The sequence below is a fragment of the Salminus brasiliensis genome, chromosome 18 (assembly GCF_030463535.1).
Source record: "Salminus brasiliensis chromosome 18, fSalBra1.hap2, whole genome shotgun sequence".
Lineage (NCBI taxonomy): Eukaryota > Metazoa > Chordata > Actinopteri > Characiformes > Bryconidae > Salminus > Salminus brasiliensis.
The window spans coordinates 1-117,500 of record NC_132895.1 but is presented as its reverse complement, the minus strand read 5'-3'; the positions used below and the strand labels follow the sequence as shown (position 1 = coordinate 117,500).

At 42.7% G+C, this 117,500-nt stretch overlaps 4 protein-coding genes across 5 annotated transcripts; 3 read left to right on the top strand and 1 right to left on the bottom strand.

Moving 5' to 3' along the window:
• The first annotated feature begins 1,385 nt into the window (after nt 1-1,385).
• ncapg (non-SMC condensin I complex, subunit G) lies at nt 1,386-10,481 on the top strand. The gene is made up of 22 exons (XM_072661838.1): nt 1,386-1,451; nt 1,700-1,820; nt 2,710-2,919; nt 3,011-3,239; nt 3,335-3,480; nt 3,625-3,709; nt 4,062-4,257; nt 4,572-4,721; nt 5,027-5,167; nt 5,408-5,531; nt 5,636-5,725; nt 5,823-5,996; nt 6,899-7,009; nt 7,135-7,254; nt 7,421-7,615; nt 7,923-8,104; nt 8,572-8,728; nt 8,943-9,113; nt 9,227-9,350; nt 9,462-9,506; nt 9,594-9,660; nt 9,749-10,481. Exons 2-22 carry the CDS (start codon nt 1,713-1,715, stop codon nt 9,873-9,875), a joined length of 2,952 nt encoding a protein of 983 aa, XP_072517939.1. The 5' UTR covers nt 1,386-1,451; nt 1,700-1,712; the 3' UTR covers nt 9,876-10,481.
• Nucleotides 10,482-17,817: 7,336 nt separating this feature from the next.
• Nucleotides 17,818-22,816, top strand: txndc15 (thioredoxin domain containing 15). The gene is made up of 5 exons (XM_072661781.1): nt 17,818-18,041; nt 19,367-19,791; nt 20,512-20,675; nt 21,902-22,032; nt 22,212-22,816. Exons 1-5 carry the CDS (start codon nt 17,975-17,977, stop codon nt 22,406-22,408), a joined length of 984 nt encoding a protein of 327 aa, XP_072517882.1. The 5' UTR covers nt 17,818-17,974; the 3' UTR covers nt 22,409-22,816.
• Nucleotides 22,817-24,349: 1,533 nt separating this feature from the next.
• Nucleotides 24,350-29,364, top strand: LOC140539687 (pterin-4-alpha-carbinolamine dehydratase 2-like). The gene is made up of 4 exons (XM_072662436.1): nt 24,350-24,534; nt 24,999-25,130; nt 28,082-28,162; nt 28,702-29,364. Exons 1-4 carry the CDS (start codon nt 24,436-24,438, stop codon nt 28,795-28,797), a joined length of 408 nt encoding a protein of 135 aa, XP_072518537.1. The 5' UTR covers nt 24,350-24,435; the 3' UTR covers nt 28,798-29,364.
• csf1rb (colony stimulating factor 1 receptor, b) lies at nt 29,171-57,408 on the bottom strand. 2 transcript variants are annotated; one of them, XM_072662435.1, is made up of 21 exons: nt 57,252-57,408; nt 52,605-52,871; nt 52,024-52,308; nt 41,909-42,045; nt 41,477-41,639; nt 40,653-40,842; nt 40,247-40,368; nt 38,441-38,549; nt 34,890-35,092; nt 34,649-34,773; nt 34,439-34,568; nt 33,814-33,918; nt 33,380-33,490; nt 32,192-32,357; nt 31,868-31,911; nt 31,670-31,776; nt 31,361-31,483; nt 30,980-31,091; nt 30,782-30,881; nt 29,716-29,821; nt 29,171-29,611 (listed from the first exon to the last, which is right to left on the bottom strand). In XM_072662435.1, the coding sequence occupies exons 1-21, from the start codon at nt 57,298-57,300 to the stop codon at nt 29,492-29,494; spliced, it is 2,874 nt and encodes a 957-aa protein (XP_072518536.1). In that variant the 5' UTR covers nt 57,301-57,408; the 3' UTR covers nt 29,171-29,491. The 2 variants fall into 2 exon arrangements, with proteins under 2 accessions (XP_072518536.1, XP_072518535.1); XM_072662434.1 differs by having other exon boundaries at nt 29,171-29,614; nt 57,252-57,405.
• Between the last annotated feature and the right edge of the window lie 60,092 nt (nt 57,409-117,500).

Below are 117,500 nucleotides of genomic sequence, written 5' to 3'. Positions count from 1 at the left end.
GTGTGAGTGTGTGAGAGTGTGTGTGTGAGTGTGTGAGAGTGTGTGTGAGTGTGTGTGAGAGTGTGTGTGTGAGTGTGTGTGAGAGTGTGTGTGTGAGTGTGTGTGAGTGTGTGTGTATGAGTGTGTGTGAGTGTGTGTGTGAGTGTGTGTGAGTGTGAGTGTGTGTGTGTGAGTGTGTGTGAGAGTGTGTGTGTGAGTGTGTGTGAGTGTGTGTGTGAGTGTGTGTGAGAGTGTGAGTGTGTGTGAGTGTGTGTGAGAGTGTGTGTGTGAGTGTGTGTGAGTGTGTGTGTGAGAGTGTGTGTGAGTGTGTGTATGAGTGTGTGTGAGTGTGTGTGAGTGTGTGTGTGAGTGTGTGTGAGAGTGTGTGTGTGAGTGTGTGTGTGAGTGTGTGTGAGAGTGTGAGTGTGAGTGTGTGTGTGAGTGTGTGTGAGTGTGAGTGTGTGTGTGAGTGTGTGTGAGTGTGTGTGAGAGTGTGTGTGAGAGTGTGTGTGTGAGTGTGTGTGTGTGTGAGAGTGTGTGTGAGTGTGTGTATGAGTGTGTGTGAGTGTGTGTGAGTGTGTGTGTGAGTGTGTGTGTGTGAGAGTGTGAGTGTGAGTGAGTGTGTGTGTGAGAGTGTGTGTGAGTGTGTGTGTGAGTGTGTGTGAGTGTGTGTGTGAGTGTGTGTGAGAGTGTGAGTGTGTGTGTGAGTGTGTGTGAGTGTGTGTGTGAGTGTGTGTGTGAGTGTGTGTGAGTGTGTGTGTGAGTGTGTGTGAGTGTGTGAGAGTGTGTGTGAGTGTGTGTGTGAGTGTGTGAGAGTGTGTGTGAGTGTGTGTGTGAGTGTGTGAGAGAGTGTGTGTGTGAGTGTGTGTGTGAGTGTGTGTGTGAGAGTGTGTGTGAGTGTGTGTGTGAGTGTGTGTGAGTGAAGAACAGCAGCAAGGCCACAGAGTAGGATAGTTCAGGTGCTGGGTCAGAACCTCGGGGCGGTTCTGTTTATTTTTATTAAATAAATAAATTGTTTTACTGGTACTTTGTCAGTTGTCTTATTAAAGTAATTATGATGATAATAATATCTCTTATTAATAATAATGTGTCTGAGATCTATTTCTGTCTATTTTCCCTCAGCAGAAAAACACACCAATACGACGCTCAAATCGCGGGATATATCGCGAGAGTTGGGCTGGAACGGTAATCTGATGTAGATCTCGCGAGAGTTGGGCTGGAACGGTAATCTGATGTGGATCTCGCGAGAGTTGGGCTGGAACGGTAATCTGATGTGGATCTCGCGAGAGTTGGGCTATAACGGTAATCTGATGTGGATCTCGCGAGAGTTGGGCTGGAACGGTAATCTGATGTGGATCTCGCGAGAGTTGGGCTATAACGGTAATCTGATGTGGATCTCGCGAGAGTCGGATTTGAAAAGACGCGCCGTTTGAAGCTGAAGAGGAGGAGGAAGCGTCCCGCATCGAAACGAAGTAAATATCAACTATTATTGATGAAATGACCCAAACTGATCTGATCACAGCTTACTGACTAACTTACCCAGGCGCGGTGATGTAGCGGGGGCTCACTGACCCCACATCCCCCAGCAGACGAGCTGCAGCGGTTCACAGGGTGGAGGAGGAGGAGGAGGAGGAGGTGGAGGAGGAGGAGGAGGAGGAGGAGGAGGTGGAGGTGGAGGTGGAGGTGGAGGTGGAGCTGAAACCGTGTGTTTGTGTTTCAGGGTTTTCGCCACCATGACTGCAGACAACGAGCTGGAGATACAGGAGGCTTTCCAGCGAGCTCAGAAAGCCCACAACAACAAGGCCAAGCTGGTAGCCCGCCTGAAGAGCAGATATGTGAAGGTGAAGTTATGGAACATAAAGAAAGCCCTTATGGAGAAATGGACTGGATACTTTAGGGTCACTCTGCAGACACATTCACACTGAAGACTGTTCTGCAGAGCGCCAGTGTTTACTCAGTGAATACCCTAAACTAGTTCACAGAGGCTAGGAAACAAAAGCCTGACCTCAGAACAGACTTGGTGGGGTTTGAGGAAGGCGTTCATCAGTGAGGACACTGCCCATGAGGAACGGGCTGAGATTCCTCCAGAACGCTGCCAGAATTTAGGAGACTACAGTCGTCATTAAAAGTGCTGTTTTGTTTTGAATGTGGAGAGAGATCTTTTCTCTTGTCTGATTGGTTTATTGCTTCCAGCTGAAAGGTTGAGTTTTGCTACTTAATCTAATTTGGAGTGCAGATCGGTCCACAGCTGCTAACCCAGTAACGGTTGTTTAAAAGGTTTAACGTGAGGTTCCTGTAGAAAAGAGCAATGTGTGCCATGTGAGCGCCAACGACGAACCCAAACGCTCCTGTTAAACAGTGGTTGGTGTGGCGCAACAGATAACACCACTACCTGCCACTGAGCTACCTCACCATGTGGGAGACTGGGGTTCGATTCCCAGTCTGGGTGACTGTGCTGCTCTACACCAATAAGAGTCCTTGGGCAAGACTCCTAACACTACACTGACCTCCTCTGTAATACGAGTCACCTTGTAAGTCGCTCTGGATAAGAGCCTCAGCTAAATGCCGTAAATGTAAATGTAAACAGTGAAGGCTTGTGTCTGGTGCCAGCTGCCAGATTGCAGGTTGGACGGGGGGGGGGGTACACGTTGGAAGCATGAATTCTCCATGTTCCGCTCAGAAAAGCAGACTTACTCTAAGTGTTTATCATTGTTCTGTGTCTGTGAGTAGCTGGAGGATAAGGAGGAGTTCCATGAGGAGTTCCTCCGCTGTATGAAGTATGCCATGATCATCTACACCAGAGAACCTGCTGTGGAGAACGTGATCGATTTTGTGGTGAAGTTCACTGTGAGCTTCGAAACCCCCATGAGTGAAGAGGATGAGGATGGTGATGAAGACGAGGGCTCATTTCTGAACTTCCTGCTCAACTTCCTGTTGGAGGTAATGCCGAGGAATGTGTTTCTGAACATCCTGATTTAAATGTAGGATTTATTTAATCACTAATTGAGTAACCCCACCCCCAATCCCCAAGTCTCACACAGCGAGCAGTCATGCGGTTCGGTTCCGGGTCTGTCAGCTGGTCAATAAGCTGCTGGGCAGTCTGAGTGAGAACGCTCAGATCGACGATGAAATCTGTGAACGGATCCACGAGGCCATGCTGATCAGAGTGACTGACAAATACCCAAACGTCCGAATCCAGGCAGCACTCGCTATGGCCCGCCTGCAGGACCCCAATGACCCTCAGTGTCCCACCATTAAAGGTAGCTCTCCATTTAATGACCCCACACTAACCCCCATTGAAGGTAGAACTGTGGTGATGGTGAACTTACAGAAGTGTGTGTGTGTGTGTGTGTAGCATACATGCTGCTGTTGGATAATGACTCTAATGCTGAGGTCCGGCGAGCTGTTCTGTCCTGTCTCGCTCCCTCTGCCCTCACACTCCCCAAAATCTACAAACGCACTCGAGACATTAAGGAGAAAGTCCGGAGACTGGCCTATGAGGTACGCGCTGCATCAGAACTGCCCACTCCCCTCTCCCTGCTCAGTATAAATCACAATACCTACATTTAGTGTGTTAATGTTAACACCCTGGTTAGAAGTTAGAACCCACCTCAAATGAATACTTGTGTGTGTGCTGTGTTTCAGGTGCTGGCTGAGAAGGTGCACATTCGGGCTTTAACCATCGCTCAGAGAGTCAGCCTGCTGCAGCAAGGCCTCAATGACTCAGCAGGTGTGTGTGTGTGTGTGTGTGTGTGTGTGTGTGTGTGTGTGTGTGAGAGAGAGAGAGAGAGAGAACCCACTCGGGTTAGATTTGGGTAGTAAGGTAGGTTGTGTTTCAGTTTCCTGCGTTGATTTTAGATCAGAACTGAAGGGCTGCTCTGTGTTTGCTGGTGTTCCACTTTTTTCCTTGTGGCTTTTTCTGTCCCTCAGTTCCAAATATCCAACCGCTTTGTGCTGAATCTCTTCCAGGGATTACAGCCTTCAGTTATAAATTCAGACTCAATCCATCTGGCTCTGAGGTTATTCTCTGTGTGTGTGTGTGTGTGTGTGTGTGTGTGTGTGTGTGTGTGTGTGTGTGTTAGATTCTGTGAAGGAGGTGGTGAAGGTGTGTTTGCTGCCTGCGTGGTTGCGGCTGCTTCAGGATGATGTTCTGCAGTTGCTGCACAGGCTGGATGTTGAGAACTGCGCAGAGACCGCCATTTCAGCCCTTCACGCCCTGTTCTCCATGGCGAAGTCTCCTGACGACCTCCTGCAGAACGGAGCCAAGCTGGATGAGAGGTGAACATTGACGAGAAAATACAAACTCTCCTCGTTGGTTGTTAGTTCTGTACAGGACTGCGGTGCTGGGTCAGGGTTACTCCAGCTTACCAGGGACAGGTTCCTCATTTTTCCCCTGGCCACATTTCTAAGGTGGCTGGAGTGGGTGGAATGGGTGCCTGCTGACATTCCACACATCTAACACCGGACGGATGTGTCCTTCTGTCGGATTGCTGTCCCTGAGAGTTTGTGTTTATCCAGCTAACAGTGCTGTGTGGCAGTTTACTGATACTGTGTGTGTGTGTGTGTGTGTGTGTGTGTGTGTGTGTGTGTAGGAAACTCATTCCTGTGGAAGCTCTGACATGTGAGAATGTGCTGTACTGGAGGGCTGTGTGTGAGTTTGTGAAGGCTAAAGGAGATGAGGGGGAGGAGCTTCTGGAGAAACTGCTGCCTGAACCTGCCATTTTCGCGGAGTACCTGTACAGGTAAATACTCACCTTTACCTGGTTAGTGTTCATACTTGAATACGCTGTGCTGTACTGCACTGCACTCTACAACAGCTGCGTCTTTTATTACATAGTACTGAATTCAAAGGTCGATTCGTACCCTACACTGGATTCCAGTGCCTCACGGAGGCGGAGGCTTCTTGTACTGACTGTGCCGCAGACTCCTGAAGCAGAAATCCTAATAAACATTCTGCATAAGAGCCGTTTTACTGAGAGAAATAGAGAGCGAAGTTTATAAGATGACGAAACGCCTACTTACAATGGTGTTTCTCTCTCTCTCTTAGTTATCTGAAGAGTATCCCATTGTTGACTGAGGAACAGCGGGCTGATATGGGTCAGCTGGAGCTGGTGATGACCAGAGAGTTCATCGGTCAGCAGCTCATTCTACTGGTGGGCTGCTTAGACACTGCGGAAGAAGGGGGCAGGTACAGTAAACAAGCACAAATTAAACACATTACATCAGTTACTGCTGAGCTTGGGGAGGGGAATCTGATTGTAGTTTAGAGGCGAGGAAAGCACGATTTAATCTGTTATTATATTTTATTTTATATTCAAATGATGATTAAACCAGGGGGGTTAGTTTTCTTGGATTATATGATCTAATAAATCTTGATTAATGTAAGCTGTTACACTCTGCTTCCTGACTCTGTGTGTGTGTTTTATAGGAGGCGGGTGTTGACTGTGCTTCAGGAGATGCTGTTGTTGCCCAACACACCACTGTCTCTGATTGGTCAGCTGGTGCAGAAGCTGGTGGGAATTCTCCGTGAAGATCAGCAGCGTGTTGCAGTGGTGCGTCTGTTCACATTAGACCTGCATACACCAGAGACCAGTGCAGGTCTTTTAAACAGGAGTGTGTGTGTGTGTGTGTGTGTGTGTGTGTGTGTTTTGAGCAGATAGCTGAGATTATCTCTGATGTGAGGGAGCCCATTGTACCGATCACGAAGTCTCAGGATGAGAACGAGAAACGGAAGAAACAGGTTAAAGTGAGTCTGATTTCTCTAATTCCGTATATTCCCATTACATCACCAACCTTTAACTCAACTCAACTCGCTCGCTCGCTCGCTCTCTCACTCTCTCTAGCTGGCGGAGGTAAAGGTGTGTATAATGGAGTGTAAGCAGGAGTTGGAGGAGTGTATCAGTCGTGAGGATTTTGCGCGAGCAGCTGAGCTAAAGGAATCGATTGCCCAGCTTGAGGAGCGCCGGAGCTGCCTGGAGCTTGAACCGGATCATACCAAAGAGCAGCGTGTTGAGAAGGTACACAGTACTCCTGAGCAAGTGTGAGCCGCTATGGGGGGTGGTGGGTCGGGGGCCTGCTGGTTGGACCGGTAGGTGGCAGCTGGTTTGGCGAAGGTAGAGGGGACCTTAGCGGGCAATCTTCCAGTAGGTCGGGCCGGGTGGCCATTTATCAAACTCTCAGCTGGAAATTTAGGTCAGATTGAGCCAAAGATGCATGAAATTTTATTTGATAAAACTAGGATTGTAATAATTTGGCCTGGCGTCTTAATTTTAAAGTGATCCCTCTCACACTCTAACACACACACGCACACACTTCCACTCTCTTTCGCTCGCTCGAATAGGTAGGTATAGAGGACTGATGCATTTTCCTCCCCAGTTCGCTTCCTTTAAGTAAGTAAAGGTGCACGTATTTGTCACTGTCTAGTGTACACTGTACAGCGAAATGTGTCCTCCGCATTTAACCCGTCTGTGGTAGTGAACACACACACACACACACACTAGTGCACTAGGGGCAGTGAGTACACACACACCCAGAGCGGTGGGCAGCCAACTCCAGCACCCGGGGAGCAGAGAGGGTAAAGGGCCTTGCTCAAGGGCCCAACAGTGGCAGCCCAGGAATCGAACCCACAACCCTGTTATCGATAGCCCGGCGCTCTAACCGCTGAGCCACCACTGCCCCCAACCACCACTGCCGCCCCCTTCAGTCTGTGTCTCGCTGGGCTGGTGGTCTGACTACTGCTGACCCTGGAATTCACAGCTTCTCTTCCCCCTCTGCGGATCCACAGCCTGATTAATCAGACACGTAGACTTTACAAAGATACAGAACGCTCTTTTAATATTCTGGAATTGACCAAAAAAAAGTCATTACAGGTCAATATAAAACAGATCAGATCTAAAATCAGTACTGAACTGTGTTCCAGGACGATCCAGAGACTCTGCTAAAGTGTCTGACGATGTGCTCTGAGCTTCTGAAACAAATGAACATCAACAGAGGGATCTGCCCCACCATCACTGCTCTGATCGAGTCTCTGGTACAGTGTACCACACACACACGCGTATTGAAGGAATAGTCACTCGCTTTCCCCAGTTGAAGTGTGAGACACTGACGGAGTTGATGTGTAATTTAATGTTGTGCTTTGTGTGTTTGGATCTGAAGATTCTGCCCAGTGTGTCCAGCGCAAACCCTGCTGTAAGGAACATGGCTGTGGTGTGTTTGGGCACGGCGGCCCTCCACAGCAAAGACCTGGCAAACACGCACCTAGTGCTGCTGCTGCAGGTAATGCGTGCACACACACACACACACACACACACACACAGAGGCCAGGTTACCACTCCTGATTGCTCCCGTTACTTGTTCTTGCTTTTAAACTTAATTTTTGCACTTTTTGATTTGCTGCTTAGTTCTTTTTAAAACGTGTGTGTGTGTGTGTGTGTGTGTGTAGATAACCCAGTTGGATGAGCCAAAGATCAGGATCAGCGCTCTTAAAGCCCTGATTGACCAGCTTCTCCTGAATGGAATGAAGATCCTTCAGGATAAACCCTCTGACCTGCTGGACTCCGACGGACGGTCAGAGGAGGAGGAGGAGAGTCCGGTGCAGAATATTCTGAAGATGCTCTCAGAGTTCCTGGATAGCGAGGTGTGATATCAAAGAATGGTGACTGTTTCTTTCAAAAGGATTCCCAAATCTTGTTGATGAGCAAAGCCCCGATTTGCTCTGCCAGTATTTCTCAGAAGCTCCACATTTTCTGATACACGTTAAGTGCTGCAGCAGTTGCAGTAGTAACTCCTCAGGTGCCAGAACTTATGTCGAAAAGCCAAATGGGGCTCCCCTCAGAGCGTGTGGAGGTGATCTCTAATTGTCTTGATTGAGGTTTCTGACACCGTATGACTCGCGGTTATCTAGACCAGTAGTGAGGGTCATATTGATGGTGTTTGTGTGTTAGATCTGCGAGCTGCGCACTGAGACTGCGGAGGGTTTGGCTAAGCTGATGTACTGTGGGAGGATCGTTAGCGCAAAGCTGCTCTCTCGTTTGGTGTTGCTGTGGTACAACCCAGTAACGGAGGAGGACCAGAAGCTGCGCCACTGCCTTGGGGTGTTCCTGCAGCTGTATGCCCGGGAGAGCAGGTACACACTCGCTCTGAAACCTGTGGGGATGAATGGGAGCAGAGAGGAAGGGTAACTTATCTGAGGTGCAGCTATTGAGAAACTCCCACCTGTCTGTTAAATGTAAAGGGAAGGTGGAATCAGTTTAAGGAGACCATTTGGAGACCATGACTTTCCATTTAGAAGTGTTCTTATTATAAGAAGCTTTATTCATGTAGCTCTATGAAAATATTAAGGAACCAACATCCTAGTTTCCTTTAGCTACTATTTCCTTATGTTTATGAACAAAGAACAACTGCAATTCATGTCTATACCAACCTCTCTATTTGTCTTCTACAGTTACACACACTAAAAAGGTGGGGGTAGGCTGAGTGGGTGGGGCTAAACTGTTTAAATGATTGAATGTATCATAAAGTGCAGTGTGTGTGTGTGTGTGTGTGTGTGTGTGTGTGTGTGTGTGTGTGTGTGTGTGTGCGCGCGCCTCTTAGGGCTCATCAGGAGTGTGTGGAGGAGAGTTTCCTGCCCACAATGAGAACTCTGTTCAATGCTCCCGCCACCTCTCCTCTCTCTGAGATCGACTCCTCCAACGTGGCTGAACTTTTCATAGAGCTCACACGACCCAGTGGCCTGCTGCAGCCCCTGCAGGTACACACATACACACACACACACACACACACACGCTGGCTTCTGTGTGCGCAGTGCTGGTGCTGGTCAGTCTCGTTATTTCAGCCTGATGAACCAGTTTAACCCCTCAGACACTTACTGCACTTCCTGTTAGGAAAACCAGCTTTCCCAGTAACTGATTCTGGATCAGCAGCTGAAAGGCTTTCATGATCTGTGTGTGTGTGTTTTCATTCAGGGCATGAGTGTGCATGATTCTCTGGCAGTGCGAGTGTGTAATGAGGTTCTGCGAGACACAGAGGCACCAGAGGTTCGGCTCTACTGTAAAACGCTCAGCTGCTTGGAGATCAGCACTGAGCCCGGACCAGCCAATCAAGAGCTTCAGCAGCTTCTCGCAGAGATGCTGCAGGTAACACACACACAGTATATTGATTATAAAAACTGGGCTGTAGGCCTTCTCTGGACACCTCACATTACCATACCTCTGATGACGTGTGTGTGTGTGTGTGTGTGTGTGTGTAGGAGGTGAAGGATAAGTACTGCGTGAGAATGCTTGAGAAGGTCCTGAATCAGCTTAAGAAGGCTCTCCGCAGTAAAGCTGCTGCTCCAGATTCAGTCCTCACAGCTGTGGATGAGAACATCAGCGGTACCGGCCTCCTTCAGTCCTCCTCACTTACTGTTAATATCCCTGCTCCACTTTTCCTCCCCACCATCTCCTCCTCCGCTGCCTGAGCTAAAATCAATGTTGTTTTTACAGAAGCTGTGAACGAGGATGAGACCAAACCTAAACGGCCCAGGAGAGGTACAGACCTGACTCGCTCTCAATCCTCTCGTTTCTCACTCTGAGCTATTTTCTCACCCCCTGTCCTTCATGTCTCACTTCATCCAGGCCAGAGAAAGACCACCTCGGCCAAGGTCACGAAGAGGAGTGAGGTGAAGGGCAATTCTGATGAAAGGTGGGTTTCAGCTTCCAGATTCCCACACAACCATTTACAGCGTCTTTGACACGGAGTGTGTGTATGTTTGTGTGTCCCCCCTGTATAGTGATGAAGAGAATGTTCCAGAAGCCCCTCCTCCATCAGTGCGGCCTAGCCGGCGGGCAAAAGCCGCTGCTCTGGACAAAACCAAGCAGGACCTGACGGTTCTAATGAACAGAGAAGCCAGCTCGTAGATATGGAGACTAAATGCTCAGCCTGTTCAGGCTCTCTCTGCCTCTTTAACTGTTTTCTGTGTGTGTTCTGATTCCTGTGCCTTTTAAGAGTCATTTTAGTATTTCTGTCTGGATTGTTAGAGGCTGTGCTGAGGGCCGGGTCAGACAGATGTAAACAGATGTTCTCATCTACATCAATAAACATGTTCTACTCTGGTTGTGTGTGAGCTGATGCTCAGCCCTGTGATCAAGCCATGATGAAAAGGAAAGACTTGCTTTCCTTTTATCTACACAGCGATAGTCTGGAATAATTAAAATCCTTTTTCTGAAACAGGTTTCTGCTTTACAGTGTGGTGCTGAGTGGGAGCGTTGTGGCTTAGAAAAGAAAACTTCAGAAAAAGCTTCTGTTCGACTTCAGCAGTTCTGTACAAGCGCAGGCTGACCTCTAGTACTGATCAGTTAAATTAGAAAGGGAGGCTGTAAGTATGTGAGTAAGTGAGTAAGAAGCCAGTCAGAGTTAATGAGTGCCCCTGTGAGGGGTTTCTGATCGAATATGACCAATCAGTGTCTTCCTTTCCCTTTAAAACTAAACAACCTCCTGTGTTGGCTGTTATAATAAATGCTGTTTTTAACTGAGACTGTGTTTCTGGTCTTTGCTTGTCTCGAATCACAGGGTGGAGGTTTGCTCTATGACCCCTATATCTGATCTATGCAAATGAGGCTTGTTCTGATTGGTTGGGCTACATTCAGAAAGTGCTCCTGAGATCTGTTGTAGGCTGAACGACACTTTAGTATTTCAAAGCCAACCAAATCCACTTCTACTCTATTAGAGTTGATGAGGGATGAGAGGCCTCCATCGAGTAGGGCATGATCTGTTGGTGATCTGCTGACTGTGGAGGTATCTCTATCTGCTGCCACTGGAAGGAATAATGCCCTTCTGGGTGTATGTTCAGAACAGAGAAACCAAAATTAGTGATTAGATTCTCCTTAACCCTACAACCTGTCGAGTACGCCTTATTTACAGGAATACAAGAATCAACGCTGGGGAAGAGCCTTTTCTTATGCCTTTTCTTTCTCCCTGAGCTCTGGAAGAACCAACCTGGTGCTGTTCAGGACACTGTTCAGATTCCTGCTCAGTACTGCTGTTTCTAATCTACTCCTCTTACAGCCGCTACATCAGTCTACACCATTCTACACCAGTCTACACCATTCTACACAAGGCTACACCATTCTACATCAGTCTACACCATTCTAGATCAGGCTACACCATTCTAGACTGATCTAGACTTAAATCAAACATGGCCGTCACCTGATGTAGTTTAAATCAAACATGGCCATCACCTGATGTAGTTGCTTTAGAACATAACTTAGTTGTAGAACAAAGGCTGGAAGCCTTCTACCCACTTCCACAGCCTGAACTAGAAAAAATTATATCCTCAGCTAATTGTACAACATGTACACTCGACCCGATTCCCTCTAAATTGCTAAAAGAAATTCTCCCAATTATAATCGGACCTCTTTTAACAATTGTAAATTCATCCCTTAGCCTTGGGCATGTACCCCAAACCCTTAAAATAGCAGTTATAAAACCTTTAATCAAGAAACCAAATCTTGATCCTAGCGTATTATCTAATTATAGACCCATCTCCAACTTAACATTCGTATCTAAGATATTAGAAAAAGCTGTGGCCCAACAACTCTGCTTATACCTGAGTAAAAATGACATGTATGAGAAATTCCAGTCTGGATTTAGACCCAATCACAGCACAGAGACAGCCCTAGTGAAGATTACGAATGATCTCCTTCTTGCCTCTGATCAAGGCTACGTATCTTTATTAGTCCTACTAGACCTCAGTGCAGCCTTTGATACAATAGATCATTCTATATTACTAGAAAGATTAGAGAAAATGGTTGGAATCACAGGGACAGCCCTATCATGGTTCCAATCATATCTAACGGGACGCTTCCAATTCGTAAAGATAAAAGATTTATCTTCAAACTACGCAGAAGTAAGATATGGAGTTCCGCAAGGCTCAATTTTAGGACCGCTATTATTTACATTATACATGTTACCACTGGGCTCAGTTATAAGCAGACATGGCGTTAATTTCCACTGTTCTGCAGATGACACACAGCTCTATATATCAGCCAAACCTGACGATAAATTTAGACTACAGAAAATGGAGGACTGTGTAAAGGATATAAAACTCTGGATGTCACATAACTTCCTTCTCCTCAACAGTGACAAAACCCAGCTTCTCCTTTTAGGTCCAAAAGACTCTAGAAATAAACTATCAGACTTAATGTTAGACTTGGCTGATTCTTCCATCATTCCTGGTTTAGCAGCTAAAAATCTTGGCGTCACATTCGACTCAGATTTATCATTTGAGCAACATCTAGCTAATATTAGTAGAACAGCCTTTATGCAGCTTAGGAACATCTCCAAACTAAGAAACTCCTTATCTCTACAGGACACAGAAAAGCTAGTACATGCTTTTATTACCTCAAGGCTAGATTATTGTAATGCACTACTGTCAGGTTGTTCCAGCAGGAACCTCAATAAACTTCAGCTGGTGCAAAATGCTGCAGCCAGGGTCCTTACTAAACCTAGAACATTTGACCATATCAGTCCAGTTCTATCAGCACTTCATTGGCTCCCAGTTAAATTCCGTATCGAATACAAAATTCTTCTATTAACATATAAAGCCCTACATGGCCTCGCTCCTGAGTACCTGCAGGATCTTATTGTATATTACGAACCATCAAGACTACTTAGATCTCAGGGTTCTGCCTCTTACTCGTTCCCAAAATTCAGAAAACCTCAGCAGGGGGAAGAGCCTTTTCTTATAAAGCCCCCCAGCTCTGGAATTACCTTCCAGATAATGTTGGGGACTCAGACACAGTCTCAGTCTTTAAATCTAAGCTGAAAACTTATATGTTTAGTTTAGCTTTTGGTAATTAATGTTTCTTAGATAAGGGCTGCAGGTCCAGGGGTTCGAGGACCCAGGGAATTGTAGTACACTGAGATGCTGGAGCTGTCGTCTCGCTGCTTACACGTGATCACTCAGGTTTGTTGACGGTGGAGCAGATAGATGCTGGTGTTCTCAGGGTACGCCCGTGTCCGTGTTACCTTCTGGCTCTCTCCTTTTAATTATGCTGTGATAATCAGACCTGCCGGAGTCATCAGACATACCCAGATGCTGATTCTCAACATTCTCTGCCCTCCATAAAATTCCTCTTAGAACTAACTTTTCTCTCTTTACCTTCTTCGAGTAAATGGCCACCCAGCCCGACCTGCTGGAAGATTGCCCGCTGAGGTCCCCTCTACCTGCATCTAACCAGCTGCCACCTACCAGTCCAGCCAGCGGGTCCCCCCCCTCCAACCCGCCACCACCCATGGCTCACCCGCCTGCCGCTGCTGCCTGTTTGGTGGCCGTGTTGAAACCTAGATGGACTCGTGCCTGTCTGACACTATTAATATCACCACTATTAACTTTCTGTTGTATCTGCTTTGGTAATTTTTATCATTAATGTTTAAAACAGTCTGGCCAGAGGAGGACGGGTCGGGTCCCCCTTGTGAGTCTTGGTTCCTCCCAAGGTTTCTTCCTCCAGCTCTGAGGGAGGTTCTCCTTGCCACTGTCGCCGTTGGCTTGCTCACGGGGGTCTTTGACGCTTCATGTTATTTCTTCTTTCTTCTCTGTCTCTGTTCTTTATTAAGTACTAATTATGTAAAGCTGCTTTGTGACAACAGTTGTAAAAAGCTATACAAATAAATCTGACTTGACTTGACACCATTCTACATCAGTCTACACCAGTCTACATCAGTCTACATCAGTCTACACCAGTCTACACCATACTACATCAGGCTACACCATTCTACATCAGTCTACACCAGGCTACACCATTCTACATCAGGCTACACCATTCTACACCATTCTACATCAGGCTACACCATTCTACATCAGGCTACACCAGTCTACACCATTCTACATCAGGCTACACCATTCTACACCATTCTACATCAGGCTACACCATTCTACATCAGGCTACACCAGTCTACACCAGGCTACACCATTCTACATCAGGCTACACCATTCTACATCAGTCTACACCAGGCTACACCATTCTACATCAGGCTACACCAGTCTACACCATTCTACATCAGGCTACACCATTCTACATCAGGCTACACCAGTCTACATCAGGCTACACCAGTCTACACCATTCTACATCAGTCTACACCAGGCTACACCATTCTACATCAGGCTACACCATTCTACATCAGGCTACATCAGGCTACATCAGTCTACACCAGGCTACACCATTCTACATCAGTCTACACCAGGCTACACCATTCTACATCAGGCTACACCAGTCTACACCATTCTACATCAGGCTACACCAGTCTACACCATTCTACATCAGGCTACACCATTCTACATCAGGCTACACCAGTCTACATCAGGCTACACCAGTCTACACCATTCTACATCAGTCTACACCAGGCTACACCATTCTACATCAGGCTACACCATTCTACATCAGGCTACATCAGGCTACATCAGTCTACACCAGGCTACACCATTCTACATCAGTCTACACCAGGCTACACCATTCTACATCAGGCTACACCAGGCTACACCATTCTACATCAGTCTACACCAGGCTACACCATTCTACACCAGGCTACACCATTCTACATCAGTCTACACCAGGCTACACCATTCTACATCAGGCTACACCATTCTACATCAGGCTACACCAGTCTACACCAGGCTACACCATTATACATCAGGCTACACCATTCTACATCAGGCTACACCAGTCTACACCAGGCTACACCATTCTACACCAGTCTACACCAGGCTACACCAAGCTACACCATTCTACACCAGTCTACACCAGGCTACACCATTCTACACCATTCTACATCAGGCTACACCATTCTACATCAGTCTACACCAGGCTACACCATTCTACATCAGGCTACACCATTCTACATCAGGCTACACCAGGCTACACCATTCTACATCAGGCTACACCAGTCTACACCAGGCTACACCATTCTACATCAGTCTACACCAGTCTACACCAGGCTACACCATTCTACATCAGTCTACACCAGGCTACACCATTCTACATCAGGCTACACCATTGTACATCAGGCTACACCAGTCTACACCAGGCTACACCATTCTACACCAGGCTACACCATTCTACACCAGTCTACATCAAGCTACACCATTCTACACCAGTCTACACCAGGCTACACAATTCTACATCAGTCTACACCATTCTACATCAGTCTACACCAGGCTACACCATTCTACATCAGGCTACACCAGTCTACAACAGTCTACACAATTCTACATCAGTCTACATCAGTCTACACCAGTCTACACCATTCTACATCAGGCTACACCATTCTACATCAGTCTACACCAGGCTACACCATTCTACATCAGGCTACACCATTCTACACCATTCTACATCAGGCTACACCATTCTACATCAGGCTACACCAGTCTACACCATTCTACATCAGGCTACACCATTCTACATCAGGCTACACCATTCTACATCAGGCTACACCAGTCTACACCAGGCTACACCATTCTACATCAGGCTACACCATTCTACATCAGTCTACACCAGGCTACACCATTCTACATCAGGCTACACCAGTCTACACCATTCTACATCAGGCTACACCATTCTACATCAGGCTACACCAGTCTACATCAGGCTACACCATTCTACATCAGTCTACACCAGGCTACACCATTCTACATCAGGCTACACCATTCTACATCAGGCTACATCAGGCTACATCAGTCTACACCAGGCTACACCATTCTACATCAGTCTACACCAGGCTACACCATTCTACATCAGGCTACACCATTCTACATCAGTCTACACCAGGCTACACCATTCTACATCAGGCTACACCATTCTACATCAGGCTACACCAGTCTACACCAGGCTACACCATTATACATCAGGCTACACCATTCTACATCAGGCTACACCAGTCTACACCAGGCTACACCATTCTACACCAGTCTACACCATTCTACACCAGTCTACACCAGGCTACACCAAGCTACACCATTCTACACCAGTCTACACCAGGCTACACCATTCTACACCATTCTACATCAGGCTACACCATTCTACATCAGGCTACACCATTCTACATCAGTCTACACCAGGCTACACCATTCTACATCAGGCTACACCATTCTACATCAGGCTACACCAGGCTACACCATTCTACATCAGGCTACACCAGTCTACACCAGGCTACACCATTCTACATCAGTCTACACCAGTCTACACCAGGCTACACCATTCTACATTAGTCTACACCAGGCTACACCATTCTACATCAGGCTACACCATTCTACATCAGTCTACACCAGGCTACACCATTCTACATCAGGCTACACCATTCTACATCAGGCTACACCAGGCTACACCATTCTACATCAGGCTACACCAGTCTACACCAGGCTACACCATTCTACATCAGTCTACACCAGTCTACATCAGGCTACACCATTCTACATCAGTCTACACCAGGCTACACCATTCTACATCAGGCTACACCATTGTACATCAGGCTACACCAGTCTACACCAGGCTACACCATTCTACACCAGTCTACATCAAGCTACACCATTCTACACCAGTCTACACCAGGCTACACAATTCTACATCAGTCTACACCATTCTACATCAGTCTACACCAGGCTACACCATTCTACATCAGGCTACACCAGGCTACACCATTCTACACCAGGCTACACCATTCTACATCAGGCTACACCAGGCTACACCATTCTACACCAGGCTACACCATTCTACACCAGGCTACATCAGTCTACACCAGGCTACACCATTCTACATCAGGCTACACCAGGCTACACCATTCTACATCAGGCTACACCAGTCTACACCAGGCTACACCATTCTACATCAGTCTACACCAGTCTACATCAGGCTACACCATTCTACATCAGTCTACACCAGGCTACACCATTCTACATCAGGCTACACCATTGTACATCAGGCTACACCAGTCTACACCAGGCTACACCATTCTACACCAGTCTACATCAAGCTACACCATTCTACACCAGTCTACACCAGGCTACACAATTCTACATCAGTCTACACCATTCTACATCAGTCTACACCAGGCTACACCATTCTACACCAGGCTACACCATTCTACACCAGGCTACATCAGTCTACACCAGGCTACACCATTCTACACTATTATGATTATTATTATATTATTAGATCAAGTCCCTCCAGGCAGAGCGGAACAGCTCGAGCCGGGTCGGAACTCGCGGGTCTGCAGCGCCCCCTTCTGACACCTGTAAACACACCCGAACCCTTCAGTAGCAGAACACACAGACGGTGCGCTGGAAACACAGTCCGGGTGGGTGATCGGAGCGGCACCGGTGACGTTCTGGGGCGGAAGGTTCTCTTATCTAATTACAATACCACTCTACACTGTATTATTATTATTATTATTATTATTATTATTATTATTATTGTTATTATTATTATTATTATTATTGTTATTATTATTATTATTGTTGTTGTTGTTGTTGTTTGTTCGTTTAAGCTGGTATTTTTGTTTTTGTTTTTACTGGTATTTACTTTTAGCCCGGGAGGGTTTTATTGGCCCAGTAAGCCTTTATGTTTTATGTGCTAGTTTATTTTCTTGCGTGTCAAAAAGGTTTGATTTTGTATTGTTATTATTTAATTTCTACTTGCTCGACTAGTGTTATTTTATTGATTTTTTACTAAGGACCTCGTGGTGTTTATTATATATATATATATATATATATATCTACATTATATAAGAAACATTTCTGGAATGTTTTTGTTTACTTTTATTTAATTTATCTTCATCATCAACTCTCGCGAGATGTAGGGATGCGAGGGAGTGAATAACCCGGATGTAGTACTGCTCGTGCTTCATTATCAGCTGTTTCAGATTCAGAAACACGATTCGGTTCATTTATAAACTTTAATAATAATAATAATAATAATCTACAGCGCGGAGATGCGGGCTGGGCTGTGAGTGTGCGGAGGATGCGAGCATGTCTCTGACTCTTGTGTTTACAGTGCTGATCTGCTGCGGAAGCTGGGCTCTAGACTCGGTTCCAGGTAAGAGCTGCAGGTGCAGGAATAATATCCATCAGTTTTAGAAGAACGTCCCTGAAACCCACGGAGAGGAAGCTGCCTGGACCGCCTTCCTCCTGAAATAGCGCAGCGGTTAAACTGCAGACCTGTTTGAGGTTCCCCCGAGAACCTTCAGCCGCTAAAGCCGTTAGAATGTAACGACCCCCCCCCCCCTCTCTACCCCTCTCTCTACCCCTCTCTCTACCCCTCTCTCTCTCTCTCTCTCTACCCCTCTCTACCCCTCTCTCTACCCCTCTCTCTACCCCTCTCTCTACCCCTCTCTCTCTCTCTCTACCCCTCTCTACCCCTCTCTCTACCCCTCTCTACCCCTCTCTCTCTCTCTCTACCCCTCTCTACCCCTCTCTCTACCCCTCTCTACCCCTCTCTACCCCTCTCTCTCTCTCTCCCTCTCTCTCTACCCCTCTCTACCCCTCTCTCTCTCTCTCCCTCTCTCTCTACCCCTCTCTACCCCTCTCTACCCCTCTCTCTACCCCTCTCTACCCCTCTCTCTACCCCTCTCTCTCTCTCTCTACCCCTCTCTCTACCCCTCTCTCTCTCCCTACCCCTCTCTGTCTCTCTCCCTCTCTCTCTCTCTCTACCCCTCTCTACCCCTCTCTCTACCCCTCTCTACCCCTCTCTCTACCCCTCTCTCTCTCTCTACCCCCTCCCCTCTCTCTACCCCTCTCTCTCTCCCTACCCCTCTCTGTCTCTCTCCCTCTCTCTCTCTCTCTCTCCCTACCCCTCTCTGTCTCTCTCCCTCTCTCTCCCTCTCTACCCCTCTCTACCCCTCTCTCTACCTCTCTCTACCCCTCTCTCTACCCCTCTCTCTCTCTCTCTACCCCTCTCTCTACCCCTCTCTCTCTCCCTACCCCTCTCTGTCTCTCTCCCTCTCTCTCTCTCTCTACCCCTCTCTACCCCTCTCTCTACCCCTCTCTCTACCCCTCTCTACCCCTCTCTCTACCCCTCTCTCTCTCCCTACCCCTCTCTGTCTCTCTCCCTCTCTCTCTCTCTCTCTCCCTACCCCTCTCTGTCTCTCTCCCTCTCTCTCTCTCTCTCCCTCTCTCTATCCCTCTCTCTCTCTCTCCCTCTCTCTACCCCCCCCTCTCTCTCTCTCTCTCCCTCTCTCTATCCCTCTCTCTCTCTCTCCCTCTCTCTACCCCCCCCTCTCTCTCTCTCTCTACCCCTCTCTGTCTCTCTCTCTCTCTCTCTCCCTCTCTCTACCCCTCTCTCTCTCTCTCCCTCTCTCTACCCCTCTCTGTCTCTCTCCCTCTCTCTCTCTCTCTCTCCCTCTCTCTCTATTCTGCCTGCAGATGGAGGTGAACCCCCTGAATTCTGCTCTCCTCAAACACTGGAGGTGGGCAGTGATGGTCAGGCCCCTCAGTTCGTATCAGAGACCCCAGAGCTTCAGACCAGGAGGCAGTTTAAGACCGCAGAGATGGCGGACGCTGTTCTAGGGGCTGAGCTTTCTGCAGATGCTGCTGGGATCGAAGCTCTGATCCCTAAAAGCCTGAAAGACTCTCTTTTTGGTGTCTCTGAGGCGTGTGAGGGGGGGGGCTGTAAGGCAGAGGGGTCTGCTGATGAGCAGCCAGTGGAGACCACCGCTGGGGCAGGGGTCAGCGCTTTGGTGGATGAGCAGAACTCCACAGAAATGGCCAAGACCTACAAGGTTAGCTGTGATAAGCGGAGCATCACTGGACTGGAGAGCTTCACCGTGCATGTCCTGAACGCCTCTCAGGTGCGATACTGACCAGCTTCCATACCTGCCCTGCTTGCTGTGGACCAATCACGTTCTTTCTTTAAGTCCAGTTGTTTACTCAGAACCACCGATCTGGGTTTAAAAGTACTGAGTTACTCTGGTTATTAGTAGAGTATTGTTTTATTGTTTTTCAAAACAAATCAAAACAGATCAACTTTACAGAGTTCATATTCAACATTAAACAGTGCCTTGAAGATCACTTTATGTAAATGAGCTCTGTTCTGATAGGCTGATCTGTCTTGTGCCTCATTTAAAAATCAGTCTGGAATGAAACTCTTTATAACTTCAGTGTGAACGCTCAGAACTCACCGCAGCAGGTCCGTGTTGTAGTTTTGATGGACAGGTGGAGTGATGCTGCGCTCAGATTTTAGTGTAAACATGTATCAGCAAACTTTATTAATTCAGTTTATTATGATTTTGGCAGATCTGTGCTGCTGTTGGGGATTACTTTCATTGTGGCGCCTTATTTAGTTACCTTTTATTTAAGCAGCAGGTGTTTTTGCTCCTGGGCTCCCCCTACAGTTGGGGGGTTCTATTTACTGCAGTAAATACTGAACAGCTGTACACATGCATTTGTTGACAAGCTGAGAGATACAGAAACAGCATCTAAGGTTGTGTGAAAGTGTTCCTAGAACCATATGATCTAGAACTCTTTAGGACGATGGTGTGTTTGACTGATTTGTTTTGTGTTTCCTGTAGGATCTGATGGAGTTCCTGAATGCTAACAGTACCGAGTGCACGCTGGTTCTATTCTACACTACGTGGTGTCAGTTCTCCGCTAACCTTGCCCCACACTTTAACGCCCTGCCCCGGGTATTTCCCAGCATGCACTTCCTTGCTCTGGATGCTTCACAGCACAGCAGGTAATTACAGGATGGGAAATCTGGGAAATCGACTTCACAGCCGTCCAGACAATCAGCGCTCAGATTTGACCTCAGTTCAGATTGATCAGGTTAATCAGATTGATTTGTTTTGAGCTTTTTTTTCAGAAATCCAGAGATTAATAATGATTAAAATACACAGTCTGTCATTACTGTCATTTAAACAGTAGTGAGATATCCAAAAAAACACCTTTTCAAGGATTTTCTTCTTCTGAAAACAGAGAATTATATTTAATGTTAGTATTATTATATATTATAATAATTAAATTCCTAGAGATTAGAAATTTTAGTTCTATTCTTTTACTATTCTGTCTAACCCTATTCTGACTGCTTGGGCAATCAGAACTCCAGGGGTGGATTTTTACTTTCTGGGTCTGAGTTTTGTGTCTGTATTAATGAATAATATATTAGTAATCAGGTAAAATGATTCTAACTGTGCAGGTTAAAATCACAGTATCATGATTGATTTCTGATCCCAGATTCAGTCGATCAACTGAGACCTGTTCTGTATCTGATGTGAGCTTCTTTAGTTTACTACAAGAGATGCTAGGCTAACCCTGCTAACAAACACTAGACTTACACTGTCACCAGTTTACTGTAGTTCTTAAAATGTGAGAAAATGGACAGTGGAACAGTGATAAGAGTAGTGAGTGACCAGTAAGCATCACTGATAGATGGACAGTTAGGGTATGTTTATACTTGTAGTTCAGTTCCGTTGGTCTGGACCAAACAACCACACGATACACTGTTAGATTTTAGTCCTGGTTTGTTTTGTGTCAAACTCCCGTATTTGCAATCAAACCAGAATTAGGAGGAAAAGATGATCAGAATGTTCACCTCACTGTGGCTGCGGCCCAACTCGCACACCTTCACTCACTGGCTGGTAGTGAAACACTGTGGGGTTTGGGACACAGCCCCACTAAACTGTATTTGTTGGAATTGAATTAAACTCAGCCGTTGTGGAGTTGCAGGAGTGACCGTGGCAGTGTGTGGTAGACTTCTACTGTGTTTATAGATTTATAGTCACACCATAAATAATTGATCTACGTTCTGTAACTGAGAGTCTTGCTCTCCCTTTGCTGCTGTAAAGCCACTGTGGGACTAATGAAGGATGACCTCCTCATGTTTCTGTTCTTAAATGTTGTTTGTTGTTGTTTATGTTTTTGGTTGTTGTTGTTGTTTATGCTGTTTTGTTTTGTCCTGTGTAGTTTATCCACTCGGTTCGGGACGGTTGCCGTTCCCAACATTCTGCTTTTTCAAGGAGCCAAACCGATGGCCCGCTTTAACCACACTGACCGGACCCTGGAAACCTTGACCTCCTTCATCACCAATCAGACAGGTGAGCTCTCAGGTGTGTGTGTGTGTGTGTGTGTGTGTGTAGCTATGAGTGTTGTGGGGTTGAATGGAAGAAGACTTTTATGTATTAGATGATGGTTGTTGAATGACTGATGCTGTGTGTGTGTGTGTGTGTGTGTGTGTGTGTGTGTGTGTGTGTATTTGTATTTGTTTGTGTGACAGGTTTTGAGGCGGTTCTGGGCCAGGCTGTGGGAGAGGAGGACCGGGCCGGGCCGTTACCCAGTGTTCCAGTGAGGAGTGTAGATTGGCTGTTTGTGTTTTCGGTTCTGTTTATTTTGGGGTTCTCGCTTTACGCCATCCTGCGCACCGACAGCATCCGCCTACTGATCCCCGGACAAGAGCATGAACACCAGGACTAACGCACCACACACACACTCCATACAGCAGTGTGTGTGTGTGTGTGTGTGTGTGTGTGTGTGTGTGTGTGTGTGTGTGAGAGAGATATGCAGGCTCTGTCTTCATACTGTCAGAGAATGAGAGACTTGAACACTGTACAGAAGGAGGAAATCCACAGAAGTGCAACCACTCTTATCTGTGTGTGTGTGTGTGTGTGTGTGTGTGTGTGTGTTAACATATTTTATGTTGAAATCTGAAGCTGTGAGATCATCATGTTTCAACCTTCAGTTTGTCTAAATTCATGAACGTCTGTTTTTGCTTTGGTAAAATGTATTTAATAGACTCGATTGATTATTGATTATTGTCTGTTGTTGCTGTTCATGTTTATTATTACTAGTGTTGAGAAATAAACAAGAAAACAAACAATTAAACACTGTCCTGACTTCCTGCTGTAATGGAACATTTCAAACATAAGAACATTTATGTAAATTTGTTTGTTTGTTTGTTTTTTCCTGCCTGGGTGGACGATCAAAGTCAGTTTCATTTATATTTTGTCATTTCAAATAAACGCCGTCTGTCCAGAGAAACCGAGGCCATGAGCTGCATTTTACTTTCAGTGTTTTGAATAAAGAACCACACTTCTGTTTATTGATAGATTTATTAGTAAATATTATTAATAAACTGAGTGAATTAGTTTCTATAAGCAGATCAAATCACAGTGAGGAGAATCTGAGCAGCGGAGTGAAGACTGGGTTTAACTGATCAAACCTTCAGCAGCTGAGACTGAAGACCAGAGAACTACCTCCCTTTACCCCCATATAAAACACCCCCCTCCCTCACACACACTCCTCCTCCCTCACACACACTCCTCCTCCCTCACACACACATTCCTCCTCCCTCACACACACACTCCTCCCTCACACACACACACTCCTCCTCCCTCACACACACCCCTCCTCCCTCACACACACTCCTCCTCCCTCACACACGCTCCTCCTCCCTCACACACACCCTCCCTCACACACACTCCTCCTCCCTCACACACACACTCCTCCCTCACACACACACACTCCTCCTCCCTCACACACACCCCTCCTCCCTCACACACACTCCTCCTCCCTCACACACACACTCCTCCCTCACACACACACACTCCTCCTCCCTCACACACACCCCTCCTCCCTCACACACACTCCTCCTCCCTCACACACACTCCTCCTCCCTCACACACACATTCCTCCTCCCTCACACACACACTCCTCCCTCACACACACACACTCCTCCTCCCTCACACACACCCCTCCTCCCTCACACACACTCCTCCTCCCTCACACACGCTCCTCCTCCCTCACACACACCCTCCCTCACACACACTCCTCCTCCCTCACACACACACTCCTCCCTCACACACACACACTCCTCCTCCCTCACACACACACTCCTCCTCCCTCACTCACACACTCCTCCCTCACACACACTCCTCCTCCCTCACACACACACTCCTCCCTCACACACACCCTCCCTCACACACACTCCTCCTCCCTCACACACACACTCCTCCCTCACACACACCCTCCCTCACACACACTCCTCCTCCCTCACTCACACACTCCTCCTCCTCCCTCACTCACACACTCCTCCCTCACACACACTCCTCCTCCCTCACTCACACACTCCTCCTCCTCCCTCACACACACCCTCCCTCACACACACTCCTCCTCCCTCACACACACACTCCCTCACACACACTCCTCCTCCCTCACTCACACACTCCTCCCTCACACACACACCCTCCCTCCCTCACACACACTCCTCCTCCCTCACACACACTCCTCCTCCCTCACACACACACTCCTCCCTCACACACACTCCTCCTCCCTCACTCACACACTCCTCCCTCACACACACCCTCCCTCACACACACACTCCTCCTCCCTCACACACACACTCCTCCCTCACACACACACTCCTCCTCCCTCACACACACTCCTGCAGGTGTTTTTGGTCAGGCAGTGGAGGGGCAGCTCGAGGTCCTGGAGGTGGAGCAGTGATGAAGGGCTGGTTAATGATCTCCGCTTGTTCTGGGTGGAGGAGAGTTCTTCTTCTTCACACACTCAGAGACCCCTCACTCCCAGCTGCAGCTCAGATGGTAAGACCTCCTGTCTGGCTCTGCGCGCGCGCACACACACACACACACACACACACACACACAGAGGAAATGTTTACCGAGCTCAGCAGGTTCCGGCGGGTTTAGCGAACCAGCAGTGATGATTGTTGATTACTCAAGGTTTAAAGATGATGATGATGATGATGATGAAGAAGAAGAAGAGCTGCAGGGTGTGTTACAGTGCTCAGCGCGAGGCTGAAGAGCTGCAGGAAGGGCAGCTAAACTGTTAGCCTCTTCCTCTAACTCCCCCGTTCCACCTTAAATACTGCAGCAGCTCTGCCTTAAACAGCAGGGGGCGCCAAAATACTGTTCTGTACAGAGCCCCTAAATAGATACTGCTCTACCTACGTAGTCTTAATTACGAGCACTGGCACGATAGCAGTAATGTGTGTGTGTGTGTGTGTGTGTGTGTGTGTGTGTGTGTGTGTGTGTGTGTGTGTGTGTAGGCCACAGACTCGCCCTGGTTGTCTCCAGCAGAGAGAGAGCAGCTGCTGATGGAGCTGAAGGCAACAGGTTGGGTGGAGCTCGAGGAAAGAGACGCCCTGTATAAAGAACTGCACTTCAAAACGTTTAACCAGGTTTAACACACACACACACACACACACACACACACACTGAAGTTTAGCAATATGCCCCTAAAACATCACACCACAGTATGATTTCTGATTATATGGCCTGTGTTATATGAATTATTAAGTGATCATTAGAACAACATATAGCTAATAAACAGCCTTCATGCAGCTGAGGAACATCTCCAAACTAAGAGACTCCTCCTCTCTACAGGACACAGAAAAGCTAGTACATGCTTTTATTAACTCAAGACTAGATTACTGTAATGCACTACTGTCAGGTTGTTCCAGCAGGAACCTCAATAAACTTCAGCTGCTTCAGAACACTGCAGCCAGGGTTCTTACTAAAGCTAGAACATCTGACCATATCAGTCCAGTTCTATCAGCACTGCACTGATCCCAGTTCAGTTCAGCACTGATTATAAAATTCTTCTATTAGCATATAAAGCCCTACATGGCCTCGCTCCTGAGTACCTGCAGGATCTTATTACTGATTATGAACCATCAAGACTACTTAGATCTCAGGGAGCTGCTTCTTACTCTTTACCAAAATTCATAAACCCTCAGCAGGGGGAGGAGCCTTTTCTTATTAAGCCCCCCAACTCTGGAGTAATCTTCCAGATAATGTTCAGGACTCAGACACAGTCTCAGTCTTTAAATCTAGGCTGAAACTCATCTGTTTAGTTCAGCTTTTGGTAATTAATGTTTCTTAGATAAAGGTTGAAGGTCCAGGGGTTCGAGGAATTGTAGTACACTGAGATGCTGGAGCTGTCGTCTCTCTGCTTACACGCCATCACTCAGGTTTGTTGACGGTGGAGCAGATGGACGCTAATGTTTCAGGGAGCTCCCGTGTCTGTGTTACCTTCTGGCTCTCTCCTTTTAATTAGGCTGTTATAGTCAGACCTGCCGGAGTCGTCAGACACACTCTGATACTGCCCAACATTCTCTGCTCTCTATAAAATCCTCTGTCTCTTTACCTTCTCTGAGTAAATGACCGTCCACTTATCCAGCCCAACCTGCTGGGTCTCCTCTACCTGCGTCCGTCTAACTGCCACCCACCAGTCCAACCAGCAGGGGTCTGAGGAGGCTCTGAAGGACTGCTTCGAAACAACTGTGTGGGAACACTGCATTACAGACTACGTCAACTTCTGTGTGGAGAACACCGTCCCCACCAAGACTGTTCAGTGTTTTTCCAACAACAAGCCATGGATTAATCCAGATATAAAGGCTCTCCTAAATGAGAAAAAGAGGGCCTTCAGATCTGGTGACAAGGATGAGCTGAAAGCTGTGCAGAAGGAACTGAGAAGGAAGATCAGGGAGGGGAAAGCCAGCTACAAGAGGAAGCTGGAGGAACAGTTGCAGCAGAACAACATCATGGGAGTGTGGAAAGGCCTTCAAACCATCTCTGGCCACACAAAGTCCAACTCCCAGGTGGTGGGGACCAGAAGTGGGTGAATGATCTCAATCTATTTTTCAACAGATTTTATCAATCACCTAGCCCCCCTCTCTCACAGCCAACCCCCACTGGCAGCATCAACCACCCATTCACCCATTCCAGCACCCAGCCCCCTGCTCCAACCTGTCCTTCACAACAACCCAGGTGAGAAATGAGCTGAGGAAGATCAAGCCTAAGAAAGCTACAGGTCCTGATGGAATCAGTGCCAGGCTCCTCAAGTCCTGCGCAGATCAGCTGTGCAGGGTAGTTGAGCATATGTTCAACATGAGCCTGAAACTGGGAAGAGTACCACAGCTGTGGAAAACATCTTGTGTGGTACCTGTGCCCAAACACAGCACCCAAAGGACCTAAACAGCTACAGGCTGGAGAGGCTGGTCCTTAACCACCTCCACCCTCTGGTGAGCCCAGCCATGGACCTTCTCCAGTTTGCCTACCAGTCTGGCATCGGGGTGGATGATGCTGTCATCTATCTTCTACACAGAGCTCTTCCTTACCTGGAGAAGCCGGGAGCACTGAGAATCTTCTAAGACTTCTAAAGGACAAGCTGGGACACTGTGGAGTGGACAGTCACCTGTCGAACTAGATACTGGACTACCTCACCAACCGACCACAGTATGTGAGGGCACGGGACTGGGTCTCTGATAAGGTGGCCAGCAGCACAGGAGCCCCTCAGCCAAGTTTGATGAACTAGCATTGCTGTTGCAGTGAGGACACTGCAAGTGAGGACAGAGCTCTGTTAGTTTATCTCCAGATGGAAGAAGAAGAACCACCAGAAGAACCACCTCCATCTTCACCTCCTGCAAATACTTGTATGTGTCGGAATGTCCTGAGATCTTTCAGCTGTAGTTGAGTTTACAGAGAGTGAAGCTCAGGGGTTTGGGCTGCTCTTCTCACTGGTTTTACAGATGAAACTCTTGTATGTGGCGGGTCGAGTCAGGTCTGCTCAGCTCTCTCTCTCTTTTGGGCGGGTTTGTTTAGAGAGTGAACTTAAGACTCGTGTTCATGAACTACAGTCCTGTCCTTCTACTACAGCCAGAGGAACTGAGACAGGCCTTCAGTCTGAGCATCTCAACTAATAGAAACACTGATACTCAAACTTTTGACTGCTTTCTGTAAGAACTACAGAACACAGTACTGTACTTTTACTTTCAGTACTTCAGTACAAGTACAAAAACTATTAAATACTTCCACTTAAGTCTGGAGCCCCCCCCCCACACACACACACTTACGAAATTAAGTGTCCATGTGCAATTATCTGTAAATAATATTGGTTTTCTCAGAGTTTTGACTTTTGTTATTTAGATAGTTTATATAATGTTAATTTGAGTGTCTTCCTATCCCACTTCTGTGACACTGTGAATCCCCCCACTGTGGGACTGATAAAGGATTATCTAATCTTATCTTAGATGAGGGGGTGTTAGGTGAGGTGCTGGGGGCTGGGTGGGTGGTGTTGGTGCTGGGTGGTGTTTTGAGATGAACTGAGCTCTGCTGTTTGTTTCTGCAGGCTTTCGGCTTCATGTCTCGAGTGGCTCTTCAAGCAGAAAAGATGAACCATCACCCGGAATGGTTTAACGTTTACAACAAGGTAATAATGTCAGCCCACTCCTAACACTGCTCACTATGTTTACTGTGTGTGTGTGTATATGTGTATTTAGTACTGAGTAAATAAACCCAACAGGTAGTAGATCAGTCCTGGAGGGTTGTTGCTAAATGTAATCAAATCCTCACAGCAATGTTCCTCCAAAATCTAGTAGAAAGTCTTCTTCTCTGGACAGCAGGATCAGCTCTTTTAATACCCTTGATTTCAGAAGAAACAATAAATGAGCAGGTGTCCCAATACTTTTGTCCATAAAGTGTACTTATTTCTTGTTTAGTTTTAATATGATTTCTATTTAACTTTCCTTATTAAATTTGATCACTGCGCTCTGTATTTCCTCCCCCAGCCTCACTGACCCTCAGTGTACCTCCCAGTAAAGCCTGGATGATTGATTTATTGATTTGGCAGTTAGGCTGAGTAGCAGTGTGCCAGCTCCTGCTTTTGCACTGAGAGTTTGGTTCAGCTGCAGTTCCACTTCTTGGTGTGACGGGTGGTTTCTCAGGAATGATCTCCTGGTTGTGTTTCAGGTGCAGATCACGCTGACCACCCACGACTGCGGAGGACTTTCCAAAAAAGATGTCCGCCTTGCCAAGTTCATAGACAAAGTCGCTCTGACGATGTAGTTCCTCCCTGAATCTCATTAATGCTGCTTCTGGTCTGAGAATTGAGAGTGAATGATCACTGGGCTGCTGAGGCTTCGGGCTGTGAGAGGTGTGGAAATTATTACAGAAATAATATCGGAATGATGTGACTGTCTCGAGAACCATCAAATCTTCCCTCACCCCAAACATTTAGTCTATCTGCTGAGACATGCTGGGGGTTCGAGCTACGAGACTAATGTAGATAACGTAATAGAAGCTTATGAGTGTCGCTCTGTGCACTAACTAGTGAACTGTTACACTGGTTAGTGTGGGAGTGTGCAATTTGGGACACAGCCCGTGTGTTTTCATTAATTTGTGTAACTGTGGTATTTTTCTGATGCAGGTTTTTGCAACGTTTTTGTTCTGACAAAGCGTTTATTTGTTTTAATAGAAAAAAATAATAGCATTTTTTGAAAATCTTTTTTTTTGAAAAAAGTTATGGTTTACAGATGATGATTGTGTTCAGATATCCTCTTCAATAATCAGCACTAAATGAAATGTGTAAAAATATAAACCTGACAATAAAGGCAAACGGATCCTAAAATCAGACACTCAGGAATCTTAGCTTATTTACACTCTCCTCACACTTCTGCCCGATACACACACACACACACACACACAGCCCTGTTTTACATACAGGTCTAAGTTTGGTTTAGGGTCAGTACAGGTGAGCTGTTCAGCACAGCTGGTAGTTATTCGGCTGCATTAGTAGCTCCTCCTCCTGGTTGTGTTGAGCATCGCAGGCTTTGGGTGAAACACAGGACACTGAGAGAAGCTCCTGCTGCAGGTTCTTATACTGCTGTAAATAAACACAACAGCCCTGTATTAAAGACCACCATCATTCACCATCACCATGTTGAATCTAGAACCATTCCACTGATGTTCTGCAATGGTTCTCACCTGGTCAAATATCTCTGGCAGCAGCCCTGCAATAAGCTGCACGATTTTTCCAAACGTTGGCCGTGATGTTGGTTCCAGACTCCAGCACATCTTCATAACTGTGTAGCTGTGAATTAATGATCAATTAAGGATTCAAATAATGATCAAGATCAAAATATTCAATCAGTCACTGAGCTTCAGTTCTCCTGTACTGATGTTTACACTGAGTCCTAACCTTAACCCTAAAAGGTTTCAGTTAAAGTTAGGGTTAGGGGTTAGGGTGCAGGGTTAGGGTTAGAGTGCAGGGTTAGGGTGCAGGGTTAAGGGTTAGAGTGCAGGGTTAAGGGTTAGAGTGCAGGGTTAGGGGTTAGGGTGCAGGGTTAGGGGTTAGGGTGCAGGGTTAAGGGTTAGAGTGCAGGGTTAGGGTGCAGGATTAGGGGTTAGGGGTTAGGGTGCAGGGTTAGAGGTTAGGGTGCAGGGTTAAGGGTTAGAGTGCAGAGTTAGAGGTTAGGGTGCAGGGTTAGGGGTTAGAGTGCAGGGTTACGGGTTAGGGTGCAGGGTTACAGGTTAGGGTGCAGAGTTAGAGGTTAGGGTGCAGGGTTAGAGGTTAGGGTGCAGGATTAGGGGTTAGGGGTTAGGGTGCAGGGTTAGAGGTTAGGGTGCAGGGTTAAGGGTTAGAGTGCAGAGTTAGAGGTTAGGGTGCAGGGTTAGGGGTTAGAGTGCAGGGTTACGGGTTAGGGTGCAGGGTTACAGGTTAGGGTGCAGGGTTAGGGGTTAGAGTGCAGGGTTACGGGTTAGGGTGCAGGGTTACAGGTTAGGGTGCAGAGTTAGAGGTTAGGGTGCAGGGTTAGGTGTTAGGGTGCAGGGTTAGAGGTTAAGGTGCAGGGTTAGGGGTTAGAGTGCAGGGGTTCAGTAGACAGTCTGAATTAACATTCAGTTTAAAGTTCAGTTGTATTTGATACAGATTCAGGTGAAGGTGAGCTTAAAGATTCTATAACGGACCACCCTGGTAAAGTGTAAATTACCCCCCACCCCCTCGTGTGTGTGTGTGTTATATAACATTAACTTTAGAGATATGTAAACTCACATCTCTGGAGGGGCAAAGTCTGGCTGAGTCATGTGATATCCAGCTTTGATCATCTTATAGAACCGAGCATCGACCACTACATCTGGATATGGGCTTCTACCTGCACACCAACACAACAGCAGAGGAGTCTTCCAGCTGTGACAGACGTCTAAAACACAGAGACATTCTTGCTGAGGAGGGTAAGATGGACTGACTCACCCAGAGAAAAGATCTCCCACAGCAGGATCCCGTATGACCACACGTCACTCTGCACCGTGTAGATACACTCAAATATGCTTTCTGGAGACATCCACTTAACGGGCAACCGGGCCTGCACCATCAGATTACATCAGACAGTTTCCATTACATCAGCAAAAATCAGGTTAGATCAGATTTAGCAGATCAGACAGATTAAATTAGATTAAATCTAACAGGCCAGATAGAAAGTGGGGGGGGGGGGGGGTGTAGGGAGGGAGTGAGTAGAAAGGGAGGGAGTGAGGGGGAGGTAGGGAGGGAGGGAGAGTGAAGTAGGGAGGGAGGGAGAGTGAGGTAGGGAGTGAGGTAGGGAGGGAGGGAGAGTGAGGTTATGTTTGAACTCACGTTTCCTCTCACCACGTAGTTCGAATCGTTCATGATGTCTCTCGCTAAACCGAAATCACAGATCTTCACCACAAAGCAGTCGGTCACCAGAACATTCCTCGCAGCTACATCTCTGTGAATACACTACACACACACACACACACACACACTCAGAGAAGAGCACTGATGTATAAACATGCTGTAAGCCTTCCTCTGGGTCCACAGCCCTGTTGTGGTGAGAATGCGTGAGTGTGGGCATGTGTGGAGTTCGAGACCCTGGGTGGGTTCTGAGGGTCAGGACTGAGAGGCCGAGTTTTACAGTGCCGTTACATTTTTGGAGGCGAGGAAGTTGAGTCCCTGAGCCACTTGGCTGGAAAATCGGAGCAAGTCCTCCAAATCCAGCATCCACAGGTTCTCTTGTCCCACTCTGCAGCACCCTGTAATAAAGGTTTCACAGCTGTAAAGCGGTTCTGCAGGGCGCTCTGTTTCAGATTATTCATTTTAAAGAGTGAAGTTTGAGTGTCCTACCCTGTGAGCCGTCCTGATCCCTGCGTCCAGACATGTCCTGATAACTGAGACAGAGTCGGACACGGTCAGACTGCCACACACTCACACACACACAGTGGTGGCAAATCCAAAAAGCAGAGCCACCCAAGCAGGACCAGAATTATGAAATCTTTTAACTGGGTCAGCGCAGTAATCTGAGCACTTTCTCTTGTGCCCTGAGACTGTGTACATTTCACTGGACTGCACTGGACCAGTGTGACCAGTGACAGACTGATGACCAAGCTTGGATTATTCATCCTGACTCTGAACTTCTAAGCAGATAAGCAGGTGTTTTAGAGGCCTTGCCTGTTGGAGCGGAACCGTTTCAGACTCTGATGGGCAGACAGGTTCCTGTAGACATTGGTGAGGTCGTGTTCCTGCAGGACTGAGTTTAGGAACACATCAGCTCTTCTGCGCAGGAAGTTCAGCAGATCTCCATGACTGCAGTATTCGGTAATCAGCAGAACAGGACCTGAAAGCACAGCTCACTCTTTACCCTGGAGGTTTGTACAGCTGACAGCTGTTCATGCTGGATTAGTGATGATCTGCAGGTGTGTGTGAACAGCTGGTTGGTGATCGATAATTCAGTAAGGATAAGGTGCTGTAATGTTTGATTGCTAGCTCAATGCAGGGATACATATGAACAGCCAGCTGAGATTAGCAGGCTAAATGTTGTTTTTTGCCAATTAAAAAAATCATATATTTAATATAAACATATATTTGCTCCTGTTGGTTCCACTAAGATGAAACCATAGCATTTAATTTGTATCTGGTTTGTATTTATTTACACTAAATAAATCTCTACACTAGAGTTTTAGTGGAAAACTAAAAGAATAAAACCTTAAGTGGAGAAGAAAGAGGTATTTTCAGTTACACCATACGGTCCACGCCACACTTAAGGACCCAGAAAACCATAATAATATTCACTGCTTCCTTTTCCAGCCCAGGTTCAGTTTCGGTTCTAGGTTATAAACGGATACGTGCTGTAGAAGTCTGTCATGTTTCTGTAACATTTATTTTTACTACACACAACCTCCCAGAACTCGCTCACTGCCCTAAACTTGAAGTACATTGAGATTTACTATATACTTTATATATACTTTACACAGTGTATATACTGTATTACTTCATACTGTATACCATATATACAATGTTTGTGTATATATATATATATATATATATATATATATATATATATATACATACACCCCTCTAGCCCACGCCTGGCATTAGTTTTGGCAAGAGGCTTTATTGGGCCAATAGGTTTATGATGTTGATCTGCTCCAGAGAGTCCTATTCTATTGGCAGTACTTCTTCTCTACCAGGACTAAACAAGCTGTGTGTGTGCATTTGCACATCTGTGTCAGCAATACATGCGACCTAACATAGCAGCTAAAAGAGAAATTGTATTTAAAGGATTTAGGGCTCCTCGTGTAACCCAACTGTACTAAATCTAGAACAATGACGAGCACTAACACGTGTTCAGTTCCTTACCCCCCTGAGTGCACGCCCCCAGCAGGTTGACTATGTTAGCATGTGGTCCCAGATGACTCAGAATCTTCAGCTCAGACATGAGGGCCTCCTTTTCCTCAGAGTGGGCGCTCGCTGTGGGTTAAAATGCCGGAATAAGCACTGATGAATATCTAGAACCATAGTGGAACAACCTGTAAAACTGGTTGAAGATCATTCTTTGTCAAATGTTTTAAAGAGGGTTCCACTTTTGTTTGGAGATAAAGAACCCTTCTACAGTACTGTGTAGAACCCTTCTGGCTTTATGCTGGAAATAGAAGGCTACGGTTGGCTTTTTTCTGCATTTTCCCTTCCACCTTAAATGTTGCAGAAGTTGGCCCCTGAGGCGTAAATTTAAGGTGGTACAGAAAATTCAGAAAATATACCAGTTAAAATTTTCACAATCGCAATCAACTCACATTTCAGCATTTTCACAGCCACCCGAGTGACATGGTCATCCTTATCCAGTCCATAGGCTGTCGCCTCCACCACTTTCCCAAACGCACCTGCGCCCAGCACCTGCCCTGGGATCAAACCAGCAGAAACACACTTTAAACCCCCATATATGAGTCCCATATAAACCCCATACATCTCCACCTGTTCCTTACAATAGAACAGCTATAATGAAAAGGAGAGTGGCTTTATTAGGTTGGATGTGGGTAGCGGTGGTGTGATTGGGTGAAGCCTGGGTGGAGCTTGGCCAACAGCCAGAGCTTAGGCACATGGTCTTTGTTTATGTGCAGTACCATCTACACCCAGGAGGGGCAGCAGCTATAATTTGTGCAAACAGTTCTTTTGGTGTTTAAATTTGAGGAACTCCAGAATTGCTACACTGTATTTATACATATATAAGTGCATATATGTATAAATTAATTGATTCATTGATTCATTGATTGACTCATTAATTATCTCATTAATCTCATTATTTGTGTAGTTATTTGAAACAAATCATACTTGTGTTATTTGCTGAATTTTCACTCTAAAGGAAGAACAGTGTAATTTCAGTAACATGTTATTAAAGGTTATTAATAAAGTCTGCTGTACCGAACGTCAGTCTGTCTCGAGGAAACTCCCACTTTGTGGTGTTGTATGTCAGTTGGTTGGGGTCGATGTAGGTGTAGTTGTTTCCATCATTAGCCTCGATGATCTTCCATCTGATTTCATATCTGGGCTTCTGTAAACACACACACACTTCTTCAGCTCATGGACTAGAAGCTCAGTGTTCACATTTACTTAGCTGAAAATGAGAGATACCTGTTTACACCTGTAGACACAAACTCCCAACAGCAGCAGCAGCAGAGTGCTCACAGCCACAGCTCCACTGAGGAGAGTCAGGAACACCTTTGAGCTCAGATCTTCAGAAGTGGAATGAAGTTCATCTAAATAAGGACAGAGGTGTGTTTGTGAACGTGCAGAAATCCTTTATTTAAGTATACTGAATGTAGGGGATGAAAGTCTGGTAGTAGAGATTAGGATAAACACTACAATGTTTTACACAGTCCTGCAGTGGAGAAAGAATCTCGGCCTTCTCCCACGACGTTACCAGCCACACACTCCACTGTGCCGTTGTGTGTTATCTCTCTCTTCAGCAGCACACTCTCCACCACCTGTGGCCTGAATTCGTCTGCTGGCTCCAGCGTGTGCTGTCTGCCCTGCAGCTTCATTCTGGATGAGTCGTTACGGTTACACCCCTCATCCCTGAATTAGAGAATCTGAGAAGTCACTGGCCACTTTATTAGAAACACCCACCATATGCTTTTACTGTAAAAATTAGTTCACTGAATCAGGTGTTTATTCTATACTGTTTGAAGCAGACTAGCTTTCCTACCTAAACACATCAGAATATCTAAATACGTATGTAAATAGTAATGTAAGCTTCAGAATATATAAATATATAAACAGAGAGTATGTATAGTGTGTATAGCATTTGCATAGTGTGTGTAGTGTGAGGCAGTGGCACAGGCCTGTTGATGACAGGGTTATGGGTTTGATACCCGGGCTTGGCAAGCTGCCACTGTTGGGCCCTTCTCCCTCTCTGCTCCCTGGCTGCCCACCGCTCCGGGCATGTGTGCTCACAGTCACTGTATGTATGTATGTGTGTGTGTGTGTGTGTGTGTGTGTGCGCGTGCACAGATGGATTAAAGACGAAGGCCAAATTCTCTCTGTGTCCAACACTAAGGACAAATCTGGTTGTCTTGTGTAGTGTGTGTGTGTATGGTATATGTATAGAGTGTGTATGGTGAATGTAGTGTGTATTATGTATATTGTGTGTATGGTATAAGTATAGTATAAGTTGATGTATATACTTTGAATTTCTATTTTGTAAGTCTCTGGATTCACTCACCTGTGTGATGCGGTGTGACAATAAACCTGATGTGATTTGATTTTCTTATTTTCTTTTAATAATTTATGACCAGTGAGGAGGCTGCTTGTCTCAAACACTGTCCATCACATCTACAGTACACTCCTAACCCACCATCACATCTACAGCACACTCCTAACCCACCATCACATCTACAGTCCACTCCTGACTGATCCACCATCACATCTACAGTACACTCCTGACTGACCCACCATCACATCTACAGTACACTCCTGACTGACCCACCATCACATATACAGTACGCTCCTGACCACCATCACATCTACAGTACACTCCTAACCCACCATCACATCTACAGCACACTCCTAACCCACCATCACATCTACAGTCCACTCCTGACTGACCCACCATCACATCTACAGTACACTCCTGACTGACCCACCATCACATCTACAGTACACTCCTGACTGACCCACCATCACATATACAGTACGCTCCTGACCACCATCACATCTACAGTCCACTCCTGACTGACCCACCATCACATCTACAGTACACTCCTGACCCACCATCACATCTACAGTACACTCCTGACTGACCCACCATCACATCTACAGTACACTCCTGATCCACCATCACATCTACAGTACACTCCTGACTGACCCACCATCACATCTACAGTACACTCCTGACTGACCCACCATCACATCTACAGTACACTCCTGACCCACCATCACATCTACAGTACACTCCTGATCCACCATCACATCTACAGTACACTCCTGACCCATCATCACATCTACAGTACACTCCTGACCACCGTCACATCTACAGTACACTCCTGATCCACCGTCACATCTACAGTACACTCCTGACCACCATCACATCTACAGTACACTCCTGACTGACCCACCATCACATCTACAGTACACTCCTGACCCACCATCACATCTACAGCACACTCCTGACCCACCATCACATCTACAGTACACTCCAGACCCATCATTACATCTACTGTACACTCCTGATCCACCATCACATCTACAGTACACTCCTGATCCACCATCACATCTACAGTACACTCCTGACCCACCATCACATCTACAGTTCACTCCTGACCCATCATCACATCTACAGTACACTCCTGATCCACCATCACATCTACAGTACACTCCTGACTGACCCACCATCACATCTACAGTACACTCCTGACCACCGTCACATCTACAGTACACTCCTGATCCACCATCACATCTACAGTACACTCCTGACCACCGTCACATCTACAGTACACTCCTGATCCACCATCACATCTACAGTTCACTCCTGACCCACCATCAAATCTACAGTACACTCCTGACTGACCCACCATCACTTCTACAGTACACTCCTGACCACCGTCACATCTACAGTACACTCCTGACCACCATCACATCTACAGTACACTCCTGATCCACCATCACATCTACAGTACACTCCTGACTGACCCACCATCACTTCTACAGTACACTCCTGACCACCATCACATCTACAGTACACTCCGGACCCACCATCACATCTACAGTACACTCCTGATCCACCATCACATCTACAGTTCACTCCTGACCCACCGTCACATCTACAGTACACTCCTGACTGACCCACCGTCACTTCTACAGTACACTCCTGATCCACCGTCACATCTACAGTACACTCCTGACCACCATCACATCTACAGTACACTCCTGATCCACCATCACATCTACAGTACACTCCTGATCCACCATCACATCTACAGTTCACTCCTGACCCACCATCACATCTACAGTACACTCCTGACTGACCCACCATCACATCTACAGTACACTCCGGACCCACCATCACATCTACAGTACACTCCTGACCCACCATCACTTCTACAGTACACTCCAGACCCATCATTACATCTACAGTACACTCCTGATCACCGTCACATCTACAGTACACTCCTGATCCACCATCACATCTACAGTACACTCCTGATCCACCATTACATCTACAGTACACTCCTGATCCACCATCACATCTACAGTACACTCCTGACTGACCCACCATCACTTCTACAGTACACTCCTGACTGACCCACCATCACTTCTACAGTACACTCCTGACCACCGTCACATCTACAGTACACTCCTGACCCACCATCACATCTACAGTACACTCCGGACCCACCATCACATCTACAGTACACTCCTGACCCACCATCACTTTTACAGTACACTCCAGACCCATCATTACATCTACAGTACACTCCTGATCCACCATCACATCTACAGTACACTCCTGACTGACCCACCATCACGTCTACAGTACACTCCTGACTGATCCACCATCACATCTACAGTACACTCCTGATCCACCATCACATCTACAGTACACTCCTGACTGACCCACCATCACATCTACAGTACACTCCTGACTGACCCACCATCACATCTACAGTACACTCCTGACTGATCCACCATCACATCTACAGTACACTCCTGATCCACCATCACATCTACAGTACACTCCTGACTGACCCACCATCACATCTACAGTACACTCCTGACTGACCCTTCATCACATTTCTCACTGTTTTCTTTGGGAGTCTTAGTTACAGCAGGAGTGTGTAAAACTTTCTCACTTTGAGCTGAAGCAGATCTGCTTCTAATGCTCTGTTGTGCCAATAAGGGGAAACATCTGCTATAAAGAATACGTACATGGCTTGGAGCTGCTCACACTGTTGCCAGTGGACAGTTGGTCGAGGAAAGCCTGAGGCGATACAGGTTAGAGTGCCGTTCCTCCATCTCACCACAACACTGGGCTTCTCTGGGGGAGAAACAGAGACCAGTTCATTTTTGAGTGTTAATTGTCTACAGTTTTACTGTGAAGTGAAGTGAGATGAGTGTAAATGTCCTCAGATACTTCTAATAACCTCTTGCAGAAATAGTGAAAACAGTAACTCTATAATAATAGTAAGGTATGATGGCGCCTCTTTTGACTGTGCTGAGAAGAGGTGAGGGGTGTGGTCTGAATGGTCAGTGTGGGAGTCTGTATTTCTGTTCTGTTCTGAAAGTGAGCTTTAACCCACCCTCAGAGAAGAGCATCTGAAGGAAACACAGTTCTGCTCCTCATACTGAAACAGCTTCTAAAGCAACAGTTCCTCAGCTGTTCAGTCTGACGGGCCGGCACTTGTCTGATCTGATCAGGAATGGTGGGCTTGATCACAGCTTGCCGATTGGACCCTAGCAACCATTTACATTTACATTTACGGCATTTAGCAGATGCTCTTATCCAGAGAGACTTACAAAGTGCTTTGCTAGTTAGAATAGACTAATAATTCAAAAGATACCTCTATGATTTAGACTCTACTAAACACAAGACAATAAGGTGACCATAGAACTCTATTCGTCCAAGTACTCTCTGAAGAGGTGGGTCTTCAGTTTGCGTTTGAAGACAGCGAGCGACTCGGCCGTTCGGACACCCAGGGGAAGCTTGTTCCACCACTTTGGTGCAGGACAGAAAAAAGCCTGGACGCTTGTCTTCCGCGGATTTTGAGGGATGGCGGGTCGAGCCGAGCCGTACTTGAAGCTCGAAGGGCTCTTGGTGCAGACCGGCTTTTGACCATTGCCATCAGGTACGGAGGGGCTGGCTGGTCCAGTCTTGGCTTTGTAGGCCAGCGTCAGGGTTCTGAATCTGATGCGGGCAGCAGCTACAGGAAGCCAGTGAAGAGAACGCAGCAGTGGAGTGACATGGCTAAATTTAGGGACATTGAAGACGACCCGTGCCGCTGCATTCTGGATGAGTTGCAGGGGCCTGATGGTGTGCAGAGGGAGACCAGCCAGAAGAGAGTTGCAGTAGTCAAGTCTGGAAGTGACGAGAGACTGAACGAGCACCTGGGTGGCCTCTCTAGAGAGGAAGGGTCGAATTCTCCGGACCACCTAGAACACTATAGCAACCAGAACACAACACCCTAGCAACTGGTTAAGAACAACTTATAACCACTTAGCAAGACCTAAGCAATGGGATACCATAGCAACTACATCCTAGCACCAACAAGAGGCTGCATAGTAAATAGTTAGCAGCACCCTACCAACCACTTACCAAGCACCTGGGATAACATAGCAACTGCATAGCAACACCCTAACAACTTACTAGAAAGCAACAACCAATTAAGATCTTATCTTTAGCTTTTCATCTTGCAACACCCTAGCAACCACCTAGGATAAACAGTGGAGCTGTGGGGTTCTCTGGCAGGATAGAGCTTAAGGCGGTTCCTTTGGGATAAGTTGGAGTGGCAGAACTAATCATCCAACATCAGAACCTAACAGAACCTCACGGATGCTCTCACTCTCGGGGCTGAATGCAATTAAAGCTTCCTTACAGCAATGTTCCAACATCTAGTGCAAAGCCTTTTCAGACAAGCCGATCAATAACCTTATTTTCAGGGTTTGTTGAAATACTGAATACTGAACTCGGTTCCTCCACTCCGGTCAGTCCACATGTGCACCTCTGTGTGTACTTACGGTTCACATAGACCTTAAAGTGAGTAGAGGCATTAAGACTGGCACTCCTGGCATTGAAGATGTACCGTCCACTTTCATCTGCTCTGATCCTGATGAGTGAGAGGTTGGCCACGGCTCTGTATCTGTTGAACATTAACAGCAGGTCAGCAGTGAGATTAGAGTGGAAAAGTGGTGTTGCAGTGTGGTACTCAGGAACAGAGAAGACCCGAAGAAGACTGTAAACAGTTCTGAGGGATTTCCTCAGTGTTTTCTAATTCCTTCACTGGGTTTAAGTTGATTCTGTTGTGTTAGTTTAGCTGATTCACAGAACAGAAACTGCATTTAAGATGGAATGGACAATTCAACTTGGTTTCAGAAAGTCACACGATAGGTATTTCTAAGACCTGGAGATCAGATAACATCTAACCTCTTCTGGATTTCCTTGTAGGTGGATGTGTTCTGGGGCTTAGGGGTGTCCCACCACACCTCCAGGATTGGGGGATAAGCACTGATATTTACTCTTAGCTCCAGCAGCTCTCCCTCTCTCAGCTCAACATCAGCCCCGGACTGCCGTCCGCTGAGCTTCAGCTCTGGGGTCAGCTGAACATACGGCTTCTCTGAAAAAGAGAGAACACAAGAGCATCCAATCAGAGCAGAGGAGAAACATGTGCCTGCCTAGATTACAAAAGCACCACTGCCAGGTAAAGTGAACAACACTAATGGTCTGGTTCCAGTGTCTCCTCTCAAGTAGGTGAACAGTCAGTTCTTGAAGGTGATGAAGGTGTTAAAGCAAAATGGACAAGCATAAAAATGTGAGACCCTTTGAATCACTTTGGGCAGGTGTGTTTCCCCACAGTGCTCAGTACCTACCAAACCAACCATATGCATCAAAAAGCCACCTAAGGCTATCACTGATGCCAATCGATGTATATACATAAATCAGAGATGTTCTGATATGAGCACTTTTATGTTAAATATCAACTGAAACAAATCTGAGTAAATCTAATCAAATAAATAGAGTATAATAATAAATTAAATCAGGTGTGTTGGGACATCACATTAAAACTACAGATATAAGTTGAATACTTGGCAGGTCCTTATCTGATTGAGTGTAAAATGAGATTACACTAAAATTTGCGTCAAAGATGTAGTTAAATGGCGTCATTTTCACTGAACTCATTACTATTTCTTTTAGGTGTCCAAAACCAGTAGAACTAAAACCTATCTGATTTCTCTGCCTGTGAAACAAACCTACGACTGTGAGTAAGACTGTGGAACTGTTCTCTCCGACTGCATTCACGGCTGTGCAGGTCAGATTTCCACTGTCGGACACACTGACCGCAGGAAGGGTCAGTACACTCCTGATACGAACCACATCACTGCTGTTCATCATAATGGTCTCTGCAGATGGAACCTAACACACACAATTAGAACAAATTTTATAGCACAGTTAGTTCTGACCTTGCAGTGTGATTGGCTGAGATACCGTTATCTCCTAATAACCCCTTATGTAACCCCCTCTTATTCACCTGTAACCTACCATTGACCAGAATAAATTTTAATTAGTTATAATAAATAATGAAAATTTTAATTGAACCCAGCACACCCCCATTTTGGCACATTTATAATCTAAAAAAAAAAAAACAATAATTACATTAGTTTCTCAGCTATTAAGTTATTTACCTGCTTTGATGAGTGATGCCAGGTGATGTGATAGGAATGGTCAATGTTTGAGGTGAAGCAGCTGATCTTCAGTGTTTCTCCAACAATTCGAACAAATTCATCCATTTCAGTAAATACTGAGGGAGGCCTCTGCACTCCTACAATCAGCATTCACCAATCATCAGTCAACACATCAAACACTTACACATCAAACACACAGCACATATAACACCTTTAATGCATCAAACACTCAACACATCAATCATTCAGCACATCAAACACTCAGCACATAAAATACACAACACATCTAAAATCATGGATGTGAGTGTATATTAGAGTGTGTGTTAAAAGTTAGAACTTTCCAGCCTTTCCAAAAAATCCAGCCTGCCCCTACTCAAGCCTGTGCACGTTCTGTCCGAGACTGACCCGGCCTGCCCCATAAACTGTCACTATGAGCCCGACTTTAAACCTGACAGTTTTTAGTAAGTGGAGTGTTAAAACTGAGCTGAGTTTGAATGAGCAAAATCTGCTCAGGATGATGTTAATGAACAGTTCAGTATGGAGACCTGTTATTAAGACTGTTTATTAAGAACAGGAACTCTTAACAATTAAAACACCAACAGTGCCAACAATGATCCACAGACCTAAACATCTGCAAAATAGGCTACAAGAATGATGTCTGAATGACTTTCCTTTAATATCATTTAACAAGGTTTAAGAATACTAAATACTTCCGGAACAAAACATTTTTAGATTAAAAGTATAGTCTAATGTACACTCTAACACTAATATACACACTAACTCACTCTAATATGCACTCTAACACTAATATACACACTAACTCACTCTAATATACACTCTAACACTAATATACACACTAACTCACTCTAATGTACACTCACACTAATATACACACTAACTTACTCTAATGTACACTCTAACACTAATATACACTAACTCATTCTAATATACACTCTAACACTAATATACACACTAACTCACTCTAATATACACTCTAACACTAATATACACACTAACTCACTCTAATGTACACTCACACTAATATACACACTAACTTACTCTAATGTACACTCTAACACTAATATACACACTAACTCACTCTAATGTACACTCTAACAATAATATACACACTAACACTCTAATATACACTCTAACACTAATATACACTAACACTCTAATATACACTCTAACTCTAATATACACTCTAACTTACTCTAATATGCACTCTAACACTAATATACACACTAACTTACTCTAATATACACTCTAACAGTAATATACACACTAAATCATTCTAATATACACTCTAACTTACCCTAATATACACTCTAACACTAATACACACACTAACTCACTCTAATATACACTCTAACGCTAATATACACACCAACTCACTCTAATATACACTCTAACTTACTCTAATATACACTCTAACTTACTCTAATATACACTCTAACTCACTCTTATATACACTCTAACACTAATATACACTAACACTCTAATATACACTAACTCATTCTAATATACACTCTAACACTAATAAACACTAACACCCTAATATACACTCTAACACTAATATACACACTAACTCATTCTAATATACACTCTAACACTAATATACACTAACACCCTAATATACACTCTAACACTAATATACACTCTAACTTACTCTAATATGCACTCTAACACTAATATACACACTAACTCACTCTAATATACACTCCAACACTAATATACACTCTAACTTACTCTAATATGCACTCTAACACTAATATACACACTAACTCACTCTAATATACACTAACTCATTCTAATATACACTCTAACACTAATATACACACTAACTCACTCTAATATACACTCTAACACTACTATACACACTAACTCATTCTAATATACACTCTAACACTAATATACACTAACTCACTCTAATATGCACTCTAACACTACTATACACTAACTCATTCTAATATACACTCTAACACTAATATACACTAACTCACTCTAATATGCACTATAACACTAATATACACTAACACTCTAATATACACTCTAACACTAATATACACACTAAATCATTCTAATATACACTCTAACACTAATATACACACTAACTCATTCTAATATACACTAACACTAATATACACTCTAACACACACTAACTCACTCTAATATGCACTCTAACACTAATATACACTAACACTCTAATATACACTCTAACACTAATATACACAGTAACTTACTCTAATATACACTCTAACACTAATATACACACTAACTCACTCTAATGTACACTCACACTAATATACACACTAACTTACTCTAATGAACACTCTAACACTAATATACACACTAACTCACTCTAATGTACACTCACACTAATATACACACTAACTTACTCTAATGTACACTCTAACACTAATATACACTAACACTCTATTATACACTCTAATTCTAATATACACTCTAACTTACTCTAATATACACTAACACTAATATACACTAACACTCTAATATACACTCTAATTCTAATATACACACTAACTCACTCTAATATACACTAACTCATTCTAATATACACTCTAACACTAATATACACACTAACTCACTCTAATATACACTAACTCATTCTAATATACACTCTAACACTACTATACACACTAACTCATTCTAATATACACTCTAACACTAATATACACTAACTCACTCTAATATGCACTCTAACACTAATATACACTAACACTCTAATATACACTCTAACACTAATATACACACTAAATCATTCTAATATACACTCTAACACTAATATACACACTAAATCATTCTAATATACACTCTAACACTAATATACACACTAACTCATTCTAATATACACTAACACTAATATACACTCTAACACACACTAACTCATTCTAATATGCACTCTAACACTAATATACACTAACACTCTAATATACACTCTAACACTAATATACACACTAACTCATTCTATTATACACTCTAACACTAATATACACAGTAACTTACTCTAATTTACACTCTAACACTAATACACACACTAACTCACTCTAATATACACTCTAACGCTAATATACACACCAACTCACTCTAATATACACACTAACTCATTCTAATATACACTCTAACACTAATATACACTAACTCATTCTAATATACACTTCAACACTAATATACACTAACTCACTCTAATATACACTCTAACACTAATATACACAGTAACTCACTCTAATATACACTCTAACACTAATATACACACTAACTCACTCTAATGTACACTCACACTAATATACACACTAACTTACTCTAATGAACACTCTAACACTAATATACACACTAACTCACTCTAATGTACACTCACACTAATATACACACTAACTTACTCTAATGTACACTCTAACAATATACACTAACACTCTATTATACACTCTAATTCTAATATACACTCTAACTTACTCTAATATACACTAACACTAATATACACTAACACTCTAATATACACTCTAATTCTAATATACACACTAACTCACTCTAATATACACTAACTCATTCTAATATACACTCTAACACTAATATACACACTAACTCACTCTAATATACACTAACTCATTCTAATATACACTCTAACACTACTATACACACTAACTCATTCTAATATACACTCTAACACTAATATACACTAACTCACTCTAATATGCACTCTAACACTAATATACACACTAAATCATTCTAATATACACTCTAACACTAATATACACACTAACTCATTCTAATATACACTAACACTAATATACACTCTAACACACACTAACTCATTCTAATATGCACTCTAACACTAATATACACTAACACTCTAATATACACTCTAACACTAATATACACACTAAATCATTCTAATATACACTCTAACACTAATATACACACTAACTCATTCTAATATACACTAACACTAATATACACTCTAACACACACTAACTCATTCTAATATGCACTCTAACACTAATATACACTAACACTCTAATATACACTCTAACACTAATATACACACTAAATCATTCTAATATACACTCTAACACTAATATACACACTAACTCATTCTAATATACACTAACACTCTAATATACACTCTAACACACACTAACTCACTCTAATGTACACTCTAACACTAATACACATTAACACTAATATACACACTAACTCACTCTAATATACACTAACTCATTGTAATATACACTCTAACACTAATATACACACTAACTCACTCTAATATACACTCTAACACTAATATACACTAACACTCTAATATACACTCTAACACTAATATACACTAACTCACTCTAATATGCACTCTAACACTAATATGCACTAACTCACTCTAATATACACTCTAACACTAATATACACACTAACGCATTCTAATATGCACTCTAACACTAATATACACTAACTCATTCTAATATACACTCTAACACTAATATACACACTAACTCACTCTAATATACACTCTAACTTACTCTAATATACACTCTAACTCACTCTTATATACACACCAACTCACTCTAATATACACTCTAACACTAATACACACACTAACTCACTCTAATATACTCTTATATACACACCAACTCACTCTAATATACACTCTAACACTAATATACACTAACACTCTAATATACACTAACTCATTCTAATATACACTCTAACACTAATATACACACTAACTCATTCTAATATACACTCTAACACTAATATACACTCTAACTTACTCTAATATGGACTTTAACACTAATATACACACTAACTCACTCTAATGTACACTCTAACACTAATATACACTAACTCACTCTAATATACACTCTAACACTAATATACACACTAAATCATTCTAATATACACTCTAACACTAATATACACACTAACTCATTCTAATATACACTAACACTAATATACACTCTAACACACACTAACTCATTCTAATATGCACTCTAACACTAATATACACTAACACTCTAATATACACTCTAACACTAATATACACACTAAATCATTCTAATATACACTCTAACACTAATATACACACTAACTCATTCTAATATACACTAACACTCTAATATACACTCTAACACACACTAACTCACTCTAATGTACACTCTAACACTAATACACATTAACACTAATATACACACTAACTCACTCTAATATACACTAACTCATTGTAATATACACTCTAACACTAATATACACACTAACTCACTCTAATATACACTCTAACACTAATATACACTAACACTCTAATATACACTCTAACACTAATATACACTAACTCACTCTAATATGCACTCTAACACTAATATGCACTAACTCACTCTAATATACACTCTAACACTAATATACACACTAACGCATTCTAATATGCACTCTAACACTAATATACACTAACTCATTCTAATATACACTCTAACACTAATATACACACTAACTCACTCTAATATACACTCTAACTTACTCTAATATACACTCTAACTCACTCTTATATACACACCAACTCACTCTAATATACACTCTAACACTAATACACACACTAACTCACTCTAATATACTCTTATATACACACCAACTCACTCTAATATACACTCTAACACTAATATACACTAACACTCTAATATACACTAACTCATTCTAATATACACTCTAACACTAATATACACACTAACTCATTCTAATATACACTCTAACACTAATATACACTCTAACTTACTCTAATATGGACTTTAACACTAATATACACACTAACTCACTCTAATGTACACTCACACTAATATACACACTAACTTACTCTAATGTACACTCTAACAATATACACTAACACTCTATTATACACTCTAATTCTAATATACACTCTAACTTACTCTAATATACACTAACACTAATATACACTAACACTCTAATATACACTCTAATTCTAATATACACACTAACTCACTCTAATATACACTAACTCATTCTAATATACACTCTAACACTAATATACACACTAACTCACTCTAATATACACTAACTCATTCTAATATACACTCTAACACTACTATACACACTAACTCATTCTAATATACACTCTAACACTAATATACACTAACTCACTCTAATATGCACTCTAACACTAATATACACTAACACTCTAATATACACTCTAACACTAATATACACACTAAATCATTCTAATATACACTCTAACACTAATATACACACTAAATCATTCTAATATACACTCTAACACTAATATACACACAAACTCATTCTAATATACACTAACACTAATATACACTCTAACACACACTAACTCATTCTAATATGCACTCTAACACTAATATACACTAACACTCTAATATACACTCTAACACTAATATACACTAACTCATTCTAATATACACTCTAACACTAATATACACACTAACTCACTCTAATATACACTCTAACTTACTCTAATATACACTCTAACTCACTCTTATATACACACCAACTCACTCTAATATACACTCTAACACTAATACACACACTAACTCACTCTAATATACTCTTATATACACACCAACTCACTCTAATATACACTCTAACACTAATATACACTAACACTCTAATATACACTAACTCATTCTAATATACACTCTAACACTAATATACACACTAACTCATTCTAATATACACTCCAACACTAATATACACTCTAACTTACTCTAATATGGACTTTAACACTAATATACACACTAACTCATTCTAATATACACTCTAACACTAATATACACTAACTCATTCTAATATACACTTCAACACTAATATACACTAACACTCTAATATACACTCTAACACTACTATATACACTAACTCACTCTAATATACACTCTAACACTAATATACACACTAACTCATTCTATTATACACTCTAACACTAATATACACAGTAACTTACTCTAATTTACACTCTAACACTAATACACACACTAACTCACTCTAATATACACTCTAACGCTAATATACACACCAACTCCCTCTAATATACACTCTAACTTACTCTAATATACACTCTAACTTACTCTAATATACACTCTAACTCACTCTTATATACACACCAACTCACTCTAATATACACTCCAACACTAATATACACTCTAACTTACTCTAATATGCACTTTAACACTAATATACACACTAACTCATTCTAATATACACTTCAACACTAATATACACTAACTCACTCTAATATACACTCTAACACTAATATACACAGTAACTTACTCTAATATACACTCTAACACTAATATACACACTAACTCACTCTAATGTACACTCACACTAATATACACACTAACTCACTCTAATATACACTAACTCATTCTAATATACACTCTAACACTAATATACACACTAACTCACTCTAATATACACTCTAACACTAATATACACTAACTCATTCTAATATACACTCTAACACTAATATACACTCTAACTTACTCTAATATGCACTCTAACACTAATATACACACTAACTCACTCTAATATACACTCCAACACTAATATACACTCTAACTTACTGTAATATGCACTTTAACACTAATATACACACTAACTCATTCTAATATACACTCTAACACTAATATACACTAACTCATTCTAATATACACTTCAACACTAAAGGATAAAAGGATAAAGGTGCACGTATTCGTCACTGTACAGTGTGGACTGTACAGCGAAATGTGTCCTCCGCATTTAACCCATCTGGTAGTGAACACACTCACACACACACACGTGTTAGGGGCAGTGAGTACACACACACACCCAGAGCGGTGGGCAGCCAACTCCAGCGCCCGGGGAGCAGAGAGGGTAAAGGGCCTTGCTCAAGGGCCCAACAGTGGCAGCTTGCCGAGCCCGGGAATCGAACCCACAACCCTGTTATCGATATCCCGGCGCTCTAACCGCTGAGCCACCACTGCCCACTGCACTAATATACACTAACTCACTCTAATATACACTCTAACACTAATATACACAGTAACTTACTCTAATATACACTCTAACACTAATATACACACTAACTCACTCTAATGTACACTCTAACACTAATATACACACTAACTCACTCTAATGTACACTCACACTAATATACACACTAACTTACTCTAATGTACACTCTAACACTAATATACACTAACACTCTAATATACACTCTAATTCTAATATACACTCTAACTTACTCTAATATACACTAACACTAATATACACTAACACTCTAATATACACTCTAATTCTAATATACACACTAACTCACTCTAATATACACTAACTCATTCTAATATACACTCTAACACTAATATACACACTAACTCACTCTAATATACACTAACTCATTCTAATATACACTTTAACACTACTATACACACTAACTCATTCTAATATACACTCTAACACTAATATACACTAACTCACTCTAATATGCACTCTAACACTACTATACACTAACTCATTCTAATATACACTCTAACACTAATATACACTAACTCACTCTAATATGCACTCTAACACTAATATACACTAACACTCTAATATACACTCTAACACTAATATACACACTAAATCATTCTAATATACACTCTAACACTAATATACACACTAACTCATTCTAATATACACTAACACTAATATACACTCTAACACACACTAACTCATTCTAATATGCACTCTAACACTAATATACACTAACACTCTAATATACACTCTAACACTAATATACACACTAAATCATTCTAATATACACTCTAACACTAATATACACACTAACTCATTCTAATATACACTAACACTCTAATATACACTCTAACACACACTAACTCACTCTAATGTACACTCTAACACTAATACACATTAACACTAATATACACACTAACTCACTCTAATATACACTAACTCATTGTAATATACACTCTAACACTAATATACACACTAACTCACTCTAATATACACTCTAACACTAATATACACTAACACTCTAATATACACTCTAACACTAATATACACTAACTCACTCTAATATGCACTCTAACACTAATATACACACTAAATCATTCTAATATACACTCTAACACTAATATACACACTAACTCACTCTAATATACACTAACACCCTAATATACACTCTAACACTAATATACACTAACTCACTCTAATATACACTCTAACACTAATATACACTAACTCACTCTAATATACACTCTAACACTTATATACACACTAACTCACTCTAATGTACACTCTAACACTAATATACACTAATATACACTCTAACACTAATATACACTAACTCATTCTAATATACACTCTAACACTAATATACACTAACACTCTAATATACACACTAACTCATTCTAATATACACTTTAACACTAATATACACTAACACTCTAATATACACACTAACTCTAATATACACTCTAACACTAATATACACACTAACTCATTCTAATATACACTCTAACACTAATATACACTAACACGCTAATATACACTCTAACACTAATATACACTCTAACACTAATATACACTAACTCATTCTAATATACACTTCAACACTAATATACACACTAACTCATTCTAATATACACTCAAACACTAATATACACTAACTCACTCTAATAGGCACTCTAACACTAATATACACACTAACTCATTCTAATATACACTCTAACACTAATATAGACTAACACTCTAATATACACACTAACTCACTCTAATATACACTAACACTAATATACACACTAACTCACTCTAATATACACTAACACTAATATACACACTAACTCACTCTAATGTACACTCTAACACTAATATACACTAACACTCTAATATACACTCTAACACTAATATACACTAACACTAATATACACTCACACTCTAATATACACTCTAACACTAATATACACTAACACTAATATACACTCACACTCTAATATACACTCTAACACTAATATACACTAACACACAGTGTGTGTGTTAGAGTGTGTGTCACTCTCTCTGAAGTGAGGCAGTGTGAGAGGATGTGTACTCACTCTGGATGACGGTCAAGTGGAAGACAGTGGACAGTCTCTGGGTGTTGTTGACGGTGGCGCTGCAGACGTATTCTCCACTGTAGTTTAGCTGCAGGTTCCAGATCCGTATTCCATGTTTAGGATCTGCTGTGTAGTTAATTTTAGGGTCGACTGGAGATCCATCTGGCAGGCGAAGGGAGAATGCTGTGGTTGAAGGGTCAGTCGGCAGACAGTCCAGCAGGCAGGCTGACCCCTCTCTTTGCCCAATCACTGGATTCAGAGACTTGGTGAAAAACTGAGCTGAATCTGAGGGGGCAGAACACACTGGCTGTGGAATCTGAAAAATTCATAGTGTATACTGAATAAATCATTGCAGGTACTAGATAAAGTATGAGGTCAGGGCAGCATGTTCTGTGTTCTCGGATACCAGATGTATGACAAGAGAACTAGCGGTCAGAACTGTGTTCGTGCTTCAGTGTCACACTTCCGCTCTGGAGGAAATATCTGACAGTGTTTCTCAATCCTGAGTCTCGACTTCCCTGAATTGCACACTTCAGTGTTTTTCCTACTGGAGGACAATGGTGAGGAAAGACTGAACTCACCCCTCATGTAGATGTGGACCTCAGAGAACAGGTCTGTGCGGTTCCTGTAGCTGCACCGGTATGTTCCGGTGTGGTCTGCGGTGGACTGTCTCACAGTCAGAACGTTTTTTGAAACGTGTTTCTTGTGCTGGGTGAGTCGGGTTCTCCAGACGACGGAGAACGCCTGGCCTTCACAGCTCAGGGAGAACCGTGTTCCTGACTGAAGAACCACTTCAGATTGGTTCAGTATGGTGGAGTTCAGTCTGATCACAGGAACGGCCAAGCCTGCTGAGAAACACAACAGGAGACAAACCATAGCAAGTGTTTCTATAAATTCAGAAGATCTGAGGACAGCGTTTTTGAGGCTGATCTAAATACTGCTTCTGTTCCTCTAAACTAACAAGTAGCTTCACTTAACTTTTCGATTCTTTTAGTATTAAATCAGTTCAGTTGTTTGCCACCGGATCTATTTTTCAGCTGAACTGATGAGCCATTATATACATAAACACACCATCACTGTCATGCAAAAACCAAACTTCCCACTTTTTCCATAGTGTGATTCTGCAGTTGTTCTTTACACTGTATCAGAATTTCATGATGAACGAACCAATAGAAATGCTCCAAAATAACCTGGAATAAAATATTTTACATTGACATCCATTGAAAGATTAGCAGGTTTTTCCTCCTCCTGTAAAGTGGCGGATTTAGAAGTTTTATGACCGTGACCCTTATATACAGTATATTTGACATGTCTAGAGTTGCCTAAAATTGTGAGAGAAATAAATTAATTATTTTGTGTTTTACTTTAGTCAATTTTGACCAAATTTGAAAAATATGTAACAAATCTCATGTGTGTGCTTTTCAGAAATGTCTGCTCTGTAAAGGTAAAATATTAATGTGTCAATAAGCAACTGATCTGGGTTTAGTCTGTACTTTATTACTTCAGGAGTTTTATTTGATGTGTTGGTTTGATTTCTTCTTAATATTTATTATTATTATTATTATTATTATTATTTCTCTATTAGAAGTGTTTGTCCCGCGTTTCAGTGTAAAAAAAAAATGAGAAGAAGACAAAGCTGAGCTCTCTTTTTATTTTTATTTTATCTTCAGGTCTTCAGTTACAGAAAGAAATACAATCAGAGAATAAGCAGAATCTGGGCTGTAAATGTGATCAGGGTTGTAAGCAAAACATGATTTATTACATTTAAGCAGTTTCTTAAAAAATGCATTTGTTTATTTTTCTGAACTCTCAGAAAAAAGGTAATAACTGAACCCTTGGGCGAGATCCCATTGCAGCTCAATCACTCCATCCAACTCCATTTAGTCTTTTTTTGTTCTGAAATGCCTTAGGTCTCTTGCTCCTCCTGAGGGAGTGAAGGTGGTGGAGCTTTATTATTATTGGACCTTATGGACCACGTCATACCTTTCAGGGACAGAAATCTGCATATACCTCTTTTCTGACAGTGCAGTTCATTTGAACAGTCAATAATGACTTGTTAAACTGGGACAGAACATTCTATCTAGAACACAATACAAATGTTAGTTGAGCTTAGATTTAGGGTTGTCAGCTTTAGCTCCTGCCAGCTACTGCTTCTTGTTGAGCTCTTGGATCTGGGAGCCGATCCGAGACACTTGGAAGAGCAAGGCCTGATGGTTCTCCACCAGGAGGCTCTGGTGGCGCGCCATGTTCATCATGTGGTTGAGCTGCTGCTCCTGTTGGTCCCTCATCACACGAAGAACCTTCAGGATTTCAGCCTGGCCATTAGCCACCTCTTTGTTCTCCTGGGCCAGCTGAGTCAGCACCTTGACCATTTCAGCGTACCACCCGCGGTTCTCCTGCTGTTCCTGGACCAGCTGGGCCAGCTTCTGGGTCAGGTCGTCAGTTCCGCAGCACTGAGGCGCTGGAGCTTCCTGAGAGGCCCTTGACGGTTGGTTCAGTGTCATATCAAACGGGACGACTACTTCTTCATTTGCTAAAGGGAGTACACACACAGCACGCCTTCAGAACCTTCACTCAGACAAGACAGAAGATCAGACATGACAAGCCGAGACTCGGTCCCAGACACGTTCAGGGGGGGTTTATTGGCATGGCGGGGGTAAGGGTTGGGTTTACTTTGAAGTCTTTAGTGTTTTTAGTGTTTGCATGTTAAAGAAATACGTTGAATTTTTAAACACTCTCTGATTAGAGGTGGAAAATTAAGGCACCTGCCCAGGCAGTTCTTACGAAACCCTGTATATATATTATATACTGAACTGATACAGTTCAGTATATATACAGACCCTACTTTCTGGACCTAATTTTTTTTTTTATCTCTACCATCGTGTGATATATTTTCATGTCTTTATATGTTTTCACCTGTGTTTTTACGTGTGAGATTTAAAGATGATTACATCAGGCCTTTACTCCCATGTGAAGTGAGGGTTTTAGACAATAATAAGATGACTTATGTTAAATTACAGCTTATAGAAAAGAATAAATTTCCTAATAATGTCAAAATTACATTCCTGGAGCATTTGTTCAATTTGCCAAACCTTTCAAAATTCAAAATCAGGTGTGAAATACATTGTATTACATTATAGAAATGTCTAGCTGAACTAAAGAGCCATTTATTCTGTTCTTTATTCTGTATCAGAATTTCATGATGAATTAACCAATAGAAATGACTCGGAATAAAATGTTTTACATTGACATCCATCAAAAGTCCTTTCCTGCAAAGCTGCTGTTTTGGAGATTGTTTATGTTGTGTAGTTATGTTGGTTATGTTATGACAGTTATGTTATGTAGTTCATAATATATTTTATGTTATTTAGAGTCGGCTAAAATGGCCAGCAGCAGATGACTGTGTGTAAAATGAATCCATTCATTCTCGATTTGTATTATTAATGTACATAATACATATGATGTTATATGTTACTGATGAGTGAAAGCAAATGTGTAAATGTGTTTAAGATGTGGTGCAGTTTATTGTATGTGTTGAGCTGATGGTGTTGAGACATTATGTTTTGAGGAGGTAGGGGTGGGGGTGTGATTATTTTGAGGAAAGGGGAAACTGGAGGGGTGTTGCGAGTGCTGTTTTGGGTGGGGGTGGGGGGTTAGGGGGGCGTCTGTGAGAGAACACTCGGAGCATGCCAGGAAACACATTGCAGCGGGAGGCCCAGAGAGGAGCCGGCTCTCAGGGGGCTGTTTCCCATTCCCACTTTCACTTCTCCTTCAGCCTGCAGGACGCACACCACCCAGACATTGCAGTTACAGCCGCCTCCAAAACCACAAACCCCAACACACCTGCCTGCCCGTCCGGGCCAAACACAATCACACCTTTACGCCTTCCCTGCCCTCGCCTCTCTTCAATTCCGCTGCAGCACAGTTCAGAGTTTAGGAGCTCTCAGGTGTTGTAGCGGAGGGCACTGGCTGATGTTGATGCAAAAAATAAACGCAGTGAAATTAGACAATTCTCTCTGTGTTGAACTGAAGGGTGGGTTTTAATGAGTGGTTTAAGACTAGACTTCTTTTCAGAAGGAATTTAGAATTCAGCCAACAGAACTGACATTCATAATAAAGCTGACCTTTATAACTGCCGACATAGTGACATACGGAACACTTCATCACAGGCATTATAAAATTTACACTGTATGCTCTTACAAAAAAGGATTCTTTGGTAAAGACATGGCAACTCAAAGAACCATTTAGATGCTGCTGAGATTAGTCTTGTTAAAGGGGATTTCCTATTGTTGAGAAACTTGTTGGATATATAAGGCACCTAAAGGGGTTCTGCTATCATAACAAGTTGAAGAACAAATTTTATGGTATTATATAGAATCCTCATAGTACCTAATAGAGCACTGCAGCAGGTCATTACAGGTGAGGAGAGATTTCATATGCTGATAAAAGCAAAAGGTTTGAAAATGAAAGAAACCCAGTAACACTTGTTGGCTGGAGAGAATTTTATTATAATACCAGCACGTTTCATCAGGACTTCGAGGTTAAACTGCAAAAATATACCACAATCACAGTTTATAAACTGAAACACTGAATACAGCTTAAATACATGAAAACACTGTTTTGTGTTCTGAAGTATATTCAATATTTTACTATTTAAGCTTTATTCAGTGTTTCACTATTTAGAATGTGTTGGTGGTATTTTCTCTTTTTATCATGATAAAGGTCTTTTTAACACATCATTAAATGTCATTTAACAAAGTAATAATTAATAATATGCTCTAGTTTATAAAGGCTTGGGCGTGAAACTCAGATACACCTGAGCAGGTTTATCACCATACAGTTTCATACAGTTACTGTTTATAATGGATTCTATGTGATATGAAGGCCAGTATGAAGATTGTACTTAAAGCATGAAGGTATGAAGGTTTCTGACAAGTGTGATGATGTTTGGTGTCTCTGGTCTGTTTGGTTTTAACCTGCTGCAGGTTCTAAACAGCAGCTGGAGTGAAGTTTGAAGTCTGAGCAGCAGAACTCAGTCTAGATATTCAGTAAGTCTGCAGTAAGTGTGTGTGTGTGGTTGGCAGAGATGGAAAATCCAGGTCCGGAAAGTAAAAAATCTATCTGCTGTAGCTGAGCTGCTCAGGCAGAAACACAATCCTAGGCACATTTTTACTTTTAGGACCTTAATTTTCCACCCTTAGTTGTTGGTGCTGAGGATGTCCACTCACCATGGGCGGTAAAGGGCAGCAGGACGAAGAGCAGAGTGAACGTCAGCATCTCCAGTTCTTCTTCTTCCAGTCGGTGGATGTCGGTGATCTGCTTAGTTCTGAGGCTTTAGGTCAACTGAGCGTTCACTAAAACCCTGCAGCTCTAAAAACCTCCAACTTCCCCTTCACACCAGCACAGCCCTCACAAACATCTCACCTCCTCATCCTACCACCCAACCTCCAGCGGCCTCACTGCTGAGATTACACAACACCAGTGCTTTCAGTGTCTTCTTTAATAAACTGATAAACTGAATAAACTGAAGTTCTTTAGAGGAAGGTCTTAACACTGAATTCACACATATGTGAGTACAAACTCATCTCCAGAGTTCCTGGAGTGTTTTTACAGTCAGTGAGAACTTTCCCCTCAGCTGGGGTTCAGGTATTACCTGATTCTCTTCTCTGGGTTTGAGTTGATGGTGTCATGTTGGTTCAGCTGATTTACTGTAGATCACTCCTCTCACTCTGGAGCTGCTGCTTTACTGTAGATCACTCCTCTCACTCTTGATCTGCTGTACTACAGATCACCCCTCTCACTCTAAGCTGATTTACTGTAGATCACTTGTCTCACTCTGGAGCTGCTTCTCTGTAGATCACTCCTCTCTGGATCTGCTTTACTGTAGAACACTCCTCTCACATTGGAGTTGCTTTACTGTAGATCACTCCCTTTCACTCTGGAGCAGCTTTACTGTAGGTCACTCCTCTCACTCTGGGCTGATTTATTGTAGGTCACTCCTCTCACTCTGGGCTGGTTTACTATAGATCACTCGAATCAATTCAAATCACTTTTATTGTCACGTCACATTACACAGGTGTAAAGATGAGTGAAAAACTTTGTGCATCATCCCTCACAGTAGCACAATAAAGAACACAAATACTTACAAAATAGAAATATAGATGAAATGTTTACACATTAACTTAAACTATACATACATACACATTATACACACTATATACACACACACTATACACACTCTCTATTTACAGTACTGCTCTGGTGAAAGCAGGTAAATGTACAGGTTTGATATGATCTGAATGTTGACATTATTTACTAAAGACATTGGATGGGTGTGAGTTCAGGTGTAGTGTGGGTGGGGAAAATGTCTTTGTGGATGCAGTGTGACTGTGTATAGGGTTTCCAGTAGTAAGTGCAGGGTGCAGGGTGTGTATGGGGAGGAGGTGTGATGGTACAGATGAGGTCCACAGTCCACAGCTATTGTTCATTCAGCAGACTAACTGCTTGAGGATAGAAGCTGTCTCTGAACCGACTCCTCTCACTCTAAGCTAATTTACTATAGATCACTCATCTCACTCTAAGCTGCTTTACTATAGATCACTCCTCTCACTCTGAAGCTGCTTCACTGTAGATCACTCCTCTCACTCTGGAGCTGCTTTACTATAGATCACTCCTCTCACTCTGAAGCTGCTTCACTGTAGATCACTCCTCTCACTCTGGAGCTGCTTTACTATAGATCACTCCTCTCACTCTGAAGCTGCTTCACTGTAGATCACTCCTCTCACTCTGGAGCTGCTTCACTGTAGATCACTCCTCTCACTCTGGAGCTGCTTTACTGTAGATCACTCCTCTCACTCTGAAGCTGCTTCACTGTAGATCACTCCTCTCACTCTGGAGCTGCTTCATTGTAGATCACTCCTCTCACTCTGGAGCTGCTTTACTATAGATCACTCCTCTCACTCTCACTGGTGTTGTTTTCTTCAGGCTGGTTTTGTGGTGTTGTTTGGGTGTTGGTGTTTTTGGTGCTGGTGTTTTAAACTTAGTGTTTTGGGGTGGGTGTTTTGTTGCTGGTGTTTTTGTGCAGGTGATCTGGTGCTGGTGTAGTCACTACCCTCTGCTTCAGACTGCAAAGGAGAAATTAATCCTGATAATCCAGGCTGAGTTACTGTTGTTCCTCCTAAACTCTTGGTCCTGCAGCGGTGTCTCCTATTACATACAGAACCACACTGGAGTTCAGTGAGCTCTTCAGAACCTCCCGTTCTTTCACTGATGTGTGGAGGAAAGGCAGACTGCAGGACTAGAGGCTTGATTCTATTCATCTTTGGCAGGAGGACTGAATGAAACACATTAATTGAGTTAATAAGGGGTGTGTCCCAATATTTTTATAGTGTATATCATCACAATTAATACCTTTTTTCTTTTATTAATGTTTGTAAATATTCTGAGTAATTCTGAGTTCTCATGAAAGACTGTTTCTATTCAGTCATTCTGTAATTTTACTTTTTCACTTTTTTATTTCCCAAACAAAAAACACACAAATTCAAAGCAAGGATCTCAAAGAAAATACAGATGTGAGTTTTTCTGTGTTTAGGGAAGTTAGTAACTCATATTTAAGATATTCAGTTACAGGTTTTAAAGTGTTCTATCACTAATATAGAAGATACCAACATGAAGCTTGTAAAATGGGATGTACTGAGCTGTTTACAGGGATAAAGGCCAACATGCTCATCACTGGATATTTCACAACCTGCAGAGGAAACAGGCAGCTGACTAAGCAAGATGGCTTCTTCTCTTTATACCATTATATATATATATATATATATATGTTTCATTGTGTCTACTACTGTTATATACCACTTAGAGTGGGGAAAATAAGTATTTGATACACATGCATTTACATTACATTTACATTTATGGCATTTAGCAGATGCTCTTATCCAGAGTGACTTACAAGGTTACTCGTATTACAGAGGTGGACCAATGTAGTGTTAGGAGTCTTGCCCAGGGACTCTTATTGGTGTAGCGCAGCTCAGTCACCCAGACTGGGAATCGAACCCTGGTCTCCCACATGGTGGTGTTGTAACGCAATGGTAGGTGCTGGTGTTATCTGTTGCGCCACACCAACCACTATGCAATGCAAGTTTTTCACCTACAAAGAAGGTAGAGATCTGTCATTTATTTTTGTCATAGGTACACTTCAACTGAGAGAGACGGAATCTAATCCAGAGTACTTCACATTGTATAATCTCTAAATAATTAATTTCCTTTTATATTGCATATAATTAGTATTAGATCACCTACCAACCAGCAAGAATTATAGCTCTCACAGCTTCTTTAAGAAGCCCTCCTACACAGGAGAAAAACAGGAGGAGCTGGTTAATTACCTCAAGAGAGCTGGGACCACAGTCTGAAAGAATAATTAGTAACACACTATGTCGTCATGGAAGTCCTGCAGGGCACGCAAGGTCCCCTGCTCACAGCAGCACATGTCCAGGCTCGTTTGAAGTTAACCAATGACCAAATCTTGCCAAAGAAGATTTTGAATTTTGGCCAAGAACCACAAGAAACATCTGACCTCTGTAACTGCAAACAAAGTTTTCTGTACCAAATATTAAATTCTATTTTTCTATTGTATCAAATACTTGCAATTTTCTCGATTTTTTAGATTTTGTCTCTCACAGTTGAAGTGTGTGTCCTTTTAATTAGGCTGTTATAGTCAGACCTGCCGGAGTCGTCAGACACACTCTGATACTGCTCAACATTCTCTGATCTCTATAAAATCCTCTCAGAACTAACTGTCTCTTTACCTTCTCTGAGCAAATGGCCTGTTAGAAGACTGACCGCTGGGGTCCCCCCTACATGGACTCTTAACTATCTGCCATTACTAATATTACCACTATTAACTATTATCACTACTCCACGATCATTACTCTGACCATCACTGCTATGATTATATAAAGTTATACTACACTGTGATTATAATAGATATATTACTGTCAGGTCCACGTCGCCGTGCCCGCCCCGGGGGTGGTCCTGATCCGTGGCCCGCAGGCTCTCCTGAGGACTTTTGCTTTGACGTTCAAGTTCATGTCATACTTCACAGATCTTTAGTTTGACGTTCATGTTCATGTCACATGTCTTACTTCACGGTTTGGTTATTGTCATGTGTGTTTGATTCATGTTCATTGTTCATTCTGGTGTTGTTAATACGTTTCACCTGAGGCTGTGATATTTAAGGGGCTAGCGCTAGCTACCCTTTTCTGAGAATTAAACATACTCATGTGGATTTATTCACGGTAGCCAACTCACGAAGCAATCCTACTGCGTTGGCGTTCTAGTTCAAGGTTCGAAAAACCCTAAAGTTCGTCTGAGAGGTTTCCTCGATCTTCAAGGTCACGTTTGCATTCCCGTTCATGCGAGAGCCGGTATCAGGTCTGTTCTGCGTTTTGCCATTTGGGTTCTGCAGCTGATCTCTCAGCTCCCTATTTTACGTCTTATAGTTTCCCCAGCGCGACAAGCGCCGTCTTAGTTTCTCATTTTTCCCCAGGCTCTGCCTGTTGGTTTCAGTTATCCTTCCTCATCACGTGTTCCATCTACTGTAGCCGAGCTCCCAGAGTCCCACCAGCCTCAGGTGTGTGTTTTGTTTTGCCCACATTGAGTTGTCAAGGTTGTCTTTGGTTTTTCCTTTTTTTCCACCTCTGACTGTGGCTTTATATGCTCTTGCCTCACTCAGTGCTCAATGCTGTGTAACTCAGCCTCTGTGTCAGTTCCATGGTCTGCTCAAAGGGGAGCTTTCTGGATTGTGTGTTCCATGTCCTGCCTTGTCCTCTGTAACCCTGCTTCTTGTATTCTCCTTGTATTCTCTGTTGGCTTTGTACATAGTACCTCAGTTACGCTTTCCAGTTCTCCCCTTAACTCTAGTGTACATTCCTTGTACCCTGTCTGGTTTAAATAGATAGATCCCAGAGGGAAAGTCAGGTAACTACAGAAGCACAGAAGTACAAGTACAGTGAAAAGCAAACAAGAGTAAAGCAAAGTAATTTCCCATATATGCACAGATACATAAACAGAAGGAAGATTAATAAGAATGACAAGGCAGTTACAGTGAAACGTGCAGTAATGCACATAAATATTATGCAGATGGCCGTGCAGTGCAGTGTGCATTGTCATACCAAAAAGGCATCTGAACATCCAGTATAATATCTAAACTAACTGAGTGACTGTGCTCTGTAAACAGTAATTCAGTAATACAGTAGACAGTAGTAATGTAATATGCATTGTGAAGACAGCTAAGTGACAGGGCAGTGTTGTGAGCAGGTAGCATGTACCGTCAGCCACCAGCAGGGGGCCCGGCCAGCAAAGTATGAAAGCTGGTGGGGTTGGAGCAAAGAACTCTAAGCCCCAGAATCCCCAGCGGTAATCAACACTGACCAGACCCACCTGTGTGGCACGGTATAAATACACCCAGCCAAACACAATTCCCTGTCGCACCTTTGTAGAGGGGTGAACGGTAACAGTGGGTTTAAGTTGTGAACAGTGAAAAGCTGAAGTGAAAAGCATTTGGGTTGTTGTCTTTAGTTTGAGTAAACATCACTCCTGGTTTTTCCTTATGATCAGTGTTTATACTGCCACCTCTCACAGCTGTGGTGGCGCAGTGGAAATACACTGGGCTCCCATTACCAGGGTTGGGAGTTCAAGCATGCACCATAAGAGGAGTAGTTTTATTTAATCATAATAAAACAAACTTTAACTGCACTTGAGTCCAAACCCCACACCACACCGTAACAGAAAGGTGCGACCAACAATGTACTCAGCAGAGTTGGCGCCGATTAAGGAAGCTTTACAGAATCAAGACACGGCCATCGGCCGCCATGAGCAACTGCTATTGGCGATCTCAGAGCGGTTGAACCAGCTGGTTACAGTTCAGGCTGAGGCCACACAGGCCCGCCCTGAGACTGCCGCACAGCCGGTCCCACTCCCTCCTCCTGAGGTAGCCACGGTTGGACATGAGGCCCACTTTGTTTCACCTGAGCGTTACACTGGGGAATCAGAAAAATGCAGAGGATTCATGCTGCAATGCAGTCTCGCATTCGAGCAGCAACCTTCCCGGTTCCCCACAGAGCGATCCAAAGTGGCCTACATGGTGTCTCTGCTCACAGACCAAGCTCTAGGGGTCTGTAGCAGGATATGCTATAGACTTTCGCACTCTGGCAGCGGAGAGTGCTTGGGGTGAAGAGGTCTTGAGGCCGATCTTTCTGCGAGGTCTCAATGGCAAGATGAAGGACGAGCTCGCCACTCGTGACCTACACTCTACACTCTCCGACCTCTATGACGTGTGCATCCGCCTGGACAACTGCATACGTTAGAGGGCCAGAGAAAGAGTAACCCTCGTGCTACAGGTTTTTGGCACCAGCAGCCAGTCAATCCCACTTGGAAACCCCCACCACGGCAGTCTCCTGAGCCCATGCAACTGGGGGGTGCCCGGTTACCTGACCATCTACCACCCCGGGGGACAGGTCTAAGACAGTCCTTCGTAAGTTGGGAAACGAGAGGGTCTAACCCGAGCGAGGGACTCGGCCTTAGACCATGTGGTATCCCCCATCTTGGGACTTCACCTCCCGGTTATTCTAGCCTGGATTCTGAGGCTGTGGGCAATTTTGTGGACAGCTCACTGGCTGCTAGTCTCAGCCTTCCCGTGGACCCCCTGGAACGCCCACTACCCATCCATGCCATAGATGGGAGGATTGTGGGATCTGGTTCCGTGACCCATTGCACCCAACCGATAACACTGCGGATTGGGGCGCACACTGAGCAGGTGGAATTGTACCTCACTCAGGCACCTCATCTGCAGTTGGTGCTGGACTACCCCTGGTTGGAACTCCACAATCCACGAATAGATTGGACAACCTGCTCAGTCTATGCTTGGGGGCCACATTGTCAGGGGGCCTGTCTGGGTCACAAGGAAGAACCCCCCCCAGAGAGACCCCAAGCCAGAGTCAGTCATTCCTCATCTGGACAGGGTTCCTGAGGTGTACTGGGATCTCTGTGCTGTGTTCTGTAACAGCTGAGGAATCTCAGATCCTGCCCCCTCACAGGCCTTACGACTGTGCCATAGATCTCCTACCGGGGACTACTCCCCAGAGGGAGTAGGTAAGGTCTATTATATAAGGTCTATAAGGTCTACTGTTAGGTAAGGTCTATTGTTAAATGTACTGTTGCATTGTTGGTGTTAATCACCAATAGAAGACTGGGCACCCATTTAAGGTCCGTTTGCCCCAGACCACCTTCCCTGCGTGCTGTCCAAGTGGACTCAGAGAGGCTGGATACTTACCCCCTGCCCAAATGACTCTTTGTTAACACCGCAAGGTTTCCCAGGTCATCCAGACAGGGCCTGTGAGTGAGTCTCATCTTGGGGCCTACCCTGGCACCTTCTCCGAGAGAGAAAGTGAGGGCTGAGTCTCCAGAAGCCCCAGGGGCCAGAGCCAGCCGCGAACGGATCACTGCCTCCCCGACCCCCAGTTCATCCAGATCCTGTGCCCAAGCCGCCTGTTCGTTAACACTGCAGGGGTTAGGGGTTAGGGTTAGGGTTAGGTTTTTGTTATGTACAATGACTTCCCCCATTACAATCCATCAGACTGCATGGTTGAGTAGGAAGATCAAGGGTAGTGCACGGGCCAGCGCTTGTTAAGCATTGCTATCGGGCTTTTGATCCTGTAGTAGGCCTAAAGAGAGCAGAGTGAGGCGAGCAGAGTGAGGAGTGTGCCACTAGACTGAGCAGGACACCCTCTAGACCTACTTGGCCTTGTTTGCTCACCTGTTCTCTCTCCCCAATGCTACAGTAAAGCAGGGAGTGAACAGGTGTGAAGTTAAGGGTTAGGGTTAGAGTTAGGTTTAGGGTTGGGGGCTGGGGCTAGGGTTAAGGTTAAGGTTAAGGTTAGGGTTAGGGTTAGGGTTAGGTTTAGGGTTAGGGCTTAGGTTATGATTAGGGTTGGGGGCTGGGGCTAGGGTTAAGGTTAAGGTTAGGGTTAAGGTTGGGTTAGGGTTGGGTTAGGGTTAGGTTTAGGGTTAGGGCTTAGGTTATGATTAGGGTTGGGGGCTGGGGCTAGGGTTAAGGTAAAGGTTAGGGTTAGGTTAAGATTAGGGTTAGGAGCAGGCAGCAGAGTGAGGAGTGTGCCACTAGACTGAGCAGGACACCCTCTAGACCTACTTGGCCTTGTTTGCTCACCTGTTCCCTCTCCCCAATGCTACAGTAAAGCAGGGAGTGAACAGGTGTGAGGTTGAGGTGTATTGAAAATCCTATGATTAGAGTGATGTGAGCAGAATGAGGAATAGGTGTGAGGTTGAGGTGTAGTAGATTTGATATGATTTGTAAATCTGTGATTATTGAGTCAGCTGTTGAGAGGAGGGTAGAGTGAAGAACACTCTGCTAGACTAAACAGGGTTAGGTTTAGGGTTAGGGTTTTAGGGTTAGGGTTAGGGCTTAGGTTATGATTAGGGTTGGGGGCTGGGGCTAGGGTTAAGGTTAAGGTTAGGGTTAGGTTAAGATTAGGGTTAGGGGCTGGGTTTTTAGGGTTAGGGTTAGAGGCTTGGGTTAGGGTTAGGACTAGATTAAGATTAGGATTAAGGTTAGGGTTAGGTTTAGGGCTTAGGTTATGATTAGGGTTGGGGGCTGGGGCTAGGGTTAAGGTAAAGGTTAGGGTTAGGTTAAGATTAGGGTTAGGAGCAGGCAGCAGAGTGAGGAGTGTGCCACTACACTGAGCAGGACACCCTCTAGACCTACTTGGCCTTGTTTGCTCACCTGTTCCCTCTCCCCAATGCTACAGTAAAGCAGGGAGTGAACAGGTGTGAGGTTGAGGTGTATTGAAAATCCTATGATTAGAGTGATGTGAGCAGAATGAGGAATAGGTGTGAGGTTGAGGTGTAGTAGATTTGATATGATTTGTAAATCTGTGATTATTGAGTCAGCTGTTGAGAGGAGGGCAGAGTGAAGAACACACTGCTAGACTAAACAGGGTTAGGTTTAGGGTTAGGGTTAGGGTTTTAGGGTTAGGGTTAGGTTAAGATTAGGGTTAGGGGCTGGGTTTAGGGTTAGGGTTAGAGGCTTGGGTTAGGGTTGGGACTAGATTAAGATTAGGATTAAGGTTAGGGTTAGGGTTAGGTTTAGGGTTAGGGCTTAGGTTATGATTAGGGTTGGGGGCTGGGGTTAGGGTTAAGGTAAAGGTTAGGGTTAGGTTAAGATTAGGGTTAAAAGCAGGCAGCAGAGTGGGGGGTTAGGGTTAGGGTTAGGGCTTAGGTTATGATTAGGGTTGGGGGCTGGGGCTAGGGTTAAGGTTAAGGTTAGGGTTAGGTTAAGATTAGGGTTAGGGGCTGGGGTTAGGGTTAGGGTTAGGGTTAGGGTTGGGTTAGGTTTAGGGTTAGGGCTTAGGTTATGATTAGGGTTGGGGGCTGGGGCTAGGGTTAGGGTTAGGGTTAGGGTTAGGGTTAGGGGTTAGGGTTAGGGTTAGGGGTTAAGGTTAGGGTTAGGGTTGGGTTAGGGTTAGGGTTAGGGTTAGGTTTTTGTTATGTACAATGACTTCCCCCATTACAATCCATCAGACTGCATGGTTGAGTAGGAAGATCAAGGGTAGTGCACGGGCCAGCGCTTGTTAAGCATTGCTATCGGGCTTTTGGTCCTGTAGTAGGCCCAAAGAGAGCAGAGTGAGGCGAGCAGAGTGAGGAGTGTGCCACTAGACTGAGCAGGACACCCTCTAGATCTACTTGGCCTTGTTTGTTCACCTGTTCTCTCTCCCCAATGCTACAGTAAAGCAGGGAGTGAACAGGTGTGAGGTTAGGGTTAGGGTTAGGGTTGGGTTAGGTTTAGGGTTAGGGCTTAGGTTATGATTAGGGTTGGGGGCTGGGGCTAGGGTTAGGGTTAGGGTTAGGGTTAGGTTAGGGTTAGGGTTAGGGTTAGGGTTAGGGTTAAGGTTAGGGTTAGGGTTAAGGTTGGGTTAGGGTTAGGGTTTTAGGGTTTTAGGGTTAGGGTTAGGGTTAGGGTTAGGGGTTAGGGTTAGGGTTAGGGTTAGGGTTAGGGGTTAGGGTTAGGGTTAGGGTTAGGGTTAGGGTTTAGGGTTTAGGGTTAGGGTTAGGGTTAGGGTTAGGTTGGGTTAGGGTTAGGGTTAGGGTTAGGTTTTTGTTATGTACAATGACTTCCCCCATTACAATCCATCAGACTGCATGGTTGAGTAGGAAGATCAAGGGTAGTGCACGGGCCAGCGCTTGTTAAGCATTGCTATCGGGCTTTTGGTCCTGTAGTAGGCCTAAAGAGAGCAGAGTGAGGCGAGCAGAGTGAGGAGTGTGCCACTAGACTGAGCAGGACACCCTCTAGATCTACTTGGCCTTGTTTGCTCACCTGTTCTCTCTCCCCAATGCTACAGTAAAGCAGGGAGTGAACAGGTGTGAAGTTAAGGGTTAGGGTTAGGTTTAGGGTTGGGGGCTGGGGCTAGGGTTAAGGTTAAGGTTAGGGTTAGGGTTAGGTTTAGGGTTAGGGCTTAGGTTATGATTAGGGTTGGGGGCTGGGGTTAGGGTTAAGGTTAAGGTTAGGGTTAGGTTAAGATTAGGGTTAGGGTTGGGGGCTGGGGCTAGGGTAAAGGTTAGGGTTAGGTTAAGATTAGGGTTAGGAGCAGGCAGCAGAGTGAGGAGTGTGCCACTAGACTGAGCAGGACACCCTCTAGATCTACTTGGCCTTGTTTGCTCACCTGTTCCCTCTCCCCAATGCTACAGTAAAGCAGGGAGTGAACAGGTGTGAGGTTGAGGTGTATTGAAAATCCTATGATTAGAGTGATGTGAGCAGAATGAGGAATAGGTGTGAGGTTGAGGTGTAGTAGATTTGATATGATTTGTAAATCTGTGATTATTGAGTCAGCTGTTGAGAGGAGGGTAGAGTGAAGAACACACTGCTAGACTAAATAGGGTTAGGTTTAGGGTTAGGGTTAGGGTTTTAGGGTTAGGGTTAGGGCTTAGGTTATGATTAGGGTTGGGGGCTGGGGCTAGGGTTAAGGTTAAGGTTAGGGTTAGGGTTTTTTAGGGTTAGAGTTAGGTTAAGATTAGGGTTAGGGGCTGGGTTTAGGGTTAGAGGCTTGGGTTAGGGTTAGGACTAGATTAGGATTAGGATTAAGGTTAGGGTTAGGGTTAGGTTTAGGGTTAGGGCTTAGGTTATGATTAGGGTTAGAGGCTTGGGTTAGGGTTAGGACTAGATTAGGATTAGGATTAAGGTTAGGGTTAGGGTTAGGTTTAGGGTTAGGGCTTAGGTTATGATTAGGGTTGGGGGCTGGGGTTAGGGTTAAGGTAAAGGTTAGGGTTAGGTTAAGATTAGGGTTAAAAGCAGGCAGCAGAGTGAGGAGTGTGCCACTAGACTGAGCAGGACACCCTCTAGACCTACTTGGCCTTGTTTGCTCACCTATTCCCTCTCCCCACTGCTACAGTTAAGCAGGGAGTGAACAGGTGTGGACTTATTTTAAATTAGACGGTGTATAATCCCCAAATTTCTCTTGAATAGAGTGAGGAGATTTAATTGTTGATTTAGTGATGTTTGTAAGTTTTTAATAATTTTAGGACACATCATCAGTAGTGTACCTCAGAGTCATCAGGTGTTTCGGCCTTAAACACTATACACCCTCATCTGAGGCGGCCAGCCTGAGGTTGATCATTCCTAGGCTTGTGTCCCATGTCCAATTAGGTTTTAATATTATGGCATCTGATAGATGCTCAGGGCGCGTAGCCTATTTTAGGCTTTAGATCTAAAGGATATTTTAGATGAAGCTGAGGTGAGGTCACGTATAACTAACTTGTTAGGTAAGGTCTATTGTTAAATGTACTGTTGCATTGTTGGTGCTAATCACCGATAGAAGACTGGGCACCCATTTAAGGTCTGTTTGCCCCAGACCACCTTCCCTGCGTGCTGTCCAAGTGGACTCAGAGAGGCTGGATACTTACCCCCTGCCCAAATGACCCTTTGTTAACACCGCAAGGTTTCCCAGGTCATCCAGACAGGGCCTGTGAGTGAGTCTCATCTTGGGGCCTACCCTGGCACCTTCTCCAAGAGAGAAAGTGAGGGCTGAGTCTCCAGAAGCCCCAGGGGCCAGGGCCAGCCGCGAACGGATCACTGCCTCCCTGACCCCCAGTTCATCCAGATCCTGTGCCCAAGCCGCCTGTTCGTTAACACCGCAAGGTATCCCAGGCAGCTTAGTGCTGGTGGGGGCCTACTCCGACAGAAGCCAGAGATCGGAAACCAGAGGCCAGGGGACCAAGGCCAGCCGCGAACAAATCACTGCCTCCCAGGACCCTGGGTCCAGAATCCGTGCCCCAACCACCCGTTGCCAGGTGGTTGATACCAAGACTCGGGAAGGTAGGTACCGTGCAATACGTCACCCCCCAGACAGTCTTGGGTGGAGGTCCAAGCCGGCGGATAGCCTTCCTACCATTCTAGCCGGGTATTCCCCAAGACGCTAGAATACTTTCGGAAAGATACCAAGCTTCTACCGCTTTGGACCCCCTGGGGTTGTACACTAACGGCGGACAACATCCTCACCTCTTTGAGTGATGCCGCCAAGCTTCTACCGTCAGTGCTCCCCCCGTCTGGATTTCCCTGTGCCGGAGTGGCCAGGGCTATTTTGGAAACCTAAATCTGGATCAGGGTGGGTATTTATGTTTGTGGCTTGGATTATAGAGGGGTTTCAGCTCTTTCCAACGCAGAAAACCCCGTGTTTCTACCTGCTGTAGTTTTTGAGTTATTAACTTTTAAAGTTGGTTGGAGTGAGTTTCCTCTCCATCTCCTGCTGGGAATTCTGGCTGAAATTAGCATATTCGATATTAGGGTGTCCTCTCTCCTCCCTTTGGGTCCTCCCTGTCTGTTCATACCCTAGGGGTGGACTTTACGCCCAAATTTGGGGCCTGCCTGTCAAGGCTGGGGATCTGATCCTATTGGATGAGTTTTCCCGGGTCACAGAAGGGGGGTTGTGTCTGTGCATGTCCGTGTTTGTGTGAACAGGAGGAGGTGTGTGTGTGTGTGTGTGTGTGTGTGTGTGTGTGTGTGTGTGTGTGTGTGTGGGAGAGGGAGAGAGAAGGGGGGTGTTTGTGCCTGTCTGTGTGTGTGTCTATAGCTCAATTAAGGCTAGGATTAGGGTCTGGATTCAGTTTAGGGCTAAATTAAAGACTGGGGTTAGGGTTAGGGGTTAGGGTTTAGGTTTAGGTTAGGGTTAGGACTAGATTAAGATTAGGGTTAGGAGCAGGCAGCAGAGTGAGGAGTGTGCCACTAGACTGAGCAGGACACCCTCTAGACCTACTTGGCCTTGTTTGCTCACCTGTTCTCTCTCCCCAATGCTACAGTAAAGCAGGGAGTGAACAGGTGTGAGGTTGAGGGTTAGATTAGGGTTAGGTCTTAGATTATGATTAGGGTTGGGCGCTGGGGTTAGGGTTAGGGTTAGGGTTGTGTTAGGGTAGGGTTAAGGTTAGGGGTAGGGTTAAGGTTAGGGTTAGGGTTTAGGTTTAGGTTTAGGGATAGGATTAGATTAAGATTATGATTAAGGTTGGGATTAGGACTAGGTTAAGATTAGGGTTAGGAGCAGGCAGCAGAGTGAGGAGTGTGCCACTAGACTGAGCAGGACACCCTCTAGACCTACTTGGCCTTGTTTGCTCACCTATTTTTTTAGGGTAAGGGCTAAAGTATGATTAAGGTTAGGATTAGGACTAGGTTAAGATTAGGGTTAGGAGCAGGCAGCAGAGTGAGGAGTGTGCCACTAGACTGAGCAGGACACCCTCTAGACCTACTTGGCCTTGTTTGCTCACCTATTTTTTTAGGGTTAGGGCTAAAGTATGATTAAGGTTAGGATTAGGACTAGCTTAAGATTAGCGTTAGGAACAGGCAGCAGAGTGAGGAGTGTGCCACTAGACTGAGCAGGACACCCTCTAGACCTACTTGGCCTTGTTTGCTCACCTATTTTTTTAGGGTAAGGGCTAAAGTATGATTAAGGTTAGGATTAGGACTAGGTTAAGATTAGGGTTAGGAACAGGCAGCAGAGTGAGGAGTGTGCCACTAGACTGAGCAGGACACCCTCTAGACCTACTTGGCCTTGTTAGCTCACCTATTTTTTTAGGGTTAGGGCTAAAGTATGATTAAGGTTAGGATTAGGACTAGGTTAAGATTAGCGTTAGGAACAGGCAGCAGAGTGAGGAGTGTGCCACTAGACTGAGCAGGACACCCTCTAGACCTACTTGGCCTTGTTTGCTCACCTATTTTTTTAGGGTTAGGGCTAAAGTATGATTAAGGTTAGGATTAGGACTAGGTTAAGATTAGGGTTAGGGTTAGGTTAGGGTTAGGTTAGGGTTAGGGTTAAGGTTGGGTTAGGGTTAGGTTTAGGGTTAGGGCTTAGGTTAAGATTAGGGTTAGGGGCTGGGGTTAGGGTTAAGGTAAAGGTTAGGGTTAGGTTAAGATTAGGGTTAGGAACAGGCAGGAGAGTGAGGAGTGTGCCACTAGACTGAGCAGGACACCCTCTAGACCTACTTGGCCTTGTTTGCTCACCTATTTTTTTAGGGTTAGGGCTAAAGTATGATTAAGGTTAGGATTAGGACTAGGTTAAGATTAGGGTTAGGGTTTGGGTTAGGGTTAGGGTTAGGGTTAGGGTTAGGTTAGGTTAGGGTTTGGGTTAGGGTTAGGGTTAAGATTGGGTTAGGGTTAGGGCTTAGGTTATGATTAGGGTTGGGGGCTGGGGCTAGGGTTAAGGTTAGGGTTAGGGTTAAGATTGGGTTAGGGTTAGGTTTAGGGTTAGGGCTTAGGTTATGATTAGGGTTGGGGGCTGGGGCTAGGGTTAAGGTAAAGGTTAGGGTTAGGTTAAGATTAGGGTTAGGAGCAGGCAGCAGAGTGAGGAGTGTGCCACTAGACTGAGCAGGACACCCTCTAGACCTACTTGGCCTTGTTTGCTCACCTGTTCCCTCTCCCCAATGCTACAGTAAAGCAGGGAGTGAACAGGTGTGAGGTTGAGGTGTATTGAAAATCCTATGGTTAGAGTGATGTGAGCAGAATGAGGAATAGGTGTGAGGTTGAGGTGTAGTAGATTTGATATGATTTGTAAATCTGTGATTATTGAGTCAGCTGTTGAGAGGAGGGCAGAGTGAAGAACACTCTGCTAGACTAAACAGGGTTAGGTTTAGGGTTAGGGTTTTAGGGTTAGGGTTAGGGCTTAGGTTATGATTAGGGTTAGGGTTAGGGCTTAGGTTAAGATTAGGGTTAGGGGCTGGGGTTAGGGTTAAGGTAAAGGTTAGGGTTAGGTTAAGATTAGGGTTAGGAACAGGCAGGAGAGTGAGGAGTGTGCCACTAGACTAAGCAGGACACCCTCTAGACCTACTTGGCCTTGTTTGCTCACCTATTTTTTTAGGGTTAGGGCTAAAGTATGATTAAGGTTAGGATTAGGACTAGGTTAGGGTTAGGGTTAGGGTTTGGGTTAGGGTTAGGGTTAGGTTAGGTTAGGGTTAGGGTTAGGGTTAGGTTAGGGTTAGGGTTAGGGTTAGGGTTAGGGTAGGGTTAGGGTTAGGGTTAGGGTTAGGGTTAGGGTTGGGTTAGGGTTAGGGTTAGGGTTAGGGTTAGGGGTTAGGGTTAGGGTTAGGGTTAGGGTTAGGGTTAGGTTAGGGTTAGGGTTAGGGTTAGGGTTAGGGTTAGGGGTTAGGGGTTAGGGTTAGGGTTAGGGTTAGGGTTAGGATTAGGGTTAGGGTTAGGGTTAGGGTTAGGGTTAGGTTAGGGTTAGGGTTAGGGTTAGGGTTAGAGTTAGAGTTAGAGTTAGGGTTAGGGTTAGGGTTAGGGTTAGGATTAGGGTTAGGGTTAGGGTTAGGGTTAGGGTTAGGGTTAGAGTTAGAGTTAGAGTTAGGGTTAGAGTTAGAGTTAGAGTTAGAGTTAGAGTTAGGGTTAGGGATTAGGGTTAGGGTTAGGGTTAGGGTTAGGGTTGGGTTAGGGTTAGGGTTAGGGTTAGGGTTAGGGGTTAGGGTTAGGGTTAGGGTTAGGTTAGGGTTAGGGTTAGGGTTAGGGTTAGGGGTTAGGGTTAGGGTACTTAGTTTGTCTCATGATTTTGGAATTTTTGAATGGAGCTGAATAGGCAAGTTGGAATAAATTCCAAGAAAGTGTTTACGACGAATGTAGCCCATTCTGTAGATTCTTACCCTTGGAACCAAGAAGTTGATAGGATACATATCTTGTCTCCCCCACCAGGGGGAGCTCTTCAGATCATTTTTTTGGTATTTTCAGGGGATTTTATTCAATATTTGGACAAGTGTCTGAAAATTTTATTTTTGGAAAGTAATTTGCATATTCCTTAAACATGAATCTTTCTCCTATGTTGAAACATTAAATGTATAGCAGATTCTTGTAAACTAATTTGCATAATCCAAATTAAAGATTCTGTTTCCTATTTGGAAACAGATCTTGGAAAAAGATCTTGAAATTTCACAGGACGTTTTTGGAAACTCTTTTACACAATCCAAATTAAAGATTCTGTTTCCTATTCGGAAACAGATCTTGGAAAAAGATCTTGAAATTTCACAGGACGTTTTTGGAAACTCATTTACACAATCCAAATTAAAGATTCTTTTTCCTATTTGGAAACAGATTGTGGAATTTAACAGGAGTCTTTGGAGGTCTTTTGAAACTCTTTTACACAATCCAAATTAAAGACCTTTGGAATAAAGATCTTGGAAACTCATTTACACAATCCAAATTAAAGATCTTGGAAAAAGATCTTGGAATTTCACAGGAGGTTTTTGGAAACTCATTTACACAATCCAAATTAAAGATTCCTTTTCCTATTTGGAAACAGATCTTGGAAAAAGATCTTGGAATTTAACAGGAGGTCTTTGGAAACTCTTTACACAATCCAAATTAAAGACCTTTGGAATAAAGATCTTGGAAACTCATTTACACAATCCAAATTAAAGATTATTTTTCCTATTTGGAAACAGATCTTGGAAAAAGATCTTGGAATTTAACAGGAGGTCTTTGGAAACTCTTTACACAATCCAAATTAAAGACCTTGGAATAAAGATCTTGGAAACTCATTTACACAATCCAAATTAAAGATTATTTTTCCTATTTGGAAACAGATCTTGGAAAAAGATCTTGGAATTTAACAGGAGGTCTCTGGAAACTCTTTACACAATCCAAATTAAAGACCTTTGGAATAAAGATCTTGGAATTTAACAGGTCTATGGAAACTCTTTTACACAATCCAAATTAAAGATTCTGTTTCCTATTCTGAAATAGATCTTGGAAAAAGATCTTGGAATTTCACAAGAGGTTTTTGGAAACTCATTTACACAATCCAAATTAAAGATCTTGGAAAAAGATCTTGGAATTTCACAGTAGGTTTTTGGAAACTCATGTACACAATCCAAATGAAAGATTCTGTTTCCTATTCGGAAATACATCTTGGAAAAAGATCTTGGAATTTCACAGGAGGTTTTTGGAAACTCTTTTACACAATCCAAATTAAAGACTCTGTTTCCTTTTTGGAAACATATCTTGGAAAAAGATCTTGGAATTTCACAGGGGGTCTTTGGAAACTCTTTTACACAATCCAAATTAAAGATCTTGGATAAAGATCTTGGAATTTCACAGTAGGTTTTTGGAAACTCATTTACAAAATCCAAATTAAAGATTCTTTTTCCTATTTGGAAACAGATCTTGGAAAAAGACATTGGAATTTAACAGGAGGTCTTTGGAAACTCTTTTACACAATCCAAATTAAAAATCTTGGAAAAAGATCTTGGAATTTCACAGGAGGTTTTTGGAAACTCTTTTACACAATCCAAATTAAAGACCTTTGGAATAAAGATCTTGGAATTTCACAGGAGATTTTTGGAAACTCATTTAAACAATCCAAATTAAAGATTATTTTTCCTATTTGGAAACAGATCTTGGAAAAAGATCTTGGAATTTCACAGAAGGTTTTTGGAAACTCATTTACACAATCCAAATTAAAGATCTTGGAAAAAGATCTTGAAATTTCACAGTAGGTTTTTGAAAACTCATTTACACAATCCAAATTAAAGATTCTGTTTCCTATTCGGAAATAGATCTTGGGAAAAGATTTTGGAATTTCACAGGAGGTCTTTGGAAACTCTTTTACACAATCCAAATTAAAGATCTCGGAATAAGATCTTGGAATTTCACAGGAGGTTTCTGGAAACTCTATTACACAATCCAAATTAAAGATCTCGGAATAAGATCTTGGAATTTCACAGTAGGTTTTTGAAAACTCATTTACACAATCCAAACTAAAGATTCTGTTTCCTATTCTGAAATAGATCTTGGAAAAAGATCTTGGAATTTCACAGAAGGTTTTTGGAAACTCATTTACACAATCCAAATTAAAGATCTTGGAAAAAGATCTTGGAATTTCACAGTAGGTTTTTGGAAACTCATTTACACAATCCAAATTAAAGATTCTGTTTCCTATTCGGAAATACATCTTGGAAAAAGATCTTGGAATTTCACAGGAGGTCTTTGGAAACTCTTTTACACAATCCAAAATAAAGATCTTGAAAAAAGATCTTGGAATTTCACAATGATCTCGCCATCTCCTCACTGGTCACTCCTTCTACAGAAGCTGGAAGCCTTGGTGCAGTCGTGGATGATCAGTTATCGTTCTCAGGCCATGTTGCAGTTCTGACTTGGTCCTGCGAGTCGCCCAGGTACTCGTTCAGTCTCTTGTCATTTCAACGTTTCTAAGATCAGCAATGTTCAGCTGCTGCCCTCATCAGATTCAAAATCCTGATGCTGGTCTTCAAACCCACACTGAAGAACCCTCCTCTTCTGAGAGGACTTGGGTGAAGAGTAGAGTATTATGGTCTCCATATTGACTTGTGTTTAGTAGAGTCTAAGATTAGAGGAGCTTTGAATTTTAGTCTATTTAAACCAGCTGAGGTTTTTCTTGGGTAAATAGCAAAGCACTTGTGTATGTCGCTCTGGAGAAGAGCATAGGGGCAGTGGTGGCTCAGCGGTTAGAGCTTTGGGCTATTGATGACAGGGTTGTGGGTTCGATACCCAGCAAGCTGCGACTGCAAGGCCCTTTACACTCTCTGCTCCCCAAGCACCACAGAGCACAGTAGCTAATCACCTAAAAGCAGCAGCAAAGGTGGCGCTCTGTAATTGGCCAGAGTAATGACTGACTTCCTGACAGAACTTGTGCTAAAGTATTCATTTCCTGGGACCTGAAGTGGGAGACCAACATCAACTCAATCCTGAGAAAGGCCCAACAGAGGATGTACCTCTTGCAGCAACTATGTGAGCTGCCAAGCCACTTCTACTTTTACAGAGTCTGTCTGGTGCACATCCATCACTATCTATACCAAGATTCCAGACATAGTAACAGTTTTTTTCCTCATGCCATCACCCTCATAAACACAGAAGCATTAACATCCATCTCTCACTAGAACAGAACTACTGCCTGTTCTCCAGACAGAGATTCCTACTATCACACAGACACTTTTCATTGTGTGTTTTACCTCACATGCCATGCTTTACATTCTGTTTTCACACAGTACATTATGCACAACAACATACTTGTCCAATACATCTGGTGGATCCGAAGATTGCACTCCATGCTGTGATTGGTCAGTCAGTCTTGCTGATGTGGGATTAGAGATTAGAATCATAAATCTGGTGGATTCCAAGATTTCACTCCATGCTGTGATTGGTCAGTCACTCTTCCTGATGTGGGATTAGAGATTAGAATCATAAATCTGGTGGATTCCAAGATTTCACTCCATGCTGTGATTGGTCAGTCAGTCTTCCTGATGTGGGATTAGAGATTAGAATCATAAATCTGGTGGATTCCAAGATTTCACTCCATGCTGTGATTGGTCAGTCAGTCTTGCTGATGTGGGATTAGAGATTAGAATCATAAATCTGGTGGATTCCAAGATTTCACTCCATGCTGTGATTGGTCAGTCAGTCTTCTTGATGTGGGATTAGAGATTTGAATTATAATTCTGGTGGATTCCAAGATGTCACACCCTATGTTACCGGATCATCTTTTTGGAGTTGGCAATGGTCCAAGATCACAATTTTGGAACCAGAACCCAACAACGCTGGATCATGTTCTTGGACTTGGCAATCTGCCAAGATCATTATTTTTGGAAACAGGGCCCTAAAACAAATTGGATCATCTTTTTGGACTTGGCAATGTTACAAAATCACTATTTTGGAAGTAGGACCCAACAATACTGGATCATGTTCTTGGACTTGGCACTCTGCCAATATCACGATTTTGGAATTAGGGCCCTAACATCTTAAATCATGTTTTTGAGCTTTGGCACACTGTAAATATCACAATTATGGAACTAGAACCCTAAACCATGTGATCTATTTGGACACCAACCTCCAAATTTCAGACAAACTGTTGCAGTGTTGGCAAGTGTTAAAAGATTTCACTCTATGCTGTGATTGGTCAGTCACTCTTTCTGATGTGGGATTAGAGAATAGAATCATAAATCTGGTGGATTCCAAGATTTCACTCCATGCTGTGATTGGTCAGTCAGTCTTCCTGATGTGGGATTAGAGATTAGAATCATAAATCTGGTGGATTCCAAGATTTCACTCCATGCTGTGATTGGTCAGTCAGTCTTCCTGATGTGGGATTAGAGATTAGAATCATAAATCTGGTGGATTCCAAGATTTCACTCCATGCTGTGATTGGTCAGTCACTCTTCCTGATGTGGGATTAGAGATTAGAATCATAAATCTGGTGGATTCCAAGATTTCACTCCATGCTGTGATTGGTCAGTCAGTCTTCTTGATGTGGGATTAGAGATTTGAATTATAATTCTGGTGGATTCCAAGATGTCACACCCTATGTTACCGGATCATCTTTTTGGAGTTGGCAATGGTCCAAGATCACAATTTTGGAACCAGAACCCAACAACGCTGCATCATGTTCTTGGACTTGGCAATCTGCCAAGATCATTATTTTTGGAAACAGGGCCCTAAAACAAATTGGATCATCTTTTTGGACTTGGCAATGTTACAAAATCACTATTTTGGAAGTAGGACCCAACAATGCTGGATCATGTTCTTGGACTTGGCACTCTGCCAATATCACGATTTTGGAATTAGGGCCCTAACATCTTAAATCATGTTTTTGAGCTTTGGCACACTGTAAATATCACAATTATGGAACTAGAACCCTAAACCATGTGATCTATTTGGACACCAACCTCCAAATTTCAGACAAACTGTTGCAGTGTTGGCAAGTGTTAAAAGATTTCACTCTATGCTGTGATTGGTCAGTCACTCTTCCTGATGTGGGATTAGACATTAGAATCATAAATCTGGTGGATTCCAAGATTTCACTCTATGCTGTGATTGGTCAGTCACTCTTCCTGATGTGGGATTAGAGATTAGAATCATAAATCTGGTGGATTCCAAGATTTCACTCTATGCTGTGATTGGTCAGTCACTCTTCCTGATGTGGGATTAGAGATTAGAATCATAAATCTGGTGGATTCCAAGATTTCACTTCATGCTGTGATTGGTCAGTCAGTCTTCCTGATGTGGGATTAGAGATTTGAATTATAATTCTGATGGATTCCAAGATGTCACACCCTATGTTACTGGATCATCTTTTTGGAGTTGGCAATGGTCCAAGATCACAATTTTGGAACCAGAACCCAACAATGCTGGATCATGTTCTTGGACTTGGCAATCTGCCAAGATCATTATTTTTGGAAACAGGGCCCTAAAACAAATTGGATCATCTTTTTGGACTTGGCAATGTTACAAAATCACTATTTTGGAAGTAGGACCCAACAATACTGGATCATGTTCTTGGACTTGGCACTCTGCCAATATCACGATTTTGGAATTAGGGCCCTAACATCTTAAATCATGTTTTTGAGCTTTGGCACACTGTAAATATCACAATTATGGAACTAGAACCCTAAACCATGTGATCTATTTGGACACCAACCTCCAAATTTCAGACAAACTGTTGCAGTGTTGGCAAGTGTTAAAAGATTTCACTCTATGCTGTGATTGGTCAGTCACTCTTTCTGATGTGGGATTAGAGATTAGAATCATAAATCTGGTGGATTCCAAGATTTCACTCCATGCTGTGATTGGTCAGTCAGTCTTCCTGATGTGGGATTAGAGATTAGAATCATAAATCTGGTGGATTCCAAGATTTCACTCCATGCTGTGATTGGTCAGTCAGTCTTCTTGATGTGGGATTAGAGATTTGAATTATAATTCTGGTGGATTCCAAGATGTCACACCCTATGTTACCGGATCATCTTTTTGGAGTTGGCAATGGTCCAAGATCACAATTTTGGAACCAGAACCCAACAACGCTGCATCATGTTCTTGGACTTGGCAATCTGCCAAGATCATTATTTTTGGAAACAGGGCCCTAAAACAAATTGGATCATCTTTTTGGACTTGGCAATGTTACAAAATCACTATTTTGGAAGTAGGACCCAACAATGCTGGATCATGTTCTTGGACTTGGCACTCTGCCAATATCACGATTTTGGAATTAGGGCCCTAACATCTTAAATCATGTTTTTGAGCTTTGGCACACTGTAAATATCACAATTATGAAACTAGAACCCTAAACCATGTGATCTATTTGGACACCAACCTCCAAATTTCAGACAAACTGTTGCAGTGTTGGCAAGTGTTAAAAGATTTCACTCTATGCTGTGATTGGTCAGTCACTCTTCCTGATGTGGGATTAGACATTAGAATCATAAATCTGGTGGATTCCAAGATTTCACTCTATGCTGTGATTGGTCAGTCACTCTTCCTGATGTGGGATTAGAGATTAGAATCATAAATCTGGTGGATTCCAAGATTTCACTCTATGCTGTGATTGGTCAGTCACTCTTCCTGATGTGGGATTAGAGATTAGAATCATAAATCTGGTGGATTCCAAGATTTCACTCCATGCTGTGATTGGTCAGTCAGTCTTCCTGATGTGGGATTAGAGATTTGAATTATAATTCTGGTGGATTCCAAGATGTCACACCCTATGTTACCGGATCATCTTTTTGGAGTTGGCAATGGTCCAAGATCACAATTTTGGAACCAGAACCCAACAATGCTGGATCATGTTCTTGGACTTGGCAATCTGCCAAGATCATTATTTTGGAAACAGGGCCCTAAAACAAATTGGATCATCTTTTTGGACTTGGCAATGTTACAAAATCACTATTTTGGAAGTAGGACCCAACAATACTGGATCATGTTCTTGGACTTGGCACTCTGCCAATATCACGATTTTGGAATTAGGGCCCTAACATCTTAAATCATGTTTTTGAGCTTTGGCACACTGTAAATATCACAATTATGGAATTATGAAATTTCAGACAAACTGTTACAGTGTTGGCAAGTGTTAAAAGATTTCACTCCATGCTGTGATTGGTCAGTCAGTCTTCCTGATGTTGGATTAGAGATTTGAATTATACATCTGGTGGATTCCAAGATGTCACACCCTATGTTACCGGATCATCTTTTTGGAATTGGCAATGTTCCAAGATCACTATTTTGGAACCAGAACCCAACAAAGCTGGACCATGTTCTTGGATTTGGCAATCTGCCAAGATCATTATTTTGGAAATAGGGCCCTAACACTTCAGATTATGTTTTTGAGCTTTGGCACACTGTAAATATCACAAATATGGAGCTAGCTATGAAGCTTTGGACACCAACCTCCAAATTTCAGACAAACTGTTACAGTGTTTGCAAGTGTTCCAAGATTTCACTCCATACTGTGATTGGTCAGTCACTCTTCCTGATGTGGGATTAGAGATTAGAACCATAAATCTGGTGGATTCCAAGACTTCACTCCATTGGTCAGTCACTCTTCCTGATGTGGGATTAGAGAATAGAATCATAAATCTGGTGGATTCCAAGATTTCACTCCATGCTGTGATTGGTCAGTCACTCTTCCTGATGTGGGATTAGAGATTAGAACCATAAATCTTGTAACTTCCACTATTTGAATCCATGTTGTCCGTTGTTAATTAGGATACTGGTTTAAGCCCCGCCCTGCTCTCTCACAGCCCTCAGTTCTGCTCGCTGAAGGCTGGAATAAGGTAAGGTCCTACTTATCACGTACTGGATGCCAAGAATCTAATATTTATCACTAAACCAAGCAAACATATTCTTCATTTGTCTGATAGAGTGTTTGTTTAATGGAGTCACGGCCACAATCGCCAGACACCACCACCACCTGTTCATTTACTGTAAGTACAAAATAATAAACCACAGTCACTTTTTCTCACCCCTCCACACACACACACACACAGATAATGTCCACACACACATACTGTCCACACACACACATACTTTCCACACACACACATACTTTCCACACACACATATACTGTCCACACACATATACTGTCCACACACACACATACTGTCCACACACACAGATACTGTCCACACACAGATACTGTCCACACACACATACTGTCCACACACACATATACTGTCCACACACACATACTGTCCACACACACACATATACTGTCCACACACACATACTGTCCACACACACACATGCTGTCCACACACACATACTGTCCACACACAGGGATTTAGGAATTTGTATTCACTTTTTGCTCTTGTTTTGGTTCCACTGCTTTTCTTTTTACACTGGGTCATTTCCAAGATTTCACTCCATGCTGTGATTGGTCAGTCACTCTTCCTGATGTGGGATTAGAGGTTTGAATCATAATTCTGGTGGATTCCATCATTTACAATGTTTAGATTGGGCAGCTTATGGCGTGTGGGGTGGTAAGTAGGTACATAGGTATCAGTATCAAATGTGTTGTTTTAAACTCATCTCTGTGTTCAGACAGTTCTATGTTCCACTCTCTGTAGTCAGACCTAAGGTAGTGTCCAGTCAATCACTTTTGGATGCCAGGAATTATATATTTATCACTGTGTATTCCAAAAAATATATATAAAACACTAATCTTCTATCTCTCTCTCTCTCAGAATTATAGAAATATAGACTGATGCGAGATGTTTTTTCTGATGATTGGTTTTTATTTTACTTTAATGTATACATACAGATGTTTCCTTATGGCCGCAACCCAACACGACCGGATAGACGTATGTTTGTTTTGGAGGTTCGGGGGAGGTATATGTACAACATTCTCAGCAGCATCAATGATGCTTTGGAAGTCCTCGATGTTGCTCAGGAGACCCTTATGTATGCTCAAGAGACCATTCACCACAACATCACTTCCATACAAGGGACAAACACTGAAGCCACTGACCGCACTAAACAGGGTGAAGAGGGGACGGACTCTGCTCAGTCAAACCCACAGCCTGATGCCCTGGCTGAGACCCCGGCTGAGTCCCTGGCTGAGACCCTGGCGAAGTTCCCGGCTGAGGCTCAGGCTGAGGCCCTGGCTGAGGCCCTGACTCAGGCCCTGGATGAGGCCCTGGCTCAGTTCCCGGCTGAGGTTCAGGCTGAGGCCCCGGCTGGAGAACGTCAGTAATGGAACACTCAGAGAAGGTAAAGATGTGGAGTCAGTGATCAGCATTTAGAATACTGGACATGAATTCAGGCAACCCTAACCCTACAAAGATATATTATATTCTCTGTGGTTTTAAATGATTTACATGCTGTTTTGTTTTGCAGGAGGAAGATAGAGAGCAGAGCATGTGCACACACACACACACACACACACACACACACTTATGAGCATTCACACAAAGTTGATCATGACAAACAAATAAACACACACAAACACACACACACACACACACATAAACACACATTGATTTGAAATAAAGTTTCATTAAATAAATCTTGGTCTCAGTGAAAGTTTTAAAAGATTTTAATATTGAAAGAGTTTCCAAGAATATCCATCATATCAATAACAGAGATGCTGTGGGATTAGAGATTTGAATCATAATTCTGGTGGATTCCAAGATTTCACTTCATGCAGTGATTGGTCAGTAAGTCTTGCTGATGTGGGATTAGAGATTAGAATCATAAATCTGGTGGATTACATCATTTAAAATGTTTTGATTGGGCAGCCTATGGCGTGTGGGGTGGTAAGTAGGTACATAGGTATCAGTATCAAATGTGTTGTTTTAAACTCATCTCTGTGTTCAGACAGTTCTGTGTTCCACTCTCTGCAGGCAGACCTAAGGTAGTGTCCAATCTATCACTATTGGATGCCAGGAATTATATATTTATCACTATGTATTCCATAATTTATATATTTATCTCTAAGCACTACATGATCATCCCTTTCCTATGGTAATGTGCTGTTAACATGTTTGTTGAATTATTTCTTATATGTAAAAAAAAATCTACAGCTACAAAGATTTGAAAGATGTCTTGTGTTTTGATGGTTTGCTGTTCACAGATGGCGACCAATATCCAAGAAGGTGAACGAGACCAAGTAAGTCAGAAATATATCAAGAAGCAAAACTGCAACGTTATGTAAAACTTCAGCAACAAAAGTGTTAGGTTAACTGCCTCTCATCTTGTCATGTTGTTTTTTTTGGATACTAATGTATTTTTGCTCTTTACAGGACGATATTTATGTGGAGATGGCGGACATAGAAGTTTATGAGGAACCTAAAAAAGTTGGCATAAATTTTACTAGTTGGCACTGTAGCTTCTCAGTAATCATGGCTGTTTTTAATGAATTATTTATTGTGTTGTCTCCATTGTTCACAGTGGAATGCCAGTAAAACAATCACTGATCAGTCGGAACTGCCCACATGCTGTCCATCCCAGGAAGAGGTACCAGACATATTTTAACAATGGAAAGGCTGTTCACAGTTTTCATGGCTGTCTGTACTGTTATTCATTTTGTTTTTTACACTCTACAGATCTATGTTCGACCTAAATCAAGGAGACAAAGGACTGAACACAAACTGATCAAAGTGTCCCCAGAGGTGAGTTTCCATTTATAATAGAACCATCACTTCTGTACAGAGTTTACAGAGTTCAGTGTATTTCTTAAATTGTGTTTTATTTTGCAGAGGGAATCCTGGTACAGACAGCCCACAGAAACACACACTCATGACCATTCACACAAATCTAATAATGTACACACACACCATCATACACATACATATGCATGCAATTGCAGCATAATGTAATTCTGCACACCAAACTCTACACACAGACAGAGATAAACAAACACACACACACACACACATACTCACAAACACATACACTACCACACACACATAAACACACATTGATTTGAAATAAAATTTCATTAAATAAATCTTGGTCTCAGTGAAAGTTTTTATAAGGTTTTAACATTAAAAGAGTTTCCAAGAATTTCCATCATATCAATAACAGAGATTTCACAGCCGACGATATATCCAGACCTTCATCCACAGGAGATCAGGAGGTTAGCATACATGATGTGGGCCTTAAAGTAAGACATTTTAGAGAACAGTATATTGTTTTTGCAATGACTATCAATATTTTCCAATGATTTATTTAGTTTTGCTGCTGTCATGGCTGCCCCTGTTGTCATGTCTGCCTTTGTTTGGTTTTGCCATGTGCTCCCAAGCACATGGCTCTGTTTGTGTCTCGTGAGTCTCTTGTTAGTGTCTGTATAAGTACCCCTTTGTTTCAGTCGTCCTTTTTCTGGTCTTGTGCCTGTTTGTGAGAAGATGTTCCTGTTGTGTTCATGTTCATGTCAGTTCACAGTTGGTAGATTCGGCCTGTTTATGGGATTTTGTGTTTCTTTAGTAAGCTTTGCTTGTTTGGTTTCTGTTTGTTCTGTTTTCTTGTCTGGCATTAAATTATCCTGTGAGTACGTCTGCCTCTGTCTGGTGACAAACTGTGTCTTCTGCCAAATACACAAATATTAATTAATAACATCAAATTTTAGTTAAAAGTTCCTATTCCTTTTTAAACAGGAGATTAAGACAGTATTTCTGGTGGATTCCAAGATTGCACTCCATGCTATTATTGGTTAGTCACTCCTCCTGATGTGGGATTAGTCAAGTCAAAGTTATTTGGATAGCTTTTTACAACTGTTGTCACAAAGCAGCTTTACATAATTAGTAATTAATAAAAGACAGAGACAAAAAATTAATAATAATGTAAGACATGAGGGATCAAAAATCCCCAGTGAGCAGCTAACGGCGGCAGTGCAGGAGAACCTCCCTCAGAGCTGGAGGAAGAAACCTTGTGAGGAACCAAGACTCACAGAGGCGACTCGACCCGTCCTCCTCTGATCAGAACTATTTATTAATTATTGATGATAATTACCAAACCATCTAAACTGTTGAACTGCTCTGATCATAATCATAATATAATTATCATGGTGTAGAAGAACTTAATATAGTCATGGCAGTGATGGTCAGACTGATGAGAGGAATGATGGGTAATAGTGGTTATATTAATAGTGCAGATAGTTAAGAGTCCATTTAGGTTTAACATGGTCATTAGACAGGTAGCAGTGGTAGGAGGGTGTGCAGCTAGTCTGTTATGGGTGGTGCTGGGTTGGGGGACTGATGGTCGGACTGGTAGGTGGCAGCTGGTCTGACGCAGGTAGAGGGGACCTCAGCAGTCAGTCTTCCAGCAGGTCGGGCTGGGTGGCCATTTACTGGGAGAAGGTAAAGAGACAGAGTTAGTTCTGAAAGGATTTATAGAGAGCATCTAGAGAGCATCTGCTCCACCGTCAACAAACCTGAGTGATGGCATGTAAGCAGCGAGATGACGGCTCCAGCATCTCAGTGTACTACAATTCTCTGTGTCCTCGAAACCCCTGGACCTGCAACCTTTATCTAAGAAACATTAATTACTAAAAGTTAAACTAAACAGATGAGTTTTAGCTTAGATTTAAAGACTGAGACTGTGTCTGAGTCCCGAACATTATCTGGGAGGTTATTCCAGAGTTGGGGGCTTTATAAGAAAAGGCTCTTCCCCCTACTGAGGTTGAACGAGTAAGAAGCAGCACCCTGAGATCTAAGTAGTCTTGATGGTTCGTAATATGTCATAAGATCCCTCAAGTACTCAGGAGCGAGGCCAGAGATTAGAGATTAGAATCTGGTGGATTCCAAGATTTCACTCCATGCTGTGATTGGTCAGTCACTCTTCCTGATGTGGGATTAGAGATTAGAACCATAAATCTGGTGGATTCCAAGATTTCACTCCATGCTGTGATTGGTCAGTCACTCTTCCTGATGTGGGATTAGAGAATAGAATCATAAATCTGGTGGATTCCAAGATTTCACTCCATGCTGTGATTGGTCAGTCACTCTTCCTGATGTGGGATTAGAGAATAGAATCATAAATCTGGTGGATTCCAAGATTTCACTCCATGCTGTGATTGGTCAGTCACTCTTCCTGATGTGGGATTAGAGATTAGAACCATAAATCTGGTAACTTCCACTATTTGAATCCATGTTGTCCGTTGTTAATTAGGATACTGGTTTAAGCCCCGCCCTGCTCTCTCACAGCCCTCAGTTCTGCTCGCTGAAGGCTGGAATAAGGTAAGGTCCTACTTATTACGTACTGGATGCCAAGAATCTAATATTTATCACTAAACCAAGCAAACATATTCTTCATTTGTCTGATAGAGTGTTTGTTTAATGGAGTCACGGCCACAATCGCCAGACACCACCACCACCTGTTCATTTACTGTAAGTACAAAATAATAAACCACAGTCACTTTTTCTCACCCCTCCACACATACACACACACACACACACACACACACACACACACACACACAGATACTGTACACACACACACATACTGTCCACACACAGATACTGTCCACACACACATACTGTCCACACACACAGATACTGTACACACACACATACTGTCCACACACACACATACTGTCCACACACACACATACTGTCCACACACACATACTGTCCACACACACAGATACTGTACACACACACATACTGTCCACACACACACATACTGTCCACACACACATACTGTCCACACAGGAATTTAGGGATTTGTATTCACTTTTTGCTCTTGTGTTGGTTCCACTGCTTTTCTGGTTACAGTGAGTCATTTCCAGTTTTGGAATGTTATGGTAAATGGTTTGCAAAAGTATTTTGATCCGTAAACATTACATAGCCTTCCATTAACAATGTATATTTCTACAGGCATGAATTTTCTATTTTTTCTATTTTCTATTTTCTTCTAGATTACGTTTGAAAGGCTTCCAATTTACAGCTCTTAGAGACCAAGAACTGTATTTTATTCACTAGTCATTCCAAGTAATTAATATCGAACCCTAATTCCCTATAAACCTGTATTTATTTAGCAGTTATGAAGACCAGTTGTACAAGCAAGCATCAAACTATTAAACTATTACAGAAATACTTGTGTTGTCTAGTTTAGGTTTCTTCAGAGAGTCAAACGAAGACATTTATATATAAAGAAGAACCAGAGGAGACATCGCTTGTGAGTAACATTATATGTTATTACCTCTTATCCACACACATGATCTTATTCTCTTGTCGTGTCTCATCATTGTTGTTCTGAAAATGTTGGACAGTTTTAAAAAATAAACTATCACTCTGTCTAAGAAGTGAATAATTACTAATTACTGATTGTGTAAAGCTGCTTTGTGAAAACACCAGTTGTAAAAAGCTATACAAATAAGTTTAATTGGATTTGATTGATGTATTTAAGGCAATTGAATGTTTCTCACACATTAACAAAGTTTTCTGAACGGTCAAGGTTGATACAGACTCTCTGGAGTTTGAGGGGCTGCCACGTTACGCACCTCACCCGGTACGTGAACCCATAGTGGAATTGATAGTGAACGAGTCTCATAAATGCTATAATGTTGTACAATACTGTGCACAGGGCAAACGCAGGAGACTCTTCTATTCACCAGAGTTTGATTCCCTGTTGAGACACCACTTTCAAAAAGACCTGAAAGAAAAATTCATAACCCACAGACGGGTCAGTGCAGTTCAGCTCCTTATGACAGTGCATCTCTGTAGTCATGTTATTGTATGCTTGAAGAAAATGTTCTTTCTACTTTTTTTTCAGATAACACAGGTGCTAAGAAACACCCCAGAGCTGGTGGAGGAGGCCACGCGTCTACATCTGACCACAGAGAATATAAGAACTCGGCTGAGGAAGCTGGCTTTTCACTACTCAGACTTCTTTGTTAAAGATGCCTGGGTCTGAGGTGTGGAACCCTCTTATGTTGGGAGCAGTGCCACCGAAACACCCAAAGTCGAGGAGAGCACTTCCAGACTTCAACTCCCCGAAAACGTTTCCAGAAACTTTCCAGCGATGAGGGGTCCCCTGAGCAATAAAGGCCATTGTTGTCCCCTCCCAAACTCAGGAAGAGGACCAGAGGATCTTTTATTTAATTTCAAAATTCATTTGTTTTTACTAAAAGAATCTGAATGTTATTGACGGTCATAAAGAGAACTGGAAAACCATTGTTTTATTTTGTATTAATAATGGTCTGAATCAGACATAATTTTTGGTTTCACTGTTCAAAATATATAATGTGTTTTTTGTTTCAGGAAAGAGTTTTTTAGTAATAGTAGTTGGACAAATTATTATATTTTAATATTGTTTTTGTTCAATATACTAGATACTGAAGTTAAAAGAGGAAGAATAATGTTGAACAATAATGGGCTGTCATTTTTGTTATATTAAGCATAACCATTTAGAAAGTATGCTGTTGTTTGTATGTTTGCAGTGTTTTGTTTTGTGCAATAGTAAATAATGCAAACTCAAAAAGAATCAGGAAACCTTTAGATTCAGGCTTTATATGATCAGCAAAAGTCTGTTTTTTTTTTTTTGTTAGAAAAAACATCAGCCCAAAAGAAGATTAAGGACATAATGTTACATGGTATAAAAAAGTCAAACACACAGTGTATCTTTATTTCATATTAATAAATGTCTAATAAATATTAATGGTCTGTTTGATTATTGTACTGGTAAATGCTGAAAAGCTCTTAGTTGGAAGCCCTGTCGCGGGTACTATCACAGAATCTAAGGTAAGGATTATCTCATACCTCACTGTACATTTCACTGATATTTACAGAAACGGTAAATGATAAATGATTAGAACAGTTAGTCCCAAGTCTTTGAGAATGGATGTTTTGAGAAATGTTCAAGTATGACAAGTGAAGATAAAATGAGTTATCATTTTAGGCAAGGCCATTAGCCTTCCTTTAGTGTTAGCTTTCTTAAATCAGCCCTAAGACACCCTAAAATCAATTATTTATTAATTTGCTAATTAGTTTCTTACCTCTTGGTTACCCTGTTAGGCTTAATCATTCATGAAAGGATTGTTTTTAATAAGGTTGTTGTGGCCCCCTGGGCCTTTCTTTAGAGATCATACCCCTAGGGTTGTTATATTACCTGACTATTACTGAAGTGTATCAGAACACATTTCTTAAAATGTAAAAATACATATTTTAACATTATGAAATCTAGTAATAGTAGAACATTAATACAAATACAAAATGAAAAGCACACAAAATAAATAATAAATAACTAGTATTAAATTTATCATACAAAAAAAATGCAGATTTTCAAGGTCAAACAAACAACAACCAATCAAGCAACTCAAACCAACAGGAACCAAGTACTAGTTATTTTCATAAATAATCTGTGAGCAAGAACATGCACGTGTGTTTGTGTATTTGTGCATCATTAGATGCATGTGTGGCAAAAAAGGACACTTCCTGTGTGTTCTTTGCAGAGATATTTTCTGCAGGTGAAGAATGTGTTTTCTTCCTGTCCAGACCTGACACCTCTTTCTTTTAGAGTCAGGTGGTCTCACTGGGGTTGTGGCTGTTGTGGTTGATGTTGAGGCAGGGCTGGTTGAGGAGGATTGTCTTTTTAGTTTAATGTCACCTATGTCTGCACACTGCACTTTCTGCAGTCTGTCCTGTAAGAACCCACTTGACTTGACTTGAGGAGGATGCTGGTGCCGATGCTCTTCGTGTTGCTGTGGGTGTGGACGGAGTGCTTGGTGAGCTCTGCAGCTGTCTGACCAAGGCTGCAGCGGCTGGGTCTCAGGGCACCAGTTCCCTTTGCTCAATGTGCGCCCTGACAGGGATCTTCCTAGTTCCTCAAGAAACATCCTCCACTTCAATCGAGGATGTTGTAAAATACAATGATTACAAACTTCTTTGTATATATATTATTATGTTTAAATGGACATTCCTGACAAAGTCAAAAAGTCTTGATGCAATAAACAAATTCCTTTAGTATTTTTATGCATTTAAAAACTACAAATGTTGTATGTATGTAGATGATGAGTGAATGTAGCTCACTCAGCTCTGTAGCTCTGCACACCTGAACTAAACAAATTAGAGATGATTCTGTGCACAAATTATGAATTATGAACTTTCCCTTCCAAGAATGTAATGAGGATCCCAATATTATCCTCTAAATGATGACATGAGTTAGACGGTAAAAGCAAATCACTCTTCAGTGTGACATGACTCAAATTATACACTCACACAGGACACTTACAGCCCTTACATTTGTTTCTAGGGTCATTTAGAGAAACGTGGGACATAGGGACCCCAAACATGGACTGCTCAATCGGGGGCCAAGGGAGACTGAGTATACCAAGTTTGTGCAATCTAGGCCGCATCGTTGGAGTTTTATTAAATTATTTATAATTGGCAAACATTTCAAGAAAAAAAACATTAATCACAAACAGTAAGGAAAGTCTCACTTGACATTAAATGTAAAGAAAGAGCTCTGAAAATTGAAATGATTCCAAAAGGATGATATATGTAGGGAAAGAGCTCTGGAAATTGAAATGATTCCAAAAGGACGATATATGTAGGGAAAGAGCTCTGGAAATTGAAACGATTCCAAAAGGACGATATATGTAGGGAAAGAGCTCTGGAAATTGAAACGATTCCAAAAGGACGATATATGTAGGGAAAGAGCTCTGGAAATTGAAATGATTCCAAAAGGACGATATGCAAATGAGCAAAATAGGACAACAGTTCCTAAATGTGGAACATTCCCCAAATCAGTAGCTTAATAGCTCAACAGTGCCATGGTCAAAAGTGGTATTACAAGAAAATGCTTGTTTTTATCAATTAATAACTCATTAATTATAGAAGTTATCAAAGTGTCAAATGTGCATTATTGTTGAGATGAAGCCAAAGAACATATTCAGCATATTTGTTGATTTTTTGATATAAAGGGAAAGGAGTAAAAAAATTATAAAGTTTGAGATTTTATTGCAAAAATATATTCCAAGATTTGTATCCAAATTCCAAACGCAATAGTTTTCTTTACTAAATACCAAGTATTAGGGTTAGGGTTAGGGTTAGGGTTAGGGTTAGGGTTAGGATTAGGGTTAGGGTTAGGGTTAGGGTTAGGGTTAGGGTTAGGTTAGGGTTAGGGTTAGGGTTAGGGTTAGGGTTAGGGTTAGAGTTAGAGTTAGGGTTAGGGTTAGGGTTAGGGTTAGGGTTAGGGTTAGGATTAGGATTAGGATTAGGGTTAGGGTTAGGGTTAGGGTTAGGGTTAGAGTTAGAGTTAGGGTTAGGGTTAGAGTTAGAGTTAGAGTTAGAGTTAGAGTTAGGGTTAGGGTTAGGGTTAGGGTTAGGGATTAGGGTTAGGGTTAGGGTTAGGGTTAGGGTTAGGGTTAGGTTAGGGTTAGGGTTAGGGTTAGGGTTAGGGTTAGGTTAGGGTTAGGGTTAGGGTTAGGGTTAGGGTTAGGGTTAGGTTAGGGTTAGGGTTAGGGTTAGGGGTTAGGGTTAGGGTTAGGGTTAGGGTTAGGGTTAGGGTTAGGTTAGGGTTAGGGTTAGGGTTAGGGTTAGGTTGGGTTAGGGTTAGGGTTAGGGTTAGGGTTAGGGTTAGGTTAGGGTTAGGGTTAGGGTTAGGGTTAGGGTTAGGTTAGGGTTAGGGTTAGGGTTAGGGTTAGGGTTAGGTTAGGGTTAGGTTAGGGTTAGGGTTAGGGTTAGGGTTAGGGTTAGGGTACTTAGTTTGTCTCATGATTTTGGAATTTTTGAATGGAGCTGAATAGGCAAGTTGGAATAAATTCCAAGAAAGTGTTTACGACGAATGTAGCCCATTCTGTAGATTCTTACCCTTGGAACCAAGAAGTTGATAGGATACATATCTTGTCTCCCCCACCAGGGGGAGCTCTTCAGATCATTTTTTTGGTATTTTCAGGGGATTTTATTCAATATTTGGACAAGTGTCTGAAAATTTTATTTTTGGAAAGTAATTTGCATATTCCTTAAACATGAATCTTTCTCCTATGTTGAAACATTAAATGTATAGCAGATTCTTGTAAACTAATTTGCATAATCCAAATTAAAGATTATTTTTCCTATTTGGAAACAGATTGTGGAATTTAACAGGAGTCTTTGGAGGTCTTTGGAAACTCTTTTACACAATCCAAATTAAAGATTCTGTTTCCTATTTGGAAACAGATCTTGGAAAAAGATCTTGAAATTTCACAGGACGTTTTTGGAAACTCTTTTACACAATCCAAATTAAAGATTCTGTTTCCTATTTGGAAACAGATCTTGGAAAAAGATCTTGAAATTTCACAGGACGTTTTTGGAAACTCATTTACACAATCCAAATTAAAGATTCTTTTTCCTATTTGGAAACAGATTGTGGAATTTAACAGGAGTCTTTGGAGGTCTTTTGAAACTCTTTTACACAATCCAAATTAAAGACCTTTGGAATAAAGATCTTGGAAACTCATTTACACAATCCAAATTAAAGATCTTGGAAAAAGATCTTGGAATTTCACAGGATGTTTTTGGAAACTCATTTACACAATCCAAATTAAAGATTCCTTTTCCTATTTGGAAACAGATCTTGGAAAAAGATCTTGGAATTTAACAGGAGGTCTTTGGAAACTCTTTACACAATCCAAATTAAAGACCTTTGGAATAAAGATCTTGGAAACTCATTTACACAATCCAAATTAAAGATTATTTTTCCTATTTGGAAACAGATCTTGGAAAAAGATCTTGGAATTTAACAGGAGGTCTTTGGAAACTCTTTACACAATCCAAATTAAAGACCTTGGAATAAAGATCTTGGAAACTCATTTACACAATCCAAATTAAAGATTATTTTTCCTATTTGGAAACAGATCTTGGAAAAAGATCTTGGAATTTAACAGGAGGTCTCTGGAAACTCTTTACACAATCCAAATTAAAGACCTTTGGAATAAAGATCTTGGAATTTAACAGGTCTATGGAAACTCTTTTACACAATCCAAATTAAAGATTCTGTTTCCTATTCTGAAATAGATCTTGGAAAAAGATCTTGGAATTTCACAAGAGGTTTTTGGAAACTCATTTACACAATCCAAATTAAAGATCTTGGAAAAAGATCTTGGAATTTCACAGTAGGTTTTTGGAAACTCATGTACACAATCCAAATGAAAGATTCTGTTTCCTATTCGGAAACAGATCTTGGAAAAAGATCTTGAAATTTCACAGGACGTTTTTGGAAACTCATTTACACAATCCAAATTAAAGATTCTTTTTCCTATTTGGAAACAGATTGTGGAATTTAACAGGAGTCTTTGGAGGTCTTTTGAAACTCTTTTACACAATCCAAATTAAAGACCTTTGGAATAAAGATCTTGGAAACTCATTTACACAATCCAATTAAAGATCTTGGAAAAAGATCTTGGAATTTCACAGGAGGTTTTTGGAAACTCATTTACACAATCCAAATTAAAGATTCCTTTTCCTATTTGGAAACAGATCTTGGAAAAAGATCTTGGAATTTAACAGGAGGTCTTTGGAAACTCTTTACACAATCCAAATTAAAGACCTTTGGAATAAAGATCTTGGAAACTCATTTACACAATCCAAATTAAAGATCTTGGATAAAGATCTTGGAATTTCACAGTAGGTTTTTGGAAACTCATTTACAAAATCCAAATTAAAGATTCTTTTTCCTATTTGGAAACAGATCTTGGAAAAAGACATTGGAATTTAACAGGAGGTCTTTGGAAACTCTTTTACACAATCCAAATTAAAAATCTTGGAAAAAGATCTTGGAATTTCACAGGAGGTTTTTGGAAACGCTTTTACACAATCCAAATTAAAGACCTTTGGAATAAAGATCTTGGAATTTCACAGGAGATTTTTGGAAACTCATTTACACAATCCAAATTAAAGATTATTTTTCCTATTTGGAAACAGATCTTGGAAAAAGATCTTGGAATTTCACAGGTTTTTGGAAACTCATTTACACAATCCAAATTAAAGATCTTGGAAAAAGATCTTGGAATTTCACAGTAGGTTTTTGAAAACTCATTTACACAATCCAAATTAAAGATTCTGTTTCCTATTCAGAAATAGATCTTGGGAAAAGATTTTGGAATTTCACAGGAGGTCTTTGGAAACTCTTTTACACAATCCAAATTAAAGATCTCGGAATAAGATCTTGGAATTTCACAGGAGGTTTTTGGAAACTCTATTACACAATCCAAATTAAAGATCTCGGAATAAGATCTTGGAATTTCACAGTAGGTTTTTGAAAACTCATTTACACAATCCAAATTAAAGATTCTGTTTCCTATTCTGAAATAGATCTTGGAAAAAGATCTTGGAATTTCACAGAAGGTTTTTGGAAACTCATTTACACAATCCAAATTAAAGATCTTGGAAAAAGATCTTGGAATTTCACAGTAGGTTTTTGGAAACTCATTTACACAATCCAAATTAAAGATTCTGTTTCCTATTCGGAAATACATCTTGGAAAAAGATCTTGGAATTTCACAGGAGGTCTTTGGAAACTCTTTTACACAATCCAAAATAAAGATCTTGAAAAAAGATCTTGGAATTTCACAATGATCTCGCCATCTCCTTACTGGTCACTCCTTCTACAGAAGCTGGAAGCCTTGGTGCAGTCGTGGATGATCAGTTATCGTTCTCAGGCCATGTTGCAGTTCTGACTCGGTCCTGTGAGTCGCCCAGGTACTCGTTCAGTCTCTTGTCATTTCAACGTTTCTAAGATCAGCAATGTTCAGCTGCTGCCCTCATCAGATTCAAAATCCTGATGCTGGTCTTCAAACCCACACTGAAGAACCCTCCTCTTCTGAGAGGACTTGGGTGAAGAGTAGAGTATTATGGTCTCCATATTGACTTGTGTTTAGTAGAGTCTAAGATTAGAGGAGCTTTGAATTTTAGTCTATTTAAACCAGCTGAGGTTTTTCTTGGGTAAATAGCAAAGCACTTGTGTATGTCGCTCTGGAGAAGAACATAGGGGCAGTGGTGGCTCAGCGGTTAGAGCTTTGGGCTATTGATGACAGGGTTGTGGGTTCGATACCCAGCAAGCTGCGACTGCAAGGCCCTTTACACTCTCTGCTCCCCAAGCACCACAGAGCACAGTAGCTAATCACCTAAAAGCAGCAGCAAAGGTGGCGCTCTGTAATTGGCCAGAGTAATGACTGACTTCCTGGCAGAACTTGTGCTAAAGTATTCATTTCCTGGGACCTGAAGTGGGAGACCAACATCAACTCAATCCTGAGAAAGGCCCAACAGAGGATGTACCTCTTGCAGCAACTATGTGAGCTGCCAAGCCACTTCTACTTTTACAGAGTCTGTCTGGTGCACATCCATCACTATCTATACCAAGATTCCAGACATAGTAACAGTTTTTTTCCTCATGCCATCACCCTCATAAACACAGAAGCATTAACATCCATCTCTCACTAGAACAGAACTACTGCCTGTTCTCCAGACAGAGATTCCTACTATCACACAGACACTTTTCATTGTGTGTTTTACCTCACATGCCATGCTTTACATTCTGTTTTCACACAGTACATTATGCACAACAACATACTTGTCCAATACATCTGGTGGATCCGAAGATTGCACTCCATGCTGTGATTGGTCAGTCAGTCTTGCTGATGTGGGATTAGAGATTAGAATCATAAATCTGGTGGATTCCAAGATTTCACTCCATGCTGTGATTGGTCAGTCAGTCTTGCTGATGTGGGATTAGAGATTTGAATTATAATTCTGGTGGATTCCAAGATGTCACACCCTATGTTACCGGATCATCTTTTTGGAGTTGGCAATGGTCCAAGATCACAATTTTGGAACCAGAACCCAACAACGCTGGATCATGTTCTTGGACTTGGCAATCTGCCAAGATCATTATTTTTGGAAACAGGGCCCTAAAACAAATTGGATCATCTTTTTGGACTTGGCAATGTTACAAAATCACTATTTTGGAAGTAGGACCCAACAATACTGGATCATGTTCTTGGACTTGGCACTCTGCCAATATCACGATTTTGGAATTAGGGCCCTAACATCTTAAATCATGTTTTTGAGCTTTGGCACACTGTAAATATCACAATTATGGAACTAGAACCCTAAACCATGTGATCTATTTGGACACCAACCTCCAAATTTCAGACAAACTGTTGCAGTGTTGGCAAGTGTTAAAAGATTTCACTCCATGCTGTGATTGGTCAGTCACTCTTCCTGATGTGGGATTAGAGATTAGAATCATAAATCTGGTGGATTCCAAGATTTAACTCCATGCTGTGATTGGTCAGTCAGTCTTCCTGATGTGGGATTAGAGATTAGAATCATAAATCTGGTGGATTCCAAGATTTCACTCCATGCTGTGATTGGTCAGTCACTCTTCCTGATGTGGGATTAGAGATTAGAATCATAAATCTGGTGGATTCCAAGATTTCACTCCATGCTGTGATTGGTCAGTCACTCTTCCTGATGTGGGATTAGAGATTCGAATTATAATTCTGGTGGATTCCAAGATGTCACACCCTATGTTACCGGATCATCTTTTTGGAGTTGGCAATGGTCCAAGATCACAATTTTGGAACCAGAACCCAACAACGCTGGATCATGTTCTTGGCAATCTGCCAAGATCATTATTTTTGGAAACAGGGCCCTAAAACAAATTGGATCATCTTTTTGGACTTGGCAATGTTACAAAATCACTATTTTGGAAGTAGGACCCAACAATACTGGATCATGTTCTTGGACTTGGCACTCTGCCAATATCACGATTTTGGAATTAGGGCCCTAACATCTTAAATCATGTTTTTGAGCTTTGGCACACTGTAAATATCACAATTATAGAACTAGAACCCTAAACCATGTGATCTATTTGGACACCAACCTCCAAATTTCAGACAAACTGTTACAGTGTTGGCAAGTGTTAAAAGATTTCACTCCATGCTGTGATTGGTCAGTCACTCTTCCTGATGTGGGATTAGAGAATAGAATCATAAATCTGGTGGATTCCAAGATTTCACTTCATGTTTTGATTGGTCAGTCACTCTTCCTGATGTGGGATTAGAGATTAGAATCATAAATCTGGTGGATTCCAAGATTTCACTCCATGCTGTGATTGGTCAGTCACTCTTCCTGATGTGGGATTAGAGATTTGAATTATAATTCTGGTGGATTCCAAGATGTCACACCCTATGTTACCGGATCATCTTTTTGGAGTTGGCAATGGTCCAAGATCACAATTTTGGAACCAGAACCCAACAACGCTGGATCATGTTCTTGGACTTGGCAATCTGCCAAGATCATTATTTTTGGAAACAGGGCCCTAAAACAAATTGGATCATCTTTTTGGACTTGGCAATGTTACAAAATCACTATTTTGGAAGTAGGACCCAACAATGCTGGATCATGTTCTTGGACTTGGCACTCTGCCAATATCACGATTTTGGAATTAGGGCCCTAACATCTTAAATCATGTTTTTGAGCTTTGGCACACTGTAAATATCACAATTATGGAACTAGAACCCTAAACCATGTGATCTATTTGGACACCAACCTCCAAATTTCAGACAAACTGTTGCAGTGTTGGCAAGTGTTAAAAGATTTCACTCTATGCTGTGATTGGTCAGTCACTCTTCCTGATGTGGGATTAGAGATTAGAATCATAAATCTGGTGGATTCCAAGATTTCACTCTATGCTTTGATTGGTCAGTCACTCTTCCTGATGTGGGATTAGAGATTAGAATCATAAATCTGGTGGATTCCAAGATTTCACTCCATACTGTGATTGGTCAGTCAGTCTTGCTGATGTGGGATTAGAGATTAGAATCATAAATCTGGTGGATTCCAAGATTTCACTCCATGCTGTGATTGGTCAGTCAGTCTTCCTGATGTGGGATTAGAGATTTGAATTATAATTCTGGTGGATTCCAAGATGTCACACCCTATGTTACCGGATCATCTTTTTGGAGTTGGCAATGGTCCAAGATCACAATTTTGGAACCAGAACCCAACAATGCTGGATCATGTTCTTGGACTTGGCAATCTGCCAAGATCATTATTTTGGAAACAGGGCCCTAAAACAAATTGGATCATCTTTTTGGACTTGGCAATGTTACAAAATCACTATTTTGGAAGTAGGGCCCAACAATGCTGGATCATGTTCTTGGACTTGGCACTCTGCCAATATCACGATTTTGGAATTAGGGCCCTAAGATCTTAAATCATGTTTTTGAGCTTTGGCACACTGTAAATATCACAATTATGGAATTATGAAATTTCAGACAAACTGTTACAGTGTTGGCAAGTGTTAAAAGATTTCACTCCATGCTGTGATTGGTCAGTCAGTCTTGCTGATGTGGGATTAGAGATTAGAATCATAAATCTGGTGGATTCCAAGATTTCACTCCATGCTGTGATTGGTCAGTCAGTCTTCCTGATGTTGGATTAGAGATTTGAATTATACATCTGGTGGATTCCAAGATGTGACACCCTATGTTACCGGATCATCTTTTTGGAGTTGGCAATGGTCCAAGATCACAATTTTGGAACCAGAACCCAACAACACTGGATCATGTTCTTGGACTTGGCAATCTGCCAAGATCATTATTTTTGGAAACAGGGCCCTAAAACAAATTGGATCATCTTTTTGGACTTGGCAATGTTCCAAAATCACTATTTTGGAAGTAGGGCCCAACAATGCTGGATCATGTTCTTGGACTTGGCACTCTGCCAATATCACGATTTTGGAATTAGGGCCCTAACATCTTAAATCATGTTTTTGAGCTTTGGCACACTGTAAATATCACAATTATGGAACTAGAACCCTAAACCATGTGATCTATTTGGACACCAACCTCCAAATTTCAGACAAACTGTTGCAGTGTTGGCAAGTGTTAAAAGATTTCACTCTATGCTGTGATTGGTCAGTCACTCTTCCTGATGTGGGATTAGAGAATAGAATCATAAATCTGGTGGATTCCAAGATTTCACTCCATGCTGTGATTGGTCAGTCACTCTTCCTGATGTGGGATTAGAGAATAGAATCATAAATCTGGTGGATTCCAAGATTTCACTCCATGCTGTGATTGGTCAGTCACTCTTCCTGATGTGGGATTAGAGATTAGAACCATAAGTCTTGTAACTTCCACTATTTGAATCCATGTTGTCCGTTGTTAATTAGGATACTGGTTTAAGCCCCGCCCTGCTCTCTCACAGCCCTCAGTTCTGCTCGCTGAAGGCTGGAATAAGGTAAGGTCCTACTTATCACGTACTGGATGCCAAGAATCTAATATTTTTCACTAAACCAAGCAAACATATTCTTCATTTGTCTGATAGAGTGTTTGTTTAATGAAGTCACGGCCACAGTCGCCAGACACCACCACCACCTGTTCATTTACTGTAAGTACAAAATAATAAACCACAGTCACTCTTTCTCACCCCTCCACACACACACACACACACACACACAGATAATGTCCACACACACATACTGTCCACACACACACATACTTTCCACACACACATATACTGTCCACACACATATACTGTCCACACACAGATACTGTCCACACACAGATACTGTCCACACACACATATACTGTCCACACACACATACTGTCCACACACACACACATATACTGTCCACACACACACACATATACTGTCCACACACACATACTGTCCACACACACACACATATACTGTCCACACACACATACTGTCCACACACACATACTGTCCACCCCCAACATGCTGTCCACACACACATACTGTCCACACACACACATACTGTCCACACACACACATGCTGTCCACACACACATACTGTCCACACACAGGGATTTAGGAATTTGTATTCACTTTTTGCTCTTGTGTTGGTTCCACTGCTTTTCTTTTTACACTGGGTCATTTCCAAGATTTCACTCCATGCTGTGATTGGTCAGTCACTCTTCCTGATGTGGGATTAGAGGTTTGAATCATAATTCTGGTGGATTCCATCATTTACAATGTTTAGATTGGGCAGCTTATGGCGTGTGGGGTGGTAAGTAGGTACATAGGTATCAGTATCAAATGTGTTGTTTTAAACTCATCTCTGTGTTCAGACAGTTCTATGTTCCACTCTCTGTAGTCAGACCTAAGGTAGTGTCCAGTCAATCACTTTTGGATGCCAGGAATTATATATTTGTCACTATGTATTCCAAAAAATATATATAAAACACTAATCTTCTATCTCTCTCTCTCTCTCAGAATTATAGGAATATAGACTGATGCGAGATGTTTTTTCTGATGATTGGCTTTTATTTTACTTTAATGTATACATACAGATGTTTCCTTACGGCCGCAACCCAACACGACCGGATAGACGTATGTTTGTTTTGGAGGTTCGGGGGAGGTATATGTACAACATTCTCAGCAGCATCAATGATGCTTTGGAAGTCCTCGATGTTGCTCAGGAGACCCTTATGTATGCTCAAGAGACCATTCACCACAACATCACTTCCATACAAGGTACAAACACTGAAGCCACTGACCGCACTGAACAGGGTGAAGAGGGGACAGACTCTGCTCGGTCAAACCCACAGCCTGATGCCCTGGCTGAGACCCCGGCTGAGTCCCTGGCTGAGACCCTGGCTCAGTTCCCGGCTGAGGCTCAGCCTGGGGCCCTGGCTGAGGCCCTGACTCAGGCCCTGGATGAGGCCCTGGCTCAGTTCCCGGCTGAGGCTCAGGCTGAGGCCCCGGCTGGAGAACGTCAGTAATGGAACACTCAGAGAAGGTAAAGATGTGGAGTCAGTGATCAGCATTTAGAATACTGGACATGAATTCAGGCAACCCTAACCCTACAAAGATATATTATATTCTCTGTGGTTTTAAATGATTTACATGCTGTTTTGTTTTGCAGGAGGAAGATAGAGAGCAGAGCATGTGCACACACACACACACACACACACGCACACACTCATGAGCATTCATACAAAGTTGATCATGACAAACAAATAAACACACACACACATAAACACACATTGATTTGAAATAAAGTTTCATTAAATAAATCTTGGTCTCAGTGAAAGTTTTTAAAAGGTTTTAATATTGAAAGAGTTTCCAAGAATTTCCATCATATCAGTAACAGAGATTTCACCCCATGCTGTGATTGGTCAGTCACTTTTCCTGATGTGGGATTAGAGATTAGAATCATACATCTGGTGGATTCCAAGATTTCACTTCATGCTGTGATTGGTAGGTCAATCTTCTTGATGTGGGATTAGAGATTAGAATCATAAATCTGGTGGATTCCAAGATTTCACTCCTTGCTGTGATTGGTTAGTCACTCTTCCTGATGTGGGATTAGAGATTAGAACCATAAATCTGGTGGATTCCAAGATTTCACTCCATGCTGTGATTGGTAGGTCAATCTTCTTGATGTGGGATTAGAGATTAGAATCATAAATCTGGTGGATTCCAAGATTTCACTCCTTGCTGTGATTGGTCAGTCACTCTTCCTGATGTGGGATTAGAGATTAGAATCATAAATCTGGTGGATTCCAAGATTTCACTCCATGCTGTGATTGGTCAGTCAGTCTTCCTGATGTGGGATTAGAGATTAGAATCATAAATCTGGTGGATTCCAAGATTTCACTCCATGCTGTGATTGGTCAGTCACTCTTCCTGATGTGGGATTAGAGATTAGAACCATAAATCTTGTAACTTCCACTATTTGAATCCATGTTGTCCGTTGTTAATTAGGATACTGGTTTAAGCCCCGCCCTGCTCTCTCACAGCCCTCAGTTCTGCTCGCTGAAGGCTGGAATAAGGTAAGGTCCTACTTATCACGTACTGGATGCCAAGAATCTAATATTTTTCACTAAACCAAGCAAACATATTCTTCATTTGTCTGATAGAGTGTTTGTTTAATGAAGTCACGGCCACAGTCGCCAGACACCACCACCACCTGTTCATTTACTGTAAGTACAAAATAATAAACCACAGTCACTCTTTCTCACCCCTCCACACACACACACACACACATACTGTCCACCCACACACATACTGTCCACACACACACATACTGTCCAGACACAGATACTGTCCACCCACACACATACTGTCCACACACACACATACTGTCCACACACAGATACTGTCCACCCACACACATACTGTCCACACACACACATACTGTCCACACACAGATACTGTCCACACACACACATACTGTCCAGACACAAATACTGTCCACCCACACACATACTGTCCACGCACACAGATACTGTCCACACACACATACTGTCCACACACACAGATACTGTCCACACACACATACTGTCCACCCACACACATACTGTCCACACACACAGATACTGTCCACACACACAAATACTGTCCACACACACACATACTGTCCAGACACAAATACTGTCCACACACACAGATACTGTCCACACACACAGATACTGTCCACACACACATACTGTCCACACACACAGATACTGTCCACACACACATACTGTCCAGACACACACATACTGTCCACACACACATATACTGTCCACACAGGAATTTAGGGATTTGTATTCACTTTTTGCTCTTGTGTTGGTTCCACTGCTTTTCTGGTTACAGTGAGTCATTTCCAGTTTTGGAATGTTATGGTAAATGGTTTGCAAAAGTATTTTGATCTGTAAACATTACATAGCCTTCCATTAACAATGTATATTTCTACAGGTATGATTTTTTTTTATTTTGTTCTAGAAGAAATTTCAAAGGCCTTCAATTTACAGCTCTTAGAGACCAAGAACTGTATTTTATTCACTAGTCATTCCAAGTAATTAATATCGAACCCTAATTCTCTATAAACCTGTATTTATTTAGCAGTTATGAAGACCAGTTGTACAAGCAAGCATCAAACTATTAAACTATTACAGAAATACTTGTGTTGACTAGTTTAGGTTTCTTCAGAGAGTCAAACTGAGACATTTATATGTAGAGAAGAACCAGAGGAGACATCGCTTGTGAGTAACATTATATGTTATTACCTCTTATCCACACACATGATCTTATTCTCTTGTCATGTCTCATTGTTGTTCTGAAAATGCAAAGTCTCTCTCTCTCTCTGTCTGATTGATTGATTGATTTTCACACTGGTCTGCACTGTGTGTTGTACTTTACTGTCTGTACTGTTCTGTGTCGCACTGTGTTTCTGTCTGCACTGGGTTGTGTGATGTTGGTCCTGGAGGAACGTTGTTTGGTTTCACTGTGTACTCTGTCTGGAGCTAAAATGACAGTAAAGCCTTTTGAACTTGTTAATGATTTCATCTGTTTTTCACATGTTTTGTTTACTGTTTTTATAGAATATGTCTCAGGCCTCCACCTCCAGTTCCAAGCATTGGAAAAGTGTGCCTTGTCCTCTCTGCAACGTCTGTTTAAAAAACATCCGTCAGCATCTTATTAAGCAACATAAAGTTGCCAACAAAGCAGAGCTACAGATCCTACTGAAATTCACAGCTGGCATGTAAGCTGCCTTTTAATGAATGTGAATCTTCAATATTTTCAAAACTAAAGATTTACAGAACTGAAAAGAACATGTTTTTATTTCTCTTATTTTTAGTTCCAATGGACAAAATGATTGCCCCGTGTGCAAACAGACCAACTTAAGACGCTTAGATAAACACATAAAAGCGCGGCATCCTGGTCTAACAGTAAGTACCTTATGAAATAAACGTGCTCAGGTCACACTTAATTGAGGATCTCCTGATATTATTTGCACTTTGTTTCAGAAAGAGGAGCAAGAGAAACTTTTAAGGACAGCTAAACGGCGGACTAATTTAAAAGAGCTGATAAAACTGCGGGCCACAGATCCATTTCCTCCCATGGTCAGTGTTCTTGATTTTGAGCTGTCTGAGTTAGACAACGATGAGTCGCACCCCTGTCCACAACCAACCAAGGAACGGCAGGCCGACAGAGAGGAGAACCCCAGCATCGCCACACCGTCCACTCCAACCACACAGCCTAACTGTCAGGGCTGCAAGAGACTCAAACAAGTGATCACACACCTCAGAGACAAACTGAACAAACTGGAAAAGGAATCTCCGAAACCTGAGCGGAAAAAATATCAACGAATTAAAGTTACACCAGAAAAACTTCCAGGATTTGGTTAGTCTATCACAGACTCTCTCTGTGTCTCTCTGTCCCTGTTCCTCCCTCTCTCTCTTTCTCTCTCTCTCATACTTTGTGATGCCAGTCTGCTTCTAATGTGGGTGAATGTGCAGTAAGAGTGTCCTCTGCTGCAGAGCGAGTGCTGGAGATTTGGTGTAAACACATTAATGGATCCACGCCTCGGCAGCAGGAGAACGCCCGCCAGAGAGTCGCACATGTTCGATCCTGGATGTTTTGGATGACTGGGGGGGGGGTGCCAAATATGGAGTTCCCTTTCTTATCGGACCTGAACAGACTTGTACAGTAAGCACACAGTTATAAATCACACAGATAAACATTTTAGGACATTTAGAAATACATATTAATGTGTCTTTCTTAAACACATTTCAGGTGGAAGGACAGCTTGAATCACTTTGCTGTAACAACACAAAAAATCTACCTAAGCGACGTGACATCTTTCCTGAAATTCCTCCTCGAAGCAGAGATTGTGAGAGCCCCCAAGAAGAAGCTGAGGGGGGCAATTTTTAGTCTCAGTCGGCTTCAGAAAGACATAACCAAACGTCTTGCTGCACACAAGCAAACAGTCAAGGCCAAAAAATCAAGTAATTGGCCCTGGACCTTTATTCAGTTAATGCCATCAGTTCATGTTATGACCCCTATAATGCAGAATGCTCTTTATGATATTGTTTTGCTTTTCAGAAAGAATCGTGGCTGCAGCAGAGGTACAGACCTTTGTAGAAAGGGCCAGACAGGAAATACTGCCTGCTTTAGGTGTGGACACTGGTCCTGACCAACTTTCTTTCTTTGCATTTCTTCTTTACATTTCATACTGACATTTCTACCATGTGTGTTTTTTTGTTTTCCAGTCACTCTGGAGCAAAGTCCTAAGCTTGAGAACCTTCACCGCCTGTATGGCCTGATGGCAGGGTTCATCATCTGCCTGACTGGACACCGCAGGGGAGTCTTGGTGGGACTGGAAGTGGATGAAATCTATGCAGCACCTGAAGACAAACAGGGACGTCGTGTCATTATGGTAAGACTGTACATTTTACTGGCTTGTTGTCTAGTTACACTGAATTCTAATTGGCCCAACATGTAACTAGTGTAAAATAATCTTTGGGATGGCATTAAATTTAGGGAATAACATTTTTTTTATTTGGAACATTATTTCCACACTAAAAATATTAACCCCTAAATCGAGGTGGAGAAGATGTATATGGGAATTGTCCAGTTTTTTTGCTAATAGGATATAAATGTAGGAATGCTTTATCACGTGTCTCTTGCTTTGTGTTTACAGGTTGCAAAACACAAAACGTCCTCAGTATATGGACATGCCCTGATCCCTCTGGAAAGGGACGAGTATCTCTGGTTCTCCAGGTTTTTATATCACAGGCACAAATATCCCTTGGGCAAGTCCAAACTGTTTTTTGCGAACACCAATGGGGGTCCCTTCTCCCGCCTCGCGTCCTCTTTTCAGGCCTGCTGGAAGGAGTTCAGACTGTCTGGCAAACCAACATTTGGCCTCATAAGGAGCAGCATCAGCACCTATGTAAGACCTTTTTTACATGATATTTCCTTTTTTTATTCTACACTGAAGTTCACTGTCTACTGAAGTTATTAGGCAAAGCAACTTATTTTCATAGCATGTTTGGTTCATTGCCGTCATTCAAACTCAGAGAGATTAAATCCAGAGATGATCAACTTAAATGTAAGACTATGTAAAACAATTACAATAAAAATACAAAAAAAAACAATAAAATTAAAACAAGAGATTGTTGAGATGATTGTTTATTAATGTTTTGTCTCTCTGTGCTTTGCTGATTATGTTTTTCAGGTTGGCCGTGAACTGATCCCCCAGCAGAAGGAGCAGGTGCGCCGACTCATGTGCCACAGCACCTCTGTTGCAGAGATCTTTTATGAAGCCAATCAGGACTTGACAGATGCCTTCAAGTCCCGGAAGGCCACATCAGCTGCTGTACAAATGCAAGCCAGGAATTCAGCAGTCCAAAACCGCAAGGAAGCGGAAAAAGAGGAGGATGAGGAGGAAAATAAAAGATACATTGAAGACAGTTGTACCGAAGACGATGATGATGACAAAAGCGACGATGACAGCAGTAAAGATGAGGATGAGGATGAGGAAGATGTGGAGATGCACAGACGTCACAGTAAGAAAAGAATTAGCAACAAAACATGCGAGACAACTGACAAAGATGACAAGAAAAAACGTAAACGTTACGTTGAAGACACCAGTAGCAACGACAGTGACGATGACAAAAGCGACAATGACAGCATTGAAGATGAGGATGAGGATGAGGAAGATGTGGAGATGCACAGACGTCACAGTAAGAAAAGAATTAGCAACAAAACATGCGAGACAACTGACAAAGATGACAAGAAAAAACGTAAACGTTACGTTGAAGACACCAGTAGCAACGACAGTGACGATGACAAAAGCGACAATGACAGCATTGAAGATGAGGATGAGGATGAGGAAGGTGTGGAGATGCACAGACGTCACAGCAAGAAAAGAGTTAGCAACAAAACATGCGAGACAACTGACAAAGATGACAAGAAAAAAATTCAACGTTACGTTGAAGACACCAGTAGCAATGACAGTGACGATGACCACAGTGATGAGGACAACAGTGAAAAACAAGAGGAGGGTGAAGACATGCTCAGAAAAAAGGGGACAGCTGCTGGCAAGACATGCAGGACAGATGAAAATAATAACAAAGAAACCCGTGACATCATAGAAATAATGGACAGTTTTGATGAAGATGACATTCAAGACCAAGACAAGCAGGACAAACAAAGTCACACAAATACCTTAAAAAGACAAAAGGATGACACTGACCCACACATCACAGGAGAGGGACAGGAGGAAGCAGAGAAAAGGATGGACATTGCTGATGGCCAGCACACTGACACACACATCACAGGAGAGGGACAGGAGGAAGCAGAGAAAAGGATGGACATTGCTGATGGCCAGCACACTGACACACACATCACAGGAGAGGGACAGGAGGAAGCAGAGAAAAGGATGGACATGACTGATGACCAGCACACTGACACACACATCACAGGAGAGGGACAGGGGGAAGCAGAGAAAAGGATGGACATGACTGATGACCAGCACACTGACACACACATCACAGGAGAGGGACAGGGGGAAGCAGAGAAAAGGAAGGACATGACTGATGACCAGCACACTGACACACACATCACAGGAGAGGGACAGGGGGAAGCAGAGAAAAGGGCGGCTGATGAAGCGGTAGAGGAGCAGGACACTGCGGCAGGTTTGGGACACAGCACAGAGAAGACTGATGGAGAAAGCGATGCTAACACAAACTCACCGAAAGATAAAAATAAGGATCCGACTGAAAGCAAACCAGCCACCCAATCTCCCAAACGCCCGAAGTCGAGGAGAGCACTTTTCCAGACTTCAACTCCCTGCAAACGTTTCCAGAAACTTTCCAGTGATGAGGGGTCCCCCGAGCAAAAAAGGCCAATGTTGTCCCCTCCCAAACTCAGGAAGAGGACCAGAGTGGGTTATGGATTAAGTCCAGTTGCTGTAGCCAAGAGGAAGAGAGCACTGAAACTTCTTACAAGAAAAAGAACCAAAAAATAGGATGTAAAACAAGCAAATCAAGAAAGTATCAACATAAGAACAAAATTTATTTCATTTCAAATTCATCAGTTTTTACTAAAAGAATCTGAATGTTATTGACGGTCATAAAGTGAACTGGAAAACCATTGTTTTATTTTGTATTAATAATGGTCTGAATCAGACAATTTTTGGTTTCACTGTTTCAAAATATATAATGTGTTTTTTGTTTCAGGAAAGAGTTTTTTAGTAGTAGTTGGACAAATTATTAAATTTTAATTTAATTTTAATTTAATTTTAATTTAGTTTTTGTTCAATATACTAGATACTGAAGTTAAAAGAGGAAGAATAATGTTGAACAATAATGGGCTGTCATTTTTGTTATATTAAGCAGAACCATTTAGAAAGTATGCTGTTGTTTGTATGTTTGCAGTGTTTTGTTTTGTGCAATAGTAAATAATGCAAACTCAAAAAGAATCAGAAAACCTTTAGATTCAGGCTTTATATAAAGAGCAAAAGTCTTTTTTTTGTTTGAAAAAAAAAATCAGCCCAAAAGAAGATTAAGGACATAATAATGTTACATGGTATAAAAAAGTCAAACACACAGTGTATCTTTATTTTATATTAATAAATGTCTAATAAATATTAATGGTCTGTTTGATTATTGTACTGGTAAATGCTGAAAAGCTCTTAGTTGGAAGCCCTGTCGCGGGTACTATCACAGAATCTAAGGTAAGGATTATCTCATACCTCACTGTACATTTCACTGGTATTTACAGAAACGGTAAATGATAAATGTTTTGCTAATTAGTTTCTTACCTCTTGGTTACCCTGTTAGGCTTAATCATTCATGAAAGGATTGTTTTTAATAAGGTTGTTGTGGCCCCCTGGGCCTTTCTTTAGAGATCATACCCCTAGGGTTGTTATATTACCTGACTATTACTGAAGTGTATCAGAACACATTTCTTAAAATGTAAAAATACATATTTTAACATTATGAAATCTAGTAATATCTATGGGGTTATGGAGCAATTGTGACCCAAATATAAATACTTCAAGAAAAAGGCAAAAAAACAAGGGTTTTGTTTCAAATAGAACTTTAATACAAATACAAAATGAAAAGCACACAAAATAGATAATAAATAACTAGTATTAAATTTATCATACAAAAAAAATGCAGATTTTTTAAGGTCAAACAAACAACAACCAATCAAGCAATTCAAACCAACAGGAACCAAGTACTAGTTATTTTCATAAATAATCTGTGAGCAAGAACGTGCACATGTGTTTGTGTATTTGTGCATCATTAGATGCATGTGTGGCAAAAAAGGACACTTCCTGTGTGTTCTTTGCAGAGATATTTTCTGCAGGTGAAGAATGTGTTTTCTTCCTGTCCAGACCTGACACATCTTTCTTTTAGAGTCAGGTGGTCTCACTGGGGTTGTGGCTGTTGTGGTTGATGTTGAGGCAGGGCTGGTTGAGGAGGATTGTCTTTTTAGTTTAATGTCACCTATGTCTGCACACTGCACTTTCTGCAGTCTGTCCTGTAAGAACCCACTTGACTTGACTTGAGGAGGATGCTGGTGCCGATGCTCTTCGTGTTGCTGTGGGTGTGGACGGAGTGCTTGGTGAGCTCTGCAGCTGTCTGACCAAGGCTGCAGCGGCTGGGTCTCAGGGCACCAGTTCCCTTTGCTCAATGTGCGCCTTGACAGGGATCTTCCTAGTTCCTCAAGAAACATCCTCCACTTCAATCGAGGATGTTGTAAAATACAATGATTACAAACTTCTTTGTATATATATTATTATGTTTAAATGGACATTCCTGACAAAGTCAAAAAGTCTTGATGCAATAAACAAATTCCTTTAGTATTTTTATGCATTTAAAAACTACAAATGTTGTATGTATGTAGATGATGAGTGAATGTAGCTCACTCAGCTCTGTAGCTCTGCACACCTGAACTAAACAAATTAGAGATGATTCTGTGCACAAATTATGAATTATGAACTTTCCCTTCCAAGAATGTAATGAGGATCCCAATATTATCCTCTAAATGATGACATGAGTTAGATGGTAAAAGCAAATCACTCTTCAGTGTGACATGACTCAAATTATACACTCACACAGGACACTTACAGCCCTTACATTTGTTTCTAGGGTCATTTAGAGAAACGTGGGACATAGGGACCCCAAACATGGACTGCTCAATCGGGGGCCAAGGGAGACTGAGTATACCAAGTTTGTGCAATCTAGGCCGCATCGTTGCAGTTTTATTAAATTATTTATAATTGGCAAACATTTCAAGAAAAAAAACATTAATCACAAACAGTAAGGAAAGTCTCACTTGACATTAAATGTAAAGAAAGAGCTCTGAAAATTGAAATGATTCCAAAAGGACGATATATGTAGGGAAAGAGCTCTGGAAATTGAAACGATTCCAAAAGGACGATATATGTAGGGAAAGAGCTCTGGAAATTGAAATGATTCCAAAAGGACGATATGCAAATGAGCAAAATAGGACAACAGTTCCTAAATGTGGAACATTCCCCAAATCAGTAGCTTAATAGCTCAACAGTGCCATGGTCAAAAGTGGTATTACAAGAAAATGCTTGTTTTTATCAATTAATAACTCATTAATTATAGAAGTTATCAAAGTGTCAAATGTACATTATTGTTGAGATGAAGCCAAAGAACATATTCAGCATATTTGTTGATTTTTTGATATAAAAGGAAAGGAGTAAAAAAATTATAAAGTTTGAGATTTTATTGCAAAAATATATTCCAAGATTTGTATCCAAATTCCAAACGCAATAGTTTTCTTTACTAAATACCAAGTATTAGGGTTAGGGTTAGGGTTAGGGTTAGGGTTAGGGTTAGGGTTAGGGTTAGGGTTAGGGTTAGGGTTAGGGTTAGGTTAGGGTTAGGGTTAGGGTTAGGGTTAGGGTTAGGGTTAGGGTTAGGGTTAGGGTTAGGGTTAGGGTTAGGTTAGGGTTAGGGTTAGGGTTAGGGTTAGGGTTAGGGTTAGGGTTAGGGTTAGGGTTAGGGTTAGGTTAGGGTTAGGGTTAGGGTTAGGGTTAGGGTTAGGGTTAGGGTTAGGGTTAGGGTTAGGGTTAGGGTTAGGGTTAGGGTTAGGGTTAGGGTTAGGGTTAGGGTTAGGGTTAGGGTTAGGGTTAGGGTTAGGGTTAGGGTTAGGGTTAGGGTTAGGGTTAGGGTTAGGGTTAGGGTTAGGGTTAGGGTTAGGGTTAGGGTTAGGGTTAGGGTTAGGGTTAGGGTTAGGGTTAGGTTAGGGTTAGGGTTAGGGTTAGGGTTAGGGTTAGGGTTAGGGTTAGGGTTAGGGTTAGGGTTAGGGTTAGGGTTAGGGTTAGGGTTAGGGTTAGGGTTAGGGTTAGGGTTAGGGTTAGGGTTAGGGTTAGGGTTAGGGTTAGGGTTAGGGTTAGGGTTAGGGTTAGGGTTAGGGTTAGGGTTAGGGTTAGGGTTAGGGTTAGGGTTAGGGTTAGGGTTAGGGTTAGGGTTAGGGTTAGGGTTAGGGTTAGGGTTAGGGTTAGGGTTAGGGTTAGGGTTAGGGTTAGGGTTAGGGTTAGGGTTAGGGTTAGGGTTAGGGTTAGGGTTAGGGTTAGGGTTAGGGTTAGGGTTAGGGTTAGGGTTAGGGTTAGGGTTAGGGTTAGGGTTAGGGTTAGGGTTAGGGTTAGGGTTAGGGTTAGGGTTAGGGTTAGGGTTAGGGTTAGGGTTAGGGTTAGGGTTAGGGTTAGGGTTAGGGTTAGGGTTAGGGTTAGGGTTAGGGTTAGGGTTAGGGTTAGGGTTAGGGTTAGGGTTAGGGTTAGGGTTAGGGTTAGGGTTAGGGTTAGGGTTAGGGTTAGGGTTAGGGTTAGGGTTAGGGTTAGGGTTAGGGTTAGGGTTAGGGTTAGGGTTAGGGTTAGGGTTAGGGTTAGGGTTAGGGTTAGGGTTAGGGTTAGGGTTAGGGTTAGGGTTAGGGTTAGGGTTAGGGTTAGGGTTAGGGTTAGGGTTAGGGTTAGGGTTAGGGTTAGGGTTAGGGTTAGGGTTAGGGTTAGGGTTAGGGTTAGGGTTAGGGTTAGGGTTAGGGTTAGGGTTAGGGTTAGGGTTAGGGTTAGGGTTAGGGTTAGGGTTAGGGTTAGGGTTAGGGTTAGGGTTAGGGTTAGGGTTAGGGTTAGGGTTAGGGTTAGGGTTAGGGTTAGGGTTAGGGTTAGGGTTAGGGTTAGGGTTAGGGTTAGGGTTAGGGTTAGGGTTAGGGTTAGGGTTAGGGTTAGGGTTAGGGTTAGGGTTAGGGTTAGGGTTAGGGTTAGGGTTAGGGTTAGGGTTAGGGTTAGGGTTAGGGTTAGGGTTAGGGTTAGGGTTAGGGTTAGGGTTAGGGTTAGGGTTAGGGTTAGGGTTAGGGTTAGGGTTAGGGTTAGGGTTAGGGTTAGGGTTAGGGTTAGGGTTAGGGTTAGGGTTAGGGTTAGGGTTAGGGTTAGGGTTAGGGTTAGGGTTAGGGTTAGGGTTAGGGTTAGGGTTAGGGTTAGGGTTAGGGTTAGGGTTAGGGTTAGGGTTAGGGTTAGGGTTAGGGTTAGGGTTAGGGTTAGGGTTAGGGTTAGGGTTAGGGTTAGGGTTAGGGTTAGGGTTAGGGTTAGGGTTAGGGTTAGGGTTAGGGTTAGGGTTAGGGTTAGGGTTAGGGTTAGGGTTAGGGTTAGGGTTAGGGTTAGGGTTAGGGTTAGGGTTAGGGTTAGGGTTAGGGTTAGGGTTAGGGTTAGGGTTAGGGTTAGGGTTAGGGTTAGGGTTAGGGTTAGGGTTAGGGTTAGGGTTAGGGTTAGGGTTAGGGTTAGGGTTAGGGTTAGGGTTAGGGTTAGGGTTAGGGTTAGGGTTAGGGTTAGGGTTAGGGTTAGGGTTAGGGTTAGGGTTAGGGTTAGGGTTAGGGTTAGGGTTAGGGTTAGGGTTAGGGTTAGGGTTAGGGTTAGGGTTAGGGTTAGGGTTAGGGTTAGGGTTAGGGTTAGGGTTAGGGTTAGGGTTAGGGTTAGGGTTAGGGTTAGGGTTAGGGTTAGGGTTAGGGTTAGGGTTAGGGTTAGGGTTAGGGTTAGGGTTAGGGTTAGGGTTAGGGTTAGGGTTAGGGTTAGGGTTAGGGTTAGGGTTAGGGTTAGGGTTAGGGTTAGGGTTAGGGTTAGGGTTAGGGTTAGGGTTAGGGTTAGGGTTAGGGTTAGGGTTAGGGTTAGGGTTAGGGTTAGGGTTAGGGTTAGGGTTAGGGTTAGGGTTAGGGTTAGGGTTAGGGTTAGGGTTAGGGTTAGGGTTAGGGTTAGGGTTAGGGTTAGGGTTAGGGTTAGGGTTAGGGTTAGGGTTAGGGTTAGGGTTAGGGTTAGGGTTAGGGTTAGGGTTAGGGTTAGGGTTAGGGTTAGGGTTAGGGTTAGGGTTAGGGTTAGGGTTAGGGTTAGGGTTAGGGTTAGGGTTAGGGTTAGGGTTAGGGTTAGGGTTAGGGTTAGGGTTAGGGTTAGGGTTAGGGTTAGGGTTAGGGTTAGGGTTAGGGTTAGGGTTAGGGTTAGGGTTAGGGTTAGGGTTAGGGTTAGGGTTAGGGTTAGGGTTAGGGTTAGGGTTAGGGTTAGGGTTAGGGTTAGGGTTAGGGTTAGGGTTAGGGTTAGGGTTAGGGTTAGGGTTAGGGTTAGGGTTAGGGTTAGGGTTAGGGTTAGGGTTAGGGTTAGGGTTAGGGTTAGGGTTAGGGTTAGGGTTAGGGTTAGGGTTAGGGTTAGGGTTAGGGTTAGGGTTAGGGTTAGGGTTAGGGTTAGGGTTAGGGTTAGGGTTAGGGTTAGGGTTAGGGTTAGGGTTAGGGTTAGGGTTAGGGTTAGGGTTAGGGTTAGGGTTAGGGTTAGGGTTAGGGTTAGGGTTAGGGTTAGGGTTAGGGTTAGGGTTAGGGTTAGGGTTAGGGTTAGGGTTAGGGTTAGGGTTAGGGTTAGGGTTAGGGTTAGGGTTAGGGTTAGGGTTAGGGTTAGGGTTAGGGTTAGGGTTAGGGTTAGGGTTAGGGTTAGGGTTAGGGTTAGGGTTAGGGTTAGGGTTAGGGTTAGGGTTAGGGTTAGGGTTAGGGTTAGGGTTAGGGTTAGGGTTAGGGTTAGGGTTAGGGTTAGGGTTAGGGTTAGGGTTAGGGTTAGGGTTAGGGTTAGGGTTAGGGTTAGGGTTAGGGTTAGGGTTAGGGTTAGGGTTAGGGTTAGGGTTAGGGTTAGGGTTAGGGTTAGGGTTAGGGTTAGGGTTAGGGTTAGGGTTAGGGTTAGGGTTAGGGTTAGGGTTAGGGTTAGGGTTAGGGTTAGGGTTAGGGTTAGGGTTAGGGTTAGGGTTAGGGTTAGGGTTAGGGTTAGGGTTAGGGTTAGGGTTAGGGTTAGGGTTAGGGTTAGGGTTAGGGTTAGGGTTAGGGTTAGGGTTAGGGTTAGGGTTAGGGTTAGGGTTAGGGTTAGGGTTAGGGTTAGGGTTAGGGTTAGGGTTAGGGTTAGGGTTAGGGTTAGGGTTAGGGTTAGGGTTAGGGTTAGGGTTAGGGTTAGGGTTAGGGTTAGGGTTAGGGTTAGGGTTAGGGTTAGGGTTAGGGTTAGGGTTAGGGTTAGGGTTAGGGTTAGGGTTAGGGTTAGGGTTAGGGTTAGGGTTAGGGTTAGGGTTAGGGTTAGGGTTAGGGTTAGGGTTAGGGTTAGGGTTAGGGTTAGGGTTAGGGTTAGGGTTAGGGTTAGGGTTAGGGTTAGGGTTAGGGTTAGGGTTAGGGTTAGGGTTAGGGTTAGGGTTAGGGTTAGGGTTAGGGTTAGGGTTAGGGTTAGGGTTAGGGTTAGGGTTAGGGTTAGGGTTAGGGTTAGGGTTAGGGTTAGGGTTAGGGTTAGGGTTAGGGTTAGGGTTAGGGTTAGGGTTAGGGTTAGGGTTAGGGTTAGGGTTAGGGTTAGGGTTAGGGTTAGGGTTAGGGTTAGGGTTAGGGTTAGGGTTAGGGTTAGGGTTAGGGTTAGGGTTAGGGTTAGGGTTAGGGTTAGGGTTAGGGTTAGGGTTAGGGTTAGGGTTAGGGTTAGGGTTAGGGTTAGGGTTAGGGTTAGGGTTAGGGTTAGGGTTAGGGTTAGGGTTAGGGTTAGGGTTAGGGTTAGGGTTAGGGTTAGGGTTAGGGTTAGGGTTAGGGTTAGGGTTAGGGTTAGGGTTAGGGTTAGGGTTAGGGTTAGGGTTAGGGTTAGGGTTAGGGTTAGGGTTAGGGTTAGGGTTAGGGTTAGGGTTAGGGTTAGGGTTAGGGTTAGGGTTAGGGTTAGGGTTAGGGTTAGGGTTAGGGTTAGGGTTAGGGTTAGGGTTAGGGTTAGGGTTAGGGTTAGGGTTAGGGTTAGGGTTAGGGTTAGGGTTAGGGTTAGGGTTAGGGTTAGGGTTAGGGTTAGGGTTAGGGTTAGGGTTAGGGTTAGGGTTAGGGTTAGGGTTAGGGTTAGGGTTAGGGTTAGGGTTAGGGTTAGGGTTAGGGTTAGGGTTAGGGTTAGGGTTAGGGTTAGGGTTAGGGTTAGGGTTAGGGTTAGGGTTAGGGTTAGGGTTAGGGTTAGGGTTAGGGTTAGGGTTAGGGTTAGGGTTAGGGTTAGGGTTAGGGTTAGGGTTAGGGTTAGGGTTAGGGTTAGGGTTAGGGTTAGGGTTAGGGTTAGGGTTAGGGTTAGGGTTAGGGTTAGGGTTAGGGTTAGGGTTAGGGTTAGGGTTAGGGTTAGGGTTAGGGTTAGGGTTAGGGTTAGGGTTAGGGTTAGGGTTAGGGTTAGGGTTAGGGTTAGGGTTAGGGTTAGGGTTAGGGTTAGGGTTAGGGTTAGGGTTAGGGTTAGGGTTAGGGTTAGGGTTAGGGTTAGGGTTAGGGTTAGGGTTAGGGTTAGGGTTAGGGTTAGGGTTAGGGTTAGGGTTAGGGTTAGGGTTAGGGTTAGGGTTAGGGTTAGGGTTAGGGTTAGGGTTAGGGTTAGGGTTAGGGTTAGGGTTAGGGTTAGGGTTAGGGTTAGGGTTAGGGTTAGGGTTAGGGTTAGGGTTAGGGTTAGGGTTAGGGTTAGGGTTAGGGTTAGGGTTAGGGTTAGGGTTAGGGTTAGGGTTAGGGTTAGGGTTAGGGTTAGGGTTAGGGTTAGGGTTAGGGTTAGGGTTAGGGTTAGGGTTAGGGTTAGGGTTAGGGTTAGGGTTAGGGTTAGGGTTAGGGTTAGGGTTAGGGTTAGGGTTAGGGTTAGGGTTAGGGTTAGGGTTAGGGTTAGGGTTAGGGTTAGGGTTAGGGTTAGGGTTAGGGTTAGGGTTAGGGTTAGGGTTAGGGTTAGGGTTAGGGTTAGGGTTAGGGTTAGGGTTAGGGTTAGGGTTAGGGTTAGGGTTAGGGTTAGGGTTAGGGTTAGGGTTAGGGTTAGGGTTAGGGTTAGGGTTAGGGTTAGGGTTAGGGTTAGGGTTAGGGTTAGGGTTAGGGTTAGGGTTAGGGTTAGGGTTAGGGTTAGGGTTAGGGTTAGGGTTAGGGTTAGGGTTAGGGTTAGGGTTAGGGTTAGGGTTAGGGTTAGGGTTAGGGTTAGGGTTAGGGTTAGGGTTAGGGTTAGGGTTAGGGTTAGGGTTAGGGTTAGGGTTAGGGTTAGGGTTAGGGTTAGGGTTAGGGTTAGGGTTAGGGTTAGGGTTAGGGTTAGGGTTAGGGTTAGGGTTAGGGTTAGGGTTAGGGTTAGGGTTAGGGTTAGGGTTAGGGTTAGGGTTAGGGTTAGGGTTAGGGTTAGGGTTAGGGTTAGGGTTAGGGTTAGGGTTAGGGTTAGGGTTAGGGTTAGGGTTAGGGTTAGGGTTAGGGTTAGGGTTAGGGTTAGGGTTAGGGTTAGGGTTAGGGTTAGGGTTAGGGTTAGGGTTAGGGTTAGGGTTAGGGTTAGGGTTAGGGTTAGGGTTAGGGTTAGGGTTAGGGTTAGGGTTAGGGTTAGGGTTAGGGTTAGGGTTAGGGTTAGGGTTAGGGTTAGGGTTAGGGTTAGGGTTAGGGTTAGGGTTAGGTTAGGGTTAGGGTTAGGGTTAGGGTTAGGGTTAGGGTTAGGGTTAGGGTTAGGGTTAGGGTTAGGGTTAGGGTTAGGGTTAGGGTTAGGGTTAGGGTTAGGGTTAGGGTTAGGGTTAGGGTTAGGGTTAGGGTTAGGGTTAGGGTTAGGGTTAGGGTTAGGGTTAGGGTTAGGGTTAGGGTTAGGGTTAGGGTTAGGGTTAGGTTAGGGTTAGGGTTAGGGTTAGGGTTAGGGTTAGGGTTAGGGTTAGGGTAGGGTTAGGGTTAGGGTTAGGGTTAGGGTTAGGGTTAGGGTTAGGGTTAGGGTTAGGTTAGGGTTAGGGTTAGGGTTAGGGTTAGGGTTAGGGTTAGGGTTAGGGTTAGGGTTAGGTTAGGGTTAGGGTTAGGGTTAGGGTTAGGGTTAGGGTTAGGGTTAGGGTAGGGTTAGGGTTAGGGTTAGGGTTAGGGTTAGGGTTAGGGTTAGGGTTAGGGTAGGGTTAGGGTTAGGGTTAGGGTTAGGGTTAGGGTTAGGGTTAGGGTAGGGTTAGGGTTAGGGTTA

Excerpts from the sequence above, each read along its gene's own strand:
- csf1rb (XM_072662434.1), bottom strand. The coding sequence starts at position 57,300 with ATGCTGACGTTCACTCTGCTCTTCGTCCTGCTGCCCTTTACCGCCCAT. Across the intron at positions 31,777-31,867 it reads GGATCAGGACGGCTCACAGG|GGTGCTGCAGAGTGGGACAA; the intron begins GTAGGACACTCA and ends CCTTTATTACAG. Across the intron at positions 29,822-30,781 it reads GACTTTGCCCCTCCAGAGAT|CTACACAGTTATGAAGATGT; the intron begins GTGAGTTTACAT and ends ATTAATTCACAG.
- LOC140539687 (XM_072662436.1), top strand. The coding sequence starts at position 24,436 with ATGAAGGGCTGGTTAATGATCTCCGCTTGTTCTGGGTGGAGGAGAGTT. Across the intron at positions 24,535-24,998 it reads TCCCAGCTGCAGCTCAGATG|GCCACAGACTCGCCCTGGTT; the intron begins GTAAGACCTCCT and ends GTGTGTGTGTAG. Across the intron at positions 28,163-28,701 it reads GGTTTAACGTTTACAACAAG|GTGCAGATCACGCTGACCAC; the intron begins GTAATAATGTCA and ends GTTGTGTTTCAG.
- ncapg (XM_072661838.1), top strand. The coding sequence starts at position 1,713 with ATGACTGCAGACAACGAGCTGGAGATACAGGAGGCTTTCCAGCGAGCT. Across the intron at positions 4,722-5,026 it reads TTCGCGGAGTACCTGTACAG|TTATCTGAAGAGTATCCCAT; the intron begins GTAAATACTCAC and ends TCTCTCTCTTAG. Across the intron at positions 5,532-5,635 it reads ATCAGCAGCGTGTTGCAGTG|ATAGCTGAGATTATCTCTGA; the intron begins GTGCGTCTGTTC and ends TGTTTTGAGCAG.
- txndc15 (XM_072661781.1), top strand. The coding sequence starts at position 17,975 with ATGTCTCTGACTCTTGTGTTTACAGTGCTGATCTGCTGCGGAAGCTGG. Across the intron at positions 19,792-20,511 it reads ATGTCCTGAACGCCTCTCAG|GATCTGATGGAGTTCCTGAA; the intron begins GTGCGATACTGA and ends TGTTTCCTGTAG. Across the intron at positions 20,676-21,901 it reads GATGCTTCACAGCACAGCAG|TTTATCCACTCGGTTCGGGA; the intron begins GTAATTACAGGA and ends TGTCCTGTGTAG.